Here is a 144179-nt window from a genome sequence, read left to right as displayed (position 1 = left end):
AATTATGGTTCTCTACCTAATCAAAAGAATAAATCCTAAACGGCTAACAAAATATATTTATTTATTTAATATTATATTCTCAACTACATACATACCTTTAAATGAATTAATTTAAATTAGTTAGTGTATAAATCTATAATTAAAATTAATTATTTGTGATTCTAACATTTTAAGTAGAGATGTCGCTTGATTTTTTTTCTTTGTTGGTCGACGTTTGAGATTAATTTTAATATTGATTTTCAATTGTTAATATTTCCTTTTTTATTTTCTTATATTATGTTCTTGTTCTTCGTTAATTTTTAGTTTTTAATAATTATATCTTTATAATATATATTTTTTAAATTTTATGACATTTTTTTATATTTTTAACGTGTTTTTGGTCCTTTTTATTGATCGTTCAATCGTTATCTTTATTTAATTTTGTAATAATTGAATTTAATATTGACTCGACTAATTAAGATATTATTTATTTATTATCCTGTTGATTTTCTATGTTTTGAACTTTCATATTAAATTTAAATACGTTATTTGTGTTCATAAATAATTTTCGCATGATTTACTCTAATTTGTAATAGTTGGAAGTCTTTCAATAGTTAATCCATGTTATGATTCATTTATCAATGTAATTAAATCTATTCATATTTTTTATATTTTTTTATGAATTTTTATTTATTTTTATTTGATTTCAATTAATTAATTTCTTACGTCAATAGATATAAATAATATCTTAATTATATGTTTAATTTATGTTTATGATTGTAAATATTTATAATAGTTTAAATATTTTTATAAAGCTAGCTATTTGTTTTTACAAATATGAAAAAAAAAATATTGGAAGTAGAGATAAGATGGAGAAAGTTTAAGATATGATGGGACTGCCTACCAAAGCTAAAAGTAATAGTCAATAGGAGTAGGTTAAGAAAGAAGAAGCAAAATTCATGCCAACTCAAGTGGCCCTGAGCACGGTCATCTTTATCTCCCAATAACAAATAAATTAACTTATCCATTTCACCTTCTTTCCTTTTCACTCGTGTCCCCTCATTATTACACCTCTGCCCCCTCTTTTCTAAAGACAACTTTTTTTGGCCAAATTTACAGATCGATACATAGATTTAATATTTTTTAGGGCAAAGGATAAACATGATTACTGAATTGTTTTTATTTAATTATTTTAAATATAAATTTAAAATTAATAAAATATTATAATTTTGAAAAATATTTTATAAATTATTTTTTAAAATAATTTAACTATCTTATAATGCAACCTGTAATTTTATTTTTTCTTCAATTTCTCATTAGTACAATTTTTATCTTTACTCTTTTTCAAATTGATACTTAACTTTTTCGTTTTAAATTAATATTTATATGAACTTAATTTAACAATCAATCAAATTAATAATGTGACTTATCATAATTTAGTTGATTATTGAAATAATATAACAGTATTAAATTTTTAAACTTAAATATTAATTTTAAAAATTAAGTTAAGATATTTGTCAGAAAATAAGTAATAATTTATAAATTATTAAATTCATATACCAACTTATATAATAATTTTTTTAAAAAAAATCATTTTATGGACACATGTGATTTATTTATTATTTCAAAAAATTAGCTATAAAACAACACCCTCCGCACGTCGCATCCAAACTTACTACTGCCAACTCACTCCAACACGTGTTGAATTTTTATCAGGAGACGCTATCTGCATAAAACATTGACGGTCAGGATCTCTTCAGTTAAATTTTCTGATTACGTGGGAAACACGTGATCAATGCCTCAAGATGTGTTCTACTTGCACGCAATGTGTAGTTGCCGCGTTACACTGTTTGTTTCTCAATCGTTTTTCGTGGTGCACACAAAATCAATATTGATTGGTTAAAAAAAACTTAGATTACAAATATTCCTCGAATTATCTTCTATTCTTGTTTTATTTCATTTCAGTCGACATCAAGTTATTATCTCGTCCGGACAAACAAACCGCCGTTGACGGCGTCCTCGAACCCCACGTAACGGCATTGGACGACGTTGGCGGGATGGATCGTCAATGTGCTGGACTTCGCCGTCGGATTTTGGTTCGTCGCCCGATTGTACGGACCGAACCATTTGTTCCTCATGTAACGGTTTTTTCTCCAAGGAGGGAGAGTTAATTCTTTGCTCTTTAAAGATTTTTTTACCGAGTCACTCATTACCTTGACGATCCTTTTCAATTCCTCGTCTTTTCCCACGAAAACCCTAGGTAAATGTTGTAATAACCTCGAGTACTCGATCGTCGGCCTCGCGATCTCGAACTCGGAGGCGAAATCGAGGTCGACGAAGTACCGCGTTTGACACGTGGGTGATGCCGATTGCACCACGTCGAGGAACTCGTAGTTTCCGGCGGTTAGGCCTCCCGAGGAGCTCCATTTGGTCTTGCATATCGCCGCATTGTGGCCCACCTGGCGGAGATAAGCCATTACATTACGCCGGAAAATAGCTTTATCCGTTTTGAAAAAGGAAAGCATTTCCATTGCTCTCAAAACGTGAGCCATAAGCAGATTCCTGAAAGGATCCGTGTTGCTAAGAGAGGTTGACTTGATGATGATCCGGAACGAATCCTTAATGTCGAAGCTTGAGTCGACTCGGTCGGAGTCTGAGTTGTAACCCGCTTGTTCTACAGCATCGTGGTCGTCTTCCAGAAAACCGTGAACGAGCTCCGAGAGGCAAGGCGAATCGTCTTCAACGTCGACAGCGGCGGAGGAGTGTTCGCTTCCGCTGCTTTCGAAACTGAAGCTGACGAGTCGAGCCTTGACTCGGTCGTCGAGCGGGTCAGTAACTCGTTTGATTCTTCTATCAGAAGTAGCCATAAATGCAGTTCTACGGTACAAAAGCTGGTTTCTTTGGTTTGTGTTTTAAGACCTATTGATTGGGATTAGTTTGATATAAATAGAGAGATTGGGAAGAAAAACATAGGGATATGCGAGGAACTTAAATTGTTTTTTATTTTATTTTTTTGGGAAAAGATAAATTATATGTATGGAGGAATTTTACGCCGAATATTCCAATAAATTGCTGTTTTTGCATCAGATAAGGCTGTGCCTTTGATTTCTGTAGTAGGGGGATTTCATGTCATATAAAATTTAATTTTTATATGAAAAAGCAAGTTTCAACCGATTTTTTCGAACAAAAATGAACAATTTTTAAAAATTGTATGATGATGAGAATTTTTATATATGAAAAAGCAGTTTCAACCGATTTTTTCGAACAAAAATGAACAATTTATTTAAAAAAATTGTAGTGATGATGAGAATAAAAAATTAAATATCAGAACTTTATTGAAATTTATGATTGGAGCAGCATAAGAATCCCCCGATCTTGTATCGAGTAAAAAAGGATTTATGGACTTGCAATCGAATTCTATATTTATGTTGTCGATTTCATAATACGTATTAACACTTTAAATCTTTAAAGATGGCAATTGAAGCTAATATGTAGGCTTGGAAAAAAAGGAGTGATCCTATCCCTAAAATTCTCAAGGCGTGATTACTTATGACTATCACGATTTAAATATTCTCATCGATAATTATAAATATAAACAAATCAATCCTTTGTATCACGTCTTGATAAGGTTAAAACCGGAAACCATTGCGTGGATTTGGCATTGATCCGATAAAGAGGAAAGAGGGCACAGCCCTAAATTTGAAGCGGAATTATTGGGAAAAGCATAAGCATATCCAATGATACTTTGGGTTTATTCGGTTGCATCAGTGGGCGGACGTGATTTGATCAGAATCTTTTGTATTGGTTGGGAGGGATGAGGTGACACGTAGGTGAATGAATGATTACGGGGACAAGCAAGGGTGGGCGTCTATGGGTCCCTGACGGAGACAAAAGGGGTGAGGTTGCCCTTGCCTCTTCATGATTTGAAAGGGAGAGGCAAAGAGCCAATGTATATTGTTTATTATTATTATTATATGCTTCGGATTAGGATCCACGAAATTCATCCCTCGTCTCAATATCATCCTCTATCAATAATCACGTGGTACTTCAACATCCATGGAGGTACACTAAAATAATAAATATTCCCCAAATAAACAATCACGTGGTACTTCTTTGTGCCTTTGGTTGTCGGAAATAGAGGAGGGCCGCCCGGGAACGGCCATGCGAAGCGGCGGTGACGCCATTTGATTCCCCTGGAGCCCTAATCAATAGGATTTCCATGGGAAACTCTTTTTTGCTCATGTTTTGCTAAAGGCATTGTGTTGCTGCCGTGAATTTGGGATTAATATGTCTTATTATTACTATTTTTTGGGGGGCATAAATGAACTCATAAAATGCTCTGTTTTGATGCTTTGTAACTGGAGTAGATGGATAGTTCCAGACTTAGCCTTTAAGGCTTATTTTTGTAACTGGGCCTTGCTCATTTGATTTTCTTTCAATATAATCCAAGATTTAATCTTTTGATTTTATGTTTTAGTGTTTAAAGTTTTGTGTTGTTTTACTTCGGTCCTTGCTTCCATGTTTGTTTATTTCCCGTAAATGTTTGCATCTTGGAAATGCATTTTCTGTTTTATGTAATTTTAATCAACGTCCTAATTAATTTTTTAGGCCTTTGAGTTTTGTTTGTTAGTGTTGTTGGTTCTAGTTTCATTAGGTTTACATTTCGGTTGTTATTTTCTATTATTATTTATTTATCATTTTATTTAAATTTCAGCATTTAATTTTCGTAATATTTATCGTGGTTCTTATCTCAGAATAGGTGCTTGCCTTTAAGTTTCTATCATTTTTGTTGTTGTCCTTTAATTTTGAATTCCTTATATTTCAATCCCTGCTTTAGTATTTATATTAATTAATTCAAGATTATAACTTTATAAATATTTTAATCTAGTCTTTATATTTGTTTATTTTACTTTTAATTTTGACGTTACCCTTTTTAATTTCGTCCTAGAATAAGTTTCTTGACTTCAATAGGCCTTTAGACTTCATTTCTTTAAATTATGTCCTTTAATTTAGGTGAAGATTTGATTTGACCCTCACCTTAACACCCAAGTGTCCATTTTAATTATTCAATTTCATAGTTAACAAAATAAATTAGGATTAATATTAGAGCCTCCATTATTAGGTTTAATCCCCTAGGTTCTTTAAATTACATAATTTAACACCTTATGGAGTCAATAGTAAATATCCCGCAAGCATGCTAGGGGTGATTACTAATGATTCTCGAAATAGGTCGACATCCTTTTAAGATCTCATCATGATTTTCCTAAAATCTCAAGCTAATGTCCGGTTATTAGGCACAATAGTTAATCTCCCGCATTCATGCCAATGGTGAATATTATTGGCCTTAATAAACGAGCATTATCTTCAACTTTATATACATTGATTTCTAAATTAAATAAAACTTTAAACTCTAAATTTTCAAATTTTAAAATAAGATAATCAACTAAGTATCAATTTTTGGCGCTATGATGGTGCTAAGCCTTTCTCACACGTAATAAACTCCCGAACATGTTTTTTGATTTTCACAGACCCTAAAACTTGGTATTTTATTAAAATAAAAATATTTTATTAAAATACAAATATTTTATTAAATTATCCGATTTTTATGATGTTCCAATAGCACCTTAAAATGGTTGGTGGTGGCTCCCAACATTTCACAAAATCTTTTCAAAAACCTTTTCAATAAAAACCACTAAGTTGTACTAGATTTTTTCTCTCAGCAAAAAACGGCGGTGACAATAACAGTTTTTTTTTCCTTCTACCTTCGTCAATCCTACTCATCTACACAAGGCTTCACTTTACAAAACGACCCTGGGGTAAGCTTTCTACATTGACCCGGATTTATCATATCTGAAAAAATCCACGAGTATGAGTGGATTTTATCTGAAAAAATCCACGAGTATGAGTTGATCACGAGCTATCGAAAAAATCTGGGAGATCCTGACTATAAGCAATGATGTCAAGGGCGAAGGACAATGTAGCATAAACTAGATGACTGGCCTCTCCCGGATAACCATTTGCTCAATCAGTTTTAGAAGATGTATGCATTTGTCAGGTTCATCTCTGTTTACTAGGAACTCAATACGAGGCGAAACTGCTTTTGCATCCTCAATATTATTGTATTTCGTGAGGTCAGAAAGCAGTCTCTGAGCTTCTTCAATGTTTCCTTTGAGTCGCAAACAGCAGATCACTGATGAATAAGATGCAAAAGACGGAAGGAACCCATGGCTGAGAATGAGATCCAAGAACTCAAGGCATTCATTGCAGTTTCCGTTCTTTGAGTGCCAATCAATGACAGAAAAACATGCCTTGTTTTAGTAATATCTTTGGTAAGATGTGCAGCATCTGCAATTCTTCCGACTTAGCATAACCGACAATTAGAAAATTGTAGAAATCCAGAACAGACTCACCGAGTTTCTCGATTTCAACACAGAGCTTGAACACATGCTCGAGATCCATTTCCTTTAGAATGTTACTGGAAACACATTCATCATAATTTTTTGCAGCAGATGTTGGTTGAACATCTAGGGGACTGATAAAAGAGGAGTTTGCCTCTGTCAAAGTCCTGTTTGATGAAATGACTCCTACTAGTAGTGCATGATAGAAACGACTGTTCGGTTGAAATCCGTTTCTAATCATAACAGACACAATTTCAAGGGCACGGCCTAGCCTACCGGCATAAACATGAGCTTTGACAAATATAGTGTATGTAACATGATTTGGAGATACTCCAAAATCAGACATGCTATGCAAGATCCTCTCTGCATCCTCAACTCTTCCAAGCCATAAACCATGACATTGTATGTGTACACTCCAGGGGGGCAGCCTATGTGTTTCATTAGTTGTATCATGCCAAAGGACTGATCAACCTTGCTGGCTCTAAAAAGCGCACCTACTAATATCGTGCAAGTTACGACAGAAGGAACTAAACCATGCTTTAGAATCTTTCCAAACAATGCATATTCTTTTATCAATTCGCATTCTTTGCTCATAACATGAAGACTTGAATCAAAGGCATGACAAGTCTTCAAATAACCATTTTCAATTATCATCTTCAAGAGCTTGAATGCATATCTAGTACTACCTATCTTACAAAAGCCATCCATGAGTACAGTAAATGTTACTTAATCCGGCTCTATTCCCTTCTTTATCATCTTACCCAACAGCCCATTTGCGAGTTTCAGTCTCCCTTGCTTGCACAGCCCATCAATCATAGCAGTGAAACTATAAGCATCAGTATCAACCCCGAATGAGTTCATCAATTCAAATATCTTGGAAGCCATGTTGAAATGGCCTTCTCTGCAGAACCCACAAATTAGAATATTATAACTTACGCGGTAAGGCAATAAGCCATTGTTGACAATCCTTCCGAGAGGGAGCATTGCCTTGTAAGGTTTGTTAACTCTACAAAGTCCTTCGATAAGCTCATTATAGGTACGGATATTAGGCCGACAATTGCGTTTCTCCATCAAACTAAGAAGCTCAAAAGCAGAAACAATCTTCCCTTCCTTACAGTATCCATTAACCAGCGCATTGCAAGTTACAATCCCTGGATAAGCACCATCTTTTACCATCTGCCTTAACATCCCACTACCCTCCTCAATCTTTCCTTCCCTGCATAACCCATCAATCAAAACAGTGTAAGTATAAACATTTGGCTTACATCCTTTTCCGACCATTTCACTAACCAAATCCAAAACCTTACCAATCAATCCATCATCACACAGAGCCTTCACTAATACAGTGTAAGTCCGAGTACTTGGCTGGCAACCCTTCTCTTGCATCCCTTCTTTTAAAGCAAATGCTTCATCAACCCTCCCATTCTCGCATAAACCGTGTATTAAAATCGCGTAAGTAACCGAATTCGCTCCACAACCATCTGATTCCGACATTACATCAAACACCCAGAAGGTTTCCCAGAGATCTTTTTTACGACAATATCCCAATACTAAAGAAGTACAAATATGAGTACCCAATCCAAACGCAAGCTTCAAAGCTTGGGACATGAACATTTCAGCTTGAAAGACAAAGCCAACTTTGGAGAAAGCTTTGATTATCGTTCCATAATCAATGGCACCAAAAGCAAAGCCTTCAGCTACCATTCTTTAATAAACGGAAAATGCCAAAAACGCCAGACTAAACTTTGCTATAGACATCAAGAGAATGTTATAATAAGGGTAATCTAAGCGAAAACCATTATTCCTCATCTCATCAAGCTCTTGCATTAGCTTCAAAAGATCGTTTTCGTTGTTACCACAACTTTTAATCAGTTCAATCACAGTCTTATGAGCGATTCGAAATGAACTGGAGGATACAAGCAGTTTCAAGAGGTGGATTCTACTAGTTGTATCGTAGCAATAAGTGGAATGCTGACAAACCCATCGGAAAAACTGGAGAGCGAGTGTGAGTTGGTGATTTTGGAGGAGGATAACGTGGTCAGCAACGCTGGGGTTCATGTGGGAAACTAAGGATTTGAGGGTCTCGTTGGTCTTCCAGTTGGGTTGGTTGATTAAAGAGGAAGCTCGATGAGCAATGTCTTCTGGGGTTAATTTTGAGGGGATTGTTTGATGGTAAGAGGAAATGAAGGAAACAGAGTTAAGGGCGTGATATCTGCAGGGGAGTTTCGCGACGCTTTTCCTGAGAAACATGCCAAAAACAAGGGCAGAAATATTGAAGAAATGAGACAAAACTGAAATGGAGAGTAAAGTAATTTTACTAGGAAAATCACCATGAAACTGTTTATTGAGAAGGAAAACGAGGGGAAGGGAGAGTTTGAGACTTGAACAGGCGCTAGGCGGGTTTTATTGAAGATTAAAGCAGCAGTTGATGAAACGTTTCATTAAATAATTATTTTAATATTTATTTTTTAGGACTATTAAAAATTTAAGCTTTTAACTTAATTAAGAATTGGATTACATACTTTTAACTTTCAATAAAAACTTAAAATTATTAATTAAATTATAAAAGTAGTTTAATCATTATATACGTGATTATAAAAATAAATATGAAAAAGAAAAAATAATCAATTTAATTTAAAAATAAAAAATATTTTTCTAATATTAAAAAAAATTAATCTCTCTTTTATTTTAAATTTTTCATAAACTATAATTTAATATATCATTTATTAGATATATTTTAACAGTTTAAGTGCTCATGTATCCCCAATTGATATTTTTTCTATGACATTAACTATATTTAATTATGATCAATAACCAGTTGGTCTAGTGGAATAAGATACTAGATATTTAAGCAAGGTCATGGGTTCGAATCCTGGTTATTGTGAATGGAGCAAACTGGATTGGGAGAGTCATCCTTGCCTCTACAATACTCGATCCAGATTAGTCGATCAATAGATCAGATACTAGTTGTTATACCAAAAAAAAGCTATAATTAATTATGTGTATAAAATATTGTAAATTTTAAAAAATATGTGATTTGGCTTGATGGTCAAGGTATGTCCACTTTACTACTATGTCCCGTTAAAATTCTCATTACAAAGTTTATTAGTATTATTTTTTTATAAATTTTAAATCTAATTCTAACCCTAATCATATCTAGAAGAAAGAGAAAGGAGATTCTAGGAGAAAGAAAGAGACTACATCTAATAGGTCTAAAGCATATGACTTAAAGAGAATTTAAAAGAACAAAGATGTACAGTTTGACCAATCTAAAAAATTATACATAAAATGTTGCATATCATTACAAATTAAGAAGCTTAGTCCAATGCTTTTAGGCGTGTTTTGTCTTAGGCTCAAAATATATTATGATAGACATATTTTAAAGTTGAACATTTTTATCGAATTTCAGTCCATTATAATGTTTTTTTATCAAGCTATGTTTTTCATATTTTACTTATCTCTTTAAAAGACTTTTTATTTTAATATGCTTTTGTTGATAATTATTTTACTTAGATAAGTGATATCACTAATTTATTGAATATTCTTTTAAAATTGAAATTACTTTAAATTATGATGCCAAGTATGATGATGTTCTAAAATCTTTTTCAATATCATTTTAAACGGTTGTAAGATTTGCATTCATTCTAAATCGGGCAAAGTGTATCAAACTAACGATTGTAACATAAATATATAATATTATCTAATGTTTTATCATATATCATTCATTGTGTTGTTTCTTGATATTCATAAAGTATAGAAGTCTTGGATTTATTGAATTTCATGTATTACTATCTTATTTTTTTTTATTTATGTTGAAATTCAATATTCTTCTTAAGTGTTAAAGTTTTTCATGGAATGTATTTTTAAGGGGGAGTTTTATTTCTAAAATAATTTTTATGTTTGATCTCTTTATTTTTACTAAATTTATTATCCTTTTTGAATTATTTTGGCAAAAATACATCAGAGGCTCCTATACCTAAAAAACAATGTGACCCTCGTATTATTTTTTCAATGTGATCCCCCAATTCAGAAAACAAAACCAATATAGCTCTTGACCAACGTCTTTCACCGTTGATTGTTACAATACTGACATGATAGTTCACGGTGTTGACGTGATAATATACGATGGCTGATGACATGGTAGATGACATGACAAATGAGCTAAATTGTTTTTTTATTTTGTTCGAGGGTCAAATTGATTTTTTTTAGTTCAAGGGCTTATTTAATTCATTTTAAAAAAAATAATTTATTTTAAATTATAATATAAAATTATTCAAATATTTAAAAATTAAATATAAAATACTGAAAAAAACTAAAAAAAAATTTGAGTATACATGTTAAAATACTAAAACTATTATAAAATTTTTAAAATAAATGAATATATATGATAGGTTATAAAACAATCACTATAAATTATTAAAAATTTTAAAAATATTTTTAAAAAGGAATATTATCCATAACATATATATATATATATATATATATAATTAGGTATATCATCAACACTTATGCAAGGTATTCTTGCTGGATTAATAGAGAATTACAAAATTTAAATTAGTCAAGGGTTGTAATTTTTGGAAATATTAAAATTTATTATGTTTTCTAATTATCTTTTTTATAAGTCTTGACTAATTAAAAGGTAATTATAGGATAATTTTCGACATAAAATAATTAGAAGACATAGTAAATTTCGACTAATCTAAAATTTGTAAGTCTCGGTGAATCCAATTAAAAAATTTATATAAATGTTGATGATATGCCTATATATTACATGTATAAATTATGTATAATATATCACTTCAAAAATATTTTTAAAATTTTCAATAATTTACAAGTTATCATTTTATAACCTATGATTTATATTACAAAATTTTAATTTTTTTATAATATTTTTAATATATATATATATTCAATTTTTTAATATTTTATTTTTTATTTTTTATTTTTAATATTTAATATTTTAATAATTTTAATTTTAAATTTTAAATTAAAATAATTTTTATTTTTAAAATTCTTAAAAAAACATTTGACCCTCGAATAAAACAAAAAAAATCAATTTAGCTCATTTTTTGTTATCTGTTACATCATTTGTTATCATGGACAACAACGTCAGTATCGTGGATTGTCATATCAATACCGTAACGATTAATGATGAAAGAACGTTGATCAAAAGGCCACATTAAGTTTGTTTTCCAGTTAGATGGTCACATTAAGAGAAAAATAATACAAGTGTCACTTTGATTTTTTTTTAAAGTAGGCTCCTGCAATGCTTTTTGCCAATTATTTTTTATATAAAAAAGAATGAGAAATAAGATTGACAAATTCAATTTCTCAAAGAATTGTTAATGTGGAGTTTTTGCCAAAAAAAAATATAACTATATCCAAAAGGAAGATAGTGAATTTATATTTGATTTAATAAATAAAGATAAAATATTTTGGATTTATTGATTTTTTAAATATTTAAAAATAATTCGAAGTCCTTGAAAATGTGTTAAATGTGATTCAATCTTTGTCAAATCTTTTCAAACATTTTCTCAATCATTTTTGCACTGGGATTACTCACTACACATGAAAAAATGGACATCTGGGGCCAATGTTTCGAGCTGATTCCGTTTGGTTCCTGTCGACGGTCGTGCCCTGGGATTACTTTGGCATTTCAAGTCATACACTTGACGATTGCTACCCTGCTTCAAGGATTCGACTTAACCACTCCTTTGAATGCGCCGGTGGACATGAGTGAATTCTCTTGCCCAAGAGTACCCCTCGTGAGCTTGTCTTACTCCTCTCCTTCCTTCTCATCTTTATCAACTCTAAATTGTGCACTGGTAAAGCAATGAGTAATGTAAAATTTGGATAACCATGTCTGCTTCTGTTTGTCTCACCTGTTTTTTCTTTATATATATATATATATATTAACGATCTTCAAAAAGTTAAGTTTGTAGGATTTATGCGTGTTGTCAATAAATTAAGAAAACTTTTAAACATATATTAACTTATACTTATCTCGAACTAATAATAAATAAATATTTTTTATTTTACACAGTAACCGTCGTAAAACATATATGTAATAATTTCTTTTCGAGAACAAATATAATATAATAATGGATGCTTGAAGTAAGATATTTGGGATATGACATAATAATACAAGGATGATGAAATGGTCATTTGCTATGACATGCACAAAATGATGTTTGGTAATTGATGAAATTTGTTTAACAACTTCTGTATTTACATGTCTTTGTGCTATGTTATGCATATGAAGGTGTACATTTTCACTCTAGAATTCTTGAGCACCACTGAGTTCCAATGAACTCAGTGTGCAAGTATGAGTCATGTTGTTAATATGATGACCATACACACCAATTATTTAGCATTCACAAATAGTGAGACATTCTTCATTATGTATATTTAGTGTAAGAAACATAAGGATATATAGAGATTATATCAAAATTATTAATTTTCTTTAAATATTCAAAATAAGGATTGAGAATAGTTTAATGAGAACAAGGTATCTGATTTAATTATTTTTCCCTTAAAATTGCATCAACTATTCGAAAGCAATAACTTCAAACTTGGTTGATAAAATTTTTTAGTTTCTTTAATGGGCTCTAATATGTACTAAAATTCAATAAAGTTATTTACATTAAAAAAACATAACGTTATATATGTTTAACAAAAATAGTCAACAACCAAAACAAAATTATGAGAATAGATGGTAACTAAATACGAAGTTTACCCTTTATTTTATGACACTTGTTTCGAGTCGTTTGCTATCCCTATCATATAAGAACTGTACACCTTAACCTAACCACAATTCCACAAGATAATGAGGTGACCTGTTGACAAATCTTCAACCACTGACAAACACAGCTGATATCAAAAGAAACCTTAATCTCACCCATCATCCCTCTCACTTTTAGACCACAAAAAAAATGGAATTCTCATCTTCTGTAGTAGCAATTGCAGGGATTCTAGTATTGTTACTATTCTACAAACTGGGAAACTGGGGATTCCGAGCGACCAAAGTAAGCGCCTACTGTTAGCCCCAGAACCTTCAGGAGCCATACCATTCATAGGCACGTGCACCTCCTTGGAGGTCAACGAACCCTTGCTCAAACCTTTGGTGCCATGGCTGATAAATACGGCCCTATTTTCACAATCCGGCTTGGAATGTTCCCTGCTCTAATCGTTAGCAATCATGAAGCAGTCAAGGAGTGCTTCACTACCAAGGACAGGGTGTTAGCTAATCGTCCACGATCCAATGCCGGAATATACCTCGGCTACAATCATGCCGGATTCGGCTTTGCTCCTTACGGGGAGTATTGGCGCCAGATACGAAAACTAGCTGTGGTTGAACTTCTCTCTAGCCGTAGACTTGAGACATTAAAGCATGTCCAAATCTCCGAGGTCATGCTTTATCAAAGATTTATACTTGTGTTGCAAGAAAAACGAACGAAATCCAAACCCGAAGTTGGTGATTAGTCAAAACTTGAATCCCTCACCTTAAATACGATCATGAGATTGATCGCTGGCAGAGCTATTTATCGGATGCTAATGATGATGAGAAGCAGCGCATGTGACAAAAGTTGTCAAAGAGTTCATGTATGTTTCTGGACTTATTGCTCCGTCGGAAGTGATACCATACCTAGGATGGATGGATTCTGTGTTGACGGGACAAGTGAAATCCATGAAGCGTGTTGCAAAGAGATAGACTCCATCGTTGGAAGATGGGTGGAGGAGCATAAACTGAAGAGGCTCGAGAGCGAACCGAAACCGAACGAGCATCCGGATTTCATCGACCTACTGCTATCTGCAATTGAGGAGGATTCCATGTTAGGCTACACTCGGGAAACAATTATCAAGGCCACAGTAATGGTATGTTCTTCATTTTGCAAATGTACCTTTCCCAGTGACTTGTTCTTTGGAGTGGATTTCATCATATAAAGAAGAAAATGAGTAAATGACATTTCAGCTAACCATTTGTACCCTACTAGAAGGGGAAACACGCTAAAAGAATGTATAATCCTGAATGGTACTGTTTATGTTGCCCTAATTTATTTTCTTCTGTAGAATTTGTTCTTAGCAGGATCAGACACGACATCCATTACATTGACATGGATATTGTCCAACTTGATGAACAATAGGAATGCTTTGAAGTGTGCTCAAGAGGAGCTAGACCTCAAAGTGGGCAAAGACAAATGGGTGCAAGACTCTGATATTGAGAAACTAGTCTATCTCCAGGCCGTTATCAGGAAACTTTGCGGCTATACCCCCGCCGGGCCAATATCTGTTCCCCACGAGGCAAGAGAAGACTGTAGCATCGGCGGTTTCCACGTCGGGAAGGGCACTCGTGTGATAGTGAATCTGTGGAAATTGCATCGAGATCCTCGGGTTTGGTCAAATCCTGATGTGTTTGAACCGGAAAGATTTCTTACAAGGCATGAAGATGTAGATGTTGTGGGTCAACATTTTGAGCTGATTCCATTTGGGTCAGGTCGAAGATCTTGTCCGGGGATGACACTGGCATTGCAAATGACAAGCTTGATAATTGCTCGCATGCTACAGGGGTTCGAGTTAACTACACCATTTGGGGAACCAGTGGATATGACTGAAGGGCTAGGCATCACCATGCCTAAGGCAACCCCACTTGAAGTTATCCTGACTCCACGCCTTCCTGCTGCAATGTATCTGCACACCTGATAACTAAAGTAGATTTGATAGCTTTCTCTGTCTTTATTGCTAATTAGAGAGAGTTAAAAAGGAACATTATGATTACATAATAATTTAACAGTTGAACATCAGCTGAGTGATTTTAATTGCGATACTTGTATGACAAACTAATATCAAGAATTCTAAAATTAATCTAACTATGCTATGCTACGCTAGAGTAGGGTAGATTCTACTTTCCTTCCACGCAGAATAACAATAGTTGATTAAGGTGAGATTAAATTGTTGTGAAACAAGCTCTTCTTGTACATATATATTTTTTTCTCTTTAGAAACCGAAATTTCAGGCCTGGACGAACTCCAAATTGAAGTCAACATACTTACTCCAAAGGGGCTTGAACTGATTCATGGCAATATCCGGCCATGGTTTCATATTCCCATTGAAGTGTATCACCGCCGCATTGCGGATCTCCTCCATGCTAATGCTTGGATTATGGCCGAGTCCAAGAACATGCCATGACTTGTCTAGCGGTTTTGTTGTGGAGTAAAATGTGATCAAACCAGGGGGCAACGTTCCCAATTTCCACAAGGTCCTATTCTCATTCTGCAAGCAAAGCCAAGTAGGCCTGTAAATGAACTGAACGTTCAGCGAACGTTCATGAACCGTGCGGCGGGAAGTTCGTTTATGTGCGTTTATTTATTAAATGAACGAACATGAACAAGATTTTACGTTCGTTTAATTATGAATGAACAACATGACAAAGGGCTCGTTCGTTCATTTACGTTCGTGAACGTTCGATTATATGTTGTTTATGTTCGTTCATTTATGTTCGGACAGAGAGTAAGTTGAATAGGTTACGAAGATTATTGAAGTTGTTTGGATTTCAAGAAGATTGTTTTGTTGAACAAATTAACTTTAAGACTTTATTATATCATAATGAATTTAAGTTGTTATTCTTGTTGTTTACTTTTTTTACATTCTTTTATTGTGTTCGAATAAGTTTTTTTGTGTGTTTGTGTTGTTCGTTTATGTTCGTTTATTGTGTTTGTTTATGTTCGTTCGTTCGTGTTCGTTTATGTTTGTTTATTTATTAAATGAACGAACATGAACAAGCTATATTCCTTAATGAACGAACATGAATAAAAAAAATTTTGTTCGTTTATTTATTAAATGAACGAACATGAACATACCTCCGTTCGTGTGCGTTCGGTTCGTTTATAGACCTAAAGCCAAGGTAATCCCCACCAGTTAATCAACGCTAACTGCTATGGCCCACTAGTAACAGCCACGGTGAGAAAAACAAAACATCATCATCAAAACATTAAAACCAGAAGCTGCTAGAATTTCCACCTTAAATTTCGGTGTATTAATAGCTTCCAACTAGCAATTTCAACTAACTAAAGTTCTGTAACAGTTTAATCAAGCTAGACCCTAGAACAAATTGCAGCATCTAAAGGTAAATAGCATAATCAAACACCAAAAGTAGCAAAAGGCTGCAAGGTAAACCAATCGAAGAGCATGAGAATGGGTATCGAAGCTTACCAGATTCTGCCAGTAATGATATTCCTCAGGACACTTTTCCCTCCAAGCATCCAAATCAAAGAAATTCATCCCATAAACCCAAGCACAGGCTTTGGGGTTAAACTTTTGCTTAATCAGTGGATGTGAGAAATTCATGTACTGTGCATACACATGGAAAAGATCCGAAACAAGTCTTCACTGCTCCATTCACTTTCCCATCCATATCAAATTTCCACAACCCAGTCAAATCCTTCTGCACCACAATATCCTATGCAATTTTGGATACATCTCTGGCAAATAAATCCTCAAATGATTCAAGATTGATAAATAAGATCAGGATCCCTTTCGAAAAGTAGTCGCAAATCTGCTGTTCTGTTATTGTTCTTTTCCAAGGCTTGTTCGTATAGATCAATTGGAAGTGCTAGTCTATCTTCCTTTAATGTGAGCCTTGTGATGCATGTATCAGTGGATGTGAGAAATTCATGTACTGTGCATACCTATGGAAAGATCCGAAACAAGTCTCCACTGCTCCGTTCACTTTCCCATCCATATCAATTTTCCACAACCCAGTCAAATCCTTCTGCACCACAATATCATCATCCAAAAACAATATCCTATGCAATTTTGGATACATCTCTGGCAAATAAAACCTCAAATGATTCAAGATTGATAAATACTTAGGGTTCCTAAACTTCACGTTAGTAGTATCTTTTGTGGCATTCTCAAGTGTGTTCTCGAAGTAAAACTTCTGCAGGTTCGCCGATTCTAACTGTCCTAACACTGGAACACAAGATGAATTCAAAAATTTATAATCCTCTACTGCCTTAACTTCAATATGAGCTCCGTTATAATCTTTCAATTTGAACATAACCTGCATTGCCCCAAGATTCATCTTACCTGTTACCACATGGAAACGCGTTTCCATGGTTCTTTTGCGTTTTTTGTGGCTGAATTCACCACCACGGATGCAGCAAGCACATTATCTAAAAAGATCGCGTAATGATAAAGGTTTGGATCCTCAAATTCGCGAGGAATTGGCTTCTCTTCATCTGTATACTTGTCTGGATGAGAGATTCGTTCCTCTATCAACCTCATTGCCAAACAATGTAAGCTTTTAGGGATTGATTTTGCGGCGATAAGGCTGGAAAATGCGCCTTGCTTTTTTGCTTTGGTCAGTTGCTCATTGACAGCAAAGATCGTGTCTTTCAGTTTCTGGATCTTCAGTTGGTTATCAAAAGTTCCCTTGGCTTCCAAGATCACTTGTTGCATGGTTTGTTGATGAGATCAGTGTAGCTTCGAGACAAATCAGCAAAAACCCCAACGAGCTTCGAGTTTTCGAGCTTTAGCTTTCGAGCGTAAGAGGCGTATGCGAGGGCAAGAGAGCGGTGATCGTTGGCTTGTTTCTGGATCTGATACAATCGGGGCTTGAGCGGATCCGATTTGAGTGCCTAAACGGACCTCGTTGTGGATCCAATTCCGTAGGAACCAGTGGAGAAACCCTATAACCACACAGAAAACGACGCTGCTCAAGGAAATGTTCATTTCTCATCTGGTGTATTCATTTAATTAACCTTTTAATGCACAGAATGAGAATATCCAGAATCAATTATTTAAAAAAAACAATAAAAGTGAAACTAATTTTCAGTTAATTAAGAGGGAAAAGTTAGTTATTACTTACAAGGTTAGTCTGGAGATGAGGAGAATGAGAGCGGAAAGTGAAGAAGGAAGGAAGGAACAAAGAAGAAACAGATAGCAACTGTAATTGCTGAAGCTAAAAAACTAAGTACATCCAAAACCTCCCAACACTGTCCCTCCTTCGCCCCCGACAACGATCTTAACGTAAGGTGATTCGCCATCACGGGCACTTTAAAAGGGGGAAAAAGGATGATAATGCTTAAGATAAATAGAGTTGAGACAACAACGAACTCAGTGAGGGTCACTGACTCAGTTGCTCACTCTTTGCTTGCTTCTGTATTGGGCTCTGTTCTGTTTGACACGGAGTGACAGCCATGAGAGATTCATTACGATATGGACTGTAGACGTTGGGAGATCAACGGCTGTGATTTTGTTTAAACTTAGGCTATAGCTGCCACGAGGAATTCTGTGGTACAGACAGACTGTTATTTAGTTATTATTATCAATTTAAAACGTTTGATTAGGCTGGTTGAGCGCTAACTTGGCGACGCTTTATTACATGCTTCTTATATAAAGGCTTTTAAAATAATTAAATTCAATTGGATTTTTGCGTAAAATACACAAATAGTCACCCAATTATAGGTCATAATTTTATTGAATCTCATGATTAAGAAGATGCACCCCATAACATTAGCTTAAGTTACTATTTGCAACCAAGATCATGATGCCATTTTCTTTTCTTTTTGGTCAATGAAGCTGAACAAGGGGAGGAAAGGTACCAAAATGAATCGTTACATGTGTGGCCTTATAAGCCAAATCATATTCCTGCTATTCAAGTAGAAATGTCCAGAGCAGCAACAACCGCTTGCTAAAACTCTGAACGTCAGCCTCTTGATTCCAATGCCAGAATTATCTTCTTTCTTGGGCCCTGGAAATAAACCACAAAACCTTCCTGAAAACCAAGTATAGGGAACAGAAGAGAAAACAAGTAGGAGAATGGAAAAAATATAACACTAAATATAAATGCATGTAACACAAAAAGGGGGAGAGAAAAATATGGGTTGCAGGGTGTAGTATATATTTTCAAATTAAAGATTTTCTGTGACTCCATGTCTCCATCTGTACATACCAAAAGTTCCAATTTACACATTTAAAAACAATTAATCTATTAAATCCAAAAATATAATGTTAATCCAACAATACCATTAAATCAGGAAGAAAGCAAGCAAAAATAAGGCTGTTCCTTGGTCATTAAAAATAAAAACATTTTCATATGTTAAACACGGCATGCCTTTACTTTTTCAACAAGGCAAATTGGAAAACTGGAGAAATCAAGAGGTGAAGTCAAATCCCTCATCAACCAAGACAAGCACCAAGTACAACTTGAGTGTATAGAAAATTGAATATATAAAAATTGTGGATTCACATATTGAGGTTTCGCTTGAATTTACCATTGGTATGCCTAATGCTTTCAGATCATCATCAGTCATGTGTACAAGAGCTGTCATATCAACCTGCAGAAGGAGACGTGTGTCTTATAGATATAGTGGTGGCAGAAACTACTTTAATTTAGACAGTTATTAAAAATATGAGAAGGGGCAAGCGATACATAATACAAAAGAAAGCTTAAAACAACATACTTCCTCAACTTGAAATGTAATCGAATATTTTTCAAGACCCAAAGACTGGAGGAAGCCCTCCACTGATGCATCAGCCTGCGTAAGAAATTACACACAGCTTAGACACTAAAATATAACCACCAAATGTCTTAGCAAGAAAACATGATGTGTGTTGGTGGGAGGATAGCTCTTAAGTTGAAGCATAAACAGCTAACATATGAAGGAAAATGTAGTGCAATTCATCGTGAATTGCAAACTGATGTAAACGAGTCCCTGAAATATGAAGACCACCTCTGACAGGAGGAAAACAGGGGAGACAAAACAAAGATTTGCTTCAAATTTATCATGCTCATCACTTACAAAAAAATAAACATAAAACACTTAACAAAAATGGATTGTCAAGTATAACAATATCATGTTTCATATCATGCTAATACTGCAAATAAAAGCCAGCCATTCCTTGCATTGTGGAGAACTTAGGGAGAGTGGGGGAAAGGGAGAAAGTATTTGGATGGACCCTCTATTACAAAGACTGGTTTAAATTAGTGCCTCAACTACTAAATGGGTCGATTTAACCCCTGTACTAGTACATGGATTAAGTTGATCCATTTAATAATAGAGGGTCTAACTTGAACCAGTCCCTATAATAAAGGAACCTGATCACAGGATTAAAAGTAGGGGGAAGGGTGAGGTGGGGTGGGTTGGGTTGGTGATGTCCCTAAGAGCTAAAAGATGGTAAGAGAAGATAATAATAAGTGAGGAAGTTCTATACCTTTTGCTGAGCCTTCTTCCTTGACATTGTAGTTGCAGCCTTTTTGGCCTCTGGTTCAGAGGTTTCAACAGCTACAGTTTTCCTGGCTAGTTTGACAGAATCTGATTTTAATTTTGGTGGACCAGCATTTACTGGCCTCGGATTCATTGTTCCAGATAATTTGTCACGAAGATCACGCACACCTGAGAGAGCATCCCTTCCACTTTGAGAAACTTGTTGGAGACTTTTCCTTTGGAGCTTCAATCGAAGATCTCGAGCATCAATGTTGCGATCTTCACTAACCGAATCTGATTTTAATTTGGTGGACCAGCATTTACTGGCCTCGGATTCATTGTTCCAGATAATTTGTCACGAAGATCACGCACCTGAGAGAGCATCCCTTCCACTTGAGAAATTGTTGGAGACTTTTCCTTTGGAGCTTCAATCGAAGATCTCGAGCATCAATGTTGCGATCTTCACTAACCATTAACACAGTAAAAAAAATATAGATAATTTAGTTGCATATAACTATAGCAGCAATATTTTAGTTGTATGTGATTGTGCCAGGCAATTCATACTTGAAACTTGAGGTGCATCATCTTGGTAAAGAGCATGTTCCCACTTCTCATCCTGCCTCTGCCTGCAAAAGATTTGGCATGAAAGATGATCACAGGTTAGGAAATAAAGGTTAAATGGTTAAATAAGTCAAATTCGACTTCCTTGGGTGAAAAAGTGACAACCAAATTCAATTAATGCCAGTGCAACAAACGTATTTTGCAAGCTAACTTGTGAAGAAGAAAAAAGGAAAACAAACGCTCTCCGGTTCTGAATTACCCACAATCATCTGCCCCCAACCCCTCAATGCATCGAACTTAATTTTAAAGATCCAGAGAGGAACAATACAAAATAGCTCCTAAACTTAATGAATTTGAATAACCGTGTTTGTATTATTATTATTATGCTAAATGATCTTCAACTCCGATGCGATTGTGAAGACTATCTCATATTCTTCAAAGAAAATTAATATATATATATATATATATATAGCCGCATAGCGCAAACAAATCCGGCAGCAAAATTTAAAAGCAGTGGCAACAGTTATCACCATAAAGCAAATAAATGAAAGGAAAATTCCCATAAACTCCGTTTTCATTCCTAATCTCACCTAAGAAACAAGCAGAAAAAGAAAGAGAAACCCTAACCTCTTGCCAGTGATTTGACGTTGGGGAATAGAGTTAACGAAGGAGTTGCCATGAGTCTCTCCTTCACCGACCTTTTTCCAGCACCCTCCACTTGATCAGCATACATCTCTATCCGCTATATATATAAAGAAGAAGAGAAGAAAAAAACCTAACCCTAAACTTTAAAAATAATGGCGAGAAATAAAAACAATAGAGATGGTTTCCCAAAATCGAAGTCCTAGAAAACGTGAGGAAGACAAAAGACAAACCCTTATTTTTGTAGGAGTGAATCGAGTGGAGGCATCTTAATTTTTGTAATTGATTATTATTTGTCACCAATTTCAAGGTTTTCTGCAAAATCTATTTTTGGGCTTTCGAATTTTGAAGCGATGACAAGGGACTGTCCGGGAAATTTTAGTACATTCACAATATTACACCAGCCACTACGTCGCAATAAAACGCCGCCGTTTTGATCTCGACCCATGAGCCCAACATCCTCAGTTGGGAGGGTGAGGCAGGGCCTTTTTCCGATTGATATAATTATTCATACTTTCATGACTCCAAATCGAAAGCTTAAACATTATTTCAATTCAGTCAATCCAATGATTAGCTTTAATGAATTGTGGAAAATCCCGTCCAAAGTCTAGCTTGGTTCATCTAACTATTCATTTCCTTCATGTATCCATTTCCAGCATGTTTCTCCAAATAAACAACTCGTATCGAATATATATATATTCCATATCCGACACTCATCTCGAATCCAAGCAGCATGAGTAAATGAATCGAGAAACAACCATACCAAAAAGGCAGACTCGATTCGAAAATCATATCAATTTTCTTTATCATTGCTCAAGCCCTTACATTCAACGATTTGATGCATATGAGCATAATTTTGCAGAACAAAGTTAAAATCTTCACATTGTCAGGAAAGATGTCTATGATGAAAGTCCCAAAACTAAAACAAATCACTCAATAGCTCAAAATGATACAAAATCCTTTTCCACTAAATCTGAGGTACACTACTTTCTTTCGTTTTGCTCATATTGTACACTGAAATTCTATATCTTCATGAAAAATAGTATTGCCAACATACGGCGAGTGCAGCTACGAGTATGACCTTGAGTACTAATTAGTGTTAACAAGGGATGATGAACCTGGGGGCAAATGAGGGGGTTCCGAATGCCTGCCTCTAAGCTTGGCTGACAACTTGATAACAGCAGAGGTACTGGCCAGTTTTCTTGGCAGCTGCAAACCAAGAATAATGGAAAACATCAGAAAGGGAAGATGAGATGGTTGGACAAAAGCTGAAATTACAACATGAATTCTGGTTTACCAACATAAAAAAATTCTGGTTACTTAGAAGGTATGGACCATTCAAACCAAAGCAACGGCCATGCAGTGTAGAGATTAACTCGGCTACGGCAATAAAGAAATTGGCGTTTTCTTTCTTTTTCTTTCCTTTTTTCTTTCTGAAGTTTCTTTCATTCATGTTTTATTTAAGTTTGATCCTTGGACACCACCATGAATGAAATCTTTCAGACCTTTTACAACTATAAATTATACACTAGAAGTCTCCAAGAAATTGAAGTTCCAAAAACATGTCAAAGAATAATCAGAGAGAAACAGCATTCCAATTTCCCAACAAGAAACACAGATACACAGATCAGAACAAGAAAGAAGCCATTTATTATGTTGTCAAACGACTTCAAATGACCATAAATTTAAGAATGATTGCTTACGAGTGATGTTACACACCTTTCATCTCAGGTTCATCTCTACACCTACTCAGCTGACCCATGTGACTAAGTACTTAAATAATGGATGTGCATGACCTTTACAGATGCTACCAAAGTTTGCATAGAACTTTTCAAATGGAGTTTTGTGGTATTGACCAACTACATAAATGGGCTACTGCCATGATATTGTAGGATACTAATGTTATGATTTACAAAAATTATGAAAACCACATTGTCAGAACACATATATGACCTATTCCATGAGATAAACTTACCTTTGTCTTTAAGAAATCTCTCCTCTCAGCAAACACGCCTTCGTAGTGCATTGAGCAACGATCCGAAATACAATGCAAACACTGTGCATGTGATTGTGATAACGTTGTAAGGCATGCTAAAATCAGGAGTTGTCAAAGGTACCAGTAAACTTCTGTGTAAGACATGACGGGGCTCTTTTCCTGCATGACATATCAAGCAAATACCAAATGAGAAGAATATAAATAGATTAGGTTTAAGACCAGAAATCTCGAGAGCTAATACCTGAAACTTTGACAGCAAGGGTGACTTGTTCAAAGAGTCTTTCAAGGAAAACCATGCTTGCATGGAAGTTGGGAAAGCTTACTATAGCTGATGGTATGTCAAATCCTTGATTAGCATCAGGGGGTACTCATCAATATGTAAAAAACCCTATCCATACATATCAATAAAGAGGATCAACTAATCAACAACAAAACAAGAAGCAGAAATCATACTATAGTTTGTTCCATCACGCAAGAAGCAAACTATTCTTCTTCAATTCAAAATTGTTTGCTTCTTTCAATTGAAATTATTAACTTTATAAAAATTAGATGGTCATCATCCAAAACAGAATGTTTTTTCACTGATAGTGGTATATAGGCCAGCGGCTACTGGTCCAATTTCTACTGAAGCAGCAGCTTCTGCAATAAAAGGTTTTCTGACATTGTAATGAATATATATTATAAGACAACAAATAAGATGAATATTATCTTGAAAGGATGATTGTGCAACCTGCGTAATTTATCCCTTTTTAGACATAATTACATAAAGATGATAATTTCGCCATATGCATCCAGCTCAAAGAATAAGCAGTGGGAAAATAGAGATGGGGATAGGTCCGTCCGATTCAAAAATATCTATTGTTAATATTAGGTATACTTACAACATTCAAGTTTCCAACTTATATGGCTGCTTATCAGAAATAGGTTTTAGAAAAAACAGATTTTACATTTAAGCTAAAACATTGGATCCAATACAGCAGCAGAAATACTCACCATACTCGGTGCTGATATCACCTAGTATAACAATTACCTTTATGTAGCACTACCACATTGAAGTTTTAACAAGTCCTTAATAATGAATGCAATTATCAGGTAAAAACAATAACTTGTATTTGACTAATAGAATTTATAGAACTAGATCAACTAATAGCTAGATAAGGTAACGAAAGCACACCTTATCAAACTCTATTGTTAACGCAGCTGAGCTCACATTGCAAGGAAGTTCAGAACCAACTCCATCACACCAGGAGACACTTTGTCTTGGAAGGAGAAGCATGTATCTTCTCATAATATTGAAACGGCCTTAGGTTGTTGATCAACAAGCACTTGCAGAGAATGGAAATATACCTTAACATACCAAGGCACAACTTGAAAAACATCAACTCGCAATCACAACTTTCATCATCAAAATTAGCCATGGAGCCCTCACTCGATTGTGTAGATTTTAGGGAAATAGCAATGGCATCCCTCTCATTTCCACTTCCCATCAAGAACCTGCTAGCATGTAATGGTGCTTGTTGGCACAACCAAACTAGGAATCTTCCAAGTAAGGCCAAGATCAAATGGCTTGGATTCACTGTATTTCTCAACTTCGAACTTGTACAAAATGGAAGAATTCTTGCTAAGCAAACTGCTTTCTTCTATAAATATCCTGTCTGGTTTAGCAGACAACTCAAAGCTGGGATTAGTCAAAAAATTCTCAGACGTCAAAACTTTTTCTGCTGACTTCTCATTTCTTTATGTAGTTGTTTAGTTCAGCAACTAGCCCCTGTCAAATAGAAGGTACACATTACTAGTCTCTGCAAGAACACATTTTCCATTAACTTCTTTCCCAAAATTGAACTAAGAGACCAGCTTGGTAGAATATGTTTTTCACTAGCATGAGCCAGACTTGCCCTTTGACTATTAGGCTGGAGGACAACTGTAAGTGTTTGTTCTAATATTATACTTGGGTCCATCCCCTCAGAACCAAATCCAGTTGAGGTAAGATGCAGCCTCTGAGAATGGTAAAATCCTCTGTAAATTGATGGCCTATCCAATAGCATGGCAATCCCAGCTTTGTCCCGACAAGGAAGCAGTTTCATCCATGGAGTTAGATTCTCTGTGCAAACAGCTTCACGGGGCAATGTACCATACCTCAGATTGCCTGAAGCAGGTGGAAAACTCCACTCTGGGGCAGAATAAGCTGTGCTAGACTCTAGGAAATTGATTGAGGCACAGAAAAGACCAGAAAGAGTGTGTGTTAAATTCTTCCACAAAGCATCAATCAGATGTTGGGGAACATCAAAGACAGCCCATAGCTCAACCCCAGGGGGCTTTGCATTGCTGCTTGGAATGGAATCAAATTCACCCCAGCTCTCATAGTTCCAGCGCCCTTGTGTTGAAAGACAGCTCCATTTCCTTAACTCGAAATTTCTGAACCTGTTTAAAGATGTTCCATTATCCACTGTTTTCAAATACTGCAAAGACTTAATCTTTTGGTGCAATGATAGAACAGTGGACCAATAAAAAAATCTAGAGTAATACTTTAAATTATAAAATCTACAACAAAGCTATTTATCTTAATTGCTAATTGCTTAAAAAACTATTTATCAAAATTATTGGCCTTTACTAACACGTGGAAATAAAAATTACAGCAACATATATACAATCAGTGCATAATATTTTTCAGGTAAACTTGTAGCCAAGTTTATACTTTATGTTAGACATAACATTGCAGAGAACATTGTAAGAACATTTCATCCTCATGTAAATTTATGAATCCTGAGAATAATGAAATAACGGCATCTTACTTGGGAAAATAGCAGAGACAGGTTGAATGACAATTTGTTTTTTGATAAGAATTTCATGCATCATTAAAAACCCCCTTCTTGATTAATGGAGCTTGTAGGGAAGCTCCTTAATCAGCAGAGAAGGAGGAAAAGAGTGCCTTAGGATTTTATTGAACAATAAAAACACATAAGATACAACAAACAATACAACCGACAAAACCACCCCAACAGAACCAAATAAGCTGGAAACACCCATAAAACACCCTAACTAAAAACACAAAATCAGCGAAAACAGCACTAGTAATCCCCTTACAAAACACATAAAATCCAGACACCACCCTAAACAGCCATCAACAACTTTACTGACTCAGCCTATGCCTTCTTTAGCTAAGGCATCAGCCTCTAAATTGGCTGTCCTACTAACCCATCTAACAACACCTTCAAAGGCATTAAGCCTATGAGCAATATCTTTAATCAAGAAGGCATATACAACAGGACATAATTCATCCCCCTTAATCCAATCCACATCCACCTTACTATCACTCTCTATAATCAGACGGTCCTTGATCCTCTGTCGATAGTTTGCAAAGAAAGACAACCCCATAAGAATAGCCTTTAACTCCATCAACGTAGGCGGTCCCGGACCAGCAGTTTCCTTGAAATGGCCTATAGTAGAACCTGAGGAATCTTTTAGAACTCCTCCTAACCCACTTTTCTTCCAATCCCTTGTAGTGGCAGCATCAACGTTTTTAACTGTACAAGTTAATATGAAGGTCTTAAAGGAAAAACACAGAACCCTTATGAATTTTCTTGACTACGCCAAGCTGAACGCCACTGAGATAATGATTAGATTTAACCCCAAAATACATTCCATCCATTTTTCATCATCGAACAAAAGCTAACAAAATCTAACTTCTAAATCCTGATTTGTATGGCAACTTGATGCAGTCTAATAACTATAAATTGACTCAGCCTGAACTGACAACTCCATAGCTGTTCCTTCACCTGATCTCGAACCTTAAATATAAATTCAAGATCCAGGTAAAAGCAAAAGCAGGCAAACCCCTAAGCTTACAGCACGCAGTGGTTCAATGTTCAATTCCTACGGTTTCCCCTTTTTTTAACTAACAATAGATTCAGAAACTAAAGAAATCCACTTAAATAAGCTAAGCTTACTTCTCTAACACCATTCAAACAAAAGCAACATGGGTGGGGGGGAGCCAATACCCGGAAAAATGTATGCTTCCTAAACAACAAGATTTCATAGTGACCCAAAGAAAAATATACCAACTGAAATGCTTTTGGAAATAAGTGGTGATGACGGCCATTCGAGGTAGAAGGAGGGGCAGAGCTTTGAAAATGGAAATGGGTTAACACTTTTCGATCTGGCAGTGGCTTCAATAGCAGCTCCTCATAGAATTCTTCTTGAAGCTAGGAGGTATAAAGAATCCGCCATTGAAGCATCCAGTCCACGAGCTTTAAAATTTACCCGACGAGCGAAGAGTTTTTCATTCATTTTTTCTCCCTTTCTCTGGCCAATCGTAGAAGATGCTCTTGTATACTGAATTGGGCTCTCTAAGCCCATTTGATTTTATCAGTTGAAAAGAAAAGGAAATCATTCAGATAAAATAAAAAGTGGAATAAAACACGACAAACGCAATTGAAATATTTAAAAAAAAAAATCGTATATTTGCAAAACCATTTATCTATCTATATAACGAGGCCCCGAATAATTTGATATTATGGATCAACTTGTACTTTTAAGCAAATATTAATATTTTGAATAAAAATGTTAAAAATAAAAAAATAGATTGAAAGGATCATTTTATAATATTTTATTTAAATTAATTGATTACAAATCATACATTAATATAAGTGGCTAAATACAAAATTATATTCTTTTAGTTTTATATTTTTATATATATTTTGAAAAAATAATTAAAAATTGCATGATCAAATATTGAAGGTATGTTAATAAGATTTAGGTAAACTACCTAGATGGTCATGTACTTTTAGGTTACTTTTATTTTTATCATCAAAACAAATCATCTTATTTTTTTTGATTAATTTAAGATGATTATAAGTGATAGTATATGTTCAAAAGACTCTAAACCATTTTACAATAAAAGTTTAAATATTCTACAATTATTGGTGTTTAAACCTGAAATCTCTAATAATAATAGTCATCCATTTAACATGTAATTGGTTCGTGCACAAATCATCTCATTTAATCACAATTATGGATAAGTTATACATTTAGCTACCCAACATTAAATCCTTAAAATATTAGTAAATTACTCAATCTGTCATCTAACTTCTAAGACACTTTTGATTCTAAGATTTTTTGAATGTTTATTTTAAATTTACAGACAAGTTTCACTCCACTTATAATCATTACAGAATACTTTATTTAAAATAGATCTAATGTTCATTCACGTCATTAGTATAACAAAATCTAATTATGTATTAAATATCAATAAATATGAAACAAAAAAGATTTATCCTTGTAGGTGTTTTTACACTAACAAAGCATAAATAATAGTCCGATAATATAATATAATAACAAATAATTTAAATGTTTAAGTCTTATTTTGTAAAATGATATCTAAATTTGATTATTTTTTAAGAAGATTATCGAATCCTCTCCTCCCTTACGACATCCTAAAGTCTAGTAAATTTCATTTACAATAATTAATATACCTGATGCCCTGCAGCTTAATTATATATTATATAAAAAATGAGATATAGTCAAACATCTCTAAAGCTACTTGAAATTGCATGAACCAAGTGGATTAAACATTCAAATCTATCGACTTTTTTTGGTTTTATCTAAGAAGTATACATCACTAAATGATATAAAATGGATGAAAGTTCATCAAAAACAAAAGTTCGAGACACTTGTAATCCTTTGCACGATGAATCACGCCGGCAACTGGAGCTTTTTGTTATCTTCCAGCTGCAACCATCATAATGCATACAAATATAAATGACACAAAAACCACATACATTTTTGTATCAAATATTTAAGACTTCTCACCTGTCAAAGTAGTAGTAGAAAAAGTCTGCATAAAGGAGTGTCTGCACAATCCCGGAAATCCAAGCTGGAAGAGCCATAAAAGAATCGATTAAAAAGAAATGATCGTAAGCACAAGAGAGAGCCAAATAAGTAGGCGGAAGACCGTGTATGTCACACCACGCTCTAGTGGGAATACGTAAGATGCTTCAATCTCTCGTTAGAAAGAAGAAAGGTTTGCAAACCCAACAAGCCAGTTTTGCAGGGAGATCCGGAGAGAGTAATAGCTCGTGACAAGTGGTATCCAATCCTTGACTGCCTGACCCCATGCCAAGTTCCCCAACAGCGATAGGCAGGGTAGCCCAGGCAAACACCATGGCAAGCCACACAGCACCTTATTGGGGGGGTGGGGGGCAGGCAGGGTGAGCTAGCTTGTTATAGGGGCTTCACAAGACTAGGTGGGGATAATGTCAAACCAAGTGCTCCAAGGTAAGTAAGGCACTTCCATCTACATTGGAAAAGGGAGAGGTCTTTGGGCATATACCAATAAGCCATTTTGTGGGTAAGAGGTAATCATTATATGCTCAAAAGAGTTAAATGTTCTAGAATTAGCTTCATGCGGTATGATAAAATTGGTCATCAATTTGAACCATTCATAAACCCAATGAATAACTAAGAGCTGCAAAAAAAAATCTACAGCCAGAAGATTCTTCCTAAAAGCCATTACCCACCCTCTTCAGATTTTGAAAGCTACAAGTATTAATGAAATAAGCTCTGTTGCTGTAATCAATCAAACATCACTATGATGATGCTAAGATTTTTGCTAAGGTGACTCCACAATCACGTGTCTGTCTAGTTGTGCAAGGCAGGGAGAAAATACTAACTCCAGAACCAAGTCACCAACTGAAGCAATTAATAACTATGCAACTTAATTGCCTTTTGAATTACTTTTACAGTTACTTTTGAACTACTGGGTAGACAAATAGGTCCTATAATCCCAACATAAAAATAAACATGAAAGTGGCTTCAATATCAAGCTTAAATAGATTAAAACTCGTATATCTGGCTAGCTTCAACTGGATGTGAAGGTACATGGCTCTAAACATCTACAAAGAGATGAAAAAGCTTAAGGGGAGAAAAGGAAAGAGAGCAAAGACACTCCTTGCAGCCTTTACAAAGCAAAAGCTTAAAGGTTGAATCATAACTACTTTATAACTGGTGCGAAATGTAGAACATTCAAGAATAAAAGATCAGAAGACACAATAAAGAGAGAAAGACTTACGTATCCAGTGGACATAGTGTGGTTCAGTGAAGTACCGATAAACCCAATTAAGAATGTATAATCCTCGATATGCACTGCAATATAAGAGAAATATAAGCAATTCTGTCCATCACACTAATCCTACACACCTGATCTGCTTTACAGAAGGAAAACTTGGTATTTTACATCTAGGAAGACCATCATCAAGTAAATATTTTAAACAAATATCTCATTTTTTAATTCAAAAGTAATATTATGGTTGCATATAATACTTCCAGGGCATTTTGAAATCATATGCAGAGTGCAGATAACAGACTAAATTTTATATTATTAGTTTGCAAAAGTATTTTTATCTAGCTATAACAGCCTAAAATATAAGGTTTATATTTTGGAGTCATATTCCTATTATTCTTTTCCCTTTGGTCCTACCACAAAACGGAAATCTAAACATTAAGAAGAGCAACATTATCATATTATCGTTTGAAGCTTCAAACATACTTCACAAGGTTGGGAAATTTCGAACTCAAAAATAACAAACTTCATCAAGTCCTAAACAATTGCATCTCAAATGTACACAGAGGAAAGCCCAAAGTTTTGATACGGACTGTGAACTGAAAGTCTCTGGTTCAAACTACAGATTGTTAACTGAAAAGTGATTAGGTTTAATAAGTCATTAAAAGTTAAAGCATAAGGCATAATCAATTCAAACAACAAAATGAGGTAAACAAAGCAAAAGATCTAAGATATAGTCAACAAATTAAATATAAATTAGTTTTAAGAACATTGGATTAAGCATACCCTAGAAGAAACACATATTGCCCAGTCAATTGTCAATGTTTCTAGTCCTTTGCAGGAGTACAAGCTGAGGAAGTATGGCAACAGCTTCTAGATACAACGAAGGTCCACATTACCTGGAAACCCATTTTCCAGAAGTCAAATAATAACAGAAGCATTTTTTTATGAAAAAAGTACAAATAAATAAGTAGAGACCTCTTTGAAGGTGAATTTCTCATGAACGAGAAGGGCCAAGAGCAAGCAAGCAACAGCAAAATAATGGCGGAAAGTGTCTTGGGATTTATCGTAAGACCTTCGAACAACGCTGTGGACGGATGTACCAAACAATCGAAAAGGAGCTTCCCAAAATATCAGCTTCATCAGAGTGTTTGTAAGAGAGATAAAATCAGTTAAAATGTCCAAGTAACGGCTAGCGAAAACGATGGCGTAAAGTTCTTGCGTCTTCAAAGAGATACCTGATCCAGTTCAGAAGACAAAATTAAAACCCGAACCTAAGAATTCATATGAGGAAAAAGAGAAATGGTTACCGGCGCAGATTTGATGGTGTGGATCTTGAAAGCAAGACGAACGCTGGCCAGGTGAGTCATATCACCTGCTAATCTGAATAAATTTCATTTTCGCTGCTTCAGATCCAAAACCCTAAATTACTTTGAACTCGTGAATCAAAAAGAACACGCAAATGTTTTCAACGGCCTCTTTTTCAGAGTGGTTTGTGCTTTAGATCTTGTAGTTTCCAGGTTTGGCCTTTTTATGTTGTTTTTCAGTTTTATTTAAAAATATAATATTATTAAAATTATATTATATGTATATTAAATATTTTAATACTTATTATTTTTATTAAAATGTTATTAAAATATTAATCTAATATTAAATATATAAAATAATATTTTTTGAGTGTTAATACTCTGAAGTTAAAAGTTAAAAAAATAATTTACAGAAAATTAAATAATAAAACAATTTACAGAAAAATACAAAGGAACTAGAAAAATGAATTACATTGAAAAATCAATTACAGCAATCAAACACTGAAAAATATTTTTCATAAAACTAATTACATCTATCAAACACCGAAAAATATTTTTCGAAAAGGAATTTTCAGCTATCAAACACAGAAAAATGAGAAAAATATTTTCTGTCAAACATTTTCAACTATTAACCCTAAAATATGTCGATTTGAATACCATATATCATATCCAAACTAACATTAAATTAAATCTATATTGAATCTATCGACTTTAAGATCAAGTCAATCTTTGAATTTTTATGTCGATCTTTGAGTTTTTATGTCAAAGTTTCATATGATATCACTTCAAAGTACGTATAGATTTATTGTTGTGAATGTTTAAATTCATTGACCTTAAATCATATTTCAGCTAGCTCTATTTTGTAAAACTTATTATTATTACTCGAATTATATAATTTGAGTTTCATATTTTATAAATTTGACTTATATTTATTTTGAATATGATGATTATGTCTTTCTGATTTAAGTGAATAATATAAAAAAAATAATCATTTTAGTGATTTCATATGACACTCAAATCATTATGATTATTAAGCTCTTTTTTATATATATATATTGTTCTGTTTACTTTTAATGAATTATTGGATTTATTATTGAGTAAGCATTTCCAAAAAAATGACAGCCTTCCATTATCATATTTCTCTTGGGCTATGTTTTTTTGACGGGGCTTTGATCAATTGCAGTTTTTTTTCTTTCTTCTATTAAGGTATTCGAATTTTTTATTTAACTTATTAGGGTATTTGAATTTTTATTTTGGATAATATCATAAATGTTACAGTAGAATTAAAATTTGCTATATTTAGGTAACGAGTTTCAATAAAAAAATATTATTTTATTTAAACTCCTCAATTCGAGATAACGAGTTATAATAAAATATAACCTTTTATTAAAATTGATCACATCAAAGTAAAAAATTTAAATAAAAATATTTTTTTATTTAAACTCATTACTTTAACACGATTCATGTACAATAAAAAAAATCATAAATCCCAAAATAAAAAACGTTGGTGAAAACCTCAATTGTAGAGCATATACTTTGGGGGCTTTGAACAAATGTTGGACTTTCTTTTGTCTGATATTTCGGGGGGTTTTTTTTTTACTTTTGTGTCCCCTGTCTTCCTTTGATAAGATTGTTATCATTTGTCACACGTATTAACTCCATTAAATTATACAATAATAATCTCATACACTATTTTAGGTTAAAAGGATATATTATGAAAATTTGTCAAAAAATAACATGAATTAAAATAAAATTTAAAAAATATTAAACTGCATAATTATTTATTATATTATTTTTGATAAATTTTCTATTAATATTATTTTTTATATTTTAATCATCGATTATTATTTTTAGCGGGAGAGCGTTCGATTGAGTCGAGTAAAAAATTTCGAGTTATCCAAGTTGAAGAGTCATATTTTACAACTCGAACTTAATTTGAAATTTTTTCGAGCCGAGTTGTATTGAGTCGATTTTTTTAGTTTCTGTTTAAATTTAATTGTAAATATTTATAATATTAAAATATTATTTGATTCCAATTTAAGTAATTTTCTATAACCATATATATAATATAAATATATTTCTTCATATTTTTTTTATACATGATATATATATATATAATACAAAGTCTAAGGACTCAACTAAAATTGAAAATAAATAAACTAATTACTAAAAAAAATTAAGTTATTCGAGTTGCATTTTACAACTCGATTTGAACTTGAAATTTTTTCGAATCGAGTTTATAAAATTTCAACTCGAGGTCAATTTGAGTTGAATCAAGTTGAAAAATTCAGTTTTTTTTAGTCGAATCGAGTTTTGCTCACCCTTATTTAGTGATGATGATAATATGGTATTATTTTTTGTTCTTTTTATTTTTGTTTAACTAATAAAATGATAACGTGTGTCATCAATTTATTAAACAAATAAAATCAAAGGAAGATAATGTTGGTGCCTTGGTGGTGGAAAGAGGTTTTGAATGCTTGACATCTTACAAAAAGATTAAGTGCATACAATTAGATTAAGTTAAATTTCTGTCGAAATTATATTTATTATTTTATTATCATAAAATTCAATGCCGACAAACAGACATCCCTGTCGCTAGATCCAAATGCTACAGGCTAAATTGCGGTTGCGATGGCTATTGCTGGTAAGGTGTCGTGGTTGCGGAGGGCATAATTTGTTTCCTAAAAATAACTATGATTTTAAATTGCGGAGGCGGTGTCGTTGTGACTTTGAAAAATGTTACGATGCGGCCGTAACTCTACGTTGCAGCTGCAGTTTAGTACTATCTATAAATCCCTTGCATTATTCTATATGTGGTGTTTGTTGGGGTCAACGTTATTGGAATTTACATCCAATGTTGTAATTTTAGTTTTCCTTTCCATGTTTTAATTATGAGGGGAAGTGTTTACTGTTTGCTGTTGTTTATCTGGATAATATTCCATTACTTTTTCTCCTCCTTATTTCCATGTAGTTTTATGGATTCTGTTGGTGATTTAGTGATTATTTGTTGAAGCCCTTTTTGGGATTTTGCATAATGTGGTCAAATGTAGCTCGGATTTCACTTTCTGGAAAGCATCAAGTGATTCATTGTCTAGTCCATCTGCATTCGCTCTTTGTTTGGTCTGAATACTATATTTTCTGTGTCTATTATTTGATTCGTGGCAGGGAGCCTTGGAATTGGCATGGCGAGAATTATGGTACTCAAAAGAACTACAGTTTTGGTTAGTTATTAGCTCAGATGATGACTTATTTTAAGCCAATATGTTTGAAGTTGCCTATGTGTAAAATGATTTAAGAAATGTGATTAGTGATGTCTGAACAACATCTGAGCAGATGCCTCCCGAGTTGCATGCGCTCGAGTGACCTTGAATGAAGAAGACCTTTCCTATATGTTTGATGAAGCAACCCCTGTTAAGGAATGTGGGAATCTGTCACATTATGTTAATGGTAAACGTTGATGCTTGATAATGTATTATTTGAAACTTTCTTGTTTTCTTAATAGTTGCTCTTTTCTTTCCTTTAAAGTAATTAGACCGCGATTTCAGATAATATGAGCAAGGAACCAGAGGATAAGAGAGAGGCCCCTTCAAAAGCTAAAAGGCGAAGAATGCTTCAATTTGAGACTCATGTAATAGATTCTTCCCTTGTCTGTGAAGAGATGCCATCTGCATTACTAAAATCAAGGGTGAGCGCTAGATAACATTTTTGTTGCTGAGAAGTAAAAGCATGTCATTACATCATATGCTTCAACCTGCTATCTTTGATTTATGATCTAAAAAATTGACTTGGACTGTACGCTAGATGTGGAATGTGATGTTAGAAAACATCGGTCTATCATCAGTTGTTTTATATTACAGGGAAGGAAAAATCTTTCATGTATATCATTTTGTGTATCCATCTACATCCTGTTTGCACCATACAACGTTGTATAGCTATTAATCTATTGGGTGGAGCTTGCTTTCCTTTTTCTTAATGTAATTCATTCATTATATATAAAAAGTTCTGGAGTTCTGCATCTTTTGGCGACCTCTTAAAAATATACATCTAGCATCTATGGCTAATTACTATTACTATCCCATTATATGCAATACTGGTTTAAGTTTACCTTGTGTATCCGTTTCTTTTACTTATTTGTTGTTTCTTTCCGTGCTTAGGAGAGGGATGATTCAACTGAAGAGGTTTTACCTGATTCATCTCAGTGGATTGCTGGATTTTTCAGGTTTCCCTTGCAAGTCCATTTCTTACAAAAAATAATCAAATGCATGCTTGGATTTTTAACCATGACAAAATATTTCAGAGGATGCATCAGCTTCCGGTTATGAGGGTCTTGATCAGTCGTGTGAAGGGTGGCTTGCTGAATATTTTATTGATGCAGAGATGCTTCTTTGCTCTGATGATATGTATGCTCGGATGTACTTCCAACCTTTTCTTTTTTTGTTTGATCATGATATTACTTATTAGTATATTCTGATTTCTTTATAATGTGAGATTCAGGAATCTTAGTGGTACGTCTGATGTTCAAATTGATATTTCAGGTACACGAATCCTTTTCTTCTGAATAAATTCTTCGTCATTGTCATTTAGCTTAACCATATGATGAAACTTTATTCTCTGTTCATAGAGTTGTGCAATGTCCGACCCGAGTCTCAGGTTGATGCTGTTCAAAAGCAAGCAATTCGAACTCCTCGAAATGTTGTTTTACAAAGGTAATATAGTGTCATTTTCCTTCTATCTCAAATATCATCACATAAGACTAACACATGAGATTGGATTTTGCTCATTTAGGTAGGAAGTCTTTCATACACGCAACCCCTAAGATAGTGTCTTCCGTAGCCTACCCATTTGCTTTCATTAAACCCTGTGGTTTCCATGGAGATGTTACCCTGAAGGATATAAACCAGCGAATCCGAACTCCACCACCATCAAAATTGGAACAAAACAATGAAGATCTTGCTGCTGCTTTCCCCGCTTCTGCTTTTTCCGGGAAGCCTGTTGTCGGCAAAACTAAAATTCATACCGAAGGAGGAAAAGGCAGCATCACCATTATGAGAACCAAAGGCTGACTAGATAAGTGTTCTTGTGAACTCTCTTTTTATGACCCTTTAATCTCCCTGTTAATTAAACCCGTATAACTGGAATAGAATCTGATGCAGTATCTATTTGTCGTCGCTCTTGGGATTCATAATACACATAAAAATTGTTTATGGTTCCAGTAGTATTCTAGGTGTCGAATAGTTGTCGTCGTCGTTTATACATGACCATATTTTTAGCCTAAAATGAACAGCGTGATGAACCACCTATATTTTGTTGTTTTGGAGAAGACGTAATGAAAACTTTTGGTAAGGAGTAGTTGTATGCTCACATGGTATGTGTAATGAAAGCATGAGCTTGTACGGTTGTGCCTAAGTCAATGAAAATGTGAATGTAATGGTCGTTAGCAGCAACAGCATTTATGTTTGTCTCTCATATTTTGCTAACACTCTTCTTTGCTTTGAATGATCGGATAGGACCACACCGTTCCTTGTGCACGTATTAATTTCTTTATTCTTATCATGAGGAAAATTTCAACGAAAAGGTAGCTTAATCTGCTGAGGGAAGAGGTGTTGGCCAATAGGTTCAACCACTTTTCCATTGCAATCTCAATAACTCAATCAACCAATCTTTTTTTTTGTGCTTATTTATCATCTCAAACACAAGCAAGACCCAATCAAAAGAAGAGAGTGGGAACGTATTAGGAAGTGCTATTGCTTTACACACACTATTTCATTCCTCAATGGAACTTGGGGTTTTTAAAAGAAAAATCAAAATATATCAAGAATTTCCAAGATGTAGCCATGGCAAGAGGGCAGTTCCCTCGCTGAACCATGAGCTCCCTTGAACAAAGGCGGCAGAACGTATGCGCTCATAGAATGAACGCCGATCCTTTATGCCTAACCATGTAAATGCAGCACGTATATTCCATCCCTCCCCTGGATGACACCGCCACATTGTCTTCATCTTCGTCTTCATCCTCGTTTTCCTCGTCTTCTCCCATTTCGTACCCTGTCTCCCCCAACAAGTCCATCAACGACATCTTCACCGGCTCCTCTCCTCCCGCTGCCGCCGCTTCTGCTGCTTCCTGTGCCGTCACCGCTTCCCTAGCGGATAATGACCTCTTCTCCACTGTTGCCTCTAAAGGTGATTCTGATCCATCCTGCTCCTCTCCTGAAGACACGTAGTGATCATCGTCTTCGTCTTCATCTTCGTTCTTGGAGGAAATTCGACCTGATGGATGACGTACCATCGTCAGTGGCTTCAACAATAATTTTTTTTGGATAAGTCAGTATTTTATTATCCAAATAGCAAAGTTGCCACAAAATACAATCAGGGTTCAGAAACAGAACAATACATACAAAAAAGAATCAATGATCAACTATACCCCAATGATTGCAAAGAGTAATATTCACACTATCTACTCTATTAAAAAATTCTACCCCTTAGTTGTAAACTAACTATTTCTTTGACAGCCTTTAATAAGTCACTAGCAAACCTCGAACGACCTTAGAACAATCATTTGTTCCGTTCCTCCCAGAGTAAGTAAACCAGTGCATTAAGGAGAAGCTTCATGACCGTTGTTAGCATTGATTTGTCCCTCCATGTTGAACAAGCCCTCGCCACAAATACATCCCAAGAAATGGCTGCAAACTGCAGACCAGAAAGAGCAAAAGTAGATTCCCACAGCAGGGCAACAGTAGGGCATTTTAAAAAGAGATGCTCTCTAGTTTCCAATTCAGCATTGCAAAATACACATAAATAATCATTAATAAGTCTTAATCGATGAAGCCTTTCCTTGGTAGGGAGTTTATCGAGAAAAGCCATCTAGATTATCAAACTATGTTTGGAAATATGGAGGGGGAACCATATTAATTTATGCCAAGGGACTTTAGGCATTTTCACCCGAATAGAATCTCATATAGAACTAGCTTTGATGATGCCTGAAGAAAAGAGATGGTGCACTTCTGGTCTCAATTTCAGAAGTTTTTTTAGACTCCAACTGGCAGAGGTATTAATTCCTACAGTCCATAAGTCTTTGCCCTTAAATACATAATTGCTGAGCCATGCAACCCAGAGGGAACCTTCGCCTGCGAGGATGTTTTTAATTAACCGGACCATGCAAGCTTTATTCCAAGATTTCATGTCTTTAATACAGAGACCTCCTTCAGATTTTAATAAACAAATGTTATTCCACCTCACTCTGGCTCCAGTTGATGCTTTGTCAGACCCTTTCCAGAAGAAACGAGAACATAGTTGGGAAGAAAGAGTTGTCTGCACCAAAAATTTGCAATAGAAGAAAGTATTGTTCTAATAAGCTCCAACCTGCCTGCATAGCTAAGGATTTTACTAGACCATTGATGCAACCTTGATTTAATATTATCGATGAGAGTCGCACAATCCTTTTCAGAAATTTTCCTTGTGAGCAAAGAATGCCTAAATATCTCACTGGAAGAGAGCCAAGTTTAAACCCAATGATTTGCTTTATGTTCTCAATAACAGCAGTGAGCATACCAACAACAAAGAATTCACTTTTTGAAGCATTTAGCTTGAGTCTTGACATTTTATAGAAAGAGTCCAAAACACTAGTCACCCCTACAACCGATTCAACAGAACCTTTACAAAAAATTAGGAGGTTATCGGCAAAGGACAAGTGGGTCAACCCAATTTTTTTACATTTCGGATGGAAGCTAAAAACACCTTTGGTAGCAGCCACATTGAGAAGCCTGGAGAGAATATCAGTTCAATGATAAATCTCAACCGTTTAACATTTGACACTTACACCCCTTGGTGCTCGATCTCGGAACCTCAATCAATAAAAATAATTCTTTGTTTGATTCGTGCAGAACGTTGAAATGTTAAAATCAAAGAATGGAACTAAAGTGACTATTCGTACAATACATTAAGAGCTAATTTTGTCTAAACTTAAACAATGATTAAAAGTGAATCATTATTACTTTAAGATCGAAGGATAACTTAATAAGGTTGGCGTGGCAGTTTACGGGGATTTACATTCGCAGAACAAGTCTCATTTCACAGACAGCCTTCAACGGTTCACCTGTAAAGCACAACTACAGATGATTATTTTGTTCACAATACGAGACAGATAACCAAACCAATCATATTTTCTCAGCTTTTCTTAATTAAAAATGTAATGAAATACTAAATAAGAAAAGATGGGACACGCACTGAAGAAGGACGTCCTTTGTCTCAACCAATGGTTTAGTTTTTCGTTTTCTGTCTGTCTGTCCGTATGCGTAGGATTTCTTTCTGGTGTTTTTGTTTTGAGGTTTGTATAAAGGGGAAAATGGAGGTTGGGGGAGATAAAAGAGAGGTTATGAAAATGGAGCCCGAGTCTTATGGGGGAAATTAGGGGAGGGGCCTTTTCTTTTCTAATTTCCCGGAAATTAAAAGGAAATTGTTAGTTTAATCTGTTTTTCATTCTATTTCTCCAACTGGTCTTGTTTAGTTTTTACAAAAAGTTTATTGTATTTACTTTGGTAAATTATACTACAACTCACTCTATTATTAGTAAGTTTACAATTGAGTCATCATATTTGAAAAAGTCACAGCTCGACTAATCGATTGCACCCTAAATGACGTTAACATTTTTGAGAAATTTACGTTTTGGTTACTCAACTTTTAGTTGTGAGTCAACAATTTTAGATTTTCTTTTCTAATCTCTTATATGTTGGTGCAAGAACAATTAATCGTTGACTTGAGTGTTCGTAATAGAAAAAAAAAAAGTTTTTCTTATCCTTTTATACCTCATGAATGGTGCAACCAAAAACCCAAATTCTTTTCGTAACTTCAAAGTCAATGGCTAGACATAATATAATAATTTACGTAAAAATAGTTTTCTTATTTTTACTACTTAATCAATGAAGTATAAAATGACGTTTTCCCTAAATATCACCTATACCCTATATTATTATCTATCAGACACATTTCAGACTATTTTTCTTGATCTAACACCCTTTGCAGTAAGGCGCGCTCCTGCAGCGCGCTTTACGCTGATCTGGCGCTGCGTGGGGTATAACGCGGGACAGGGGCTACGCTTCACCTTTAATGCTGACACGCGTCAAAAAGGTGTACCCTACGGTGCGCCTTAGATTTAATTACCCACTTACCCCAGCCGTTCACACCCCACCCCTCCCTATAAATACCCCCATTCTCAATCACTTTCATCACACCAAATTCTCTCAACTTCTCTTAAATACTCTTATATTCTATTTTAACTGTTTAAGGTATATTTTATTATATTTAATATTTTGTTTTTAATTTATTTAAGTATTTAAATGTTTTAATATTTTATTTATTTAAATTTTTTTGCAGATATAAAATGGAATAATGTTTATTTCGCTTGGATGTAAATCATATATCGCGACATTTTGCTGATACGATAACATTTTAACGTTTTAATATAATTTAAATTATTAGTAATAATTTATTTATTTATTTAATGCATGATTATTAGTTTAAAAATTAATTTTTGTAATTATTTAATTTTAGGAGAGGGACCATGTATTAGATCATTTTATTAGGAACATTAAGTTAGTGATACCTAGCTGTGTGTCTTGTCGTATTTAGTAGAGGTTAGATTTGGTCACATAGGTAGATATGAGAGTCACTGTAAGATAGAATCATACCTTATTTATGCCTTAATGGAGCGGTGGAGGCCGGAGACCCACACATTCCATCTTCCGTGCGGAGAGTGCACGATTACACTTGAGGATATTTCTATGCACATGGGACTTCCGGTGGATGGAGATGTGATATCAGGGATGACGCACGGTTCATGGACTGCTTTGTGTCGGGACTATCTAGGATGTGTCCCAGAAAGTTTTAACGGTAGTCAGATACCGTTAAATTGGTTATATGTCAATTTTCGACAGTTGAGCGAGGACGCCTCTGATGATGAAGTTAAAATGTATGCACGGGTATGCATACTGCAGCTAATAGGAGGGTTGCTGATGTCAAAGACTCCATTGCTACTTTGATCTCAGCTCCGCGATCTGAAATGACACATATTTTTTCCCTCGTCCCATTCGCCATGAAGTTTGACAATGGCATTTTGTTTTGCCAACCAAACTTTTTTATAGGAGACAGTGTACCCATACTGCGATTGTATAGCTGAAATCAACACAACAACAGCTATATGAGAGCTTGCTTTTACCATGAGAATGATGGCTTGGCATATCACTTCAGAGTCCAAGTTGGGATGATCTTGGTTGACCCCTCCAGCACAACATGCGTGAGGACTGTTGTATACTGTTAGTTCTCATATGTTATTTTTCCTCTTCCTCTTCGATACGCGAACCATCCAATTGCATCCGTTTTCGCGTTGGGCACAGTAACATACATATTTTTCTGTCGCGGAGCGGTCGACTCTCGATTGAATAAAATTACGAATATTGTAATTTTTTATAGCCATCATCCCTTCTTCTTTTCTTGAAAACTCCATGCCTAAAGATAACTCACCATTATTTATTGATGAGTAATATCCATAGTTACCGAGATGAGGCATATCCGCAAATTCTGGCCCGTACATTGCACCATAATCAGTTTCATACATGTGTGATGGAGGGTCAGTTTGTGCCACATTTAATGGAACTTCATCTACATTATCATCATCATCGGAGTTGAATTACGGTGATTCTGGGTGAATGAATAGCCCAGTCTCAGCACAAATCCACACCAGGCTCACGAAGTGGTTCTTCTGGTGGAGATGATGGTTCCTCCATGCTCTCCACATTTAGGTCAAAGAACCTACTACTTGCACGCCTTCCCCTTGAACTAGAAGGCATATCGATATTGAGATCGAAAAAGCTCGTAGTCGAATGCCTCTCCCTGGAGCTTGAAGCCATCGTGTCAAATGGAAACTGCACAGATTATTACGTCGATGGCATCTCCATATTAAGGTCAAAGAAATTTGCATATGAATGCATTCCCCTTGAACTGGACGCGATGTTTCCATATGGATTGTTCGTGGACCTACCTCGGTATATATCATAAGAAGTTGCGGATGAATGTCTCCCCATTGAAGTTGATGTGATGGCACCATGATGCGGATTTCCCATTATGGCGTTAAAATCATTACACATTACTATAGTCGGGCTGTCAACTTGATCAACTTGTTCAGCCAGCCCATAGTGGGAGCTTAATGACTGACCCCGAACAACACACACTTGAACAAACTTTGCATACATCTCAATATCGCCGTCTGTGTAACACCCTTAACCCATATCCGACCCGAATATGAGTCTGAGGTGCCACATTGACTTTTCAAACTTTGACACTTAAAGAAAAACAAGGAAATTTTAAATTTTCATTAAAACCAAATACATTATTTTACATAAAAGAGACCACAAAATACAAAATACAAAATCGATCAGAGCATTCGTAATTAACCACTTATTACATGCCAACACTCTATACACAACCAAAATACCTACTTTGTCAATTACTTCTGATCTGATCTTTTAGTAGTGATGTTGTCCTTGCTGCCTCTATTACTGCTCCTCTTGATTCTTGGTACCTACGTGTAAATCACTTACACGCTAAGTCATAGACTTAGTGACGCATAATATAAATATATATATATATATATATATATAACAATGCATTCATGAACATGCATTCTTACCATCTGATCATGACATCTTTATTTGTATGCATCTATTTCACTATAACATATATGACGGTAACATGTACATATAAAACATATATTCTTATGCTAATCCCACGTTAACTTATCTTTGAATTGCCCATGTACATTATTGAGAACAAAGGTATGTGAGTACATAGAGGTTGTGCACTATGCTGTCACCACAACTCGTATAATTCCCTCAAGGGGCACTGAATATTTGTCCCAAAGGACCACTATGTCCCGAAGAACCACTGATTGTTCTGAAGAACCACTATGTCCCAAAGGACCACTGATAATCCCTCGACTCTTGGCATGCCAATTATACCTATAGCTCTCATATTAAATAACATGAGCTTAATTATAAATACATTTCTCATTTCATATCTCTTTCATCACTGTCAATGTAAACACATAAGTCACTGTTCATATGATCATTTTCATTATTTCACATATTTGGAAGAATTATCTGATAATGGCATTCATTCATATAATACCATGTTAATCATGAATGAAAAATGCATGAAATCCCTATAACGTTAACACATATAAATGTATGCATGTGCATGAATATAAAATCATAAATTCAATGATAAGAGATAGACTTATCGCAAGTCTTGTCTCAATTCCATTTCATCTAGGATATGCACTCACCTTGGCCTTGCTTATTTTGACTTGATCCTAATCATTGGTTTGTTCTGGAACGAAATTATGTTCTATATCTACATAGTAATACATTGATACTAATCAGTATACTAATTAATATATTATAAACTATCACTTTTTAGGCTAAAAAGAAAGTTATTTTCATCTTTTAATGAAGGTATGCATCGATGCACTACACCATGTATCGATGAATCCCTTGACGGTGCATCGATGCACAATCTATGCATCGGTACATAAATCCCATGCGATGTTTGTATTTTAAGGGGGTGCATCGATGCACTACTTGTGCATCGATACACTAATGACATTCGATGTTTTTATTTTAAAAGAGTGCATCGATACACCTTATGTGCATCGATACACCTTGAACAATTTCTGGGATTTTACCCTTGATGCATCGGTACACATTGAATGTGCATCGATGCACACAACCCAGAAATGTTATTTTAGCACGAAAATCTCTTCATAATCCTCTCAACACTTCATATTCCCCATCTTTTTATCTCCTTAACTTGCATACATCTACTTAAACTAATTAATACCCATTCAATACCTCTTATACTTAAAAATTCAATCCTCCAAATAGATTTCAAGAATCTCCCTCAATTTCCAACATGTTCTAAATCTAATTTTAACACTTCGTATGTCTTAACTAAGTCGATGACAAGTCAAATACAACCTCCGATTTCAAATATGAACTTTATTTCAAAATTCCATTCAAGCACTCCTAATCTTTAATTCTTCCTACACTCTTTATCTTGTTGTTTTAAAGCAAATTAAGCTTTCCTTAAGCTTAATTAACATCTAAGGAGCAAAACCAAACTTAAATTTCAGCAAACAATTAGCTTATGAAAAATCTCACCTTTGCTATAAGTCTTCACGTGTGGAGAAAGAAGAGAAGAAGAGAACTCTGGAACCTTTGTTTTTCTTTCTTCTCTTCCACGTGGAGCTAATATATATATCCCTTCTTTAATTATTTCCTTGCAAATGACCATTCTATCCTTCCATTCTATCTTCCTTGTAATTTAACCCTATATCAAATTACAATACTATTCAATTATCCTGCTTTAATTACCAAATTCTGAAGTTTTACAATTTAGTCATTAACTCGGTATTGAGGATGTTACAGTCGGAATAATTACTTTGAGAATCAGCCATCATTTCAACATCATCATTGTTCGAGAGTTCGAACGTTGTATAAGTGAATGGCAACAATGATGTTGGAAATTTGTACTGCAACGACGACATTCTTCTACTACTTCCAACATGAACCTTCCTCGAAATCTTCGTTATCAGCTCCTCAAGAGTTATGTTTCTCTTGAATGATATTTTAACATGCTCATTTGATACGAAAATAACGCCGGTTTCATCTTCTCGAATTTATCCATCATAATAAACAATAGCTGAAAGTCGCGCCATTCTTAGAGTTTAAAAGTACGACAATATTATATCTGCAAAAAAACAACTGAAACAAACCTGATTAAATAAATAATATATGAACGAAAATATATCACAATAAAATTTTTACACATAAACGTAAATAATTTAAATAATATAATTTTATATTATTACCTGCACCGCAAAAATATTTCGACGTGTGCTCCCGCTTTCCCTTTGAACAGGCACAGAAATTAATTGAAAACAATTACTATAATATTTTTTTCAAATAATCATAATAAACGATAAGTATAATAAAAAATATTATAATAAAGTTACCTTATAACGAAAGATCGAACGAACTTCTGAATTAAATATAAGAGGATTGTTGGGTGTTATTTACTGGTTGAAAGGATTGTTGTATTAATTTCTCGGTTGAGAGAGAATTGTGAGAGAGTTTACGGGGAGATGACTATTTATAGCCGAGAGAGGATGTTTTAAAGCCGAAAGGTCGGGGTAAATAATGTAAGGCGCGGTCCCTGCACCGCGCCTTGCATTATGCATGTCTGATAATTGAGCATGTGATAATTAAAAAGCATGTTCCCTGACCCGCGCTATAGCCCTACGTGTCGTAAGGCGCACCCCAGGGGTCGCGCTTTAGACACGTGTGTTCATGTCAGCGTAAAGCGCGCTGCAGGGGGCACACCTTACCCCACGTGGCACCATATCAGCGTAAAACGCGCTGCAGGGGGCGCGCCTTACTGCAAAGGGTGTTAGATCAAGAAAAATAGTCTGAAGGATGTATGACAGGGAATATTATAATGTATAGATGATATTTCGAGAAAAACGCTGTATAAAAGCAACAAAAAGATTTTGTTCAGAAAAATCATGACGATGAGGAATTGATCTTACACCAACCTATAAGGAATTAAAAAAGGAAATTTAAAAATATTTACTTACACCTGAAGGTTGAGTGACAAAAAATAAACTTACTCAGACTTGAGTGATCAAAATGTGAATTTACCCAAAAATAAACTTACTCACAATTGGTACACGTGTATAAAGGATGCCCTGGCTTACAACAACCTCTTTCTTTCTATCTTTTTTAATCTTATGTCCTTATTCCAAACAGGGGAAAAAGTTAATTTTCTTTCTCATTTTTTATCAGTTTCATTTTTGTTAACCTTTATTGTGCTTCTTATTGTTTAATTGCGTTATCAATCGTTTGAAATTTGCAGGGTTTGATCTTTGCCGACCATTGTTTGGCTCCCCAGAATATCAACATTGACTCATATCCTTTAAGTTTGCTAAACTCCTGTAACATTGAAGGAAAAAAAACCATAATTCGTGATTTAAGAAGATAAATTTATAAAATAATCAGTTCTTGTTGTTGTTGTTGATTCATTAACTCAAGCTAATGCGGCAACCAGAGAGATAAAGATCGGGAAAGGGCTCAAACCAGGACAGGCGGTAAGGGGAAGAGTGGTTCTAAGGATGATGGATTGACTAGGTTTCCTTTTTTTTTTATAGGAATTGAAGGCCTCATTAAAAACCTAGTTCTTGATTAGAGGGACTTATAGATAAACTCCTTAATCAGCGGAATGAGGAAAAGAGTGCCTTATGATTTCATTAAACATAAAAAAACCAATATACATCCAGAGATCGACCCCCTACATAAAACATAACACCATAAAACAACCGAAAACACCCCCATAGCAGCAACAAAACTCAACCTAATCCAACATATCAACCGCAACAGCTTCTAAAGGACTGACCCGACTGAAAGCCTAACTCTTGGCTCGAAGGGCACCAGAAAACAAAACTCCTAAAATAAAGACCAAAAAGTACAGCTGACTCGAACCAAAGAAGCCAAAATAAAACACAACATCCAGGAGCTTCCACACGAAGAGGACAGAAAACCCAGTTGTAGACTCTTTCTCCAAAGCTGGAAAAAACGGAAACATATTCTGGCTCCAAGAACAGACAAAACACCCTCACATTGAACCTTCTTCTGTTTCTTGGTTCAGCAGTATCTAACCTTTATTTGAGGACCCGAATCTCTCTCTTCAAAGGATTGGAAAGAGTTAAATTCCCCTCCAATACTCTAAGAATATGTTCCAAATCTTTATCTATACACCCCGATTTAACTCTTCCATCCAAATTGCCAACCACATCCCCATCCTGTTGGGCCTCCACACTCTTGGAATTACTAATAGCATGCTTTTTGATAATGTTAATCACGTTCTTCATCACCTTTGCCTTTAACCGACCATCCAAGTTGGACGAATCAAAAAAATCCATTATTCCCATTATCACATGCAGACTTACAACTTTCGCTTCTTTCAAAAACTGACTCTCTCGCCGCGTGTTCCAACACAATCTCGTGCTCCACCACATCCTCGAATTCATTTTGTATCGTTTAACCTCCTAATTTGGCTTGTTCCCCTCTTAGCATTTTATGAATGGCGAATTCATAGAGATGCAAAGGCCTTGCAAGAAAAGACAGCGAAGAAGGCAGCACAGGCGGCGAGCGGTGGTGGCAATGGCAGCTGTGCTGGTGGAAGTAAAAACAATAAATGATCTGAGGATGGACGTTGAAGGTAGATCGGTATTGTGTTTGTTCTCTGCCTTTTTAAGGTTACCAAAACACTTGGCTTGTTTTTTTACTTGGCATTGATGTTGATTCTTAAACGCTCTCATCTTGTTTGAAATGTGATAAAACCCCTCTACAATGTCCATCATCTTGTTCCTATCTTATCATTAATTTCAACTTAACATTTTTTAATTATTTCGATTTGATCCCTCGTCTATGTATGTTGTTTAATTTATTTAAATTTCAGTTTTTAATTTTATGTTTGTTCAATTTAGTGTCAACAGACTGTGAACAGTGCTCCAGAGATGGGTACAACCACAACCATGGCAATGCCACAGGCTGCCATTGATTCAGCGAACAATGCAGTGTCAGTTGTTTATCCTGTTGGAATTCAGCGGAAATCATCTAAACCAGAATCTGATCTTGGTATGTCAAATGTGGCCACTCAAGTCGGATCCATGGGGAGCGATCCTCTTACAAATTCAGCCGGTTGTGATACTGTACCTTCTGTCAACCAATGTTTAGGGCAGAGACAATTATCAGGTGGCTTACCCACTGACGGAAATAATGTAGGGACACGGTGGACACAACAATCCCACCCACCATCGCCACCTCAATAACACTACCAAATATGAGCAATTACAACAAGTTCAACAGAATTCTTCCCAACAGCTGCCATTGAAGCAGTAGTCACAACAACAAACTCTGCATCTGCACGCAGTACAGGGCGGCTTGTATGTCGAGCCTTTTAATTCTAAAGATGGAGAGAAGCAATCTAGTGATGGTGCAGTTGCAACAGTGATGGGTTCTGCTATTACTGGTTTTGGAAGCTCTTGTAACCACAATATACAGGTAATAACAGTTTTCATATTTAAGCAGATGCCATATGGTGTTATTATTGTTAGGTTTGCATACTAGGCAAAGATGAAACATGCAGAATTATCATATTGTTTTAAATTATAACGATGATAAATGGTATCCCATTCCCCCCTTTACTTTTAATTGGTTTGTGAAAAGCTTTTCTCTGACCTTTTTCCTCTCAAACACTCTCTCTCGATTGAAAACCTAAGTTTCAAACTTACTTTGTGGATGACTACTTCGCTGCAAGTGGTTTCTATGGTGCCTGGCTCTCTTTATATTTCCCTAGTCAACCTGAATGGAGAGTAGACAATATTTGAACTGTTTTTTTTAAATGCGGATGAAGCTGATTATCACGTTAGTATTATAGATTATCATGTCAATATTAACGGCAGTACTGTAACATTCAATGATGATTTCTATTGATCAAAGGACAACACAACTCATAAAGTTGAAGGGGAAATTGATAACATTGTTCCAAACAATGAAGAAAGTAACACCTGAGATAATCTCTTCTGGATATGTATCTTAACTGTGTGATCTCAAACATTGTTCTTCTATATGACACTGAGAAAACAAAGGAATAAAGAAATGTGGGGGGACTATGTACAGAAGCTTCAAAAACTATATGCACAACCGTCTCCGTCTCCCTAACTACTATTGTGGTTGTCAGAAAGATTTTATTTCCATGTACTATTATTCTCCATCAACCTCAAACCTCTGGTGCGTCACCTCGACTGCCAAATTCAAAACAATAACAGACATGAGATAGAGTTCTTCAGAATGGGGATTACAATCGAGACTAATGTGAAATAGTTTGACAACCTGCTGCTTCTCAAATCACGCCACAGATTAGCATCTTGCCATTATAGCATTGCTGATTTGACAATAGAAATTGCATAATTGGATACCCAAAAAGGCAAATTCATCTTCCTGGATTTAAAGGTTTGTAGTTTCTTCGCCAACATGAGTTTGTCCTCTGCAAATGCCATACCATCAGAATATGCACTTTATTCTAAGTTATCCAGGTGCACTCAATATCAATATATCATGCTAATTGCTCTACCTTTTTTTTTTTGTAAAAAAGGAAAATATACAAAATAATTTGAACTAAAAATACATTGAGTAATTGGAAACAGCATATTTCCATGAACAATAATACAAATTCGAGAGATAATTGTAAACTCAGAAGAAAAAAATTCATGAATCTAGAGAAAGTTTCGTTAGGGGAGTTCAATTAGTTTTCCATGTCAAAGAAGGCGTATAAATTGATCTAACCCATGCTTTACAAGTAGGTGATAATTTCTAACAGCATTTTTGTTGAGAAACAAATATGCTTATATCCCAAATTCTCAGATATAAGAAATGGATAACTCAAGTTCAGTTACTCAGGCATATGCCAAACCTATTAATAAAACATAGATTCATCATAATCAGGGATAGCTTTTGGTTAAACCTTTTTTCCACCCCACCATTCTTTGTATATTATTATTAAAAGTCCAAATGTCAATCAAACCGGCTTACACCTGGCGTCCTGGCCATCTAAATGGATTCGCAGCAATTAGGGAAGTAATCAGAACAGACTACTGTCACCAATTTAGTTTCCTTTATTAACTGTTCAAATCCATTCATATCCATTTTTATATTTTCTTCTCTAAAAAAATAGAAACTTACAGGCAAGCTGTTGTCTTTTAAATGTTCCAATGACTCAGCAAGCTCCACTTGCTTTGATGCAGTTGCAAGCAAGGCCTACAAAATTAAGTCCGTGTTTAGTGATCAGAACATTCAAAGGTACAAAAACTGGTTGCAATAAAGACCCATTATAGAAAGAAGTCTTACTTTCTTCGTTCTCTGTAAATCTTGTTCGATTGATTTAATACGACTTAATGAATCACGAAGCATGTCTTCCTTTTCAGCAGGAATTTTTGTGGGTTTGTTACAAAGCTCAGTTACCAAGGTTTCTAAATTTTGTAGCCTCTGCCAACATGGATGGAGTGAGTCCTCTTTTGATTCAGTAGAAGTACTATTTTCTAGAGACCCTGAATCTGCCAGCTGGTTGTTAGATTGGTTTCCTACTTGTGGGTTTAAATCTAGTGCTTCCGAAAACCTTCCCGGTCCAGGGGCAAAGAAAAATATACATGCCAAAAATTTGAGTACAAAGTAAACCACAAAATCTATTACATGGAGGACAAACTTCTTTCTTGGAGTAACACCACCAGTTGCATCATCTGCCAACAGCAACAAATAATGTAAAAGCTCTAGTCGGAAAGAAAATTAGCGTAGCCAATATGAAGTTCAAGTGCTGAGAAAACGGAGATGATGTTATAATGCAATAAAGACAAATCAGCTTCTTAAACAGTCTGCAAGTGAATGGCAGTAAAAACAGAAAGAACTACAGGCTTGGATATCTTAATTAATCAAGCATGGCTGATTGAACATAGTGTATATCCTACAAATGGCAGTAAACATAAGGGCTACTAGTTTTGTTTTGATGCTTCCCTTGTTCGACTATAGGATAATTATTTACTATGATGTAGGACCAACTATATCTGCTAAAAGAGTCAGAGCCACACTTCAAAATTTGATTGGGCATACAAGTTCAAGCCCGGCATGGCCAAAGAACAACACAGTACTACCAATTTCCATATCTTAATAGAATGGATGATGGCCATGATTTCTCCTTTACCTTTGAAAGGCTAATTATTGCCACTAATTATGCTTTACTTCACTTATCGATCATTATGGAGGTTTACTATGATAATAGTATGATCTGATTCAAAGCGAGAACATAAACACAAATACAATGTTCATTAAGGATCGAGTGATCACTCACTTGTTGAATTGACTTCTTCAGTTCTTGCAGTATTTTCTGGTTCAATAATGTCACGCATTGAATTAAGAGCACTCATCCTTCCCTGACACAAGGCTTATAAAGATTAAATAATACTTTTGCAGAGTATCACAAGAGAAACATGTATTAAAAAGTCTAATGATTAAATTCTTATAGTTAAATGAAAAGCCAGAATGGTGATGAGGCAGAGCCAATTACTTTGAAAAACTTACTTTTTCAGGAAGTGGCACCAACTGCATGAAACCAGAAGTATCTGGCCACACACCGAAGCATAAGATACTTCACTACTTGCAACCTGCCAAAGAGCCATTTAAAATGGAACATGATGCAAAGCTAAATAAAGATAAATTGACAGAAGACAAGGGAACTTGATCAACAAAAAGGCAGTTGGAGAAACCTTTGTAGATAGAAGTTTGGCTTCCAAATTTTCATTATCAGAAGAACTTTCTGTTTTCCTCAAATACAGGGCATCTCCTAACCGTACCAACTGCAAACAAAATACAAGCAATGGCTTTTAGCTTTGGGCATAAAATAATAATCAGGGGTTTCCTTAGACATCAATATGTGTGAACAGAGAGGAGTGATGCCAAAGGCTAAAATTATTTATTCATTTTCCTTTTCAATACAGCCAAGGATCGTACCTTCATTATTTCTGGATTATTCCAGGGTCCCTTGTCAGATCTAAGACAGCCTCCATCATTAGGGCATGAGCATGTTCCACCAAGAAACTCCGGCAATTGGCTGCTTAAGAGATTTTCAGAAAAGAGTTTAGTAAGAAAGCTCAAAACAAGCAGGCAGTAAGACATTTCAGTAACGGTACAGAAGAAACCACAACCTTGGATCAATAATCTCCAATAATTTATTATGAAATTTGTTCCCTAGAACCTATATAATCAAAGAATACTAGTTGATTAGTTGAAACCCAACCCTCAAAAGTTGAAAAAGGATAATATATATAATATATATTCTTCATGATCACATGTTCCAAAATTTTTGTACATGAATCTTTTCTGTAGTCCTCGGATCAAGAAAGCCTTTTGCTGTGTTCCATAGTAGTCTGAACCCATTTCCAGCATTAACTATGTACATTTGATGTAAAGTCTGTAGAGAGAAAACTGATATTAGTAACAGTTTAGGACATCATGCACTAATAATTCAGATACATATGTCAGTTTCGCTTAATGAAACAATGAACCCACCTCAGGATAGTTGTCTCCATCAATTTTCTGCATGCGCATTACAAGATCATGTGCAACCTTGCCAAAGCTCATCCAGTTCTGCATAAAGAGCATAATGATGAGAAACATGAAATTGCATGAAATGTATGTATTCAGTAATTTATGAACACTGACCAACCCCTGGACATCCAATATTGTGGTTGTACAATCTATATGCCTCTTGGCAGCAATAGAACAGGCAGGAAACTTCTCCAAAAAGGACTTTTCAAAGCCCTGCACGTGATATTTCAAAAATCTGTCCACTGTAGTAACCTTCATCAGCTTGGTAGGGTCAACTTTACCAAGTCTTTCAATATAAACAGGGCGACCCTGTTTGTCTACACCATGGTAACCATGGGGGTAACAGCGCTGAACTTCTTCGTATTCGTCATACACAAAATCCTGCATATACATCAGGGCATCTGTCAAAACCATGGAAACTAGAATCATCAAACAAAAAAGACAGACATCACAACACATTCTTCCGTAAACAACAATATAAAAACAGTTGCTTATATAAGTTGTATAATCATAAGTAGTATATCTGACTAAGAAATTTTAAATATGATAAGAAGAATGCATTTTACCTGTATAATAGTATCTGTTCCATACTCTTTCCTCCAGTTCAACATATCTTCCCACATCAGGGCAGTTTTATCGAGGTCAAATTTCCTTGCTTTCAAAAATCTGCAATAACAATTACCAGCTTTTTTAAATGAAAGAACATAGTCGAATGCTAGGAATCATTTTTCTTTTATGGGAGGAGGGGGAATTGGGACGATTATTATCTTCTTTCTATTTGGATAAGATGGCATAAGTATTTTTTTTAAATACAACTTGATATGAAGCGCAGCTTCTACTTCCAAGTTTAATGGTTCTGAAAGTCTAGCCTAGTGTGAAATTAAAAGATTAAGTAGGTGACTCTTCCGCTCAATAACTTGTATTCAAAAGCAAACTCAGAATCTCATGCTTCACTACAGTTCCAGCAAAGAAGTACGCATTATATTTATAAAGCTGCAAAAAATTTCAAGAAAAAAAACCTTTTTTCATTAAATCAAGAAAAAACCTTTTTTCATTAAATCAAGAAAAAACCTTATTTTTATTAGAAGAGACTGTTATTAAGACATTTGATCTAGACAGTAGAAGTTGAATAGTTCATTTTAGTGATATGCTTGTCAAATTCTTGCCGCTAAAGATGGGATGATGAAAAGTGAAAGCTAGTACAAAGGGCAAATCTCAATAAAAGGGACAGTTACAGTCCATGAAATAGCTAAACTGTAGATGATGTGATATATAGTGCACCATGCCACTACTCTTAATAAGAAAACATCGAGTAGGAAATCAAGAAGCGATTCTTATATTTTATTCTAAAATTCTAATGAATTTGTTTCTGGAACCTACACATCCTATACATGTCATACTAAAATAAAAAATCTAAAAATTGTCTTCTAGTTTAGAGATTATTTATAAATTTCTAAGACAATACAAGAAAAATATAGAACAATTAGGAAATAATTTCAAGCACAACATAATTCTACCTCAAAGTTATACTCAATTGTAAACAATTCAAAGCTTTAGATTTCTGGTAAGTCAAAACAGGACATATTAGTAGAAAGCTAAAACAGAGCAGATTTGTGTACATGGAATGATCTCCTCATCTTATCAACATAGTTTAATATGAACTAGCCACGCAAATAGATACCATATCTTTCTACAAAAACATGTACTAATATAAATCATCTGGTTGGTTAAATTACCTAAACAAAGTGTGGTAATCATCATGACTTGAGGGGAGCTGATCTTTGGCAAGCAATGCCTGGCGAAATGCTCTGACCGTCTTTTCCTCCTCCGCATCCCTCACATCCTCGATAGAAATTGCCGCGAATTTGCAGTCAGCCACGCGTTTGCCACGCTTCCTTATACCGTGTGTTAGCTTCGTCGAAGCAGTCATCGCTTTCTTCTTCAGAGATCTCGCTCGCGTTGATCTTCTTCTCTCGTCCTCATACATCTCGGAATCCAAATTCCCTTCTTTTCTAAACCTCTCATTTTCTTGAAATTCTATTAACTCCCCTGATATGAATAAAAACAGATCAACAAAAAAAATCCACCAATACAATTCCGATCTCGACATGGATCAAAATTCAGTAAAATTAGAAATTAGACATAATTTACCAGGCATTGTAATATGTATCCGGAATCGTGATGAAACTTGACTCTGTAACCAAACGGACACAGAGAACCTCAGAAATTACGAGATGCTGTCACTCTTATATATTACCAAATCTTACAGATCTGTTCGATTCTCTATTACAGCTGGTTTCTGTAGAAAACAAAATCGAGTTTACCAGAAATGGACAAAAAAGAAATGAATCGGAATCAGCAGGACAGTATAGTATTACTGGTCAGAAGAAGGTAAATCAAAAAAAACGAAATCAAATCACGTCAGATCCAAAATTAAGATCAAACAAACACAATTAAAAGATAAAATATATATATAAAAAAACTTCAATGACATAATTAATGCATCAATAAAAAACACTGAAAATAGGAAACGCATGAAAATATACCTTGAAAAAAATACCGCATTCATTCCACACGGATTGAGCGAGGTTAACGGGTGATTGAATTTTCGATTTCTCTCGTTATTTCCTTATATATATATATATATATATATATATATATATAATAATAATAATAATCGGAGCCAAAGCTAGCTTTACGGTGCGAGGCGGGCTTTTCTTCTTTTCTCTCTATATTGTTTCTAGAATAATAAAATAAAATAATAGGCGGAGTATTTTCTTTTTGTTAATCTTTTTTGGGGCCAGACCAGTTAGCTGAGGCGTGTCGTTGTCAAGAAGTTTTTTTTTAAAAAAAAGGAAATATTTTATATTTTTATAAAAAAGAAATATTCGCTTTCGTAACGTAGCGTTAAACCGCCGCTTCACCTACTCATCAAGCGACGGTGGTTCCCGTCAACTTTTACCGATTTTTTATCCGTTGCGGGAGCGGGAGCGGGGTTTCGGCGTTACGTACCCGTTAAGCGACACGGTGTAAGCCAATAACAATCTAGTTTTTTTCCCTGTTTTGTTTATTTACTTTTAAATTTTAATAAAAAATGTTTGGTAATGTTCCACGTCAGATACTATTGCCACGCGGACAATGGTTGGCTAGTGGGACTATGGAATTCGACAAAAAGTGCGCTTACAATTAGACTTTCACAAGGTATCGAAGAGGGTATAAATATAGAAATCCGATCATCTATAATTAATTCACGTGGATTTTTTTTTCCAAATATATGATCAATATTGCTTTGGATTATGTGAATGAAAAATAATGTGTAAATCAATTTGACATTAATTTATGATTGATAACTGACATTTACCGAGTAAATGATTTCAACCAATAATAATTTTACATGAAATTCCACGTGTAAATGTCAATTAGACATCAATTTATGACTGATATCTGACATATGCCTTCAAAAAAAACTATTGTAAATCAATTTAAAGTTTAAATTAATTTTCAACTAATTCTAAATCAATTTCCACGTGTAAATGTCAATTAGACATTAATTTATGTATAAATTATTGAAATATAAATAGATAATAGTGTAAGTGAAAAAGAAATCAATTTAAGAGTACACATTATTTTTCTAAATTTATTGCTAAACTTTTAAAGGACACAATTTGATTTTTTTTATTAATTTAATATGATTACATGTGGTAGAATCTATTTTAAAAACTCTTATATGACAATGAATGCTTAAATACAATGCAATCTTTGATGCTCGAACTCATAATCTCTAAGAATAACAATCATCTATTTAATCAATGAGGTAACTTTATTCGTGCATGAATTGAGTTTTTAAATGTACACATCACAAAATTTTTTATATTCACTTGTATTTGATGAATTATAATTTTTTATCTAATATACAATTTGTGTTGATCGACTAATCCATATCAGGTATTACAGAGGTGAGGGCGACCCTCCCAACTCAGTTTGCTTGTTTTTTAAAAAAAATTAATCACTGGTATCCGATCTATTGATCTATTAATCTAGATCGGGTATTGTGTAATTTTTTTAATAGTAATTTGTGTAAATTTTAGTTTATATAATTCTGTTTACTTTAATATAATGATTCATAGTTAGGTTTAAGATTTTAAGTTTTAAGATGTAAAATTTAAAGCTTAAAATAAAAAAAAATTATTTTTTAAAGAATAACAAACGTTATATATATATATATATACATCAAATAATAGCTTTTTTTAAAAGAATAATATTTTTTATGAAATATGTTTTTCCTCGCATATCAAAGAAAGGGGACATGTTCTTCAAAAGGAAAAAAAAGGGACATAAAACCAGACACGTTTATGAGGTGCAATTAGATACAAAATGTCCCAACCTGACATTAAAAATTGAAAATGCTAAAAGAAAGGAAATGAGGAATAGGAAAACACTAGAATAATTTGTATAAGATTCTACTGAATTTTTGTAGCGTGTTCTCTTCTCATTTTTATATTTGAATCATTTAAATTCAGAAGTTTTTTTTTTTGAATATTTGTTTTTTTAACCGATTTTTACAAATGCTTATTATGAGGACAGCCTTATTTAAGTTAGTTTGCTTTACTTATAAAAGTTAGGATTCAAACTTAATGGCGGATCACATGTAGTTCATGGTGGGTACGTGTCCATCCTAAAATTTAAATTTTCTTTGGTTAGTTATTTATTTTATTGATGGTGTCCATCCTAAAATTTTAATTGTGTCCACCTATGCAAAAATTGTGTTACTAGCATATGTGTGCTCACGAATCCACCACTATTCAAACTCTTGATTTTGTTTAAAAGATTTAGTGTCTCGTTTGACTAGATCAACTGATTGTTGATTGAAAACTTAATTTTTTTATTATTCATAAACTCGATCAATAAATTAGAATAAAATGTTTTTATTAATTAATAATAACACATTTCTTAAAAAAAAGTTATACAATACTTGGTACAGAATATTCTATTATAGAGAGAATAATTTATTGCAGCTAAGGTCCCATTCAGATGCAGAGGGGAAAAGAAAGGCGGGTTGTTAAATACCGAAAGCTAAGAACTTTAGGGCAAGACATCATGGTGCGTGGTTGGGTGCGGTATAAGCAAAGGGTAAAGACTCATGTGTTAGTTCCATGCACATGCTCAAACCACCATAATAATTGCCTCAAGCTTGACCATTTCATATTCCTTTGCATCCAATTTTACTTACTTCTAGATTTTCATTAAAAACAAATTATATTTTAACATTTATAATTGTATTTTTTATAATATCGAACAAGAGAAACAAGATAACCTAACAATTAGTTAAAGCCTCGAATTCCATCCATGCTCTAATGCATTATGGATGGCCCATAACTCTGCTACCACTGTCGAGCAGTTGCATATACTTCTTGTGAACCCAAAGATCTAGTCAGCTTGATCGTTTCGGATAACACCTCCCGTTACACATACTACTCCATTGACGTTACCCTTCACCCAGCCTATCGACGATTTACTCCACTTTACCATCATTCTCTCGCGCATAACCTAACTTACATTACCCCCATCTCGAGATATTTTCTCTTTGATTATCTCTATTGATAATTTAATGATACTCGCTAATACGTTTTCTTTCTCCATATAGTATGTTAAAATATAAACACAAGTATAATTATCGCACAATAAGATGAAATAACTCCCAAGTATATTCTTCTAATCCTAAAGAAGATGGTGACCACATTTGTATATTTTTCACAATGTCAACCTTTTTTTTGTATATTTTCACAATGTCAACTTTTTTTTTTGTATATTTTCACTTTCAAACAATAATTACATCCATAGGCCTCTCGGCCTAACTCGAGGAAAGATGACAAGCAAGTGGTCAAAGTTGCCCTTTGATTATTTGTTTATTGGGGGGACCAACATTTGAGGGTCAACTAGACAATTTGAAGCTACTCTAATTCGATTGAAAGTAGAAATATTAAAAGGATTTTACATACAAACAGACACCAACAGCATCAGCTAACTTCTATGGATTTTTACAGATTTTATCCACAAATTACCAACTAATACTCAAATAATAAGTTACCTATGGAGAAGGACCCTACACTTGCTGATATTAGCATCAGACCTTAAAACATATCCATACCACCTAAAAAGCAGTAGCTGAAGTAAGTTATAAGGAATGATGTACGGACATATGAATTGTTAATAAGTTCTGTGAGAAATATAAGTGGTAAATCAGAAAACGATTTCCTTCAACATGTATTTGCCGATCATTATCGTGCAATTAACCAACAGAATCGGACTTGAAGGAAGTGTGACTCTTTGGGATCATATTATGTTTCCAAATAGTATCTCGAAGACACTTTTGAAATGCTAACATATGAAGCATGCGACAAAGCGATCCAGTTGAAATGCCACATACCTGCTTCTCGGTGTGTTTCAATAGGATATCTATTATTTCCCTCTGATCTGCAGACAAATTCAGCTTCTCTTTTTCTCCTTGAACTATTTGTAGCCTTTCTGTAGGGTGTTCGATTTTAGCACCGCTATCCAACCTTTCGTTGCTGACGGCAGAAGAACACCTCCCTAAGTCAGATAGCAGTGTCTCATGATCTAAAGAAGAACAAGTTAGCACTTAGCAGTTCACATTTTTTGCCATTCTCCTCCTTAAATGTGCCTTTGTTATCATTGATAACATGGACATAATAAATAGTTGGCTCTATACCAAATGTGGAATTTTGTATATTGCAGCTCAGTGGCTCACCAGATACGGCATTTCTCTCGAGTTCTTCTATTCTTAAAGAAGTGCCACCGAAACTTAGTGACGTTCCTATTGTTACTGCTTGGCATGCTATGGCATCATCAACTATTTTCTCAGCTGCTGGTGTCTCAATTTTTGAAGGCCAACTTGAACCTCTTCCCACACCATTCTTCGCAGGGGATCCACTATTCCCCATTAGAAATGGATCTTCATCTAAACCAAATGAAAATGAAGGCATTTGTCCAGCTTTATTCATAGTGCAGCAAAACCACACCCCTCTGCGCATCTCCACGTCAATTCATCTGCCTGTAAGCTTCAACTTCTTTCTCCAAAAGGTGATTCTCCTTCTCCCTCCCGACCAGGATCTCTTTCAGAATGTTCATCTCTTCATCATAAGCAGAGTTTTCTTCTATCATCCTTTGGTATTGTGTTACTTCCAGTTCTATTGATGCCTTATCCTCTTGCAGAAGCAAAATCATTGCCATAGCTACAGTAGCAGCAGCCCTTTCTTTCCCTAATTCCAGGTATAGAGCATCACCCCAAGCCTTTCCTTCTTCAAGAGCTTGCCCCAGCATTCCGATCCGGCTATCAACTGCAATGTTTTTTCTTTTATGAATCATATGACCGTGTTAGATTAAGCTGTGTCAACATTTTTGTTCAGTCTCAGACGTGCGAAATTCTATGAATTAAGAAGTCTGTTTCTTTTGTTATGCTACATATATTAAACATGTCCTCCTTTGAATCATACAGGGAATTTGGAGAATGTTTCCCATATGTTGTGCTTGCTTCAACTGCATTATTTTAGTACCCTTTCCATGTTGGAAGGTTTGGCAAATTACTCAAATATAAGACACTGACAGAATAGATACATATGCAGTCTTATGAATACACTCTACCATAACCTACTCACCTTTCTCACATATAACGCCTTCTTTCCGAAAGAATTATATCTCACTTCGCCCCCCCAAAAAAAAAAAAAAAAACAACTCTATCTTTAAATACACTGCTCGAAAAGTTTTCAATATTCGAATATTAAATATTAACAATATTTTGATCTTGCATTTTGCTATCTTAACCTGGGAGTCCAAAAGATGCAAGATATGATAGCTGAAGACTGTAGGCTTCTTTCAGCCCAGCCAGCACTTGCGCAATTGTCGGTCTCCGTGATGAATCTCTTTCCACGGACCTTACAGTGACTAAGGCTGCCTTTCTCATGCTCTCGACATCGAAGGTTCCCTTTAAGCTGTCATCCACTATCTGGAGTGCACCCGCCTGCAAGTACGGCTTCGCCTGCGTTTAAATCATATGTAAATCAGTTGTTTAGAGCTAAGTAATGATATAGAAATTTGAAAAAGTATTGCATGGATCAAACAACTGTTTTAGGAGCTTATATTAACATCTTAAACTAATTTGCCTTCTTAAATCCATGATTTTCCGGCATCTAAAGTTCTAAACTAGGAACTTTGCAGGAACTTCTGCAACAACTTGAACTATTAGTTGACAAATGCCTAGACGGGAATGTTTCGTGCGAGTTGTATGCATCATCAAATGTAAACAAGCTGACACTGTGGAAACTCATGAGAGTTAAAAAACAGATATGTGACGCCCCATCATGCTCCTCATGCACTACGATATGGAACAAACTGAAGAAAGTTAAAAGAAAAAGAAAGTTTTGGTTACCCATAGCACTAAATTGAAGGAATCTGGAGTTCCAGAATGAGTCAACGGTTCTCTTCCACATATGAGCTCTAAAAGAACAACCCCGAAACTGTAGACATCACTTTTCTCAGTCAGCTGTTGGGTGGAATAGTACCTGCACTTCAAACATGTCATTAATGAAATACATTAATGATCATGAGTTCCGGTGCTGTACCGGCACAACTTAGTAAACAAAAACTTACTCAGGATCCAGATAGCCAGCAGTTCCCTTGACAACAGTACTCGCATGAGTTGCATCTTCCTGAGTTACTTGCTTTGAGAGGCCGAAATCACAGACCTTGGCGTTCATCTGACAATCCAAAAGGATGTTACCACACTTGATATCGCGGTGTATGATTCTCGGATCACTCCCATTATGCAAATAGTCCAGTCCTTTGAAACAAACGAGGCTAAATCCTTAGTAATTTTATATGAGGGTAGAAACAGGATACATACTAGGCATTTAGATATACCTTTTGCAGCATCAATAGCTATCTTCAGTCTCCGAATCCAGCTTAAAGAAACCTTTTGACTCTTTGGACCTGAAACAAACATCAAGAACAAGCTATAAAGGTTTCATAGATGAGAGGTAAATATTTAAAGGATTTGTCTTGAAAACTGCAAAATGAAAATGTTAAATCTTGAATTCGGGAAAACATACCATAGAGGTGATCAGACAGTGATCCACCCGGTAGATACTCATAGACTAGTATCTGTTGCTTCGATTCATGACAAAATCCTTCCAAGCTCACTAGATTTTGATGATGAATTTGTGACAAGAGATGAACCTGCATGCCATCCCATGAACATGAGGTAACTTTTACAGCACTAATGCTAGGTATAATAGACATAAGTACATAACAGAACAGAATGAAAGCTCATCCTAGATCAAGAAAAAATGAGTCAAGAAAACCATAGAGAACTTTAGATGATAAACCTCGTTAATAAAAGAATTGGCACCCAATATAGTTTTATCAGACCACACTTTTACAGCAACCAGTTTACCATCTGATAGCTTTCCGAGGTATACGGATCCAAAGCTACCACGGCCTATCACTTCCTTAAAGTTCTTTGTAGCTGCTTTTATTTCTTTGTAGGAAAAGATTCTTGCTGCATTCCAGTTCAGCATTTCAATCGATGCCCCTGAATATAAGAACAATGTGCACATAAGAACCTTGTCATCAATTTTCATGGTAACAACGTTGTGAATAACTGTTACATACTTGTAGTATATGTAGCTTCACCTTTCCTCTTATTTATGTATAATAATACCAAAAGAGAAATTAGGAGTAGAGTAAATAAGGTTCCCCCAGCTGCACCAAGTGTAATTGCCAAAAGCCTATGCCATTTTTGTTTCCTATCGGTGACAATAGTAACTTGCGGTGTCTCGATTGAAGGATTCGACAAGACATCATTGCACACCATCGTTGAGAAGGAAAGGCACAAGTTTCCCGATGTTCTGCATGAAAAATTATATATCAGGATACAGGATAAATAGCTAGAGGAAAGAAAAAAAAAAGAGTACAAATTCCATACCTAACTTCCAAACTTTCACGATTCAAAGATAGAGGGAGGGTACCTTGAAGTTTGTTGTTCTCCAGATTCCTGAAGAATGGAGAAAACTGTTTTTTATCTGGTGATACTTGGGATGGTGCAAGGACAAAGAAACTGCATAATTATCGAATTCACTTACAGTAGATGGAGGCTCTTTAACTCTCCCAAGCTGTCTGGAACAATTCCTTTTAAACTGTTATTATGCAAATCCCTCCATGAAGAAAAAACATTAATAATACAGTATTAGTTCAATTATCATGTATCAGATTCCCTTCATGAAATACAGTGACAGTCTGCTAACTATAAACTCATAAATGAAATTATTGTGTGGTAGCATAAGAAAACACTTCGAGAGTAAATCTCAATTGATTATCGGAGAAGATTATAACTTACAGAACTCGAAGGTTAACCAAGCTGTCTAAATCAGAACCAAAGGATGTAAGTTGATTGTAACTCAGGTTCCTGAGAATTCAGTCAAGATCATATTATTAGTCCTGATACTTGAAGATACTGAAAAGGGTGAATACATCGACAGACGTTACAGTTTCTCAAGACGCTGTAGGCTGCCTAGATTTTGTATTGCTCCAGAAAGTGATGTGTTATGCAAATCCCTGAAAACCGAATCACAAAGATTAGCACAAGTTCTATTTTGAGGATACAGAGATATTAACAGGAACAGAAACTTGTTTTGCACCGATAGGAATTACAGTGTTCTAAGATCCAACAAGTCACCAAATGTTGGACTAATCGACCTCAAGTTGATGTCCGAAAGGTCCCTAAGAAGAAACAATAACACTGTATGAGTAGTTCTCTAAGGTAAGACAGAAAATGACAGAGTAAACGGTTACAAAGTGCATACAATGATGTTACTGTACTTCCTTCACATTGAATATGATCCCATGGAGTTGGGAAGCATGGATCATCTTGCCACCCGAGATCAAAACCGTTAGACTGCTCGATAACTTGAAGTGCTGAAACTGGAAGTTCATGAAGAATGGAGTCGGCATTAGTCAGCATTAAAAACTCATCAAATTCACACAAGACAATGCCTTGTCACCTGTGGTTGAGGAAGTCTCAGGTGGAATATCAACAATTTCGTAAACTTCAAGCGCATTGATTTGAGGGTAGAATATGATGCTTCTAAGTGCAATATCCAGACTTGTTATTCCCTTCTGCTTAAAATATAGTGTACTGGCTTCTGAGGTTCTTACCGTGAAGTCTGATAGTAGAACATCCCCGTTGATTAGTATATCAAAAGAAGCAGAAACTGGAAGGATGCCAGCAAAGTAGAGGACAATGTAGTAGTCCCCTAGCTTATCTAGAGGTAAGTTATAATAAAACACATCCTCTCGTGCGAGAACCCGAGCAGTCTGCAACACATCCAAAGGAGGGCTCTCCTTTTGACTCGACAAATTGAAGCTAACACCAATGTTGAATGCAGGTGAGGCATGGAAGGGAGAGTAACTTTGATCAACATCCCAAATGCGATCAAATGGATCAATAGGATACCTGTTAAACTGAAGTTAGTCACAGACATCTTGATATACAACAGAAGCCATATACAGATAAGCAATGTTCTATACTTTTACCTCAGCCATCCATTGGTGTAACCACTATTAATACGATAACATTTACGAAGTGACTTATTCCGGAAATCTTCCAGTCTACTTTGGTAAGCGCCTCGAGGAAGTGGTCGAACTTCAATTGATGAAATAACAGGAAATCCCCCATCTGGGATTGCTTGCAAGCAAAATGAGAGTGTATCCTTACTCACTGGCCATATGAACTCATCAATCCATGGATCTTTATCGGTTAGGTTTACCACACTAATGATAGCTCTGCCAAGAGAAACCGAGAAAGCTGGAGGTTTCTGATGTTTGTCATAGTTCTTATACACAAATTGGGCCCTCACAAGAACAGTGGATGTCATATTATCTATTGGTATCTTATAGCAATTGCGGCCTCGAGATTCAGGGAAAAATCGAATTGGAATGCTGGATGAGAAGGTACCTTCAACATACTCAACGATAGTTTTCTTACCTGCGGTTATGAAAGTATCATCCGAGACCCATTTAATCTTGTATGAATCAACAAAACTCTTTGCTCCTCCGCAAGATAAGCTCAAGAAACCTGTCTCAGGGAAATTAAAATGGAAGAACTAAACATCATTTCAACAAATTCAAAGCTTCAGTATCCTTTATTTTGAAGATCAAAGCTTTGCTAACAACAAGAACATGAAATGTAAATTTTAAACATTGTAATTGAAACAGAGTATGCATACCATTTTGATCACAGAAAGCGACAATCCAAAACCCAAAGAACAAAGTGAAGCTGACCCAGAAGCACTTCAGGGCCATAGAACAAACTAGCAACCTAAACTGAAAAGAAATTGTTAGTAAAAACAGAGTAGAGTCCCTTAAAACCCTTAATGGGATGTTAATGGAATGATATTTAAGGTTAATTATTGGATTTGTCTCATTGCTGGGTTGTAAGTAATGAAGAGGCTGGGGTTGTAAGTAATGAAGAGGGAAAGTGAGGCATGCAAGTAAATGGAGGGGATTAAAGAGACATGTGATTATGGTTAAGGAGTGGCAACAATGGCATTCATTATTATGGTTCTGTTTTGGTGATAGTTATTATGTACATGTATATTTATATATATATATATATATGCACTCCAACGCCACAAACTAGTAACTACAAACATCGAATTTATAATATTTTAAGGAAATCGAATTTATAAAATTATAAGAGTACAAAATAAAAATATAAAAAAATATAAGAATTTAAAATTTTCAAAGAAGACGGCAGTGATTACAAATATCATTGCTACTGCAGCAGTAGTTGAAATGCAGTTAAAAAAAGAGGCAACCTCCTCCTTTCATGTGGACCAAACTCGTTAAATGTTCAACTTAAAAATGATGTTAGTTAAACGAAACGAAACTCAGGCATGTTATATCTTCTTACCGCTATATTTCTGTCTGCCATTGTCTTTTGGTGTAGTTTCGTTTTGGGCATCATGGGGTCTGGTTTTAGTAAAGTTTCGTTTTAGGCATTATACTCGAGTGAAGTTGAAATGGGAGGGGCACTTTCAAAGATTAAAGAGTTACAAAAGATGCACATTCTTATTTATATTAGACTTAAAGTAAAAAAAAAATCCCTAAATTATGCTTTTCTTTTCTTTCTTTTAATTATTTAAACTATTTTTTTTTATCAAAAACAAGTAGTAAAGTATTATATACGTGACAAATATAGGTGTTTTAATCTATGTATTATATTGCCTAGTCACGTAGAAGGGTTAAAAGCAAAAGAGAGATGTATAATTAATTTAAACGGGTGGAAATGTAATGCAAAGGATGCTTGGAGGACCAGCATGAGTGCAATTACAATAAGTGTATGGTTCCAGCTTTGCTTGCAAATCAATTTCACACTCCCACAAACGTATCTTCTTGTTAAAGAAAAACCCGCCCTTTTTTACTTTCATGAAAACCCCAAAGTCAATAATTTGACACTTTTAGAGGAACCCAGAAAGCACCAATGCCATGCATTCAGAATGCAACATGTTGGGTCGTTGGACGGCTACTTAGAGTTAACCCCATCAACAAGCAGTGATGGATCGAGAGAGGAGCGACCGTCTCTTGAGATTTTCAGATTCTCATATATTTTAAATATTTTCTTTTACATTTTCTCTTGATAATTTGTTTTTATTCCTTTAGAATATTACAAATTCGTGTCTCAACATAAAGTCCTATGTTTTTCTCTGTAAACAATGATATACATTTTTAGAGTGTTTAAATCGGTTTGGCATATGGAGAAAGTGGTAATCTTTTTCTTTACTTGGTTCAAAACTCTAACAAAGAAAGATCATGGAAGGAGAGCTGTGGTGCTTTGATCGTTATCTCTTTGTCATAAAGAGCTTCAAGCCTTCCCTTGGTCCGAATGGCTATGGTTTTTGGCTTCACAATTATGACAAAATCAAGGTAGCCCTTCATAATCGAAACAACGTGCGGAGAACTTTGTGTTAGAGGTGAGCAAATTTCAATTTAACTTGAAAAATTGATTTTCTCAATTCTATTCTACTCGAAAAAATTTCAAATTCAAGTTGAGTTATAAAACACAACTCAAATAACTTAAAATTTTTAGTATTGAGAGGATTTATTTTTAAGTTCGAGTTCAGTCCATTGACTCTGTATGATATATGTATATCACATATGAAAAATATATGAAGAAATATATATATGTATTGTATATGATTTTAAAAAATTAATGAAATTGGAATAAAATAATATCATAATATTATAAATATTTACAATTAAATTTAAATAGAAAATTGAAAACTCGACTCGATTAAAAAAATTCATGTCAAGTTCGAGTTATAAAATAAGACTCATCAATCCGAATAATTTAAAATTTTTGACTCAACTCAACTCAACTCTATCAAACGTTCACTCCTACTTTTAATCTTGTTTAGAAAATTTAATGTTTCGTCTCGTTAAATCAACTAGTTGTTGGTTGAAGATTGATTCTTTTGGTATGGAATGAAAATGGAACTCCACAGGTTGTTTCGATTATCTTCCTTGATTTTGTGATAGATGTGGAATAACGGGGCATGTGGTGGGTGATTGTGTGGAGGAGGAAGGATTGATGATGCCTAATGGGAAGTGGTTACCGGTTCAGCTTAACTGATAGGAAACCTGGTTCTTTGACCCTTCAAGCAGTTCAAAGATGATTTGAAAGAAAAAATAATTTGTTAGTATAACATACTACAATAATGATGAGTGTAAAATTTACGTCGAAAATTTAAAATTTTAGGATAAATTATACAGTTCATTGTTGAATCTTATTCTCTCTCCTATTTCACTCATTGAGCTTTCAAATTTTTTAATTTACTCATTAAATTTTATTGATTAAATTTTTTTATCACTCGACCGTTTTTCTTTGCTTTTTTTTATGTGACATTTTTATTATTATTTTAATCAATTTATTAATATTATTTAAAAAATTTATTATCCACTCCACTTCATCTCCATTTTAAACTCCATCCCTAACCTCAAACCCCTACAAACTCCATCAAAATCACAGTACACCCACAAACCCCCACCCATGCCTTCTTTTGAGAGAACCAAAAAAATGTATCTGATGAAATTTCCCCCCTTTTCTCTTGGTTTTCTAGTAACAATTTCGCACCATTCTTTCATTACATTTGAGTTTGTTGAAGCTAAAGCTTGGGAAGAAGATGGTGGGTGAGGCCATTGTGAACGTACCACCATATGCGTAATTAGGTCTGACGGCAAAAACAGTTGCTTTGGGTCGTTCTTCTTCTTCTTCTATGATCTCTATCTCATATGCATAATTGGTTTCATTCTCGATTTGACGACCTTCTTTGCTTTAGAAAGTAGGGCCTTGAACAAAGCTTGAAGGAGAACCCAAATTTAGAGCTCCAACTTAAACAATTTCATAATACCTTATGTTTCTCGTTGCTTTTTTTATGTGGGTTCCTCTCTGTGTTGTAATGAAAGACTGACCAAAGCATTTTTCGAGCCCTAATGAGAAGAAGAATGGAGAACATAGCATAGAGGCAAAAAGGACAAAAGCTAGTGAAATGCACTTTAGGGTGACGATCACAGGAAGTTGAAGGGCATTGGGACTGCGGCGGTTGTAGTGACGGCGCTAATGTCGGAGGAGATGGTGGCTTCACGCTATAATTTCTATTTTCCCCATATATTTTTAATTATTTTATTTTTATGTGGAATTTAATAATTTAAAAAATCATTTAATTGATCCACGTCATAACACTTTACAAAATTAACGGCTTAATGATTAAAAATTTAATTTATAAAGTATAGTGAGTAAATTAAAAAAAGTGAAAGTTTAGTGATGAATTATGTAATTTACCCATATTTTAATCGCAAAAAAAGACGAGGGAATTACAACTTGGGGATTTACGTGTCTTTTTCTTAGAGGATAATGTAGCTTTAACATTCGACGTGTCCAGTTTGGCTGGCTGCTGCATCAGTGCCACCAAAACCTTCTGAGGACGTTTGCTTTGCATTAAAGCATATTAAAGACGTCGACAGCAGGGAGCGAACCTGCGCCTCGATGCCCAACAGATTTCAAGACCTCCTTAACCACTCGGACATATCGACTGTTCGATTTGATTACAACTTTTATGCGACTTACTACAAATATAATATATTGATTTAGATACGATGATAATTGATTTTTTTAGATAGTTTAAAGTGGTTATAAGATGATATATGTTCATAATTTTTATTTAATGATTGATAACGTGCGAGCACGTACCCTGTAAATGTGGTTATTTAAACTCGAGATCTAAAAATAATAATAATTTTTTTAATTATTAAAATTACTTAATGAGTTTGTAATCGGTAATTGTTTAAGTTTATTTTTATAAATTATACAAATATAAAACAAGTTAAGGACTACATTGATTTTAGGATAACAATACTGAAACAGTCGATGTGTCCGAGTGGTTAAGGAGAGGAGACGGACTCGAAATCTGTTGGGCTTGGCCCGCGCAGGTTAGAACCCTCTTGTGGATGCCTTTGTTTTCCCCCTTGTCTAAACGTTTTAATTTAAGCTACATAATCCTCTAAGAACATCACAGTAGCAAAACCAACGAATCTAATTTAATAACTTTTGGTACTACCTAACTTTTTTAAACTTTACTTCTTTTTTTTTAGTATAATTAGATATTTAATATTTTTAAAATTAAATGTGTATACGTAAAATTTCAACATAACTTTTGATTATGTAATACGTATTAGTTCTTCAACTGAACAACATTAAAAATTAAAAATATAAAACAATTATAATTAAATATGTGTAAATTAAAAAACTGTTAGGTATCCACTTTCTAAAAAAACTTAGATAACAAACTACAAAAAGAAATCGAGTATCAAATTGCATGTTAATACCAAAAGTTATATTAACGTTTAACATTTAACTAATGTTAATTCAGTTGCCTTGTTAGTTGTTACATTGAACCTAGGGTGTCTTTTTCTTACCAGACAAATGGAATTCCCTACTAACATGTTTATGTTCAATGCTACAATAAATTTTAAACAAGATATATCGTCTTACATTGGATATCAAAAATGATTTCAGTTAGTTTTGGTATTATCTTTCTAATTTAAACAGCTTGCTTCATACAATTGGAAATCTTTCTAATCCGAGTTTCTTTATATTATATGTTCATTTTATTGTGGATGTCCACCATCCTGAAATTTTACATGGTAGGCACATAGGAAAAATTTCAATAATTAATGTTAATACCCACCCTCAACAATATTTCTGGATCCGTCAAACGTCATTCCTACCAAAATAGGAGCTCTCATGCAAAATTTATTCTTGAACGCAGAAATGACATACACGGCATTCACAATAATAACACGTGTGAAATAAATTCAGACAGTCCTGCAGCTCTTAAAAAAACAGGGTAACTCAAGATTCATTAAATTTAATTTTCAATCCATAGAGAGAAGCTTAACAAAATTGCAAGAAACAAGCTAATGTCGAGAAATTCAGTACTTAACAGGGACAAGGATGTCTAATTGAGAACCTAGTTTTTCCTCAGCAGCCTTGTCAGCCTTTACCCTAAGCTTATTCAGCTGCTTCTTCCTTTCATATGCAACCTGAGCCCTCTCCTTCCTCTTCTTCTCCAGCTCCTAAAGTCAAAATATTTTATATCATCAGAAACAAAACTTCAACAATCTTTGATGGTACCAAAGTACAAACAAGATGGATGCTTGTCGTCCCAACTCCAAACCATTTCTCTTTAGTTCCGGTCCGGATAAAGAAAGGGAAACATTATATTTAAATACGACTGTCATCCATCACATGTAGAATTTCAAGAAATAACCCTAGTGTAATACTAAGGGCACTTCACATATTAACAATTCAATATGCATAAGATTTGCCTTTGTTGTTTGACCATTGATATTAGGCACTCTCAAGACTTTCATTTCTTGCAATTACGAAGATAAATTCAAAAGGATGACTAAATCAAAACCCAATCAATCCCTAAAATGACAAAATTGTAATGCATAATAATATGCATACAGGGTATGATTCCAGATATCTTTCCTCGATACAGGAGAAAGTTTAATTACAGACAACTAAATTCAATTCAAACAGCTTCAAACTAAATTAAGAAAAAAGAGAATCCGTGTCCGAGTTGATGGAAAAAGAAATTGATGAATGTATGCATCAAACTAAACAAGCAAATGGCATATGCAGATAAGCAAATACAAAGTTAACCAATAAAACCTTATGACATATGTTAAACCCCCAAAGTTCCAAAAAATTGTTTATCACAAACGGGCATAGATTGATTAAAGGACAAGCAATGGCTAAGCACTGAATGACAAGATAAACTCACCCTTATGGTATCGTAATGATTTCATCCAACCTCTGATGACAACCGGCCCAACAAGCAGTACTTGTGCCCTTTCTGAAGCCTCAACACCCTATTACATTTATAAAAGATAATAGTAGAAAACATTAGATCAAAATCACAGGATTACAATGGAAATATATAAGAAAAAAAAATAATCTACAAACTTACTTAAGTGCATCAGGGATGACCATCCTCTTAATCTTATCATACGGGGCAGGAACACCCTCATAAACCTTCAAACGAGCAAGGGCAGCTGCACCGCGCTTAGTCTTATGCGGTATCATTCTGCATATATTTCACTATTTGGGTTCAGCTTCATTTCTCAGCATAATTGAACAAAACATAAATTTCGACAAACCCATTTCAATTAAGCAGCTCCCATTATAAAACCAGACCCAAAAATATAAAGAGAAGGTTAAAAAGACTGGCCCGCGAACGGTGCGCCAGAATATCTTGGCGGTGGATGGGGCCATGAGAAGGCTTGATGTTCATGCGTTTACGGAGGAATCTCATGTACTTCATCTTCTGGAGGACGAGTCCGCCCGACATGCAGATTTCCTCACATCTGACGACGACGACTTTCTGGCCGTTGAGCAGCTCCTTGGCCACGATCGAAGCCAAACGGCCGAGCATGTGGTGGCGGGCATCGACCACCACTTTCTTCGCGCATAGTCCTGATCCGGACACCATTGTCTTTTCCTTAATGGTGCTTCCCCTCTGACTCCTCTCGCTCGCTCGCACACTCTGAATGAGCTGCCAAGTGAAGAAGAAAAATGTTTACATACGAATGGCAGTAAGTTTGCTAGGGTTTATTAGTAGGAAGATTGTTTAGGTGCGGTCGGATGTATTGGCGAGTGGGATAGCTGCCAATAAGCTTATGCCATGTCAGTCACCCCATTTTTATGGATAAAATACATTATAAGTTACTAAACTATGTTAAGGTCATTAAATTTAAAAAAAAAAAGTAAAAATGGTCATTACATTTATCCAATGTTACAAGAAGTTCAATGTGACAAAATAAGTGAAAAAATTCAATAAATTTAATGATCATTTTGTAACAATTCGATAAAATTTAATAATTATTTTTTGATAGTTTAATAAATTTAGTGGTTATCTTAAACTTTAGAAAGTTTAATAACTAAAATTATATTTCAATCAAATTAAGATTCTCTTATATATTACGACAATAACAATAATAATTTCAATCAAATTAAGATTCAATTGTTTCGAGACTGACTTTTGAATCAGAGTGTTTTAAGCTTAAAGCATGTGTTTCCCTAGTTGCGCCTAAAGTTCTCTTGAGACATTTTACCCACTTAACTCAAATAAACTCATCATATCCTAAATCTCAAGCCCAATTTGTTGAAACAAACAACCCAGTCCAAAATTCAAGTTAATACTAAATAATAATAACCTTTTGTGTGCCACTAGTAACTTTTATAACAAGTTGATCTCAAAGGTCCTTTATACACATGCTTAATAGGTGGTTACCATATTCTAAAAAAATGGTGGTTACCAAATATTGTTTCTATCACAAATTTATGTATATTATGATATTTTAAATTGCAGTTAAGGGATGAGAAGGTAATACAAACAACAAACATGCAAAGGTATAGATTTTCTCTCTCTCTTTTCACCCACTAAATACCTCAAAATATTTTTTAAAAATAATTAAATCTCCAAAAAAATTAAAAAAGAAGAAGAAGTTTAATTATACCCCAAAACCTAACGTCAAGATGGTGGCAAGGAGAAGGCATCGTGGTGCTATGAGTCTGTGATTAACTGAATCCCATTGGCATTCAGTTAGCCATCTTCATTATAACTTTCAGGTTCTAAGGAAGGATTCGATAAGGAGGCCTCGGTGCTCGACGAACCATTTCCGAGGAAACTTAGGGCAGTGACCACATCGCTCATTTGTGGACGTACGTTTGCTTCCTCTTGCAAGCACATGGCCGTAACTGCAATTGCTTGCTGCAACCCTTTGCTAGGATAATCTCCTTTCAGAAGTGGATGAGCCAGTAGCGGGAACCTACGTTCCTTGAACATTGGTTGTCACACCCCCAACCTGTACCCGACCCGGATACGAGTCTGAGGCTTCACATTGACTTTTCAAAACATTCACTATTTCCAAAAGCATGAAATTTCAAACTTTTATTAAATCAAAAAGCATAATTTATACAATTTAGATCAGAGTTTACAAAACTTATCAGAGCGGATACAATTCAAATATTTAAATTACATGCCAACTACATTTTCTTCTGATTTGACATTCGGTAAGGAGAACTGACATGTCTTGCTCCTACCCGACCCATAAGCTCGTATAATTCCCACTAGGGGCGAGTAGAATTTATCCCGAAAGATCACTATGTCCCGAAGGATCACATATCACATATGTCCCGAAGGACCACTATGTCCCGAAGGATCACATAAAACCCTCGACTCTTTGCATGCCAACTATACCTCTAGCTCTCATTTCACATAACATGGGCATTATCACTTATATCATTTCACATATACACATTCATATCACATAGGCTCATATCTTCTTATCACATTGCTTCTTATCATAACATTCACATCATATAACTTATCTCTAATGATCATGTAATCACATCACTTATTTTCATATAAGTCATTGTCACATAAATCACATATCTCATATAGACACATAGATCACTTTCACATAGTTTATATCAACTTTTCAAGTCATTTCATATTACTTATCACATTGCTTAATAAAATATATCATATACCTTATGTTTCATTCCTTTGTATCCACCTAGATTACATAACCTATGTCATACTTATAAACATATATCACTTAATAGTATTTCATTTATATACTAATTTAATCTATTTACTTAATTCAATTTCATATATTCCCTATAACCTTTTCATATAGCTCCATAGATCTTTAGCATATAAATTATCTTTTATGTTCGTATCATCACTTATATTCAAGTTTCCTAATTGATATACTATTCTCATTTCATCCTATAGGTCAATCTTATTTAATTTTCCTCAATTCTTATTAAATCATATAATTCTATTATACTAATTCTCATAAATGATCATGCCACTATGTACTTATCCAACTCATGTTTCTGTTATTCATATAACTGTTACACATGCTTATCTAGTTCATATCGTTTCTCATAAACTCATTTCCATCATATTCTCCTATTATTACCTATTTTATCTCATAACCATGTATTCATATAGTCTTATATTCATTATCATATGGCTTATATTTTGTTCTCTTATGTCTCTTCATAGACATATAATTACATTTCCGTGTAAAACATATATCTTATCACATGACTTATCTTTTATACTCATATAATTACATAACTCATTTTATATTCTCCCATTATCACTTAATAATGTTTTTTACAGAAATCATATAGCACATACAAGAACATATCAACACATATAATCAAGCATACATATACTTCATGTCATTCACATACTTATAATCAAGACTTCATGCACTATAATTATAGGAAATAGACTTATCACAAGTCAAATTTCCATATAATCCTATAAAATAAGATGCACTCACTTGGCCTCACTAGTCAATACCACCCCCTTATCTCTTTTCGATGACTATTACTTGTAAACTTTTCCGAACGTTGCTCTCGATCGATATCTACACAATCATGCATACATATCAACATTCCAATTATTATAATTCAATCCTTAATTTCTGAAGCTAAAAGAAAAGTTTATTTTCAATTTCCCTTTGAAGATGTATCGGTACCCACTATAGGGTATCGATACTACCCTAGCTGAGGGTATCGATACCAATACGGGTATCGGTACCGAAATTACATTCGATATTTCCATGGTATCGATACCTCCCTTATGGTATCGGTACCCTTTGAATGCCTTAGTTATTTTTACTCTTGAGGTATCAGTACCTGTTGAAGCAGTACCGATACCCCTTGTCCATAAATCACTTTTTAAGCCCGAAAATTACTTCATTTCAGCTCAAATGCTTCATATTTCATCCCCTTTCATAATCTTAACTCACATACACATGCTTAAACCCATTAATATTCATTTATCACATCTTTAACCTCCAAATCCTATCATCTACATGAAATTCAAGAATCATACTCAATTTTTAACATGTTCTAATTCTAATCTAACACTTCATACTTCTTAATTAGGTTGATGACAAGTCAAATTTAACTTCCACTTCTAATTATTAACTCTATTCCAAGTTTTCATTCAAGAGCTCCTAATCTTTAATCTTTCCTAACTCCATCATCCTTTGTTTTTAAGATAACTTAAGATTTCCTTAAGCTTAATTATCAGAAATCTTAAGTTATCATCTAATAATCATAAACCAACTTTAAATTCAACAAATAATCAACAACCAAGGAAACTCACCTTTGGGAGCTGGAGCAAACGGGAAGAAGAAGAAGAAAGCAAGAAGAAATAAGCTTCTGGATATTTCTCTCCACCCTACATGTTATCTTCCTAAATAAGGAGATAAAATATCCTTTAAGCTCAAATTACCATAATACCCATTCAATCCTTTAATAATTACCATTTAATCCAATACCAGAATATTTCACTTAAGTCCCTAAACTTTTAACTTATTAGAAATTGAACACAAAGTTTCCAAAATTTACATTTTAGTCACTAGCTTTGATTTTGGGATGCTACATTGGTACAACCTGGTATAAATAGCAGTCATAAATGATTATAATTTTTAAGGTATTATATTATCCATGACATTATAAACGAATAAAAAGGTGAATAATATAATTTTGGGTAAATTACACAAATGATCACTTGATTATAGGGTGTTGCTTTGTTGAGTCCTCCGACTATATGGAGTTGATTTGTTGAGTCTCTAACTATTAAAAGTTACAAAATGATCATCTGACTATCTATATGCTCCAAACTTATCATTTTCCGTTAAAAAATTGACGGTCATCTGAGTTGAACGTTAACATGTTGGTCAGGATATGATAAAATATGATCATAAAACCATTTGAGATGTATTTTGTGGATCGGCTCTCCATTCACAATATATCATCGAACCAATGCTCGAAACATTATTTTGTCAAACCAATACTTGAAAGCAAAAATGGTGCTAGAGACGTCATTAAAATATTATTTTTATTATATCTCAATTAGCATGTTAACGTCCAACTTAGACCATCGTCAATTTTTTTAACAAAAAGGATGAGACTGGAACATATAAATAGTCGAATGACCATTTTGTAACTTTTAATAGTCAGAGAACTCAAGAAAAAAAGGTCATATAATCAATAAATCATTTTATAACTTTTAATAGTCGGAAGATTCAACAAAATAGCGTCCTATAATCAAGAGACTTTTGTATACTTTACCCTATGATTTTTTTGGGCATCGAAAAAGTATTCTTAGCATGTAAAAGAAAGAAACGTAGAAAGGGGAGAAAGGAGGGGGAAATGGCCTACCCATGCAACAAGATTTTGCTTTTTGCCTGGTCTCGTGGTGTCTATGGCTCTCCTTCCGGTGATCAACTCATGCAAAACAACTCCGAAACTAAAAACATCGGATTTCACCGTCAAACGTCCGGTTCTCTGATATTCGGTGGCACAATAACCGTACGTTCTCATGACCCTGGAAGATACATGCGTCTTATCCCCTACCGGTCCTAGCTTGGCTAACCCGAAATCAGTGTCTAGCATTGAACTCTTCATCCAGCAAGATATTGGACGATTTCAAATCTCGATAGATGACGGACAGTTTAGGCTTGTCATGATAATATTCTAAACCTTTTGAAGCACCTAATGCTATCTTCATTCTTGTATACCAATCTAATGGCTTCCGATGTGGTCTAATATCTGGAATTTTAAACGTAAGTGTAACTCGGGTTTAATCCCATTAGAAATCAAATGAAACTAAAACAAAAATTACCTAATAATGGTCCTCTAAAGATCCGAACGGCATGTATTCGTAAACCATGAAGCCTTTGATCACCGTCGGCACAATACAAGGTTTGGATGGTGCAAGAAGCTTAGCATCAACACCACAATAAGAAACTCTCTTTCCTTGTAATCCATTTCGATCAAGTTGTTTACTGCTTAACCTAAAAATGGAGGTATACCCATGGTGATTAAAATGATTCTCATGTACAATGTACAATCTATCTGTGCAAGTGTTAACATTAAAAGTATTCAAAGGTATAATTTCAAAAGATATCGTTTGATTAAATAATCATTTTGATATCTATTCTTTTTTTAATCATTTTAGCTATCAACTTTCCATTTTAGGACACAAATGCAACTATTCTCATACAATAATCGTTTGTTAACTAGTTGTTTCTATTCATGAACGAGTTATTTTGTCTAAAATGGAACACTTGGGGCCAAAATACTACAAAAAAGAAATTGAACTAAAGTCACTATTTATAAAGTAATTTTTGATATTATATGTATTGAAAATGAAAGAGCAAAACTTTGAGATTAAGCTATGAAGGCAAATGTTATGTTTTTACCTGGCCCATTTTTTCAAGTTTTCCCTTGTAAACCCGCCCAAACCCACCTTCCCCTAACAAACATTCTCTTCTGAAGTTCTTGGTTGCCATGGCTAATTCACGGAAGCTGAAAGTTTGTGCCTCAATGTTGTTCTTGTTGTCTTTAGAATCATCAGAAATCTCAAGAATTTCAGGTTCTGGGGCCCTTGGTTGAGGAACATCATCATCTGTTGACATCGAGACAAAAGCATCATGCATTATGTGAGCCAAAAATGCATAAATAATAAGTTTGCCTCTATAAAATAAAATTATGCATCTGTCCCTGTAAGAGACGTTTTAAAGATGTACCCATCAAATAAATAATAATGTTCTTAAGAACTCAAACTCGGAGGAGCTCTTGACTGCTTGTGTTTTGTTCCTTATGAGCCTATTGATTTTGACATTGTGCATCTCCTTCATGGACTTTTAACCTCTTGATCACTTATGTTCAGTAGTAAGATATTTTTGGACCATTTATAATAGTCTGGTTCGATTTAATTTTTATATTAATTTTAGATTTTATTTTAAAAAGTAACATTATTTTTTATATTTTTATATTATTTGATTAAGTTTTAAAGTTCTTTTATGTTAGGTATGGCTCATAAATATACCAGTAAAGAGGATAGGAGATGGAGCGGAGTGAGCGAAGTGAACATCAACTGTCCTTACAAAGAAAGTCTTGTTGTGGGGTTACGAATTATGTGGGTTGGGGGTGCGGGGGCGTAGACCCCGCGGTACGGTACAGGGTTAATTTTTTAATTATGTACCAGGGTTTTCTATTATAAATAGAGATGTAACCTAGACCTAAAATTCAATCATTGAATAAAATTCTAGCGCCGCCTAGGCACCGAGGACGTAAGCACATTTCCGAACCTCGTAAAATTCTCGTGTTCTTTCGTTTTCTTTACCCGTTTTCGTCAACAATTGGTATCAGATGTCAGGAGCAAAATTCGAAGTCGCAAAATTCGATGGTCAGGGTAACTTCGGATTATGGCAAACGAGGGTGAAGGATCTATTGGCGCAGCAAGGGATCTTGAAGGCTTTGCGATCTACAAAGCCGGCGTCGATGGATGAGGAAGATTGGGAAGAATTGCAGCAGCGAGCGGCAGGAACCATACGATTATGCTTGGCGGACGAGGTCATGTATCACGTCATGCATCTATCGTCTCCAGACGAAATTTGGAGGAAGTTGGAAAGTCAGTTTATGTCCAAATCCTTAACGACAAAACTGTATCTGAAGCAGCGGCTGTATGGGCTGAAGATGCAGGACGATCACGATTTGGCGCAACACGTGAATGTCTTCAATCAAATCGTTTCTGATCTGGCTCGGCTTGATGTGAAAATTGAAGATGAAGACAGAGCGATGATTATGTTGTGTTCGTTGCCTCCCTCTTACGAACACATGGTGACTACTCTTACATATGGGAAAGAGACTATCAATGTTGAGGAGATTACTGCAGCCTTGTTGGCTCACAACCAGCGGAAGCAGAATGCAGGGGAAAGCTCTCAAGCCGATAGCTTATATGTCAAGGGTAATCGAGATCGTGGACGGAAGCCAGAGAAGGCAGGTTCCGGGAAGCGGAATTCCAGATCCAAATCCAGGGATAAGAAGACGATTCACTGTTACAAGTGCAAGGAGGCGGGACATATGAAGCGAGATTGTCCGAAGTTGAAAAAGCAGACTGATGAGAAGCGTGATGGCTCATCCAAGTCTGTGAATGTGGTCGAGGATGATAATTCTGATTGCAGTGAGGGTGATATGCTTTCTATTTCAACGACACAATTGACGGATGCTTGGATTCTTGATTCTGGATGTTCTTATCACATCACGCCAAATAGGGAATGGTTTTCGACATACAGGCCGGTTAATTCTGGTTCGGTTTATTTGGGTGATGATCGATGTTGCAATATTGTTGGTATTGGTGATGTCAGAATTAAGATGCACGATGGCTCCGTTCGGATGTTGAGTGGTGTTCGACATATCCCAGACTTGAAGAAGAATTTGATTTCCTTGGGCACTTTGCACAAGAATGGTTTTATCCCTAAGGCTGACGAGGATAGGGAAACCATTCGGATTGTTAAAGGAGCATTGACTGTGATGAAAGGCAAGATGACTGCAGGGAATATCTACAGATTATTAGGGAGTACCGTTGCAGGTGGAGTTCACTCTGTTGAGTCCTGTGATGATACGACAAAATTGTGGCATATGCGCCTTGCTCATCTTAGTGAACGTGGTATGGCCGAATTACACAAGAGAAACTTGTTGCATGGTGTCAAAAGCTGTAAGCTCGACTTTTGCAAGTATTGTGTTCTTGGTAAACAGACTAAAGTCCGTTTCAAGACTGCGAAGCACACAACTCAAGGGATTCTTGATTATGTGCATTCTGATGTATGGGGGCCTTCCACGACATCGTCTTTGGGTGGATCTAGGTACTATGTTACTTTTATTGATGATTTTTCACGGAAAGTTTGGGTGTATTTTTTGAAACAGAAATCTGAAGTTTTTGAGAAGTTCAAGCTGTGGAAAGCTGAGGTAGAAAACCAAACAGGACGAAAAATCAAGTGTTTGCGGTCTGACAATGGTACGGAGTACACATATTCACAGTTCCTACAATTATGTAAGGAGCATGGGATTCAGAGGCATTTTACAGTGCGCAAGACACCACAACAGAATGGTGTTGCGGAACGAATGAACAGGTCGTTGAATGAAAGAGCCAGATGTTTGCGGTTGAATGCGGGGCTTCCCAAACACTTCTGGGCTGAGGCTGTTAACATGGCGTGTTACCTTATCAACAGATCGCCAAGGGCATCGCTGGCTGGGAAAGTTGTAGAAGAGGTATGGACTGGTCATGATGTTAGTTTTGATAACTTACGGATTTTTGGTTGTCCTGCTTATGTGCATGTACCTGCTGATGAGAGATCCAAACTTGATGCAAAATCGAAGGAGTGCATTTTTCTGGGTTACAAGAAAGGTGTCAAAGGATTCAAGTTCTGGGATCCAGTTGCGAAGAAAGTTGTGATTAGTAGAGATGTCGTTTTTGATGAACAGTCTATGTTGCAGCAGAAGCAAGACACGACAGTGGTAGATTTCGAGCAGTTTCCAGTTGAGAAACCAGAAACTTCTCAACCGACTTCTGGTGGTTCCACTACGGATGATTTGCAGGATTATAGTCTCGCCAGAGACAGGGTGAGACGGACGAATATAAAGCCTCCGAACAGATTGGGTTTTGAAGACTTGGTATCTTTTGCACTTACTGTTAGCAATGATGATCCAGTTACTTTTCATGATGCCGTTACTAGTCAGGAAAACGACAAGTGGATGGCAGCCATGGTTGAGGAGATGGAGTCTTTGAATCACAATCGCACATGGGAGTTAGTTCCCCTTCCTGAGGGTAAGAAGCCGATTGGTTGCAAATGGGTGTATAAGAAGAAACCAGCAGTAACAGAAAAAGAGGGGGAGAAGTTCAAGGCTCGTTTGGTAGCGAAGGGTTTTTCACAGCAGAAAGGAGTTGATTATGATGAAATCTTTTCTCCTGTGGTCAGGCACACTTCAATCCGAGCAGTACTTGCATTGGTGGCTAGTTGGGATTTGCATTTAGAGCAGATGAATGTTAAAACTACTTTTTTGCATGGTGATTTAGAGGAGCAGATCTACATGCGGCAACCTGAAGGTTTCACTCAACCTGGAAACGAGCATTTAGTTTGCAGATTGAAGAAATCTTTGTACGGGTTAAAACAGTCTCCGAGACAGTGGTATAAACGGTTTGACTCCTATATGATCAAGATTGGCTACAACCGATGTGAGTATGATTGTTGTGTCTATGTTAAGAGCCTTGATGATGGTTCTTTTATTTTTCTATTACTGTATGTTGATGATATGTTGATTGCTGCGAAGAACATGGATGATGTTATCGGTTTGAAAACTTTATTGAGTCAGGAATTTGATATGAAAGATTTAGGTGCTGCAAAGAAAATTCTTGGAATGGAAATTTGCAGGGACAGAGACTCAAGGAAACTGCGGCTATCTCAACGGGGTTATGTTGAGAAAATGCTAGAAAGGTTTGCGATGAGCAGCGCGAAACCAGTTAGCACTCCATTGGCGAATCACTTTAAGCTCTCATCAGAACAGTTCCCTAAGACAGATAAGGAAGCTGAAAATATGGCAAAGGTTCCGTATTCTAATGCTGTTGGCTGCTTGATGTATGCGATGGTATGTACTCGTCCTGATTTAGCTCATGCTGTTAGTCAAGTTTGTAAGTACATGTCTAAACCTGGTAAGCAACATTGGGATGCAGTCAAGTGGATCTTTCGGTACTTAAAGGGTACTGTGGGACATGGAATTGTTTTTGGGAGTCAGCGGGATAATCCTTTGGTTGTAGGATATGTGGATTCAGATTATGCAGGTGACTTGGATAATAGAAGATCTACGACAGGGTATGTGTTTACTCTTGGTAGAGGGCCTATTTGTTGGAAGTCTACTGTTCAATCTGTCGTGGCACTATCTACAACTGAAGCTGAATACATGGCAGTGGCTGAAGCTGCAAAAGAAGCTTTATGGCTTACTGGTTTAGTGAAGGAGTTGGGTGTTCAACAAGGTGGAGTTCAGTTGCTTTGTGATAATCAAAGTGCTATTCACTTGGCTAAGAATCAGGTGTATCGTGCTAGAACTAAACATATTGATGTAAGGTTCCACAAGATCAGAGAGTTGGTTGCATCTGAAGAGGTTTTGTTTCAGAAGGTACATACTGATGAGAATGCCGCTGATATGTTCACTAAGCCAGTTACGACAGACAAGTTCAAGCATTGCTTGGACTTGTTGAATGTTTCGAGTTGTTAAAGAATCAAGGTAACCCAACCCACATTGTATTTTTCAAGAGGCAGGATATTCGCCAAGGTGGGGATTTGTTAGGTATGGCTCATAAATATACCAGTAAAGAGGATAGGAGATGGAGCGGAGTGAGCGAAGTGAACATCAACTGTCCTTACAAAGAAAGTCTCGTTGTGGGGTTACGAATTATGTGGGTTGGGGGTGCGGGGGCGCAGCCCCCGCGGTACGGTACAGGGTTAATTTTGTAATTATGTACCAGGGTTTTCTATTATAAATAGAGATGTAACCTAGACCTAAAATTCAATCATTGAATAAAATTCTAGCGCCGCCTAGGCACCGAGGACGTAAGCACATTGCCGAACCTCGTAAAATTCTCGTGTTCTTTCGTTTTCTTTACCCGTTTTCGTCAACATTTTATGATAGAATAAACACATTTGATCGATTGATCAAGTTACTCCTCTTTGTTTTATCATTTTTTTTGGGTACTAGGTCGATTAGGAGCAGTCTCATTCTATTCTTTAGAGTCTCTCCTTCCACTCCTCTCCAGATAAGATTAAAATTAAATTTAGAATTTATCTTCCACGAGAGATAAAATTAAGATTATATTTAAAATTTATCAGAAAAAATTCTAACAAATATATTTTTAAAATAATATATCTAAGTAAATAAAAACGTTTAATATAATTCTTTTTTTTGGATAAATAATTTATATTTCATCCAAAAGAAAAGCAACATAGCTACTACAAAGAAACAATCAACGTACTAGATCAGACCTCAATTAGTGAACAAAAACCTATTAGCATCATCAATCCTATGTATATAATTCCTATACAACTTGATCTTTACAACCTCTTTAATCCTATATACAATTGTGTCAGCAGAACGAGAATGTCCCCCTAAAACACCTATGGTTACACTCCTCCCAAATGTAGTACAGGAAACCAGTCCAAGCAAGCTTAAGATTTTACGCTCGGAGGGATTTACCTTTCAAGTTCACAACCAACCAGCTAAGACATTCATCCCAGCTTTGCATGTCATAACGAATCCAACATAAAGCTAAGATAGTCCTCCAGACTTCCTTAGCAAAGAAACAACCTGTAAAGAGATGGTCTCGAGATTCTAGACCAGTTTAATATAATTATTATATAATAATTTTAATTTGTTTTCATTGTCGGTTTCAAAATTTGTCCAGGTCGACCCAAAACTAAGACAAAACCCAAATTTTGTCTACGTCAGCCCAACCTACTAAGGTATATTTTACCAAAACAACTACCTGAAACTCGGATTCAACCCAAATTTATTCACGCTTATCCGAAAGTCTTTCTCCCACGGAAATAATGTTAAACTCAATCTCCAACAAATTTGATCAATTGTGCCAAGCAAGTGATCTCAATAATAAAAGAGTTGTTGTTATTTATTGAAGTATCGGGTTCGAGCATCATAAATATCAAAAGTATAAATATTTAATGTAAAATAGTTGAGAGTTATCTTTGAATAAATATTATCTTATACTAACTCTAGATTAATACAAAAAAATAAAATTAAAACTATTTTTAGGGTCTAAATGATAAACACATAAATAATTTATGTACCGACATGAATTTGTCAAATTTATGATACATACATGAAATTAAAATTATAAACGAACTTAATGTTAAAACCTCGACTAAAATGGGTTAGAATTCATCCTTAATTTTGATACCAAAACTTGGGAATTATTTTTGTAAAATATTATTCATGTAAGTAATAAAGGTTAAAAAAATTAACTTTAAAGGATTTAAAATACAATTTCAAACAAGTTCACTTGAATTCAAAATTGAGGGTTTGATCTTTTTTTCTCAAGAGATCGGTTCTTTTAATGAATGGATTACTCATATATTTGTATTACTCACAACATGCCACCTGTCCCTGTTGTTATTATTGTATTAAGTTATATTATTACATATGTATATTTATTGTTTTATGTTTTAAAGCGTGTATTTTTTTAAGAAAAAGTTTCTTCTACATTTAAAAATAAATAAAGATAATATATTCTTTTATTAAAATGGTTGATGGGGGTAGTCTTCAAAATAACCAGAGGACAATCTTGTTAAATATTCTTAATGAGAAAATATCCTTTATAAAATCTAATGAACAATCTTTTAAATATCAATGATTAATTTGAACATTTTATTCAAAATTCACTCATCAAATAAAGTTATATTCATATTTTAATTTCAAATATTACATTCTAAATTTAAATTTTTCATTTTCAAAGATTGAGATAACATATGGTTAATAAGATATCAATTTTGAACATTTGGACATTTAACTTTTCTAATGTAATCAACTATTGAATCTTACTTTTGTTTTTATTACTCTATTTTTTTTTATTAAGCTAAGGTGATTATAAAGTAATATATCTTCTAAGTATTCTCGACTATTCGATAATGAACACTCAATTATTTTTATAGTAGTTGGTACTTGAACTCGTGACCTCTAAGAATAATAATAATTCCTTTAAACAGTCTTAATGTGGCATGTCATATCAAAACGATGTCGTTTTGATGTGGTTGTTTCAATGCCTAAAACGATGTCGTTTTAGACATTAAAATTTAGTGGTGTATCGATTATACCACTAAACGATGTATTTTTTACCACTGCATTTTTCAACCACCGCTAGCAATCAATCGTCGCCCGTCACTGATAATCTTTCGCAGGAAAATCGATACAAAATTTTCGCATTTGACTCTTCATTCTCATATGATTAGTTTCCCATGAAACTCATTCAAAATCGACGAAATTAAACACACAAAAAAATCTATCATTTTTCAGATATTTGAAGACTTTATTAGATTTACGGGATTATAGGTGTTTGTTAAAAAAAATGAACAATGAAAAATATTATTTTGAGAATACGAAAATTTACCTCAAATCTAGCCTCATTGCCTCATTGGTTGGTAATCAAAAGAGATCGAAGTGTTGAGGAAGACGACTATCGGATAGAGCAAAATCGCAACTGATAATTTGAGAAAATAAAAATGAAGATAAAAGAGACACAAAATTTACGTGAAAAACCCCTAAAAATTTAGGGTAAAAACCACGGGCAACGGTAGAAGAATTTCACTATGAGAAAATAGGAATTACAACCTCTCTCGATCTACCAAGGAGAAAACAATGATAATTCTCTCTAGATAAAAAGGAGAAAACAACTCTCTAAAATCTCTCTAGTATTGGAAGAAAGCTAGAATGCTTTGGGATGATTTTGAAGCTAAATGAGCTAGGGTATTTATAGTTGAAACATAAGGACTAATTTATAAATACCCTAAAGTTTAGTGACTAAATTTAATTATCTCATTTAATATTTAAACAAAAATTTACATACCTTTTTGACTAAAATATGCCGGTGGATTATTTTAATTCACCTTTCGGTGGATTTGCTTATTTTTCAACAATCTCCCACTTGAAGATTTGATTGGAACAATCATATCTTCACACCATTCTTTCTACCTTGTACCTTCATGTTGCTTATGTCTCTGACAGACCACAGAAGGATCGACACCAAGTAAATTTATCAGTGTTGATCGCCTTCGTCATGAAATCTGCTATGTTGTCTTTGGTATGGATCTTCTGCATATCTACTGTCCCTTCTTCCACCTTTTCACGAATGAAATGATATTGAACTCCAATAGCATTTTGTCCTTGAATGAAATGCTGGATTCCTTGCTAGATGCAAGGTGCTTTGACTGTCACAAAACATAGAGACAAACCAAGCTCCTCCAATAGCATCTTCAACCAAATTGCTTCTTTACTAGCTTGTGTAGCTGCTACATATTCTGCCTCTGTTGTGGATGTAGCCACAACTGACTGCAATTTTGAAACCCAGCTTACAGCTCCACCAGCAACTTTGAACACATATCATGTAGTAGATTTGCTTTTATCCAAATCCCCTGCATAGTCAGAATCGACATACCCATTTATAAGTAAGTTTGATCCTCCGTAACATAATGCAACATTTGAGGTCCCTTTGATGTATCTTAGGATCCTCTTTACAATATTCCAATGCTCTTTGCCTGGATTCGCCATGTACCGACTAACCACTCTCACTGCTTGTGCAATGTCTGGTCTTGTGCATATTATAGCGAACATTAAACTTCCCACTGCTGATACATACGGTACTCGAGACATCTCCATCCTCTCTTCTTCACTGCTATGACTCATATTGGAGGATAATTTGAAGTTAATAGGAAGAGGGGTAGAAATTGGCTTACAATCTTGCATACTGAATCGTGACAAGATCTTCTTCAAGTAATTCTTTTGTGAAAGCCAAATCTTCCTATTACTTCTGTCTCGGTGAATTTGCATCCCTAGAATCTTGTTTGCTGATCCCAAGTCCTTCATTTCAAATTCCCTAACCAGTTGTGCCTTCAATTCTTCAATATGATCTTTGTTGGGTCCTGCAACCAATATATCATCTACATACAACAGTAATATAACAAAATCGTTATCACCAGACCTCTTGAAATAAGCACAAGGGTCTGCGTTAAGTCTGTTGTATCCAAGGCACATAATGAAGGAATCAAATCTCTTATACCAACACCTCAGCGCCTGCTTTAGACCGTATAGAGATTTGTTCAACCTGCAAACCAAGTTCTTCTTTTCTTTTTCTTCAAAACCTTCAGGCTGGAGCATGTAAATCTCTTCTTCAAGATTTCCATGAAGAAATGTTGTTTTAACATCTAGCTGCTCTAGATGTAAGTTCAATGTAGCACACATTGCCAAAACTACTCGAACTGTTGTTAGTCGAACCACAGGAGAAAATATTTCATTGAAATCAATACCTTCTTTTTGAGCATATCTTTTGACCATCAGTCTTTCACGATACCTCTCAACTTGATCGTCACCATTTCGCTTGATTTTGAAGACCCATTTGTTACCAATTGGCTTCCTTCCTTGTGGTAGTGGCACAAGGTCCCATGTATTATTTTTATGAAGGGCTTCAATTTCTTCTTGCATCGCCATCATCCATAGTGAAGCATCCGAGCTGTTTATTGCCTCATCATATGTTGATGGCTCACCGTCTTCTGTTAAAAGACATTATGCAATATTTTCTTTTATAACATAATCTGAGTGCCAATTGGGACGTCTTCTCACACGATCTGATTGAGGAGTTGTTGGAGCTTCAAAACTCTCTGGTTCTTGGTCATCATGTGTTGGTTCTGCTTCAGAAGAATCTCCTTCCTCAACCTCTTTTTCCACATGTATCTGTGTAGTCTCTAACTTTTCAGTGCTATCATCGTCTTCTTTTCTCTGTAGTTTATCTTCTACAAAGATAACATCCCTGCTGATGATCACTTTGCGGGCAGTGGGATCCCACAAGCGATACCCCTTGACTCCATCAGCATACCCCAAGAATTTGCATTTCCTGGATTTTGGATCCAGCTTTGAGATTTCTTGGGAGTTGTACATCACGTACACAATACTTCCAAATATATGGAGGTTTGAATAATCAGCTGGTTTACCAGTCCACATCTCCATTGGTGTCTTCATCTCTATTACAGTTGATGGAGCTCGATTCACCAAATAACAGGCGGTATTGACTGCTTCTGCCCAGAATGATTTTTCTAGGCCTGTATCCCTCAACATTGCTCTTGTTCTTTCTAACAAGGTTCTGTTCATCCGCTCTGCCACTCCATTTTGTTGAGGAGTGTTTGTCACTGTGAATTGTCTTTTGATGCCTTCTTTCCTGCAAAAGTCATCAAATTCTTCGCTTGTGTATTCTCCTCCATTATCTGTTCTGAAACACTTGATCTTAATCCCAGAATCAAGTTCCACCCGCGCTTTGAAGTTTTTGAAAGTTGAAAACACGTCTGACTTCTTCTTAATAGGGTACACCCAACATCTCCTGGAGTAGTCATCAATAAATGAGACAAAGTACTTTGCTCCGCCTAAGGATGTAACTGGTGCTTGCCATACGTCAGAGTGAACCAATTCTAGAACACTTTTGCCTCTAGAATTTGATGTGTTGAATTTCAACCGGTGCTGCTTACTTGTTTTTCAATGCTCACACAAAGAAAATGATACCTTTGTTAAGCCTGGAAGTAGCTTTTGCTCCACAAGGACTTTCATTCCTTGTTCTGACATGTGTCCAAGTTTCTGATGCCATAGCATTGCCGAATCTGAACTACATGAGGCAACAGAGGCTTCTGCTTCTGCCAAAGTCTCTCCCTTCAGCATGTACAAGTTTGCAGCTATTTTTTCGCCTTTCAGTACCACAAGCTCTCCAGAGAACACTTTCATGATTCTTTTCCATGTTTTAATCTTGCTTGCATTATTATCCAACAATCCGTAGGATAATAAATTTTTCTTCAGGCCTTTCACGTGCCGCACATCTCGAACAACTTTAATTGTTCCGTCATACATCTTCAATTTGATGGTTCTCACACCAACTATCTCTAAGGCATGATCATTGCAACTATAAACAGATCCTCCTGAGACAGGTTCATAATGATGGAACCATTCTCTTCTTGAGGTCATGTGATATGTTGCTCCCGAATCAATGAGCCATATATTTGCAAATCGTTTTCTTCCTTCCACGGTGGTTGACGCTTCACAGCATAGAGCATCTCCATCATCTGAAGTGTTTGCGGTATTGCCTTGTGGATTGGAGTTTTTATTTAGACTCCAACAATCCTTCTTCAAATGACCCTTCTTTCCACAGTTGTAACACTTTAAATTCTTCCTCGACTTCGATCTACCATGTTTGTGACTGCTGCTTTGGCCACGTTCTGTTGATCTCCCTCTCATCGTTGTCATCGTTGTCAATGCTTCTGCTTGTTGCAGATTTACTTGTTTGTCTTCCTTGTTCTTGCGCCGATTTTCTTCTTGTAGAACAGCAGCTGCAACATCATCAAAGACTAGACTAGTGACATTACTGTTTTTCAAGTTGATGATGAGTTAATCATACGAATCCGGTAGACTTTGAAGTAGAAGTTCAGCATGTTCTTGTTCTCCTATTTTACAACTTAAGGATGTAAGCTGAGAAAATAAAGTATTCAGTGTATTTAAGTGCTCCGTCACTGAAGTAGATTCTGGCATACGGAGAGTGTATCATTTTCTCTTAAGGAAAATTTTATTGTGCAGCGATGTGGCCTCGTACAATTTGGTGAGATGGTCCCATATCTCTTTAGTTGTCTTCTTCTCCTCGATGCTTGACAATACTTCATCTGCTAATGCTAGATGAAAGTTTGACATAGCATTCCCGTCCATTTCGATCCATTTGTTGTCATCTGTGAAATCCACTAGCCTTTCACTGATAGTTGCTAGACAACCGTCTTTCCTCAGGATGACCTTCCTCTTCAATTTCCACAATGAGAAATTTCTCCCATTAAATTTTTCAATATCAAATTTCGTTGTCATAGCTTCTATTATTGATAGCTCCCACTATTTCACTATCGTAAATAGTTCTTTAGAACCTCAAAGAATGGGTAATACCTTCTTATTTGCTTATGTTGGAGGATCCACCTTTTGGTGGCAACCACAAAGACAATAAGCAGATATTACACACTCAAATCTAGCTCGGATACCAATTGTTGCGAAAGACGACTATCGGATAGAGCAAAATTGCAACTGATAATTTGAGAAAATAAAAATGAAGATAAAAGAGACACAAAATTTACGTGGAAAACCTCTAAAAATTTAGGGTAAAAACCACGGGCAACGGTAGAAGAATTTCACTATGAGAAAATAGGAATTACAACCTCTCTCGATCTACCAAGGAGAAAACAATGATAATTCTCTCTAGATAAAAAGGAGAAAACAACTCTCTAAAATCTCTCTAGTATTGGAAGAAAGCTAGAATGCTTTGGGATGATTTTGAAGCTAAATGAGCTAGGGTATTTATAGTTGAAACATAAGGACTAATTTATAAATACCCTAAAGTTTAGTGACTAAATTGAATTATCCCATTTAATATTTAAACAAAAATTTCCATCCTTTTTGACTAAAATATGCCGGTGGATTATTTTAATTCACCTTTCGGTGGATTTGTTTATTTTTCAATACGAAGTATTACTAGGCTAAACTTTTAAATGAATTTTCGTCGATTTTGAGTTGATTTCATAGATAGTTATTATCAGACAACCAAGAAAAGTCAACCGACCACTTTGTTCGTGCAAAATCTTCCGCCAACAGTACATTGGAGCTGACTGAGACAAACCTTTGGGAGGCATGGTTTCGTTGCTGATTCATTCATTGCTAGTAAGGTGGATAGGGTAGGGAAGAGATATGGTTTCGTGCGTTTCTCCAGTAGGCTGGATGCTTTTAGAGCGATGGAAAGGTTGAATGGATTTAGGTTATACGGCTTTCGATTATCGGTGTCTTTAGCAAGAAACAATACAAGATAGACGTACTATAGGAAGTCTAATCAACATCCTATACAAAAGGGTATGAGGTTTGATACGGTTACTAATAACCAGCCTGAGTTTAAGTTGAAGGAAACATATGTTATGTCTAGTGAAAATGATTTTGGAGGATCAAGATGGCCACAACATGTGAAATAAGTGCCCAAATTATAGTGATTTTCACGAATACATGTTTAAAATATTTTTTGAATTATCTGAGAGCCTAACGTTATAAACGTTACCACTTTAGATGCACGGGTCATCAACGACGTTAATATCATCCGTTAAGTGACATGTGTCACAATCTGGTAATTTTAAAAAAAATATTTAAAATTGAAGATTGTATTTAAAAAGCACACAAAATTTTGAAATAACCCCAAAACTTTGAAAACCTTCACTTCAACCCTTAAACACATGTCAGACGCCACCCTTTACTGTCGACGAAGCTCCACCTGACCTCACCTTCCTACGGCGACCAAAGCTCCTATGAAATCGTGATTGATCGACAGTCGATCGACGGTGAATCGATGTTTTATACTTTGCGAATGATTAAAACCGTGCATGATCCCATGCAATTTCAATAGTCAATCGATGACAACTACATCGACGTATGACTAGAAGGATGGCATAGACTACGTCGGTTGCGATGGTCACTGCTGAAAAGGGTGGTGAAGACGAGTTAGGGTAATTAGGATTTGGGGATTTTAGGGATTTTGGGTCTTTCTCTAATTTAAAGAAATTAGGTTTTTTTATAAATATAATAATTGTTAATATTTAAAAAAATTAAGAATTACCAAAGTGTGGCACTTGTCATTTAACGGAAGAAATTAACGTTGTTGATGGCCCGATCACCTAAAGTGATAATGTTTATAACGTTAGGCATCGGAATCGTTCAAAAAATACTTTAAGTACCTATTCGTAAAAGGCGCTATATTTTGATCACTTATTTTATACGAGGAATTTTAAAAAAACATTTAAAAAACATATATTTAAACTATGTGGATATTTAAATTTTCAAAGGTAGGACCCCATCTCAATATCTCTGGCAGTCTATCCCGTTTAATTGTACAAAAGTTTTCGTGGAATTTAAATTTCAAAGCTAAGCATTTAAACCGTTATTAAAAAAAGAAAAAAAGCAATGCAATTAAAAATTTTGGGCAATCTTATTTTATTAAAGTGAATGGCACTGAGACATTCTTCTTCCATAATTATAAATTGCATTCGATGCTATTAATATAGATAGATTTATCTGAAATATGGGTGAACTTGGAAGGTGATAGCATCACTCAGTCCCTTAAAAATCCAAGAATTGGAGTAAGAGAACATCCATCCACCATTTGCAACTACAAAAGCTAAAGTAATTATAAACTACATCATTTAATCATTATAATGGAATACTAATAAAGTTTAGTAGATGAATCAAGAAAACTACGTTACAAATGATCAAATATGATGGATAAAGAGACAACCTGGTATGGAAACAAAAATCTAAAATAGAAATAAACAAATAACTAGAATCTATCCAAAATGACGTAAAGTGATCAAAACCTAAAATGGTTTTAAACCAAAACATAAACCTCAAATCTGAATGTTCCAAATGTACAATCTACTCTTATAATTGACTTAACCCCAAATAAATTTCAGAGCTCAAATTAAGCCAATCTAAAACTACTCCAACTGTTGGGAGTATAAATTTTTACTTTTCACTGTAAGCTGAGGGTTGACTGTCACTCCGTTAAAATGTTCCGACAAGGATATTTTTTTTGCATGAATGCAACCCCATAAAAGTGTTGAAACGTATAAAAACAAGATGTTTTGGACCCCCGCCCCAACCCAAAAAAAAACATAATAATTAGCTGAATGAGAAAAAAGCATATGATTGGTGGCACTTTATATTGAACGATAGGAAAGATAAATGATACAGTAATAATGATCAAATCATGACTTTGGCATCTCGACTTTCTCGAATTACGTGAAGTCAAAAGCAATGTCCCAAATGACTGACCAAAATAATTTTCAGACAAAACAAAAGAAAAGGTTCTTCTGATCCCCTCTTCTTCACTGTGTCACACAGTTGTTTTGGTCCCGGCAGACCAGAATCCCTTTCTTCCCTCCCCCCTATCGCTTCAAAACAAGGGGGAAGAGAATGAAAGGAAATCCATGCACTGCTCCCTCACATAAACCATGCTAACCTTTCTCTCCTTTCCTTCCTTTTATCTATTTTTGTAATTCGATCCAAAATATTCAATAACGGATATAAAAATATTTTTTAGGGGAATATATTAACAATATTGTATCATGTAACACAAATACGAATTTCTAGGGTTTTTGTTTTATAGTTTCAAGATATATCTTCCCAAAAATATTAACAAAAAGAGGTTGCAGAGATTTGAATCACTGCATGAACTTACTGGACTCTTGTTCTACATGTAATCAAAAGGAAATATATAAACCATACCATAATCTTCTATATATGAAACAAATAGTAGCATACATACAAGTAGAAAATTATAGAGTATCTCCCTTCCTATACATTTCTAGTTCAAAAAAATAAACGAGTAATATGGTAGAGACGATGACGATGACAACAAAGGCAACGACAAACTCCTCTCAAAGAGGACGAGCAGTATTAATGGCAGAACTAAAAACAGTACTCATAGTGAAAGATATATAAAAAAAACAAATTAACAATAACTCTGCCTTCACGACTCAGTATCATCTTCAACCCCAACGAATCAAAGTTTTACCTGTTGGAAATAGGATTCGGACCGCTCGGAACCTCGTGAGCTTCGGCTCCGAACTCCCTACGTGAAGATTTCGACGACGACGAGCGGTGCCCCGTGGGGTATGAGTTCATGGTTGATGATTTTGATGGGTTGTTTAAGAGGAGCCTCTTGAAAGGGATTGAAGGGGTGACATTAGAGGAGTACTGGATGTGGTTTGTGGAGGGGTTGAGGAGTAGAATGAGAAGGAAGAGAAGTGTGAGGATCAGAAGGGGAAAATGGGGTTTTTCGAAGGTGTGGGAGAGTGATGATGATGCAGGTGCCATACAATCAAAGAAAATAAGAAAAAACCACCCCCAAGAGTCCACAAGGGTTCAATATCCATGAACCAGCACCAAGGCTAATAGGTTAGAAGATGGAAGGTGAGAATAAGAGAAAAAGATATGGAAAATCTTCAAAGAAAGGAAAGGAAAGAAGGTTCAGCAAAGTTATGAAAACTCGATACACATTTGTAGCTGAACCGAGTTAAAATAACATGGAAGCTTGTATGAAAGGTGTATTGGAATTTGGTTTGATGAATTCACCAAATGGCTCTTTCTTAATTATTACAGCAAGGATAATATTACTAGTGTTTAGTTTGGAATAGTATGTGGAGATTTTTTTAATGGTTTCTTAAAATGACTACAATGCCCTTATAGCTTGGTTTAGCCTTTGATGAATCATGCATGGACTAATGATTACGTACAACCAAAACCCAAATCATAAATCAAATTATTGTTATCATATCAACTCTAAATCAAACTATTTATGGGTCAATTTCAGCCTTCATGCATGCAGTTCTACTTAATTACTTTCATTTGTTGTTGCTAAGATTTTTTTAACCTAAACTTTGAGAAGCTCAGTTATTTAATTTCCTTCTTATCAAATTAAATTTATCCCTCTCAAATTTTAGATTATATTTTTTTTAAATTTAGAATTAACTTCTAATTTAGATGATTTAACCTTTTTAATTGTCTAATCTTGATGCCATTCTACTTATGGTCCTGAATTAGCAACATAAGATGCACCTAACAACGAGGACTAACGACTCCTGCATTTATTTATGCCAAAGAGGGTGGAGTAATAATGCAACAAATGGCTTTGTTAAACATGTTTTCATGATGATTGAAGAGTTTGACGATGCATCCACTAATGTGAGATTCCTTGTTGAGTGGAATAAGCATAATATCTTTTGCTTGATATTTATTTATACTCGTAAAATTTTCCATGAGTTTTTCATTTTAATAAGAAAAATGTTATTTTCATAAGAAAATTTACCGCTCAAAAATCATTTTCTTTATCTATAGTTATAATGGTTTTTTAAAACTAATAAATTATTATAAACAAATATCATTTTGTAATCACTTTAATTATAAAAAAAATCTGAATGAATTCCTTTGTTAGACTCGGTCGACTTTTCAGTTAAACTTGCGGACTAGAAGTGGAGAAGGGTGTTATGGTCTTGGTGTCAAATGAATTGCTGATGCGGCATTTGCTTATTTATTTGCAAATCTTAAAGAAGCTTGACCAAAGACAAAAGGCAATGAACTGGAAAGAAATGGACTGGTGTAGGGGAATCGAAAAGTGGTGTTGGTGGTGGCGGAGGAGGCTGTGACGGTGGCTTTTTGAGGCTTGGTCGGTTCCCTCAGGAAATGTTTCTTTGACATGGAACCCTAAAGTGGGGAAAACATACCAATCGCCTTTGTTCACGGCTTTGCTTTTATCTACAAAAGATGTGGGGTTTCCTCTTCTTTTCGGCGCGTGAACTCACTTACATATCCATGCGTTTGGTTTTAGTTTCTATTGAATAAATTAAATACCAACCGAAAAAGTCCGGTCTAAAAGTTGATCTCTTCATACACTAATAAACAATAATATGATATCACTCGTATAACTATACGAATATATCGGTTCATCAAATTGTTTATTTTAATTTTTTATTATTGTATTAGATTATGAGTTTTAAATTTATAGGAAGGATCTCTTTTTTATTAGAATTTCTCTTCCCATTCCCTCTTAATAAAATTAGGATTATAATTAAGTTTTGTAAAAAAAATATTACCCATCTAAATTTAAAGATAAAAAGTATTGTGAAACATTATTCATTTACTCCATAAACACGTTTAGAAATTCAAGTCAAAGTTTTTATGTGACAAATCGTCAAATTTAAAAATCGTGTATTATGCACACGTTAAACGATTTTGATGACAAAATATTTATTGTTATTTTTAAATAGATATTACTTTTTTCACTTCAAACTAATAAAAAATTGTATATTATTATTGAAATGATTTTAATAGATCAATTATCATGAAATTGCTTCAATTTAGTTAAAGTCGTAGATTCAATATTTCAAAAAAATATATATAATAATTTTAAATATTTAATATAAAAAATTTATTGTTTTTATAATCTTACCCAACTCGAAAAAAATTAAAATATATTTAGAGCATAAAATAAATAGATATAATTTGTACTCATGATGAGATTTAAAATAAATATGAGAATCGATAATTGATTAGTCTATTAGGACGAGATATTAGATTTTCTAAAAAAAGTTAAAGATCCGAATCATGACGTTGTGAATATAAATTAAATTTAAAGAACCATACTTACATTAAGGCTTTACATTATTCTATCCAAATCAATCCATCACTAAATCATCTATTATCTATATAGATAATGATAAATATATGTCATATATGCACTAATCTTAAATTAATTTGACTGCAATAAAAAGGAAAAGTGGTCTTTTGATAAACCAAAAAGGAAACTAAAGTGATGAATGAAATGATATGGAAACCACTACAATTTACGTGACATCTTTTCATTTGCCCTCTGAAAACATTGTCTGATGGAAAATAAAGTTGTTGTGGTTAAAATCCGACGGCTATGAATTTTAACCATAACAACTTTATTTTTCATAAGTTGCTGTGGGATCGGGGATGGCTAGAGAGAACAGATAAAGACAATCGTTTCTTTTAAAAAATTTAAATTCGATTCTCTTTAAAAGTTTATGAATTTATTTTTAATATGAAATCCAATGTTAGTCCCGGTGTGGGACAAGGTTTGAAGAATCGGAGGTGGGAAAGCAAAGGGATCGTATTCTGTTGATTTGTTTGATTTTTGTGGTGTAAGGAAGAGGGCAATTCTGTGAGCATTGTGTGTGTCCCCCATGAAGGGTGATGCATGGGCCCTTACTCCTCGGTAACGTCACCATTTGCCCAACCACATCAACATATAATATTCTACGTTAAGGTTTAACGTGGTAAATCTGTTAGGTACTGACCGATGTGCTTTTTTGTTGCCTTGCTTAATCAATGCCTCATCCTCTTGTTTTTGTTTCTTTCCACATGATACATTGTTTATTTATTTTTATCATAATTCTAAAGTTTAATATTTATATCTATATAATCGACAATCAATTAGTCTAGTACGATGAGACACTAGATCTTTTAAGCAATGTCAAGGATTCGAACATTGATGTTTGTGAATAGAGCAAACTAGGTTGAAAGGGTCGCCATCGTCTTTGCAATACCTTATATGGATTAATTGATAAACAAATCGAATACCAGTGTGATTAATTCAAATATATATATGTGTGTGTGTGTGTGATATTTGAATACGTAATATTTGTAACATCCTCAATATCAGGTTAGTGATTAAAGTGTAAGATTTTAAAATTCAATGACTAGATTAGATAAATTGAAAAGTGGAGGAATTAATTAAAAGATGTTGGTGTAGGATGAATTAATAAATAAAGGAAGAGTAAAAGGGTCATTGAACAAGGGGTAATAATTAAATAATTAAATAATTATGGTGGGTATTTTATAAACCCACATGAATCATAATTGGGGAAACATAGTTCTAGACATTTCTCATCTTCATCTTCTTCTCTTCTCCAACGTGAAGCAACCAAGCCAAGTTAAATTGGATTTCTTTTGGTCAATCCTTAAAATTTAAGTATGGTTTTGGTTAAGGAAGACTTAGGAAACATGATGGAGATGAAAAGGGTTATAGAAACTCAAAGATTTGTAAGTTACGAAGGATTAACGATAAGAAGTGGATAAGTGAAATTTTGAATAAAGATGTATAAATGGATTTAGAACCTGAAATTGACTTGTCATAGGTGTGAATAAGAAGTTATAAGCGTTAAATCAAACTTTGGATAACATGGAAAATTGGGTATTATTCTTAACTTTAAGAATTTGGATGAAATATGAGAGATTATAAAGCGTTGGAATGATAGAAGTTAGTTAAAATGGTTGTAGATGAGTTTAGTGGTATGAAAGGAGTTTTATATGAGGAAATTCAGTGAAGAGTTGATGAATTTTCAGGTGAAAAAGCATGTTTTGAGCAGAGTGTATCGGTACCCTATGTATGTGTACGGATACCCTCTTGAACGGAAAATAACAGAATGCAGTAAGGGTACCGATATCTCAAGGGGTGTATCGATACCCCCTAAAGGAAAATTTGAATATTGATTCATTAAATTTGTTTAATTTAATAGCATCGAAGTATAAGGTTTAGGCTTCTGATAATCATCTTGAAAATTATATTTCTATAGATACAGAGCCTAAACGAGTTTCAGAACAATTGGCAAGTAAGATTGATAGAGGGAAAGACAAGGAAATATAGGTGAGTGCATATGCATAGCATAGTTATCATAACCTATTAAACTCTAGACTTCTGATAAGTCTAGTTCCAATATCATTGGTACATGATTACATTTCATATTACGATACATGACATGAATTCATATTATATACATTATGTGAAAATGATCTAAGTGAATATGTATGAAAATTTTATATGAGCCATGTGATAAGGTAAGAAGTTATATGTCTACGCGATATAAACTATGTGAATTATAAAAGCCCATGTTATGTAGATGAGAACTATAGGTATAGTTGGCATGCCAAGAGTAGAGGGTCTACGCGGTCCTTCGGGACAAATTCTATGTGATCATTCGGGACATATATGTATTCTTTGGAACATGTATGAGGTCTTTTGAGACACCTACTTGATCCTTGGTATATGTATATGATTCTTAAGGAATTTCTATGTGGTCCTTATGGACAAATCTTATATGGCACTATGGTGCATTTCTACGCGATCCTTCGGGACAAATTCTACGTGGCACTTCGGTGCAAATTTATACGAGCTGTGGTGACAACATAGTGCACAACCTCACAATACTCACATACCTTAGGTTCTCAGTATTATATCATGGGTCAGTGAACTTATTATATGAATTCATGATGGTTACTTTGATGAGATTACAGGTAAGATATATGGTTATGTAATTTGTATGAATTAAATACGTAATTTTGTCACACTTCATCTCATGATGGCATTATCATTATATTTCATTGTCATCATTATTATGCCTCACTAAGTCGATGACTTAGCGTGTGAGTGTTGCACACGTAGGATATGAGAATATAGACAAACAAGGTTAGACAGTTGGGACAACATTACTTCTACAACTACCAGATCAGAAGAAACTTAAATAATATGTATTATTATGTGATAAATAGTTTGGCATGTAAACAAAGTCGTTAAATTAAGTATGTGTGTTCTGATCGAGTTTTGGGAATGTTTTAAACGGATTTATGTAAATGGTAAATGTATAGTAATGGAAGTTTAAATTTTATGAGTTTTATATAAGTGGACGAAATTACTGTAGCAAGGGTATCGGTACACTGTAGCAGGGTATCGATACCTCTGTAGCATTCTGGAAAATTTTAGCATTCGGTATTGTTCACGTTAATGTTCATTACTGTTCACAGCACTGTTCATACTGTACTGTTTATAAAAACTTATTTTTCCTTAAATTTGTTATAACGAACATAATTCAACGGTATATTATCGTATTTTCTTAATATAAGTTAAAATGTTTTGTTATTTTGTAAGAATATTGTTTTAAAAATTTAATGTGATATCTCGGACTTATATCCGGGTCGGATACGGGTTGGGGTGTTACAATATTTATATAGTCTCCGAACAAATTTATCACGTTGAGGTATGTTCATCGTCTCATTGTCTAATGACTAAGGTATAAGTTTTACTACTAATATTATTTCTACGATACTAATATTGTAAGAAAAACCTCCATCAATTCACTAAATGGTTCCCTGACTAGAGGATGTTGTTTTCTTAAGACCCGACCATTAGAAGGTACAAAATGGTCACTCGATTACTCATTTTGTTCTATACTTGTCATTTTTCATTAAAAGAATGACGGTAGTTTGAGTTAGATGTTAACCTGCTGACTAGTATATGATAATTGTTTGAGATTTTGGGTTCATATTATATCATATCTCATCCAACATGTTAACGTCCAACTCAAACTGACATCAATTTTGTTACGAAAAAGGACGAGTTTGGAAAACAATGAATTATCGAGTGATCATTTTATAACTTTTAAAAGACAAAAGACTTAAAAAAATAATATTTTATAGTTGAGGACTATTTATGTACTCTACCCTGATTACTTTGATAGCAAATATGATTTATGCATTTGATATAAGCAAGTGGGACCTTAGCTCCATGTTAGAAAAGACTAAAGTTGGCTATATAGCCATAATTATGAGGAAGCAATATAACTGATTGGACCTTACTGAAACGAACTTGCTACCTGCTGCCCTCTCCGATTAATCTCAACTATAATGTTTTTGCTTTTCAATTATTGTTTTCCAAAGAGAAAAAAAAGAGAGAAAAAAAACACTATTTCATGTTATTGCTTTAGTTAGACTAAAGAAAGCTATGCAAAGTACATCACTATGAATCACTTCATATGTCAAGTTTATGGTAATTTATCTTTAATAATTAAAAGACACAGAAAAACTAAGGTGAGTTTAAAATAGAAAAACTAAGGTGAGTTTATGAATCACTTCATATGTCAAGTTTATGGTAATTTATCTTTAAGGATTAGAGTACATATTTCAAGAAAAACAAAAATTAAAGTGATTAACATTATAATTAAATAAAAATAGGCATGTGCATGTGCATGGACGTAAGGATGGCAAAAGTCAGTGAAGAAAAGCATTTATTTTAGTTGTTGTTTAAGTGGCAATAAATCAGGAATAATTCACGATAAGACAGCCTTTATTTATTAATGCATCTTCTTTTTTCTTTGGTTTGGTGACCGATTTTGCTGGCTTTGCAGCAACTTCGAGACCATACTATTTTCACCAAAGATGTCAACTAATTGAGGTAAGTTCTCAGCCATATCTTTGTGCCTTTATTATTACTTTTAATTATTCACTGTTTGTAGTTTAGTCTAACTATCAGTATGCGTTATCAGAAATTTCAGTATCAATTCAAAGATTATTGAATGTTAAATGATGATCACCATTGTAGCAACTTTTTGGCCTTTAATGGGGGGAAATTAATAAAGGAAAGAATAGGGATTAGCAATAGATTGAGTTGTGTAAGTTGAGTTAATTTTTTTCTTCAAATTAATTGAGTTGATGATTTATATTTTATAAGTTAATTTTTTTTAGTTTTTTAGTCTAGTCAAGTTATTCGAGTTTATGTTTAAATTTAATTGTAAATATTTATAATGTTATAGTAGTAATTGATTCCAATCATATATAATATACATACATTTCAAATTTGTCATATGTGATATACATATATCGTGTAGAGTTAAGAGGCTGAACTCAAACTTGAAAACTAATCAACTAATTACAAAAATTTCGAGTTATTCGATTATTATTTTATAACTCAAATTTTGTTTAAATTATTTGTGAGTTGAATTAAGTCCGTGAAATTACGAATCGAGTTAAATTAAATCAGTTAAATCGGGTCGGAAAGTTCAACTTTTTAGAATTGAGTCTATTTTTACTTATCGCATGGAAAGAGAAAGAATTTGATGCTATTTTCCCTCCTACAGCCAATAATCAATGAACACTTAACAGTTAACAGTTTGATGCAATTTTCCCTCCTTTTTCTGCCAGCCAGTGAATAGAAAACCCGATTCCTAGCATTAAAGTGGAATTGTGGAATGGGAAATTTTCCAAGAATTTGGTATAAGGAATCATTTCCAGAAGCATATAATAAAAATTAAATATAATGTCTTGTTATATTCATTTCCCACTTATTCATCAGCTCGATGTCAAATGAAATAATCCACTGCAAAATTCCAAACGATTATTGTCAAGGATATAAATACCTTAAAATTCAAGAAAAAGTATGTTTGTTGTTTAGTAGATAAAATGACTGCACCCCATTCATACTTTTCCAATCTTGTCATCAGCTTTTTTTTTTTTTTGCCTTTTTCAGGTGCCACATACTTTTGCTTTTCCAATTAATGAAAGCCTTATAGTCTTGAGAAGAGTAAAAAGAAATTCATGTTTTTTGAATGCAAGTATATAATGGAACTTTAGTGTTGATTTTCCTCATTTACATGCATCCAACAACAAGGTATCGGTTGTAGGGTCACCCTGCATGAAGTTAGTAATGGATGACACCAAATCTGTCAGATAAAGTAAACCCTACCAACTGCACTTTCTCACCTTACCCTTTGATGAACTTCAAGTGCATCCAGCCATGGTGGAATAATTGGACAAACTTATTTCAAATATCATTTGTCTTAATGTATTTTTGTTATATCTTCGGAGATCATTTCCAAAAATTATTAATTTTCTGCCTGTTGAGACTTTCAGATTTATAGTCTCTTTCCCGTATTGAAGTTTTCGAGAAATTCATATCCTTCAAACAAATGAATATTATAGCCTCTAAATCAGTTATAGTGCATAGAAAAAATCTATCACAATATTTACCTGATCTACCAGAATAAAATTCAAGATATGATAAATAAATTTATTTAGCATGCCGACTTACATTTAATCAAAATCATCATACACTAGATTCCATCAGTTAGTTTTATTATAAATACCTCTAGGTCACGATATACAAGAATATCATCTCCTCTTTCTTTCTTCTTATTCTTCTTTTTCTTCTTCCACACTCTCATCTTTCTTCTTATGCTTTTATATCTATCTCATAAGAAAACAATAGTCAACGGTCGTTACTTCATCGATTACGACACTCCGCCTAAATCAGAAGGAATGAATCATCAATAATCGACAAAATCAAATTGTTACCATTAATAATTTTAATCTAAAACATTGTTTTTGTCGAAACTTGTCGATTTTAGCATTAATTGAAAAATTAAATTTCATAAATTTATATTAAAATTTGATCTCATTCAACATGATCGTATGACATTCATGTAATTTGTACAATAAATTTAGGATATAACTAAAGGGATATAGTGCCTAGCTAGGCTTGCATATGTTTTTAAGACTTTTAAACTGATGTGCCATCACCTCAACCATTGAATTAATTAACCTCCCAAATCCCAGTTTTGCTATTAATAATAATTATAATGCCTTAAAATAACTTTGAAGATATCAGTCAAATAATCATTTCTTTTCTCTAACCTCCCAAAGGTGTTTTTGTTCTTTTCTTTCCATTACTTAATTTCTGGGTGCGTGGGTCAAGTTGTGCATCATCTCCAGGCTGATATATAACATAGTCAAAATTGCAGCAGAAAGGAAAAGCATTATGATATCAATATGGCTACTTTAACTTTGGATAAGTTTCTTTTCCATTGATTTCTCTCATGCAAATTCAATATATTATATAATATATATCAAATGTAAAAAAGCTATATGAAAAAAGTTGTAAGACCACATATGTATATGTGTGTGTATATAGAACTTCAAATTAAATCTCCCTTGCTCATCTTTGGCTGCTTTTTCTTCTAAAGTAAATATGCAGCTTTCTGCACAATGAATTGCAGCAAGTTTGAAAGCTGAATTATGGAACTTTATTTATTGAAACTACATATCATGTGATTCTTGTCAAAGAAACAAACAAAAGGAGTGAAGGGGAAGCTGGTCAATGCATGTGTTTTCATATTATGGAATTCTGTTAGTGGCTTGGACTTGAAACACACAAGTGTTCGTGTTCGAACATAAACGAATGTTACACAAACAAACGGTTCATCGAACAATCCGCTCATTTACAACTCTATCCAAGATAAAGCATCAAATAACTTAGGAACAAATTCAAATGTTCAGCTAAAGTCACCCTAGGTAGGCTAAAATTAGACTCTACTTTTGTTTTCTTCTTCAGAGAAACGTATGTATAAAGAAATCCAGTTTCAAGGCTCAATGCGTGCAAAAGTAAAGAGGGTTTGAGTGTTGGATAATAAGATAATTAATCATACGTAAGACAACCTAACAACATGTATATATACATATATATATATATAGAGTGAGTGAGAAAAAGGGATAGAAAATGGAGAAAAAAGCATATAAAGAAACCTGTAGTCTGAAGGCATGTAAAAGTTGAAGGTTATATAATTCTGAAGATAAACCATTTTCGTACGCCGCCGCAAGTTCTTTTATTTATACAATATCTTTGACGTATGATTGATGTAACCCCCTAGACCCGGCCTATGCGTTCCGACTAAGTCTAGTGGATCACATTATGATTATTAAAGACATTTTTCAAAACCGTTATTCCATCAATATAAAATCACATTATAAATAACATGAAATTATAAACAAATTATACTATCAAAATCTAACTCGTAAATATAGTACCAATAAATAATAATTTAATTTAAAACTTGTCTTCAAATTCAATATCACAATAAACCGAGCAGTATTAGCAAAAGAGTTATCATTATAAAATCCGATATTTTAAAATAAGGTCCATGTCACCAAAATAAAGTCAACTTGCCAGATAAAAACATTACAATTTGATTTACTTCAAGAGATATGTTGATCCTCCAAGTGCTCGAACCAAGGTATCTAACCAACAGTATCTGAAAGGGGAAAACATTTTCAAAAGGTGAGCTAGGCTCAGTGTGTCCCAATATTTCCATAAAATCACAATAGGTACAAATCATAGTCCAGTAATCTCACAAATTCGTAAAAGAGTTTAACTTTTTGAAAATCATAGTTTAAACCCTTTTCTGGTACACCATCAGTAGTTCCCAAAAGTATTTTCCATATAGCTTACTTTATGCACATAGCAAAAAGAAAGCCGACTTAAGGATAGGCTATGAAGCTTGTATCCTTAAGCCCAAGTCAATAAGTCCATATAGCTTACCCTAAGCACACAGCAAAGGAAAGCCGACCTAATGAAACATCTTGGGGCCCTCAAGAGTCACATTAGGCCCAGTTAGCTTGATCAGAGCTATTCCATCGTATTTCAATTCCAAAATTCAATTGCACCGTGACATAAATTCCATAAATCCAAAAACATGGTAATCATATACCATTTCAAAACAAAAATTAGATAGCAGCCATATTCCATAAATTGTCACATTAAATTGGTGCATCCATAAAACAATAGCCAATGAATTCGGTGTACCACATATTAAAACCAATAAAACAGTTCAATAATAAGTAGGGAACACACCTCGACAATAGGTTCAAATAGCAAATTTACTGATTGCTGGTTTCACCACGCTCTGCTACAATTTTCGAACGGGTGAATACTGACACACGTGGTTTAACTGATCTAGAAGAGTTGGGTCGAGCTGTCGAACGATCCGGAGAGTCTCTTGTACCTTCAAACAATAATAATCTATCAGTCCCAAATCCTATTTAATTGTTCAAAGCTAGTCTTCTTAAGTATATAAGCATTTTTCGAGTTTGACTATCAATTTGGGGTATTTCGAGTCTGAATTTGGCCAAAAGGATTGCGGAAACGGAATCAGGATGTCGAAAAATATAAAGTATGACTTTTCGGAAATTCAGATTCTTGGTCAAAGTCAAAGTCAACTACTTTGACCGTCGATTTGGAGACCTTCGGGTTTGAATTTGGCGAAACGGACTGCGGAAATGGATTTGGCACGTCGAAAACTATCAGGATAGGTATACTCGGAAAAGATTTACGGTCGTTTAAGGGTCGGTCAAAGCCATTTTAAGTTTTAGTCAAAGAAAGTCAACGGTCAACGGTCAACGGTCAACGGTCACGGTCAACGGTCAACGGTCGGGTCGGGTCAACGGTCGGGTCGGGTCAACAGTCGGGTCGGGTCAACCCGGTTCAGACCGGTCAAACCGGTTCAGATCGGTCAAACCGGTTCGAACCGGTCAAACCGGTTCAAAACTGGTCAAACCGGTTTTCCAGCAGCTCACTCTCCCTACGGCGGCGCGTGCGGCGCGTGAACAGTGCCACGGTGTCGGAAAATTCCCGGAAAAATTTCTAAAAATTATTTTGAGCGATTCCGAGATACTTACAACGATCGGTTCAAATTTTTGAACGGCGGAGAGCTCGTATTTCAACTCGGCCGAATCTTTGACTTCTCCACCTCCTCACGCGCCGCCGTCGACGGCGAACAAGGTTGACACCGGCGGACTCGAAACGACACAAGGAACACGATGGTGCAGGAGGTGTCGTAAACGGAACAACGATCGGCGGTGAATTTAAGTTTTTCCCGGCGATAGAGCTAAAAAAAACGACGATGCTTTAACTGAAAATTCCCGACGTTTGGCAGCGTTTCACTTCAATTAATTTGAAGGGTTTGTTCCTCGATTGATGATGAACACAACGGTGGTTTCAATTTTACGATTGGACGTCGAACGGCGTCGGAATCGGGCTTGAAAGTAAGGGTACGAGAGAAGGAAAATTGAGCAAATTCTCAATTGTGTTTTCTGATTTACAATCAGAAACCACGCTTAAATTATAAGCCTGCCGACACTCCTTGGAGGAATTCAGGGCTTGGTCCCTGAATTTCCTTCAACTTATAAAATGGCCTATAACTTTTCATAAATTTTAGTTCAGTCATTAAATTTCACCAATTTTCACAATTAACGTCCAATTTCAATTAAATATTATTTTGTAAATATTCGGGTTGTTACAATTCTCCCCCTCTACAAGAAATTTCATCCTCGAAATTTACCTTATGAGAATAGTTGAGGAAACTGAGCCTCCATTGACTCCAATGTCTCCCAAGTAGCTTCTGAGGGCCTCGATTACTCCACTGAACTTTGACCATTGGAATTCGCCTATTCCGAGAACTCTTTCATCTCTTTCTAAAATCTGAATGGGCTCCTCCTCATATGACAAATCCGGTCTCAGCTCTACTTCTTCAACCTGAATAATGTGACCTGGATCTGGACGGTATCGCCTTAACATAGACACATGAAAAACATCATGAATACGACTGAGGTGGGAAGGCAACTCAAGCTGATAAGCAACAGGTCCAACTTTCTTCAGAATACGATACGACCCAATAAATCGTGGACTCAATTTACCCTTACGCCCGAATCTCAATACTTTCTTCCACGGTGAAACTTTTAAGAAGACCTGATCACCAACCTCAAATTGTATATCTTTCCTTCTCTGATCTGCATAAGACTTCTGCCTATCAAATGCCTCTTTCAAACGGTCACGTATCAATCTGACTGTGTCCTCCGTCTCTCACACTAACTCAGGTCCCAACGTTTTCCTATCATGCAACTCAGTCCAACAGATCGGAGTGCGACATTTACGCCCATAGAGTGCTTCATAAGGTGCCATACGAATACTGGTCTGATAACTGTTGTTGTAAGCAAATTCAGCCAAAGGCAAAAAGTTCTCCCAGCTACCATGAAAATCAATTACGCAACCCCGCAGCATATCCTCCAGAATCTGAATCACTCTCTCAGATTGACCATCAGTTTGTGGATGAAAGGATGTGCTATAATCCAATCTTGTTCCCAAAGCCGTATGTAGCGCCTTCCAAAATCTCGAAGTAAATCTCGGATCTCGATCAGAAATAATAGACAATGGAACACCATGCAATCGGACAATCTCTGAAATATACAATCTCGCCAGCTTGTCCAAAGTATAATTTACCCGCACAGGAATGAAGTGAGCTGACTTTGTAAGTCTGTCAACAATTACCCAAACTGAATCTTTTTTCGAAGGAGTCATAGGTAAACCGGTAACAAAATCCATAGTAATACGCTCCCATTTCCATTCAGGAATCTTGATAGGCTGTAACAAACCTGATGGATGTTGATGTTCTGCCTTAACTTGCTGACAAGTCAAACACCTAGCCACAAAATTAGATATGTCTTTCTTCATCCCAATCCAATGATACCTCTCTCTCAAATTCCGGTACATCTTATCTCCTCCGGGTGCATAGCATATGGACTACTATGAGCCTCAATAAGGATAGTCTGCCTCAACTCAACATCATCAGGCACACATATCTACCTTTAAAACATAAAACTTCATCCTGATCAATTGCGTAATCTAAGTTTGTCCCCTGCTCTACTTGCTCAAAGATGGAAAGCAAAGAGCTATCAAGGGGTTGTTTAGCCTTGATCTCATCAACCAAGGTCGGCTTAACTTGCAATTCTGCTAATAAAGTGCCATCGTCATATAAATTCATCCTGGCCATTAAAGATCTCAACTCCGATATCGTCTTTCGACTCAAAGCATCCGCTACAATGTTAGCTTTACCAGGGTGATAATCAATCACACAATCATAATCCTTCAGAAGCTCTAGCCAGCGCCGTTGTCTCAAATTAAGCTCCTTCTGGGTCAGGAGATACTTTAAGCTCTTATGATCCGTGAAAATATAACACTTTTCTCCATAAAGATAGTGTCTCCAAATCTTCAAGGCAAAATCACTGCTGCTAACTCCAAATCGTGAGTAGGATAATTACACTCATGCGGTCGCAGCTGACGGGATGCATAAGCCACCACCTTACTTTCCTGCATTAAAACACAACCAAGTCCTGAATGTGAAGCATCACTATACACTGTAAAATCCTTCTCGGACTGTGGTTGAATCAACACCGGTGCTTGAGTCAAAACCACCTTTAATTTCTCAAAGCTCTCCTGTTGTGCCTCGCCCCAATCAAATGGCACATTCTTCCTTAACAACTTTGTCAAAGGAGAAGCAATGATCGAGAAGCCCTCAACAAAACGTCGATAATAACCAGCCAAGCCCAAGAAACTGCGGATCTCAGAGATGTTCTTGGGTCGTTTCCAATTTATAATAGCCTCTATCTTGCTGGGATCGACCTGAACACCTCGCGCAGAAATAATATGCCCCAAAAACGACACTTCTTGAAGTCAAAACTCACACTTGCTTAGTTTGGCATATAGACGATGCTCTCTCAAAGTCCGTAGAACGATTTTCAAATGCTCGTCATGCTCTGCCTCAGTACGAGAATAGATCAGAATATCGTCAATGAAGACCACCACAAATTGATCCAAATATGGTCGGAACACCCGATTCATCAAATCCATGAAAGCTGCAGGAGCGTTCGTCAAACCAAAAGGCATCACTAAAAATTCATAATGACCATATCTAGTGCGAATGGCCGTTTTTGCAACATCAGATCCTTTAACTTTCAATTGATAATACCCCGAACGAAGATCAATCTTAGAGAATACAATAGCTCCTTGCAGTTGATCAAATAAGTCATCAATCCTAGGTAGTGGTATTTATTCTTGACCGTCATCTTGTTCAACTTCCGATAATCAATGCATAGCCTTAAAGACCCATCCTTCTTTTTCACGAACAAAACTGGAGCTCCCCATGGTGAAGTACTATGTCGGATAAATCCTCGATCGAATAATTCTTGCAATTGGACCTTCAACTCCTTAAGTTCCTTTGGAGCCATGCGATAAGGTGCCATAGAAATAGGTGAAGATCCCGGATAAGTCTCAATCTCGAACTCTACCTCTCTATCAGGAGGTAACCCATGCAACTCCTTAGGAAAAACATCAGGAAACTCGCTAACTGTACGAATCTCCTCGATTGTGGACAATGCACCTTTAGTGTTCAAAATACATGCAATGAACGTCTCATATCCCTTTCGGATCATACGATCAATTTCCATCGCTGAAACTATATTGGAGAGATAGCCACGCCGTTCACCAATTAACACAACAGTCCGACCATCTGAAGTCTTCAGGGTAGCTCGCTTGTACTCGTAATCCAGATTTACCTTGTGTTTATTCAACCAATCCATCCCAAGAATTAAATCAAACTCCTCTAGAGGAAGCTCCATAAGATCAGCGAGAACAATTTCTCCCTGCACCTCCAAAGGACAACGCCGAAATACCTTATTCACTAATACCGCTTGTCCTACTGGACTTGTAACTGTAACAGTATTTTTAGTGTTCTCGATCAGAATCTGAAGGTTTCGAGATACTGAGCTCGATACATAAGAGTGGGTGGAGCCATTGTCCAATAGTGCAAAGTATGGAATGGAATAAATAGTAAATGTACCTGCAATAACCTCAGGCTCATCTCTGTCATCACGATGTCTAGTGGCATAAACCAAGGCTGGTTGTCTAGCCTCAGAAACTGTTGGCCCTCTATTTTGCTGAGGTCGGGCTCTACTGTCTGTCCTGGACGCTGAACCACGAGCCTTTACTTGGCTACGATCTCTATTTGGAGTCTGTACTGTTGTCTGAGAACGCACAGGAGTCTGGGTAGCGGTCCGCTCAGACGAAGCTAGCTGAGGACAATCCTTCCGAAAATGTCCACTAGATCCACAATGAAAACATGCTCCGGTCTTCCTATAACACTCTCCTCTGTGTCGTTTCCCACAAAAGTCACACTAAGACACTAGAATCGGAACCGAAAACCACCTCTACTAACAGCTGAAGGTGATGAGTTGTAGGCCTGAAGCGTGTATTGCTCCTCTGAGGGGCTGAAGTACGAGTCCTCTTACCAACTGTGCGGACGATTCAGTAGGGCCAAAAGATTTCCTAGATCGCTCCTGATCAACACGCTCTCTACCAGAAGCTAACGCCTCCATCTCCTCAGCATCCTTGGCTCTGCTTACCAGCACATCAAAAATCTCATCTTGAAGGGCTACCACCTGCCTACGTAGCTCGTATCTGAGTCCGAGGGCAAATTTACGGCATCGATCTCTCTCGGTAGGCACCATACTGATTCCATACTTTAACAATTTCAAGAACTCTATCTCATACTCTGAAACAGTCATGTCACCCTGAACCAAGTCCTGAAACTGCTGTCGTCTCTGGACTAAGTAGCGCTCACCCAAGAATCGGCTCCGAAAACGCTCCTTGAAGAAATCCCATGTCAACGATCGGTAGGAACACTACCGGTCACTGACTCCCACCATGTGTGGGCATTGCCATCTAACATCGCTACTGCCCCCAAATATCTCTTAGTTGAGTCCAAACCCAACTGATCCATGCGTCTTTTTGTATCCTGTAGCCAATCTTCTGCTTCAGTAGGAATTCCTCCAAGCTGTCCTCCAAAAGTCCTGACCCCATTAGCAATTAGAGCTTGCGAAATAGGAACCTCAGATACAACACCAGCAGCTCTGACTGCTCCCTGTATCACTGCAGAAACTGTCTACCAAAAGTCTCATCCAAAGCAACTCCGGTAGATTCTGGCTCAATATCGGTCGCTCCTATGATCGGTGTAGTCATGCCAATACCATCGGTAGGAGGCAGATTCGTTGGGTCGTAGGAGCAGGATCACCTATCGGAGGTGGGGGATCTACTCGTATCTCATCGATCGATCTGCAAATCTAGCCACTCGACCTCGTCCACGGCTAGTTCGACGACCACGTCTAGCACTCATTTTTTGTGGATCTCAAGTTTGCTACAGAAGATAAAACTTAGGGTGAGATAAGCACTTGGAGTCTCGAACACAGTTAAAAATTTAATAACTTTGTGACATGACCTTAGTAACTCGTTTTGTAAATATTTCAAAATCGTATTTTCAATTGGACTCATACACAGTCCGAGGTTTAAAAACCAAAAGCTCTGATACCAATAAATGTAACCCCCTAGACCCGCCTATGCGTTTCCGACTAAGTCTAGTGGATCACATTATGATTATTAAAACATTTTTCAAAACCGTTATTCCATCAATATAAATCACATTATAAATAACATGAAATTATAAACAATTATACTATCAAAATCTAACTCGTAATATAGTACCAATAAATAATAATTTAATTTAAAACTTGTCTTCAAATTCAATATCACAATAAACCGGCAGTATTAGCAAAAGAGTTATCATTATAAAATCCGATATTTTAAAATAAGGTCCATGTCACCAAAATAAAGTCAACTTGCCAGATAAAAACATTACAATTTGATTTACTTCAGAGATATGTTGATCCTCCAAGTGCTCGAACCAAGGTATCTAACCACAGTATCTGAAAGGGGAAAACATTTTCAAAGGTGAGCTAGGCTCAGTGTGTCCCAATATTTCCATAAAATCACAATAGGTACAAATCATAGTCCAGTAATCTCACAAATTCGTAAAAGAGTTTAACTTTTTGAAAATCATAGTTTAAACCCTTTTCTGGTACACCATCAGTAGTTCCCAAAGTATTTTCCATATAGCTTACTTTATGCACATAGCAAAAAGAAAGCCGACTTAAGGATAGGCTATGAAGCTTGTATCCTTAAGCCCAAGTCAATAAGTCCATATAGCTTACCCTAAGCACACAGCAAAGGAAAGCCGACCTAATGAAACATCTTGGGGCCCTCAAGAGTCACATTAGGCCCAGTTAGCTTGATCAGAGCTATTCCATCGTATTTCAATTCCAAAATTCAATTGCACCGTGACATAAATTCCATAAATCCAAAAACATGGTAATCATATACCATTTCAAAACAAAATTAGATAGCAGCCATATTCCATAAATTGTCACATTAAATTGGTGCATCCATAAAACAATAGCCAATGAATTCGGTGTACCACATATTAAAACCAATAAAACAGTTCAATAATAAGTAGGGAACACACCTCGACAATAGGTTCAAATAGCAAATTTACTGATTGCTGGTTTCACCACGCTCTGCTACAATTTTCGAACGGGTGAATACTGACACACGTGGTTTAACTGATCTAGAAGAGTTGGGTCGAGCTGTCGAACGATCCGGAGAGTCTCTTGTACCTTCAAACAATAATAATCTATCAGTCCCAAATCCTATTTAATTGTTCAAAGCTAGTCTTCTTAAGTATATAAGCATTTTTCGAGTTTGACTATCAATTTGGGGTATTTCGAGTCTGAATTTGGCCAAAAGGATTGCGGAAACGGAATCAGGATGTCGAAAAATATAAAGTATGACTTTTCGGAAATTCAGATTCTTGGTCAAAGTCAAAGTCAACTACTTTGACCGTCGATTTGGCGAAACGGACTGCGGAAATGGATTTGGCACGTCGAAAACTATCAGGATAGGTATACTCGGAAAAGATTTACGGTCGTTTAAGGTCGGTCAAAGCCATTTTAAGTTTTAGTCAAAGAAAGTCAACGGTCAACGGTCACGGTCAACGGTCACGGTCAACGGTCAACGGTCGGGTCGGGTCAACAACGGTCACGGTCAACGGTCACGGTCAACGGTCAACGGTCGGGTCGGGTCAACGGTCGGGTCGGTCAACAGTCGGGTCGGGTCAACCCGGTTCAGACCGGTCAACCGGTTCAGATCGGTCAAACCGTTCGAACCGGTCAAACCGGTTCAAAACTGGTCAAACCGGTTTTCCAGCAGCTCACTCTCCCTACGGCGGCGCGTGCGGCGCGTGAACAGTGCCACGGTGTCGGAAAATTCCCGGAAAAATTTCTAAAAATTATTTTGAGCGATTCCGAGATACTTACAACGATCGGTTCAAATTTTTGAACGGCGGAGAGCTCGTATTTCAACTCGGCCGAATCTTTGACTTCTCCACCTCCTCACGCGCCGCCGTCGACGGCGAACAAGGTTGACACCGGCGGACTCGAAACGACACAAGAACACGATGGGCAGGAGGTGTCGTAAACGGAACAACGATCGGCGGTGAATTTAAGTTTTCCCGGCGATAGAGCTAAAAAAAACGACGATGCTTTAACTGAAAATTCCCGACGTTTGGCAGCGTTTCACTTCAATTAATTTGAAGGGTTTGTTCCTCGATTGATGATGAACACAACGGTGGTTTCAATTTTACGATTGGACGTCGAACGGCGTCGGAATCGGGCTTGAAAGTAAGGGTACGAGGAGAAGGAAAATTGAGCAAATTCTCAATTGTGTTTTCTGATTTACAATCAGAAACCACGCTTAAATTATAAGCCTGCCGACACTCCTTGGAGGAATTCAGGGCTTGGTCCCTGAATTTCCTTCAACTTATAAAATGGCCTATAACTTTTCATAAATTTTAGTTCAGTCATTAAATTTCACCAATTTTCACAATTAACGTCCAATTTCAATTAAATATTATTTTGTAAATATTCGGGTTGTTACAATTGATGGCAAATAATGTTATTCTCTCATTGTTCATACCAATTAAATCCATGTGTAGTGTTTGTTTAAAAGGAAAAATAAGTGATCTCTGCAATTTCTTAAATACTTTCTGAGTTCTGATTTAATTTTGCTGTGAAATGTTGACAAACTATACAATTAGTTTACACTATAAATGTTGATAAACCATTTTGGAGTGTATTATGGCAAGAAATTGAATAGCCTTGATTTGACATATTAAACACATGTAGCTTGAACCAATAATCAATTGATCTATTAGAACAAGACACTAAATTCTTTAAACAATGTTATAAATTTGTCCTCTAACATTTATGAATAAAGTAAACTGATTGGGAGGATGACCTCAGTAATAGGTATATGCAAAAACTAATTCAAAAATAATTAATAAATAGATATGATACTGGCAGTGGCAGTTAAAATAAAAATACATGGTAGGTTGAAAAGTATAGCTCATGCAGTTGTGGAAGATGACAAGTAACAAGACAGAAACATTACTTCTGAAACCAAGGGAAACCAAAAGGTCTACATTTTGGTCCTTGAAAGAACCCTGTCATAACAATGAAGAAACAAGGTACCCTTTGCACGTTCCATAACAATGACTTCCACCTACCATCTCATCTTTTCATATAATTTTTTTTTGGGCATGATGACAAAAATAGTTTCCATGTTTGGTTAAATGATATTTTAACCCTTTTCTTGTTTTTGAATTAAATTAACTCTTAACTCACCCACGGTGCAGACACAATTTTGAACTCGGGACCTCTAGATACGATACTTTCTTTAATCATCAAGCCACTTGATGGGTTTTTTCTAAAGAGACGGTAAGTTTTCTCTAGTAGTTTATTCTTTTATACTATGAGAAAGATGAGAATTTTTTGCATTGGAAACATAATTTGAATGTTCTTGAAAGCACTCTATAATTCTTAGAAGGAACTCATCAATGCAAATTAAAAGACAATCTTAAAACATTTAAATCCACAATAATTGAAGAGAAAGGACAATGACATATTGTGAGATGAAGGCAACTTGGTCCTTCTTTTTCTTCAATGAAATCACTTCCATAATAAAAACAAATCACAACAGTTCTACCTGCCTGCTGCCTGTTTAAATTAGATGAAAGGTCCCTTTCACCAACCCAGATAATAAATAAAAACACAAATCACCAAGTGGCCAAAGGTCCACACAGAAAATAACTAATCATATCTTACATATCTGATGAGTACAATGATGGCACATAAAAGTTTTCACCATATTTTTCAGTTTTGGATAGTGATGCTTCATCATCAACAACCTTTTTTTTCATTTTTTTTATTTTCCTTACTATTTTCCTACCCTCAAGTCCTTGAATAAGAAATGGTTGCATAAATTAAGCAATGTTCCAATATCTGCAGCCCCTTCTCTATTTCCAAGCGTTGCACTCTACCTAAAAGTAAAAGGGAAAAAAGAAGAAAACTTTGCTTTGGAGAAAGCTATGGACAACATAAATTGATTAATGTAGAATAAGAAGTTACTAAATAAAGAGATTTTCATGTAAAGATGGTAGGGCACAGAGATTATCTTCTGAAATGTACTTTTTCTTTTGAAATCCTTTCAAAAATTATAGCCCATCATTTTTCCATGTCTATGTTCCCACATGTTTTCTTCATGCACATTAAGAAAATTCAACACATAAAATTCAACTTAAGAAACTTTGACGTGATTACAAATACTAACAACAAGATGAGCACAGCAGTATCACGGTTGCAGTGATCAATGAACTAAATTTTCTCTCGCCGAAACTGTTTGGAAGTAAAAAAATATTTTTGTCAGGTTTACACGGTTTAAATAAGAGTCTCATTTATGGTTATAAAGCCAAGGGTAGTTTCCACCTACAAGCCGCAAAAAACAAGAGAAGTGATTAGGACTAATGGAAGGCAAATTCAACATTAATAAGCCGGATGGAATTGTAACCACCTGGTAGAATCACATGATAAACAGAACAAAAGAAAGTATTTTTAACATAGAACTGAATCGATGCTTCATAATTTATTGAATAAAAGATTGAGAGAAGTAGCACTGCACCCTGGCAAACAAAGTAAGGTTTTAGTGTAACAATGCAAAAGTCAAATTTTCCAGATTACAGAGAGGAACAAGGTTTTCAAACTTCAACTATCATAACAGATCAAATTGAGAAAGTTACTGTTCCATCCCAGCTCCCCAGGTTTAGTGGTATGTATTTAAGCATTCATGCATCTAAGAGAGCATACTTTCATCAAGGCAGTAGCCAGATTTTGTGCCATTTTTTCTGCAGTTACCCATGTTAGCATTCATCATCATGAACTTACTATCTGCATCCCCTGAATATCGATACATACAAACATTCATCACTTCTGGCAATATTTTTTATCCACAACATGAATTCACTCCACCGAATCATGTTTAAATGCAAAGTTTTCATACTGTCCACACTATGTGAGATGATAAAGCACCTTGGCACATGGCAAATGCAAGGGTATGCATACTCCCGAAAAACCATCGAAGAGGGGCATATCTCAGTCACCAAGATTAACCAGCTGGGGAAATTAAGTGCCATAGAGTTTCTTCACATATGACAAATTTCAGTGCTAATCTAAGGTAATGATTTATGACAGGGAAGCAAGTAATAACGGGGGAAAGACAAAAAAGATTCAACCCTATATCGCAGATCCTTATTTTTTCCTTTGCTAAGCAGTGATTTTATTAGAGGATGTAAAAGCCAATCATCTTACGTAGAATTGACTCCAGATTCTGATACAACCAATGGCTCTTTAAAGTCACCTGTTAACAGCAATATAAAATCTTGATTTAATTATAACCAGAAGTTCTGATATGTAGTGCAAAGATCTATGGCAGTTCAGTCAATGGCAAGGTGAATTGGTGAATTGTAGGTGTTTGAACCGCCTATATTGTCGGAGGAACGGTGATTTTCCCGATATATCACCGGTGACCGGTAATATTACCGATCTAACACCGTCAGATTATTTTCTCTCTAACACCCTTAGCAGTAAAGCGCGCCCCTTGCACCGCGCTATACGATGATTTGGCGCCACGTTGGATATAGCGCGCCCCCTGCACCGCGCTATACGGTGAGCTGGCGCCACGTGGGTATAGCGCGCCCCTACAGCGCGCTATACCTGTATATCTGACACATGGGGTATAGCGCGGTGCAGGGCGCACTATACCCCTAACTACCGACCCCTCCTCCCTATAATATCCCCATTCTCAATCAATTTTATCACACCAAATTCTCTCAATTCTCTAATTTCTCTCAATACTCTCTTTTAAGGTATATTTTATAATATTTTTACTATTATTTTGTACTTTATTTAATATTTTACTAATAATTCTTTTGCAGATATATAATGGAACATTCTACTTCGCTTGGATGGAAATTATATCTCTACACTTTGCTGCATAACATTTTACGTTTAATTTAATTTAAATTATTAGTATATTTAGTTATTTATTTAATGCATGATTATATATTAAATTAAATATCTCGACACTTTGCTGATACGGTACATTTTAACGTTTTAATTTAATTTAAATTATTATTATAATTAGCTGATTCATTATTGCATGATTATTAGATTAAGAATTAATTTTTGTAATTATTTATTTTTAGGAGAATGACCGTGTATTAGATCATTTTATTAGGAATCTTAATTTAGTGATACCCAATCGTGTCTTGCCGTATTTATAGAGGCTGGATTCGTTACATAGGTAGATATCAGGGTCACTGTAAGATAGAGCCAGACCTGATTTCTGCCTTAGTAGCGTGGAGGCCGGAGACCCACACATTCCATCTTCCGTGCGGAGAGTGCACGATCACGCTTGAGGATGTTTCTATGCACCTGGGGCTTCGGTGGATGGAGATGTGATATCGGATAGCTTCCGGTTCTTGGACTGTTTGTGTCGGGATGGTCTAGGACGTGTCCCGGAAATTTTATCGAGGTAGGATACCGTTAAATTGGTTAGATGCCAATTTTCGGGAGTTGAGCGCAGGCGCCTCTGAGGATGAGGTTAAGATGTATGCACGGGCATGCATATGCAACTGATAGGAGGGTTGCTGATGCCGGACAAATCGCGCAACCTAGTTCACTGCATGTTTGCGACATCTTAGCGACTTTCGTATCGCCGGATCATTCAGTTGGGGCTCGCAGTTTTAGCTTTGTTGTACAGAGAGATGTGTGAGTCACTGACTACAAGCGTAATGCTATCGGCAGATGTCTCCTGCTGTTGCAGTCTTGGGCATGGTATCGATTGCCCTTTTTATGCCCGTTATGAAGAACCCATTCGTATTTCCACTACTTCTGAGGTAATTAAAACTGATTTTGTATATTAATAATTTTATATAGCGTATAACAATTTTTTTCCTTGAATAGGTGGTACTGATAGGAAAAATCATCAGAGCTACCTGATGATTTAGAAAAGATTAGGGTGCTAATCGATCAGAAGGCTGGCACACATGTATGAATTTTAATGTTTAAAAATCGATTTTAGATTAGTTATATAATTAGATTATTATTTTGATAAAAATTATATATTATTGTTTTAGTTTGAATGTGTGCCATATTCTACTGATGATGTGAGGCGGTGATCCCACCTGAGTTGAGGGTCCATTAGATGTTTGGATGGCGATGGTCCCTGATCTGTTATGCGACCGTCGAGTGGCACTCCATTGATCGCGTGCTCCGGTAGTTTTGGTTGTTTTCAACCAATTCCGGAAGCACCTCGCAATATGGATGAGTTGCATAGCTTAGATAGACGTGGCAAGACAGATACAGATTGGCTGGTGAGGCATCATGAGTGGGTCGTGTTGTGGGAGGATCGCCATCGGCGCCTTCCACGTAGAGCCCATTTTTACTGACTTCTTGATGTATGCTGAGGATTATTATGAGTGGTTCAACAGTAACGAGAAACTATTTCTACTTCCCGAGGATGCACGAGGCAGACCTTTCCATGACGTCGACAGAGACGTTCACCGACACAGCACCATCGTCCCCCGACTCGTGGACGGAGAGCAGGTGCTTCGGTTCATCCTCAGCTGCACCAGCAGGACCTTCCCATCAGCCACCACAACATATATGAGCGTCATCGCCTTTCCATTACTAGATGCCGTCGCCTTTCACCCGGTTTTATGACCCCGCCACCGTCACAGATGACCCCTCTTGGAGGCTATTATGGGTCTATGTTTGCAGACCCGACTTGGGTTCATATGCTGGATATTTGGCGGGTTCAGCCTCATCACCCATGGCCGCAGCACAGACACTGCCTCCTGTACAGTTTTCACACTCAGCGATGTCTGGGTTTTATGACTTTTCCCAGTTTTCGCAGGCCGGTGGGATAGTCAGCATACACCCCAGGGTCCTTATTCTACGGAGGTACTCGTCATCCTCATGTACCTGCGTAAAACGACGACGACGACGATGATGATGGTGATGATGATGACAGCGAGGAGTCAGAACCAGTGATACGAAGAAATCCTCCTCGAGACCGATAGCCACCGCCCTGAAGAACACATTCGCGTCGCATGCATCGATAGATTTTATTTTTTTATTATATTTGTATTTACTTTATTTTGTTAAATTATATTTTTTTATTATTTCTCATTTAATACTTACTTTATTTTATTTTTTAATGTATTTCAGTTCGTTTTTTTTTATTATCATTTAATATCAGTTATTGTATTTGGTTATCATTTACCATTTAATACTTATTGTTATTAGTTTGTTAAATTTAATGATTGTGTTGTTTTTTTAATCTTCATCGGTGATTATCAAATGACATTAACTTGAAGTAAATGTAAATTAAAGTAAAATTATTATTTGATAATAAAATAAAATTTCCTCATCAATTTTACTTGATGACAACAGAAGTGGACTGTTTTTCTAGTGTGTCCTGGGTTTCTACAATGCCCACATCTTCTTTTGTCTAGATCTTTCTCTAATATTCATATCGCAATGAATTCGATTGTATTTTGGACAACCACGCTCCCTCAAAACTCGATTTGGTACAATCGAAGCCAATCTTGAACCTCATCAGGGTCTTTGTCATTACCTATGGGGGGAAACTCAAATTCGTATACCTTAAAACTTCATATAGTAGGTAACGGGATCCACAAAATGGTTATAGTCTTGACGTGTATGCGAGCAAGTGCTATCACATGAGAGCATGGATACTTCAGAGCTTGAAAAACCCGTAGTCGCACGTTCTGTCCCTTAGATTTACTCTTAACGACACAGCTTCAATCCCTTGAAGAGGTCGCGGAAACTCTGTGACACGAAACATTTCATGCCTTCTAGAGAAGCTTGTTACAGACATTCCATTTGATGCAGCAATTTTTTTCTGTAGATCTGCAACTAATCTAGGGTGATAGACATGACCGCCTTGTATCCAGGTTTGAGCTTGTCCCCCGAGTTTCATAAAAAACGCCCCCAAACAAAATATGTAGTCTTTACCAAAGCCGCTACAGGTAAGTGACGTGCACCCTTTAAGGTTAATTGATTGCCTCTGCCAAGTTGGTCGTCATGTGTCCATATCGATATCCACCATCATATCGTTCGTCCATATTTCTTTATCGATGAGGCTGATGTAATCATATCCTTCCTCGTTCTTCGCCCGCAACTCTTGAAACATTGATTCAAACGTTCGAGGAAGTAGTTTGTAACATGATCAAAAAATATATAACTTACTAACTTGTTGTCTTTGCAAAATTAAAACGATCGAAAGATAACAAACTTGCTAAGTTTCACTTACCCATGCGCACAAAATTGACGCTCATCATTCTTCTTGTACCTTCCATGGTAGTTGCGGCAATGTGTCGAAGACAATACCTATGTTGGACAAAGGGTGGTTGCCACATTGGACCCAGAGACTCCATTGATGCTTTGATCCCAGCTCCGCGATCTGAAATGACACAGATGTTTTTCCCTCGTGATAACATGCACGTAAATTTCGGAGGAAAAAAGCCCAATAAGTTGTATCTTCTCCTTCGACAAGAGCAAAGCAACTGGAAAATGTTGCGATTGCCATCTTAGACAACTGCCAATAATAAAACTTGATTGTATTTTCCATACAAGAAAATCTCGTCGATCTGGACCACAGGCTTGCAGAATTTGACAACATTAACGCACTATGGGTAACTCCAAAAAACCAGGTAAAATTGGCATCGATCGTGAAGAATCATTAGGTATGCATAGGTTTCGAAGTCCACAATTGTCCCAGGATTCAACGTTTCGCACCAGCCTAAACCAACCTGGAAGTTCGTTGTAAGATGCATCCCATTCGCCATGAAGTTTGGCAATGGCATTTTGTTTTGCCAACCAAGCTTTTTTATAGGAGACAGTGTACCCATACTGCGATTGTATAGCTGAAATCAACACTGCAACAGCTATATGAGAGCTTGCTTTGACCATGGGCATGATGGCTTGGCATATCACTTCAGAGTCCAAGTTGGGATGATCTTGGTTGACCCCTCCACACAACATGTGTGAGGACCGTTATATACTGTTAGTTCCCATCTGTTGTTTTTCCTCTTCGATACGCGAACCATCCAATTGCATCCGTTTTCGCGCTGGGCACAGTAGCATACATATTTTTCGGTCGTGGAGCGGTCTACTCTGGACTGAACAGAATTACGAATATTGTAATTTTTGATAGCCATCATCTCTTCTTCTTTGCTTGAAAACTCCATGCCTAAGATAACTCACCATTATTTATTGATGAGTAATACCCATAGTCATCGAGATGAGGCATATCCGCAAATTCTGCCCGTACATTGCACCATAATCAACTTCATACATGTGTGCAGGGTCAGTTTGTGCCATATTTCTTGGAACTTCATCATCATCGGAGTTGAATTGCGGTGATTCTGGGTCAATGAACAGTCCAGTCTCAGCACCATCCGCACTAAGCTCACGAAGCGGTTCTTCTGGTGGAGATGATGGTTCCTCCATGTTCTCCACATTTAGGTCAAAGAACCTACTACTTGCATGCCTTCCCCTTGAACTGGAAGGCATATCGACATTGAGATTGAAAAAGTTCGCAGTCGAATGCCTCCCCCTAGAGCTTGAAGCCATCGCGTCAAATGAAACTTGTTCAGTCAGCCCATAGTGGGAGCTTAAGATTGACCCGAACAACACACACACTTGAACAAAATGTGCATACATTCAAAGCGGCGTCTGAATAATTACTTGAGCTTCAACCATCATTTCAACATCATCTTTGAGCTTCAAACATCATTTCAACATCATCATTGTTCGAAAGTCGAACGTGTATAAGTAATGGCAACAATGATGTTGGAAATCTATACTGCAACGACGACACTCTTCTACTACTTCCAACATGAATCTTCCTCGAAATCTTCGTTATAAGCTCCTCAGAGTTATGTTTCTCTTGAATGATATTTTAACCGCTCATTTGATACGAAAACAACGCCGGTTTCATCTTCTCGAATTTCACCATCATAATAAACAATAGCTGAAAGTCGCGTCATTATTTGAGTTTAAAGTACGGCACTATATATGGGAAAAAAATGAAACAAACCTGATTTAATAAATTATATGAACGAAATAACATAATAAAATTTTTACACATCAACGTAAATAAATTAAATAATATAATTTAATATTATTACCTGCACCGCAAAACTATTCGACGTATGCTCCCGCTTTCCAATTTTACAAACACAAAAATTAATTGAAAATAATTAGTATAATATTTTTTCAAATAATAATAAACAATAATAAAAAAATTATAACAAAATTACCTTATAACGAAAATCGTACGAATTTCTAAATAAAATATGAGAAGATTGCCAGAATTATTGACTCGTGATGGAATGTTGTATTAATTTATAAGTTGAGAGGAGAGATGTGAGAAATTAACCGGCGGAGAATGGTATTTATAGCGAGGAAAGTTATACAAAACGCGGTACCTGCCCGTGCTATAAAATTATGTCAGGAAAGGTATGTCGCTTACCTGCCCTGCGCTATATAAAATTATTAGGAGTAAAGGTATAGCGCGGTACCTGATCCGCGCTATACCACGTGGCGCCAGCTCACGTATAGCGCGGTGCAGGGGGCGCGCTTTACTGCTAAGGGTGTAGATCGGGAATATAGTCTGACCGGTGTTAGATCGGTAATATTACGGTCACCAATGATATATCGGGAAAATCGCCCCGAGGAACAAGGCACATAAAAGGCCCAAGACGTATACGTGCGTGTTTATATGTGCGCCAATGTATATAAATAAAATAGGCTTAAGGTTTGTTCTTCTGAGAACAAACTCTAAAAGAGTGGTTCAATTTTTCCAACAGGGCTCAGATATGACGAAGGCTGAAAATAAACACTACTGAAGTGATCCAAATCCAATTGAGGAATATGTTTGCATGGAGCTTGTACATAGCATCTGGATATATATATTCATAAACACAAAACGAAACAGATCAACATATATGCATTTGCAAGTTGACATGCAATGCAGGGCAAGGGCAAGATGAACAGCCTTCATGATCTCTGTCATAAAGCGAAGTTACCCGACATGCATAGTGTCGCACTAAATCACTATACATGGAATAATCGCATTCTTATATTCCTTGAGGAATAATACTTAGAAACATGTTGATGACCAGGAGCTACAAAAAGGAGTTGGATACAAATAGATTCTAAGAGTAACTCACTAAGAAACAGAGGCATAACTTGTTGTGCAACCTTCGAATGACAAGTTACAGATAGTATACAAACCAAAGCAAGATCTTATTAATGTCCCAGTTCAAAGCATGCTATTCCATGCAAGGACTAGGGTTTGTAAACATACCTGGCAATCAAACTAGTATCTAACCAGTGGATTGGTCAAAGGAACATGGAATGGCTTTCAGGCATAAAACAAGAGTGACTAATATTTTCTATGAAGATAAGTATGAGAAACTGGATTTCAGTGGAAGAAAAAAAAAAGCTAAGTAGTCAGTTCTGCAAAATCTATGAATGTTTCGGTAGCAAAATTTTCAGTTTGATGGAACATCTTACTTAACAAAACAAAGGGCCATGAACATCATCTTGTTCATGCACTTTGAAAACCCAACAAGAAAAGAGATTCCTAGAGGTGGTTAAGGGGTTTAAACTAGAAGAAAAGAGTTTAAAGCCAACAGCAATAAATCAGAGACTTATTATACATCTTCAAGCATGATTTAATAGGAGATCATCAATCTCCATTCATTCGCATACAAACATGCACCAAACTATCGATCAATGAGATCAGGAACGTCATAACTCTTCAAGCGTGCATGATAATAGGAGGTTGCATATTGGAATCACGTATATGAAATCACGTAATAAAGGATTATAAAGACCAATAAGAAGAAAAGGTGGTCAATCATCTCAATCTCAATTCTAATTCCAATGTCATATTTGGAATTGTTACCCTATTTTGTCCAGAATACGAATCTTCGAAGTCAATCCCCAAAACCTCAAATATCACGAGCTAACCCCTCGTCAGATTCTTACGATTGCTCTGACAATAACAATAAAAGGTGAAATTTAAAGATCCTTGATTCGATCTAATTCCTTTCTCATACAATGAGTTATATTTTCTATTACTTGAAGCTCGATTAATTGCAGCACATCATGTTAAACCTTAATTGTCTCCATATCCTACAAGGTACCATAAAAAAAATTCACTGTAAACATCAAGCTGGAACTCAACACACTCTACTGGAATATATAATAGCTTTAAATATCAAATTCAAGACTTCTAAATTGCGAGTTTTGAAACTCAAAACCTATCACAACCTATGAATTAAACATCAATATCAATACAATGAATCGATTGAAGATAAAATATTGAGAAACATTAAAGAGATCAAAAGGAGATGTGATTAAGGAAAAAAGGCAAATCAAAACTAATCTCTAGCTAACACGAAAAAGTTACTTCTTCATTCGATGAAGAGTTGACATCTCACTTCAAAGCCTTTAAAAGTAATGACTAATCTGTTGCTCATGATTATGATTTACGCAGTGCTTACGACTTTCACATGTGACATCAGGATACCATATTGGAAAGTGCATATCGTTGATGGAAAAGTAGCAAATTTAAATGATATTAGAATGTTAACGCAAGAATTAGTTGAACAGTGGGAGATAAAATCAAATGACTCAAGCATTCATTTAAACTAAATGTCACTCCAACCAAAATTATTTGTTAAATAAAATTTGGTAAATATACTATTCTACATGAAAATTTTAATATTTAATTAATTATATTATTTTCAGTATTAAGCTCATGTCTAGGTTCATATTTAGATTTTTTTTGGGCTTATTCCTTTCTTAAACTCTTTTAGGTTTGAGCTATCTCATCTTTGATTTTTTTTGGGATTCAATTTCTTGTAAGTTTAAACTTTTTCAAGTTTGGATTTTTTGAGTTGAGTTTTTAAATTTTCATTTTGTTACATTTAGCTGAGGAATCAAATGATATACTAATCATTTTATTAATATAAAACATCGTCCTCTTATCGGCATTTAACAATTGAATGACCAAAATATATCTTCTTTATAAGTTTAGTAATTACTTTTTTACTTTTAGTGACTAAAATAAAATAATTTATAGTTTGGTGACTAAATGGATAAGTACCCCTTTTAAAAGACAAACTTAACTCCTATTGGTGAAACGGGTCGAGCAGCACCGGCCCACTTTCCAAAACCCTAATTAAATTATAGAAAAATATTTTTTCATTCATCCTCTTTTCCCCAAACCCTAAAAACCTTCAAAGGGGGCGCTGCTTCAACTTGCCAACAAAAATTGCTTTCAACATAAAAAAGAAAAGAAAACAACAATGGTGAAAAGGAGCAAAAGTAAGCAAATCAAAATTCTCTCCATTTTCCGTTTTCTTTCTTCCCCATATTTTAGGTGTTGGTTTTAAAGTTCTAATTATATCAATATGATTTTGCAGAGAGCAAGAGCAAGAGGGTTTCACTGAAGCAAAAGTACAAGGTTATAAGAAAAGTAAAGGAGCATCACAAGAAAAAGGCTAAGGAAGCGAAGAAATTGGGATTGAATCGTAAGCGAAAGGTGGAAAAAGACCCAGGTATCCCCAATGATTGGCCTTTCAAGGAGCAAGAGCTCAAGGCTCTTGAGGTTCGTCGAGCTCGGGCGCTCGAGGAATTGGAACAAAAGAAAGCTGCCCGAAAGGAGAGGGTATTGCTTCAATGTCTTTTGTTTTTTGTTTTTTTAATAAAAAGGAGCTTTCTTTATTGGTTTTATTATTGTTTTTTTGGTGTTTGGGTTGTGCTTTAAATTGAAATCTTCATTGATAGTGGTATATTGAATGAATGAGTTGCATGCCGAGGTGCATTGTTAGGAAGTTTACTTTGAGTTGTTACGGTACTCTCTGGTTCGTAGTTGATCATATGGTTAAAATCATGCCTATAAGCTAATAATTGACTTTGCAAGCCTTTGTTTCAGTAGCTTATAATGTTTTTTTAGTGTGAGTATTGATTTTTCTGATGAGTTGTTTATTGTTCTAAGTTTTTCTATGATGTTTCAATTGTTTATTTAATTTTTATGATCCTTTAGGCAAAGAAAAGGAAGATGGGTTTACTAGAGGATGATGAAAAAGAGCAAAGTATTCAAGAGATAAAGGGCATTAATGATTCTACTATTCCAAAAGTTAGAGGTAAGTTGATATTAAAGTAGAGGATGATAGGTGGATGGTTCATATTTTTTGACATGTCTTATTTGCAGATAACTCGGATAGAGCTTTCTACAAGGAGTGGTTAAAGTAATTGAAGCATCAGATGTCATTGTGGAAGTTCTTGATGCGAGAGATCCCCTTGGTACCGCTGTGTTGATATGGAAAAGATGGTGATGAAATTGGGTCCTGATAAGCACCTGGTGTTGCTTTTGAATAAGATTGGTGAGTTCTTTATTTCACTTCCCAGTCTATTCAACATTTTTCCATCTAAAATTACCATGTCAAGTTTTGGAGATTCTAGGTATCCTAACACTGTCTTAAAGATAGAAGGGTAAATTTTCACACAAGTACCATTCTATTAGTTGGGATTTGCAGTCTCAATGAATAAACCAGGGCATTGCTTCTAGTACTTTTTTCTTTATATTTCCCTGTATTTCTGCCTTGACTCTTTTTAACAAGAAACTTGCATTTCAGATCTTGTTCCTCGAGAAGCTGTTGAAAAGTGGCTCAAATATCTTAGGGAAGAGTTACCGGCTGTTGCCTTTAAGTGCAGCACTCAAGAGCAGAGATCAAACTTAGGGTGGAAATCTTCTTCAAAGGCAGCAAAGACTAGCAATCTCTGCAAACTAGTGATTGTCTTGGAGCGGAAACTCTCATTAGTTACTAAAAAATTACTCAAGAAGTCATGAGGTACATGTAATTGCTGTTTCTGAACTGCGATATGATTTTCTCTCTTTGTTGATGGTTTGGTGTAATTCTGTCCTCTATATTTGATGCTCGTCTGGTTATCCACCTGTTCAGATTAATTAGGTCTGCCCTAGTTTTAATATAAATATTGATCTCTTATTGTAACTTGTTTTTGCAGATAAAGAAGTCTATCACTGTTGGTGTTATTGGCCTGCCTAATGTTGGCAAGAGTAGCCTGATTAACAGCTTGAAAAGATGCCACGTGGTCAATGTTGGTTCTACTCCAGGGTTGACAAGATCAATGCAAGAGGTTCAATTGGACAAGAATGTAAATTATTGGATTGTCCTGGTGTGGTTATGCTTCGATCTGAAGGGAATGATTCATCTATAGCTCTTCGAAACTGCAAAAGAATTGAGAAGCTGGATGATCCAGCTGGTCCAGGTATTTCAACCAGTAAATTTTCAGTTCGGATAGCTGACTGCAAGTAACATGGGATTAAACCGTAATTTATTGATGTGATCTTAATTGGAGAACTGCTTTATTGCAATGTTTGACTAATTTTGAAATTGGATAATTGTGGTGGAGAGCTACAAATTTTTATACTTTAAAAGAACTACAAGCTAGACTTTCTCCAGCCCATATCTTAATGGGAGAGATTTTGAAACTAATATATCTTTTCCAATGTATTCATTTCATAGAAGATGAATAAAATGATTATGATGTGTGATGAACAGAAATGCTATTCTTGTGAAGTTGTAAAATTAGGTCTCATATTCTTGAGAAGAGACAACGTAGGAGAAAAAAATTGACTTAGGTCCAACGTTAAGTGAGAGTTTGAATTAGTTGTGGCATTACACCGATATCAAATCCTCCTACAATATTAAGATTGTCTAATGAAATATGTTTGCGACATGTCAACAGAAATTCAAGTACATTGCTTTGTAGAGGCTGGAATCCTTGACTTGGAGATTGTTCGATCTCAACTATTGGCGATATCTTGACTTGTCTTGACAAATATGAGTTAGCAATCCTAATTTTGTAATTCTTCTTTGGTCTAAAACAGTGAATGAGATTTTCAAGCTTTGTCCAGAAAGACTCTTGGTAACAATATACAAGATCCCAGGTTTTCAATCAGTAGATGAATTCCTTCAGAATGTTGCCACTGTAAGGGGTAAGCTAAAAAAGGGTGGTATCGTGGATGTTGAAGCTGCTGCAAGGATCATTTTGCATGACTGGAATGAAGGTATGCATGCCAATACTATTTTTGGGGGGATGTTTTCCCTCCATTAACTTCGTTATAATATCCAAAAGATGAAAAATTAATTGCTCAGGGAAAGTATTTTTATACCAGTTTAATACATTCCTATCCATTTGGCATACTTCAGGTAAAATTCCGTATTACACCATGCCTCCGGTTAGAAATCAAGAAGAACCTTCAGAGGCGAGGATTGTTACAGAACTTGGGAAGGAGTTTAACGTTGATGAGGTTTATAACAGAGAATCTTCATTCATTGGAAGTCTCAAGTCAACCAACGATTTCCATTCCATTGAAGTTCCTCCCAGCCTCCCTCTCAAGTTTGATGAGACTATGCTAGAGGTTTGTAATTGCTCTGTTTTGTACTCTTGTGGTTAATCTTAGTTTTGCATGTTAATAGAAGAAATAGCTTGAATTTAGGTTGTTTTCTTTTTCTTTTCTTTTCTTTTTTTGTTTAAATATGTTGGATATTTTGTGCACCTCAGGATGATGCCCAACCGTTGCCATCAACTGAAGGTAATGAAAAGCAAGAAGAAACGTTTGATGAGGGTGATAATGATGAACCGATGGCTTCTGAAGAGGATACTGAAAAAGCAAAGTCAAAATCTGCTACAAGCAGGCAAAATGAGAAACTATATGCAGTTGAAGGTATGCTCAACACAAAGATGAAAAGAGCAGAGAATAAGAAAAGGAGAAAAGCCAAAAGTAAATTAACCTCAGGGGATGATGCTATGGATGATGATGACGATTATGACTTTGGTGTAGATTATGTCAAGGGAAAGGATCAAACTACCGGAGGGGTGCCGATGTCTGGTTTGGAAGTTGATGAGTGATGGGAATTAAACATGCCTATAAAATGTTAGTCTAATTCTTTGCTTTTATATTTGGTCAGAATGTAGACACTGAATGCAATTGATGCATGGAGGATGTGAGAAATTTTGTTTAAGTGATAACATCTTTAATAACAATGGGTTTATTTGATGAATTTATATCTGATATGAATCCACAGCATGAACGTATAACGAAAACTGAACAATTCGGTTCATCAGTTTCTCATATAGAGAATTTTAAGTTATTTCACAAACCTAACATATAAATTTTACTTGGAGAGTTCGGTTTTTGTTGAATATAAAGGGAGCAGAAATTGATTCAATAGAAAAGGATCATACGAATTGAACACCATGCATATTTATTTGGTACTATATTAATCTATTGTGTTGTATCTGATAAGTAGGAGATACGAATTACAGATACTGGCAATCGGCATCATTCATTTCTAATTGGATTCTGGACCAGGGCCTGTATTAGCAGCAGGGGTGGCAGAAGCTCCATCATTAGTGGTTGAGGGTGAACCTTTTGATGCAGCACCATTGTGTGCAGCGCCTTGGGCTACTGGGTAGGAATCAGCCCTTGTGATTCCAATGCCTCGCGCGCCGCTTTCTCTTTGGCTCTTTCTGCCCTTTCAAACACCTCTTCCTGTGTGTGCATGAATTAAGGGGATGCCATATTTAATGAGTTATCAAAATATATGTAGGATAGTAACATGCAACAAATTTGCAGATGTACAAATCTAAATTCCAGAAAAGTAGAAACTATTGATACCCAATTCATTATTGCATTTACTTGGGAAATGTCAATAGATCACTAAGATGCAAAGTTGGACTGAGATATATCCATGAGGTCAAGGTAGAGAAGAGGTACAAGGCTATCAAAAGTGCCATTGATACATTATTTAAGGTTCCATTTGTAAATGATATGAGCACCGTAACACTATGAAGCAGAAACAGATACAATGGCCCAAGCAGAACACAAGAATATTAATCCAAATCTCAAATACGAAAAACCTTCCACTGGTGGAATTTGTGTATGTATATTAGCAAATCAGCTTATTCTAAATGTTTAACCCAGAAAGGTGATTATACAAAGACACAAACTCCTTGACATTAACCATGAATTTATCAAGCATTAGATTGAAGAACAAAGTCTCATTACCTGGAAATCCTGCACTGCTTCTGTTGCTCGGCCTGCAACCTACCAACTACACTAAAAAACTCCCCAATTGTGGACTCAATTCGCTCATTCAAAGCTTCAGCTAAAGCCTTTCCCAAGAAAAAAGCATCCAGCACACTCCTGCTTTCATTATCACCTGCAAAACCATCTCACTCAATTGCACATAAAAGAAAGAAGAAAAACAAAAGGAACACAGCTACAATGGATTATGGGGTTTGATTTCTTTACTTTTGACTTATTTTTCCAACAATATAAAATTTGTTCTTTATTACTTCGATTATAACGAACTTAATGATGTTATCTTGATGAGTTCATCAATATTTTCACACTGTAAATAGCAAAAATTAGGGGGGATCCGTTCATGTGTAAATACACCCTCTATTGTATATTTTCACCCAAAAAAAACCCAAATCCAATTTCAACACAAGGAATCAAAGATATTAATCATTATGTTAATATACATGTTCTAAATCAATTCAAAGTCCATGGAGCATGAAATTCAGGAACGAACAAGACATAAGGTAAACCCAGATACTTAGAATTGTAACCCCAAAAGCCAAACGACAGTGATGAATTTGAACACCCAAAAAAAAGCACAAAAGGGAACTAAACCTGAACCAGTAGCGCCAGGTCCGGTGCTACTTCTGGAGATAACACTGCATCTCCGAATCACTTCGGCGCCACCGAAGCTAAAACTTGTAAGACTGAGATATGAGGAACATAGCTTGGTACTAGGAATCACAGCAAAGTTACAAGGATTAATACAGCGCTTGCTTCGAATCTTAGATTGTTGAGTCGAGGGGAAAGCAGAAGTGGGTGTTGGAGCTGAAGCCAGACCACTCATGCTTATTCTCTGTAACTTGTTACCGTCTCTTATTTTTTTGGTAGGAGTCTGTTCTTTCTTTATGAGTTCTCAGACTTGAGCTTCCATATATTTTTCTACCTCCTTTGCCTGCCATCAATCTAGTAGATTTTCTTGCAATAAAATGGGTTTGGGTTTTTGGTGTTTAAATCCAACTGACTGGGCTTGGTTGGTACTCGCATGCTGATGAACAGCCGGATCTACCAAATATACATGGGCTTGAAGAAGATTATATGTTTTTGGACTTAATCGTACCAAACGTTTCCATTCTATGCCTAAATTTTAAATTTATCTTCAAGCTTTAGAATATTTTAATGGATAAATTATATAAATGGTCGTATTTTCTTTTTAGGTATAATATCAAAATGTATCCTTAATTTTGATAAAATAATGATTTTAGTTTTTATTCTTTTTTTAACATTTTGGCCTTAATGTTTCTATTTTTTTAGTGTTAGATAGAAATCATTTGTTTGTTGATTAATAATCAAAAAACAATTCATATGTTAAACATGTAATGTGTCATTTCATCATATATGTACATGTGGCACATCACATTATCACTGGTTATGTTAGCGACAAAGCGTTGACTATTTGTCAACTAACAATTTTCATCCAATCATGAATCATTTTATCCTAAAATGAACCATTAGATCTAAAATAAAAATATATATTTTATTAAACATTAGATACATATTTTAGCATTATGCCTTCTTTTCAGTATTAAAATTTGATGATGTCATTAGGCCCTATAGAGTTGTTTCTTTATCTCTTTGATTTCATTGTATCACCCGGCCCACTAAACATGTACGCAACACTAACCCACAGAATAAAGATATAAAATTTATTGCCAGTTCAATTAAAAAAATTAAATCGGATTTTTTTTAAATAACCAAGATATTTCATTTATCGAAAGTCGTATAAATAAACGTCTTGCCAATTATAGACTGAACAAATACAATCGTGACTATCAAAAATAAAATATAATAATGATCGCTTAGAGATAGACTATAAACAAAACCATTAAAAAGTAAAGCAACGACGTATATAAACTGAACACATCAACAACTTCGAGCATCAAACATGGAGGATAGAAACTTGAAGAAGAACTAAAATGGCCAACAGAAAAAACGATCTCCCCTTAACAATAATTCCATCCGACACATATATGCGATAACCAACGAACCGTCTTGTACAAACTAACAAAGGAACTATACATCGAGAAAGCAACAACCATGTATTCAGGAAAAATAAAAAATCGAGAAGAAGACCAATAAAAAATATGCACCGAAAGCCCAAAAAAACTAGTAGCCATGATACCTTCATTAAAAAAATGGTCAAAAGTATTATTATAATAAATACGATAAAGCATAACTAAAAATGATAGAATGATAGTAGGAGAAGACTACTACCCTGCCATGGAGGAGGAGTTTTGAAAATTCCCCAAGGAAATTTGTATTTTCCGCATAGCAAAAATTGGGTTTTTTTTTAATGAAAAAAGTGTACAAGAAAACCTCTGTTCCATTTACAAAAGCGTCTGGGCGCTTACCATACTAGTTCATCAAGGGCGGTAGTGGTGGTCTCTTCCGGTCACTTTTCTACCATTTTTATTATATTGTTATTAGATTTCATTAATTTTCAATTATATTTTAACGTATTTAAAATAATATTTTTTCTTGACTCTTTATCCAGTATCATCACTACCAGTGTTTTTGGACTCTCGGTGTAGGTTTCTTCTACTGGTCTTCTTCTTGGTCTATGGTTTTTTGAAATTTCATGGTTGTTTGCTTTTCTGATGCCTGGTTTCTTTGTTCGTTTGCATATGGCATTTTGATGTTCTCAGACATAAGTGCCAGATGAGATTGCGGTTAAAGGAGGATTCATTTTTCATTCGTTCACTTCGGATATTCTTCATGTTTTCCTCCTTTATGTCTGATGCTTTGGTAAGTCAGAGTGATCCATCTCTATATGTCGTTTGCTCAATTGTCCACGCTCTTGCTTATTAGATTGTGAATGTCGATCACCAATATATTTTGTTTATGATAAATCTAAATGTATTTGTCTTGAATGCAATTAGTAATACATTATTGATGATGTTTTATTTGACCAATAAATATGTTACAGTTCTACAATAAAAATAATTGAAATATCTTTATTTAAAAGATAATAAATATGATTATAATATTTTACATTATTATATAACATTAGTGCACGAACGAAACAATTTCAATGACTAAGAAATTTATTGTTATCTTTAGAGGTTTTGGATTCAAACATTGCATATGCGAATAGGGATGGAGATGGGACCCAAACCCTACGGGTTCCAGCACGAACCGATTGAATCAGATGTTAAAAAATTTCGGGTATGGATAAATTTTTTAGAAGTTATGTTCGGGTCGGGTTTAGGGAAAATACTCAACCCTACCCAGAAAATTTGTAATTTTACCGTGGGTTCGGATTTTATATCAAAAAAGCAGATCGAATGGAAGGTGTATATTTTTCGAGTCGGGTGGAGGATGTATAATTTTCGAGTCGGATCGGGTTACCAAGAACCCGACCCAACTCATGCACATCCCTATATGAGAAGAGTATCAGCATTCATTAACAAATAATTGAAAACCTTTGAATAAATATTACATTATATTCACCCCAAATTTATTAGAAACTAATTCATTAGTGTTATATTTTTACGTTGATAAATTACTTGAGGGAAAACGACGTCTGCCTTAATTTTTGCCCTTTGTTGGTGTCATTGTTATTAAGAGTGTGTTTGGTTGGGGGAATGTGAGATTCCCATGGGAATAAAATCCACATTCCCTCGTTTGGTTAGCTGGGAATATCATTCCCGATAATCTTACATTACTAATAGTGAATTTTTTGAGGTATATTACCGGAAATTTCATTATCTCTTTTTTCTTAGGTATTATTAGATTACCGGCGTTTTGGACTAAAATGCCTTTTAAAAAAATTCTTTCAAAAATATCTTTATTCTGCTATTGAATAATAAAAATTTTACGAAGGTTAAATTACAAAATTATCCTTAAACTATTTTAGATTTACAAAAAAAATCTATAATTAAAATTTTATATGAAGTTTAGGGGTTAAAATAAAATTTTGTCCTTTCATTAAACCTTTTTATATTTTTAGTTTTATAAAAAAATTATAATTTTTATGAATTTAATTTTTTTTAAAGAAAATATATAAATATTTTCCAACTTGTTAAAAAACAAATATATAATAAGGATAATTTGGTCAAATATACATTCAAATAATCTTTTATTCGTTTAACCAAACACGATAATCTTACATTCCTGTTAAACCAACCAAACACAAAATACAACATTCTCAGTAATCCTATTCCCTGATAATCTTTTATTTCCACTGATAATCTTACATTTCCTAAACCAAACGCACCCTAAATTACCCTTCTTTTATCCTTTTCAAAAATGCCTATAATAATGTTGGAATAGATTTATAATTTTTTTAGTTTCAAATCAATAATAAAATGCCCTAATTAGTGTTTTCTTTTGACTTTTCCTTATCGTTGGAATTAAAAAAATAATAATAAAAATAAAGAAAAGGTCGTCGCCATTAACAATATACTTTTCAAACCGGAACAGATCAAAATGTGAGAAGAGATTGAAAATAGCCTACCCTTGACAATGAATAATAATAATAAGATACTAGAAAACTTTTTATTCTAGAAACACACAACACAAACCCAAAGCTAAATTGCCCTCCTTCATATATATTTTAGTCAAATTATGATATTATTTTCTTTGGAAGGGCAAATTATGATATTAGCCCCCTACAATTGTACTATTTTTACCAACCCCTACTTTTATAAAATTTATATATGTATATATATGAGTTAGGATCCACTTACACTGTGTAGAATTCTTTTAGTTTTGTATTTTTTAGGTCCATTGGGTTAGGAACTTTGGTCCCTGCTGATTAATTTTAATAAATAAAAAAATAAGTTTTATCGGGTCTCCTCAATTGAAAAAATTATATTTCTGAGAAATAAAAATATTTTCATTCCTTTAAAAAAATTTAGTTCCGCCCTTGGTAAAAAAGAATACTATTCTCTCTAGAGCATATAAATTCAAGCAGTTGTATCTGCAGAGGATATGTACATTGTTAGTAGGCTAAGAAATTTTGAACGAATATTACATTATAATTACTCGAAGACTATTAAGAAAAACAAGAAAATAAAAATAAAGTGAAGCAGAGTTTGTCTAATTTATCTTCACCCCACGGTTGTGTAGATATTAAAAATATTCACATCAACAAATGTCTCATTTATTTATTATTTAAAATGATAAAATCATGTAAAATTGAAATATGCAGACTGTATTATAAATTTGAGCATACTTAAGGGACCAAATCATAAATAAAATCACACGCTTTACATATTTCAAATTGAAAAATATAGTATTTGAATTTGAAAGCAGAGACTCCGTGGCATGGCAGCCCCGGCCGATAAACAAAATTTGAAAAGAAAAGTCAAGGAAGCTCTCGCAATAAAATCCTTGGAATTCATTTCCGTCAAAGCAAAATCCTTCATTTCCTCTGTTGTGTAGCATACACACACATAAATATTTGTTTCTATCACATACGTAGGGGTTAAGGAGTGGGTGAGATGGGGCAACAATCGCTGATCTACGCCTTCGTTGCACGGGGCACGGTGGTGATAGCCGACTACACCGAATTCACCGGAAACTTCACCGCCATAGCTTCTCAGTGCCTTCAGAAACTTCCTGCTACCAATAACAAGTTCACGTACAACTGCGATGGCTACACCTTTAATTATCTCGTCGATAACGGCTATAGTAATCTCCTTTCCCCCTCTGTCTGATCTTCCTTTTTACTGCTTATTTGATCCAACGAAGAAGTTGTTTCTGTATTTTTTCTCGTTATTGTTGATGGTCGATTTTTCTTCGCTGCTTAAGCTTTTTTTTCTTCTGTTTATTATATGCTTTTTATTTGGCTATTTTAAGTGTTTTGGTAAAGTGATAGAATCGGTTTTGGATTCTTTCAATTTCAAGGAAAGAGCATGTTAAGATTGTACAATTAATGAAGTCTGCATCTATTTCTCTGATATTTTATTTTGAACTTGGAAGTTAAAAAGAAAAAGATTGAATGTTTGGCCGATTCTAATGAATGAAATCTGCAAAATTATCTTGTGACAAAGGCTCTCTTAGCCATATTTAGAAGCAAAAGCAAATTCATTACATTCTGAATAACTAAAAATAGGAAATGCAAAATTTTGTAACTACCGAAATGCAGATTTTTCATTCATATAAACAATATATATAAGACAGATGCAGAATTTTATGTTAGGGAACTTGAACTAATAAAATTTCCGGAGACAAACTTGAACTAATAAAATTTCAGACGCCCCAGCCTAAGTCCTTCCAGGCTCTATAATTTAATCACATGATCATTCTTATTCTTAGAAAATATCATTTTACTTTTTACCATTTACTTTTGAGGAAGCAAAAAGTAAATAGTAATCAAGCCTGTATAAAGTTTTCTGCTATTGTTTTTTTAATTTCTTTTCTTTTACCCCTTTATCATTTTATATTGTCTCTTGTCTTTTTGTATGCCTCTTCATACGTATGATGCATAAGCTCTAAAGAACCAGCATGAACTGTAGCTAGAATGGTTAGAGCCTCGCTTGGTTTGAATTCATCCTTTCAGGTCCATAATTTCCCCTGAATTTTCTTTTGCTCAAATTATATGTTAAAGGCCAACAGTTGAACATCTCTTTTACTTTGACGAAAATCATTAATTCTAGAACATGCGTATTATTAATGCACTTGCATCACAAAATCTTGTAGTCATACCAGACTACAAACATGTTTGCCATTTTTCAATTTCACTTGAGTCTATTATTGTGTGTTTTTAATATATATATCTTTTACGTGTTATGCAAATGCATAACTTCAGCAAATGGTTAATGCCCTTTGGTCACACCCACTATAGTTGTAGAAGAAGAGCCATGGTTGGTCCTTTAATATTTGCTTGTATATTGAATGACTGAAAGCTTAATTGTTCATTTCTTTTTGGTGCTTGCATGATGTTTTCCTACTACTTCACAAGTTGTTTTGCACCCTCTACAACGAAACAAGGCTACATCATTCCTTTCTTGAATTAAGCTTCCTTCCTTCCTCTTTACAGCCTACTGCGTGGTTGCTGTTGAGTCTACTGGCCGACAGGTCCCGATTGCCTTTCTTGAGAGAATTAAGGAGGATTTTATCAAGAGATATGGTGGAGGAAAAGCTGCAACTGCTTCTGCTAACAGCCTGAGCAAGGAATTTGGGTATTTTCTATTCTTGACCGTTAACTACATTGCCTTGTTTGTTATCGATTACATTGATGCTATGTATTTATTACCATTGATCTAGGCCAAAATTAAAGGAGCATATGCAATATTGCATTGATCATCCGGAGGAGATTAGTAAGATTGCAAAAGTGAAAGCCCAAGTTTCAGAAGTCAAAGGAGTAATGATAGAAAACATTGAAAAGGTTGTCATTTCATAGTTGCCCACTTCTTGGGATCTTTTTGTTTTGTCTTCTTAATTAACAACTTTAGTTGACAGGTTCTGGACCGTGGCGGGAAAATCGACATTCTGGTAGATAAAACAGAAGACCTTCGCTCTCAGGTAACAACATATTATCACAAATTGCCTTTCTTTATAATACGGGCATTATTCTCAGATCAACTTCTTTTTCTCATTTCTAAAAGCATTAATCAACACCCATTTCTGAGAATTTCAAGGGAGTAGCTGAATGTCAAATTCGAAAAGCCAAAATTTTCATCTCAGGCAATGGATTGGGATGTTTGCCTTAGTTTACAGACCCTTTTTTTATGACATTAACATGGGTGCTTTTTGGTTGGGCATTATAGGCACAAGATTTCAGGCAACAAGGAACTCGGATGAGGAGAAAGATGTGGTGGCAGAACATGAAGGTTAAACTGATAGTCCTGGGAATTCTGATCGCCTTGATTCTCATCATTGTACTGTCCATTTGTGGTGGCTTCAACTGCTGAAGAATACCGTCATCATGGATTGGCATTGAATTATCGATGCTCGTCTAGTTACACATTTCTTGATTACACGTGCTTTTTCTTTCTTTTCTGTTGTGTAAATCACAGGACCATGTGCTGTATATTACAATTTGTATTTTTGGGTTTGTTAGATTGCATTAAGTTCCTTGATGTCTCATCTTATGAAACTGAATTTTGATCACGCATACTAGGACTGCAAATGAATTTTTTAAGCATTCGTATTCAACATCTATTTTGATAATAGATTGAAAATATTCATTCAATTCACTTTTCACTTTCAAAGTGTAAATAGAAAAAGATGGAAGACTTTTTTTTTCTTATTTGAAAGAGAAAAGATCCATCAGTTCCTTTTGCTTGATACATCAAGGATTACCTTTTGCTTGATACATTCCTGTTCATCAAAATAGAACCAAAATATCATGAGCGGTCCTATTCGACTCTTGGTTAACAAAATGTAATTGTAACCTAATTGTTATTATTATTTCTAATAATAACAAAACAGCCGCTCATCATTCCTAGTCAACTTGTCGAACCTCGTTAAATCTTGTGTTTCTTATTTTTTATTATTCATTTATTTCATGTGTTACTTAGCCTGATTTCCCAACAGTTCCTCTTCGAGGTCTCTAAGATATATCAGAAACGTGGTAGTCGATGTTGATCGCACGTTACTCTATTAGGAAATCTTTATGTATTCTGTTAACAAGAAGAGAATGTAATTAATATTGGAAGAAGGTAAATGTACCATTGTGTATTTGCTATTGTATCGACAATTTTCTCTGTGTTTGTCTCCACAAAGGTTGAGTTTTGAGTTTTGAGTTTTTCAGACCGTATATCGAACAGTTAAATAAGTTACCAACAAGTTGAATTTGCTCACATCAACACGAACCCATTTCATTTTTCACATTTTTTTTTGTTAAACTATATCGACAATTTTCTCTGTGTTTATCTTCTTATCCTCGTTTCTCTATTTATTCTATTGTTATTATTGAAATTATAGGAAAGTTCATTACATGGTCCCCCAACTATGCGACTACTTTGTTGAGTCCTCCGACTATTAAAATTTACAAAATGATTTTCTAACTATAGGATATTGCTTTGTTGAGTCCCTCAACTATTAAAGGTTACAAAATTATTATTCAACTATTCATTATGTTCTTAACTCGTTCTTTTTAATTAAAATTTAACGACAATCTGAGTTGGATGTTAATCTATTGTCTGAGATATGATAATTGTTTGAGATTTTAAGATCAGATTTTGTTATATCTCAGATAGGATATTAACATCTAGCTCATACTACCTTTAATTTTTTAATAGAAAATGACGAATTTGGAACATAATAAATAGTCATGTGACCATTTTGTAACTTTTAATAGTCAGAGAACTCAACAAAGTAACATCCTATAATCAAAAGACCATTTTATAACTTTTGATAGTTGGAGGACTCAATAGAACAATACCATATAGTTGAGGGACCATTTATACTTTACCCTATATATATATGAGGCATGATCCATTTACATTGTGTAAAACTAATTTAGTTTTACACCTTTTTAGGACCATTGAATGAGAGAAATTAAATGTTGAGTTTAACAGTAGAAAATAAAAAGATATTCACTGAACTGAAAAAAATAAAAAATTTAATCTCAACCTTTGATTTCCCTCAATGCAATGATCCTAAAATGGTGTAAAACCAAAAGTTTTACACAAGGTATATATATATATATGTGTGTATGTGTGTGTGAGATTAATTTGAGGTAAGTACAAGGCAATATATGTTTATAAAAATGAGGGTGCAACACGAGGACTTCATAGGAGGCCACTTTATATATATATATATATTGAAGGGTAAATTATGTATTTAGTACCTAAACTATCAATTTTGGTCCGTTTTAGTACTTAAACTTTCAATTTTTTCAAAATCATACCTAAAGTTTAGTTTTTGATGCATTTTAGTACCCATATTCAAAATTTAACGTTAAGCTTTGAAAAAAAACTGAAAGTTTAGGTACTAAAACAGATCAAAACTGATAGTTTATGTACTAAATGTGTTAAGTTTTTAAAGGCGATATACTAAAATGAAACAAAAACTAAATGTTAGGTATGATTTTGATTTTTTTTTTAGTTTAGGTACTAAAACGGACAAAAACTAATATTTTATATACTAAATGCATAGTTTACCCTATATCAAATAGTTTGGAGTGATTATAAAATAATATTTTTTTAACATTTTCTTAACCTATTAACAATACATGTATATTTTACAAGAACAACTGCACAAACTTAAAATCTACTGAAAAAATAATATTTTCTTTTATTATTTAGACAGTTTGAAACGGATTCTTTACATAGTTGCAGATTGTGAAACAATTTAACCGTGATAAATTAATCTTTAATTAGTATCATTATAAATATTTTAAGATTTGGATAATGTTAGTACATATATTTAGGATGGAACTAAGTGAGGGCGGTCGCTCCTTTAAAATTTAAAATTATCATATATTTTAGATATTTTTGTGTTTTTTTTTATTGAGTCTATTTCCCCCACATAATATTATTCGCTCATTAAATTTTATAAATTGAAGTTCATCCCCTCTAATATAAAATTTTGTGTTCGTCTTTGTCTACATATATTAGCTGACAATACGGTGATGGTCGAATAGAATTTTAATATTTTTGATTGATTATTATTATGTTATAATTATATAAATTTATGTGAAGTTAATTTAACACAATTATATATCAAATAATTTGTAGTAAGAACCAATGTGATCAATTTCCATAAAGAAAAGGCAAACAGGTTTTGGAAATAAATGGTATCATTATTTATAGCACGCCTTATTCCTGCACATCTAAAAGGACTAATCCAACCATAATACATCAACCCATGCATTTGAACAAGTATAATTAATGGTATTAGCAAGCTAACTGATCTCTAAATGAGGAGATCTCTTCAAAAATGGGCAATCTCTTTGATCGAACCGGCGTCCATTCATTCACCAACAGTTCAAGCCCATTGACGAAATCATCATCAAGTCCCAGAATATCTGATATATCCGATGCTGGTGGTTCAAATGCTCTGATTTCCATCAACAATTCCGCAGCTCTGTTCCTGGCTCTAATGTCTTCCGAACCCGGGACTTTTCGTTTGAGTATTTCGTCGAGCACATTCCGCGCATCATCGTGTCTGCCTTGTTTAATTAAGCTAAGACCCCAAGTTTCCCTGTGATATTCCGCCGTTGAAGTTTCAATTGAGAAGGAAAAAGACATTCGGGAAATGGAAATCATACCAGTAATCTTGAAGTTTCTTGCTGAACCGACACTTGGAACTTCTTGCCATGGGAGCGTGCGGTCTTGGTGCGTTTTCCATTGAAGATTTCCCCCTGGTATATTAATCTTAGTTTTCGTTTTAATAATTCAATCTGCTCGTCTACTCTCTCCCACATTTCTGCCATGAACAATGCAATTGTTTGATCATTCCAATTAAGATCATTTCACATTCATATCGTTTATTTTGTTTTAAGGCTCTAATTCCTTGTTAAATCATTATATTTAAACGATTTAAGTTTTTGACTTCTTAGAGTTAATGAACTAGATCTGAGAACTAAATTATAATTTTTTATGATCAAATTCGAATTAATGAAGTTGAGTCTCCATATTTATTGATGAAAAGGAATAGGACTGTAATGACTTTTGACGATTCATTCTTTCTTATTAGAATCAGGAAGTAGAGAATAGATTATCTCCGAATGGTCGTCTGGTTCTCTATAAACATATCTAATTATTCGTCATCTTTCTTAGATGATTTTTTTTTGTCTCCCTTATAAAATTAACGAACACAATTTTTTTATTTAAATAAAAAAGAATAGTGTCAAAATCGCAATAACCTCATTTCTCCGATCAACAATTAGCAATATTCGGATGAGAATAGGAAAGGATGGAGATACCTTGTATAAGTCGATGAGAACATTGTCGAGTGATTCCTGAGCTTGTTTGGAGCAAAGGCCTCTGAAAGACTTGATGGCCTCAATGGCTTCTTCACATCGGTTGAGCTGCTTCATCACCACCGCCATATCTTTCAGTGCACTCTCAACTCTATCTCCCGCATTTATCGCCTTCCAAAACAGTACTATTGCTGCTTCCGGATCCTTTTCTACCAGCTGCCTCAATCAATTCAACACGTAAGGATCATAACTTAAACCTAAAACTTTAATTCATTAAAAAAGATGATAAATAGTAGAAGATAGTAATGGAGGAATTGGTGTCCCAAAGTCACAGCACGGATGATCGTTTTGAAATTCGAATTTCCTTCGACTCATATAAAATTCTTGTGTAATTAATATATGTCTTGACTATTAATAATATTTCTAAAAAATAGGCGAAGATACCTGAGCATGCTTGGCTTTGACAAAAGGAGAATGGCCTTAGGCCATCTCCAATGCTTATCTCTACTCTAACGTATCTCTATCTCTACTCTAGAGATGAAACAGTAATTCATCTTAAGTGTTATCTCTATATTATCACTAACTCTACTTTATTCATAATATTTAACTATTATAATATTGATTTTGCAAATATAAAATAAAACATATACATTTCTAATAAATATCTATTTGAATTTAAAAAATTAAAAAAATACAAAAAATCAGAAAAATTACAAAAAAAATTAGTATGTTTATTTATCTAATTTTCATATATTTTTATCTATCTTGCAAATTAATATACTTGAATTTAAAAAAATAAAAAAAATCAGAAAAATTACAAAAAAATAGTATGTTTATATATCTAATTTCAATGCATTTTTATCTATCTTTTTTTTGAATTAAGAAAGGAGACTATTACAAAGAAATACTAAGTTCGGAGGGAGGCAGGACCATAGAGGTCACGGTGGAGAATAGATATAATCTCTTGGGAGGGTTCTATGTAGGTCTGAACTTGTTCATTTGTAGTAACAGTAGATTTGGCAAGGAAATCTACAGCAGCATTGGCTTC

The 144179-nt window shown here is 35.1% G+C and overlaps 6 protein-coding genes, 1 long non-coding RNA gene and 10 pseudogenes across 7 annotated transcripts; 5 read left to right on the top strand and 12 right to left on the bottom strand.

The window, feature by feature from the left end:
- Nucleotides 1-1958: 1958 nt before the first annotated feature.
- Nucleotides 1959-2846, bottom strand: LOC120186387. The gene has a single exon (XM_039190329.1). It carries the CDS (start codon nucleotides 2844-2846, stop codon nucleotides 1959-1961), a length of 888 nt encoding a protein of 295 aa, XP_039046260.1.
- Nucleotides 2847-5912: 3066 nt separating this feature from the next.
- LOC120186396 lies at nucleotides 5913-8668 on the bottom strand (annotated as a pseudogene).
- A 4596-nt stretch (nucleotides 8669-13264) lies between these two features.
- Nucleotides 13265-15279, top strand: LOC120186375 (annotated as a pseudogene).
- Nucleotides 15280-15356: 77 nt separating this feature from the next.
- LOC120186376 lies at nucleotides 15357-18453 on the bottom strand (annotated as a pseudogene).
- A 493-nt stretch (nucleotides 18454-18946) lies between these two features.
- Nucleotides 18947-22102, bottom strand: LOC120186417 (annotated as a pseudogene).
- A 607-nt stretch (nucleotides 22103-22709) lies between these two features.
- Nucleotides 22710-27432, bottom strand: LOC120186386 (annotated as a pseudogene).
- A 1831-nt stretch (nucleotides 27433-29263) lies between these two features.
- Nucleotides 29264-32210, bottom strand: LOC120186385 (annotated as a pseudogene).
- A 2893-nt stretch (nucleotides 32211-35103) lies between these two features.
- LOC120186416 (protein XRI1-like) lies at nucleotides 35104-37146 on the top strand. The gene is made up of 8 exons (XM_039190354.1): nucleotides 35104-35368; nucleotides 35481-35594; nucleotides 35693-35832; nucleotides 36302-36359; nucleotides 36439-36547; nucleotides 36642-36682; nucleotides 36769-36853; nucleotides 36933-37146. The coding sequence occupies exons 1-8, from the start codon at nucleotides 35182-35184 to the stop codon at nucleotides 36934-36936; spliced, it is 738 nt and encodes a 245-aa protein (XP_039046285.1). The 5' UTR covers nucleotides 35104-35181; the 3' UTR covers nucleotides 36937-37146.
- On the bottom strand, nucleotides 37026-38430 carry LOC120186384. Its single transcript, XM_039190327.1, has 2 exons — nucleotides 38083-38430; nucleotides 37026-37151 (listed from the first exon to the last, which is right to left on the bottom strand). Exons 1-2 carry the CDS (start codon nucleotides 38428-38430, stop codon nucleotides 37026-37028), a joined length of 474 nt encoding a protein of 157 aa, XP_039046258.1.
- An 11467-nt stretch (nucleotides 38431-49897) lies between these two features.
- Nucleotides 49898-56018, bottom strand: LOC120186365 (phosphatidylinositol/phosphatidylcholine transfer protein SFH9-like). Its single transcript, XM_039190319.1, has 15 exons — nucleotides 55954-56018; nucleotides 55559-55706; nucleotides 55144-55456; nucleotides 53974-54073; nucleotides 53522-53788; nucleotides 53369-53446; nucleotides 53169-53270; nucleotides 53005-53054; nucleotides 52811-52910; nucleotides 52547-52656; nucleotides 52382-52448; nucleotides 52152-52233; nucleotides 51158-51546; nucleotides 50991-51067; nucleotides 49898-50295 (listed from the first exon to the last, which is right to left on the bottom strand). Exons 2-15 carry the CDS (start codon nucleotides 55563-55565, stop codon nucleotides 50244-50246), a joined length of 1794 nt encoding a protein of 597 aa, XP_039046250.1. The 5' UTR covers nucleotides 55566-55706; nucleotides 55954-56018; the 3' UTR covers nucleotides 49898-50243.
- A 5067-nt stretch (nucleotides 56019-61085) lies between these two features.
- On the bottom strand, nucleotides 61086-65901 carry LOC120186405 (probable LRR receptor-like serine/threonine-protein kinase At5g48740). The gene is made up of 16 exons (XM_039190338.1): nucleotides 65707-65901; nucleotides 65015-65555; nucleotides 64483-64934; nucleotides 64285-64402; nucleotides 64133-64201; nucleotides 63968-64036; nucleotides 63819-63887; nucleotides 63565-63636; nucleotides 63408-63476; nucleotides 63095-63330; nucleotides 62809-63014; nucleotides 62533-62659; nucleotides 62345-62413; nucleotides 62075-62264; nucleotides 61854-61986; nucleotides 61086-61463 (listed from the first exon to the last, which is right to left on the bottom strand). The coding sequence occupies exons 1-16, from the start codon at nucleotides 65780-65782 to the stop codon at nucleotides 61245-61247; spliced, it is 2715 nt and encodes a 904-aa protein (XP_039046269.1). The 5' UTR covers nucleotides 65783-65901; the 3' UTR covers nucleotides 61086-61244.
- Nucleotides 65902-70871: 4970 nt separating this feature from the next.
- On the bottom strand, nucleotides 70872-86388 carry LOC120186373 (annotated as a pseudogene).
- On the bottom strand, nucleotides 73648-78580 carry LOC120186383 (annotated as a pseudogene).
- On the top strand, nucleotides 81725-94747 carry LOC120186374. The gene is made up of 3 exons (XR_005522197.1): nucleotides 81725-81737; nucleotides 92235-92238; nucleotides 94613-94747. It is a non-coding gene; the product is annotated as an uncharacterized LOC120186374 (long non-coding RNA).
- A 31617-nt stretch (nucleotides 94748-126364) lies between these two features.
- Nucleotides 126365-130196, top strand: LOC120186399 (annotated as a pseudogene).
- Nucleotides 130197-130368: 172 nt separating this feature from the next.
- LOC120186401 lies at nucleotides 130369-132203 on the bottom strand (annotated as a pseudogene).
- Nucleotides 132204-136668: 4465 nt separating this feature from the next.
- Nucleotides 136669-139223, top strand: LOC120186400 (vesicle-associated membrane protein 722-like). Its single transcript, XM_039190335.1, has 5 exons — nucleotides 136669-136947; nucleotides 138299-138440; nucleotides 138526-138646; nucleotides 138721-138783; nucleotides 139029-139223. The coding sequence occupies exons 1-5, from the start codon at nucleotides 136758-136760 to the stop codon at nucleotides 139170-139172; spliced, it is 660 nt and encodes a 219-aa protein (XP_039046266.1). The 5' UTR covers nucleotides 136669-136757; the 3' UTR covers nucleotides 139173-139223.
- The last annotated feature ends 4956 nt before the right edge of the window (nucleotides 139224-144179 follow it).

The sequence above is a fragment of the Hibiscus syriacus genome, unplaced genomic scaffold, assembly GCF_006381635.1.
Source record: "Hibiscus syriacus cultivar Baekdansim isolate YM2019G1 unplaced genomic scaffold, ASM638163v2 tig00113338_pilon, whole genome shotgun sequence".
In the NCBI taxonomy this organism is placed as follows: domain Eukaryota; kingdom Viridiplantae; phylum Streptophyta; class Magnoliopsida; order Malvales; family Malvaceae; genus Hibiscus; species Hibiscus syriacus.
The sequence above is the reverse complement of the archived record's forward strand: the minus strand, read 5'-3'. Positions and strand labels throughout refer to the sequence as shown.

Coding starts and splice junctions, on each gene's coding strand:
- LOC120186387 (XM_039190329.1), bottom strand. CDS start 2,846: ATGGCTACTTCTGATAGAAGAATCAAACGAGTTACTGACCCGCTCGAC.
- LOC120186416 (XM_039190354.1), top strand. CDS start 35,182: ATGTGGTCAAATGTAGCTCGGATTTCACTTTCTGGAAAGCATCAAGTG. Junction 36,360..36,438: donor ATCTCAGTGGATTGCTGGAT/TTTTCAGGTTTC, acceptor CATGACAAAATA/TTTCAGAGGATGCATCAGCT. Junction 36,683..36,768: donor TGTTCAAATTGATATTTCAG/GTACACGAATCC, acceptor CTCTGTTCATAG/AGTTGTGCAATGTCCGACCC.
- LOC120186384 (XM_039190327.1), bottom strand. CDS start 38,430: ATGGTACGTCATCCATCAGGTCGAATTTCCTCCAAGAACGAAGATGAA. Junction 37,152..38,082: donor ATACGTGCTGCATTTACATG/GTTAGGCATAAA, acceptor TATGAATTTTAG/TTTTGCCGACAACAGGCTTC.
- LOC120186365 (XM_039190319.1), bottom strand. Junction 51,068..51,157: donor ATTTACAGAGAACGAAGAAA/GTAAGACTTCTT, acceptor TTAATTTTGTAG/GCCTTGCTTGCAACTGCATC. Junction 50,296..50,990: donor AAAGACAACAGCTTGCCTGT/AAGTTTCTATTT, acceptor GCATTTGCAGAG/GACAAACTCATGTTGGCGAA.
- LOC120186405 (XM_039190338.1), bottom strand. CDS start 65,782: ATGGCCCTGAAGTGCTTCTGGGTCAGCTTCACTTTGTTCTTTGGGTTT. Junction 63,015..63,094: donor TGAAGCTACATATACTACAA/GTATGTAACAGT, acceptor TCTTATATTCAG/GGGCATCGATTGAAATGCTG. Junction 61,987..62,074: donor GCTGGCTATCTGGATCCTGA/GTAAGTTTTTGT, acceptor TTTGAAGTGCAG/GTACTATTCCACCCAACAGC.
- LOC120186400 (XM_039190335.1), top strand. CDS start 136,758: ATGGGGCAACAATCGCTGATCTACGCCTTCGTTGCACGGGGCACGGTG. Junction 138,441..138,525: donor AGCCTGAGCAAGGAATTTGG/GTATTTTCTATT, acceptor CCATTGATCTAG/GCCAAAATTAAAGGAGCATA. Junction 138,784..139,028: donor CAGAAGACCTTCGCTCTCAG/GTAACAACATAT, acceptor TGGGCATTATAG/GCACAAGATTTCAGGCAACA.